The 124,014-nt window shown below is 37.2% G+C and overlaps 1 protein-coding gene across 1 annotated transcript; it reads left to right on the top strand.

The window, feature by feature from the left end:
* Window positions 1-10,155: 10,155 nt before the first annotated feature.
* Window positions 10,156-88,456, top strand: PTH2R (parathyroid hormone 2 receptor). The gene is made up of 13 exons (XM_010985427.3): window positions 10,156-10,471; window positions 35,610-35,712; window positions 43,643-43,753; window positions 43,866-43,987; window positions 51,176-51,273; window positions 54,864-55,053; window positions 55,986-56,139; window positions 62,806-62,866; window positions 69,820-69,883; window positions 83,380-83,474; window positions 84,979-85,117; window positions 86,582-86,623; window positions 87,912-88,456. The coding sequence occupies exons 1-13, from the start codon at window positions 10,397-10,399 to the stop codon at window positions 88,305-88,307; spliced, it is 1,650 nt and encodes a 549-aa protein (XP_010983729.2). The 5' UTR covers window positions 10,156-10,396; the 3' UTR covers window positions 88,308-88,456.
* The last annotated feature ends 35,558 nt before the right edge of the window (window positions 88,457-124,014 follow it).

Here is a 124,014-nt window from a genome sequence, read left to right as displayed (position 1 = left end):
ATCCCCAAATTCTTCCCCACCTGCCACCTGTATGTTCTAACGTTACCTGCAATTTAATCTGAGGAGAGTTAACATCAGCTTCTCCTCCCTCCCAAGACAGTACCCTTCCCTGCCTTCCCGTTACAGCCAACGTTATTCCTATGCTTTTGGTTTCCAAGACTTGCAAAACCTGGGACTTAAAAAAACCCCACCATCCCTTTTATCTTCCAGTGCCAGTCAGTGACCAAGCTCTGTTAATATTTTCTTTCACATTTTCTCTCAGCTCTATCCTTTCCTATGTGTTTCCCTGCTTATCATTTTCACCCTGGGGGTGTGCAGCTGCACCCCTCTCCCTTCTAACACCGGTGATCCATCATGCTCTCCCCCAGCTCCTTCCGTGGCGCAGGCGCTGACTTTGCCCTCTGCCTTGAAAGTCCTTTCAGCGTCTCTCCCCCGTTGCTGACTCACACGTAGCCCCTCTTCACACTCAGTTCCCATGTTCCCTCTAGAAATTTTCTCTCGCCCACACAGGGCGAAGTGGCTTCACGGCGTCCACTGCTCCCCGTTGAGCACACCTTGGAGACAGGATGAGATTGTTCCTCCTGAAGCCCTAACGCCTAGCCTAGCGCGGTGTCTGGTGTGCTGTCGTTATTGTTACACGGTGTCCTCTTAGAAAAGGTTCCTCCTCCCTGCTTCTGCATAGAGCAAACAGAACTCTTTTTCCTATAAAAACATTTTCATGTCTCAGCTTTCCAGTGGTGTATGACTGGCTACCGCACCATTCTAAATGCCACACCTCAGCCAGTAATGAGGGACTCCCAGCCCCCTGCTACTTCTCACCTTCCCATTCTTACCAACAAGGCAGTTTCCTTCCCGTTTTCCTATGCACATTAGATAAATATTATATAATACTTACATTTAGCTTCTTGGAAAACTCATGCTATACAAAACATATAAAATGACTTCTCCCTTTCTTCTATCACTTAAGGAGCTTTGTAAATCTTCCCACCTCCTGGACACCTAGTAACCTCAGCCCCAGAAGTGATCATTCCCTCACTCTGCAGACTGGGGCAATTTTTATAATATATTATTTTGTCAATGTTGATGTTTTGCTTTGTCATATAAATTCTTTAAGGGACAAACAATATGTTCTCTGTCTTTATTTTTATCAATATTTACTTCTTACAGTGAGCTTCTGTGTCTAGAGGGTACAAGTATAAATTTCTAACAAATTGTTATGCTCCCTAAGTCTTAATCAAGTTATCTTTTTCAAGGTTTCTTGCATTTTTTTTAAGAAATAGAGGAACAACAAATTTGAAATTTTCACTGTTCTTTCCTAATCCATCTGCAAGTTAAAAGATCATTCCTTTTCTTATCTAGGTTAAATTTCTCTTTTTGTTGTTATTTGGTACATTCTTGGGAGCATATGGTGCCCTGTGTTGAAAGACTCAAAATAAATCAACCATAGATATGTTATACTGCCTGTAATGTGACTAATCCTTTAGTTTAAGAAGAACCTCTTTTAAAAATATGATTCTACTAGGAAATTATTTTTGTGGGGAAAATGAGAACATGAATGAGAAGGCACTTAGTAGATCTGTGAAAATACTAAACTACATCGTATGAGGGTAGAAGAGGAGCGTAGCAAACGTGATAGACGTGGAAACAGAAGAACCAAGCTGAAGCAGCTGAAGCCTCTACTTTTGCTGTGTGTCCTTCTGCCGGTCACTTAGCTTCTCTCTGAAAAGCAGTTCCTTCGTCTAAATGGGTACCATCATTGAAATGGGTAACTTAGTTTACCTATTTCTTATGGTTGTTTGAAGGACCAGGATATTCTGCTGGCACAAACATTTTGCAGGATATGAATTTATGAAGGGAATTTGTAAAATTTGTGAAAAGTTTACACACCACTATAAAATATGAGTTATTGTTATAGTCAGCCAATTGTAGTCATTTAACCCGTGGTTTTGGCTAGTCCAATCAACTGTTTCCCATGTAAATCCTATTACCTACTAAATCAGTGTGACTTTCATCACTAGAATTATTTTTATTGAGGAAATATAGCTCTAGATTTGCAGGGGCAATTTAAGTATTGGGAAGAAGTTGAGAGATTTTTCAAATACCAATATTCTATGTCATTTCTCGAGAAGCATCATAGTTCACAGAAATTATGGACAGAAGAATGAGTCAACTCTGAGAAAGCCAGATGATTTTGGAAAAATAAAATGGAGTTATATGGGTAGAGAGGGTCACCTGTCCAGTCAACATTTGGTCAGGATTGAATCCTGGTCACAAGTCATCTAACAATGAAACCAAATTATCCTCATATCCTATGCTATCAGCTCGATAAGATGTTTTTCAAGACTTTTTTTTTTTACAGAGATTTCTCTTATGTCCCTCCCCCACCAACATGCCTGGCCTGAGTTTTGTCAGTGTTCCAGATTTTGGCCACTCTAATAGGTATGTAGTCATATCTCATTGTTGCTTTAATTTGCATTTCCTTAATGACATATGGTGTGGAGCATCTTTTCATATGCTTATTTACCATTTGTATATCTCTGGTGAGGTAACTGTCAAGGTCTTTGGCCCATTTTTTAAAATTGGGTTTTTTGTTCTTATTGTTGAGTTTTAAGAGTTCTTTGTATATTTTGCATAGCAGCCCTTGGTCAAATGTGTCTTTTAAAAAAATTAAATGGAGTTACTAGGAATTGAACCTAGGACCTCGTATATGCTAAGCACACGCTCTACACTGAGCTATTACCCTCCCCTATCAAATGTGTCTTTTGAAATATTTTTTCCCACTCTTCTAATTCTCTTGATATTTCCTTTTGCAGAACAGAATTCAAAATTTTTAATGAGGTCCAGCTTATCAATTTTTTTCTTTCATGGATGTTTGGTGTCATATCTAAAAAGACATTACCAAACCCAAGGTCATCTCAGTTTTCTCTTTTGTTACCTTCTAGGAGTTTTTTATTTTTAATTTTAAATTATTTAAGTTCCTTGTTTTTTTATTTTATTAAAATTTTTTTTTTTAAATGGAGGTACTGGGGATTGAGCCTAGGACATCATGTGTGCTAAGTATGCGTTTTACCCCTGAGCTATACCACCTTCCTCACCTTCTAGTAGTTTTATAGTTTTGCACTTTACATTTAGGTCTGTGATCCATTTTGGGTTAATTTTTGTAAAGGGTATAAGGTCTGTGTCCAGATTCCCTTAATTTATTTATTTATATATTGGCATGTGGATGTCTTGCTGTTTCAGCACCATTTGTTGAAGATGCTACCTTTGCTCCATTCTATTGCCTTTACTCCTTTGTCAAAGATCAGTTGACTGTATTTGTGTGAGTCTATTTCTGGGTTCTCCGATTTGTTCCATTGATCTATTTGTCTACTTGTTCACCATCACCACACTGTCTTGATTACTAGAGTTTTTAGTAAGTGTTAAAGTTGGGTCACATCAGTCCTCCAGCCTTTTTTCTCCTTCAATATGGTGGAGGCTATTCTGGGTCTTTTGCCTTCCACACAAACTTCAGTAGGTGAGATCCTGAGGCCACAGGAATAGTAGTTAGATAGCAAGATAGTGTTCAGCTATTATTGCTGTATAACCAGCTAACCCCAAACTTAAAGATGTAAAGTAATTACAACCATTCATTAGCTCAGAAATCTGTAATTTGGGCGGTGATCATCTCTGCTCCATGTCGCATCAGCTGGGGCAGCTCAGCTTGAGCTGGAGGACCTGTTTCTGACTTGGCTCACTTGTATGGTTGCTGCACTGACACTGGTTGTTGCCTGGGATATCAGTTAGGTTGAGAGCTAAGATCCTCAGCTGTCTCTACGTGAGTTTCTCTATGGGCTTCTTGGACTTCTGCAGAGTATGATGGCTAAATTCCAAGACTGAAATTGAGTCCCTAGAAATGGAAGCTGCCAGTGTCTTAAAGCTACGATTTACTTCCAGTGTATTTTACAGGCTGAGCAGTCACAGAGACCAGAATCAAGGGGAAGAGACATGGACTGTCCCCCACCTCCCTTAAGAAATGGAAGAGTTTCAAAGAATTTTGGGGACAAGTTTTAAAACCTCTATAGATAGAGAATACAAAGAAGGAACAGAGGGCAGAGGTCTTGGAGGGCAAGGTTGAGTTGGGCTGTTAGGCAGCTATTGGGGAAGAAGTCCTCATTTAATTATTCAAGAAACAAATGAAAAACATTGGGTATTTAATAAGCCAAGACAAACGTAGATTTAAGAGAGAGAAAGTGGGATCGTGCCAAACACATAATTGTCCAAATTCTTAATTTTCTTAAGGCTTTATCTTGACTGAGGTGGGCTCTGAATTTATTACTTATTTTCTTTAATCCTCAGTAGGAAAATTTTAAGATTTGCTGTTGCTTCCCTTTCTAAGCTACCAGTTAATTACTGAGTAATGTATAATAGGCTTTGCATATTAACAGTTATACGTTGAGTGTGATAGTGTGTATGAAAGTATGCTGTAAATACCAAAGTTGTTTGTCTAATTCTGTACAGCTAGTAAAAGCTTTTTTAACATTGTCGTTATCTCATTTAATTCTCCCACAAACATTGTTACTAATAACAACCTTCCTAGATTAAACAGACAGGAAACCACTTTCATATGAGCCACTGAATGTTAGTCTGGGGTCCAGACAGAAGCCCTTTTCTTGTGGAGCACATTTTCCCTTTGTAGTACCTGACCAATAACTGTGTTTAAATGGCCAGGCTTTTCCCTGCTGTGATCTGCCTGCTTCCTGAGTTCCAGCCAGAAAGCCCTCAGGACTAAGCTTCAGAAGTCTAATTTTTTACAGCTTTCCAAACCCCAGACACTCAGAAGAAACACTGCCAGCTGTTTGGTAGGGGCTTTTGACATCTGGGTTTGATGAATGGGATCCTGCCTTGGATAAAACCAAGAGATGCTCTATTAAAGCATCTGCAAAACCTACTATAATTTCTAAACTTCTAAACTTCTAGTACAGCAGCTTTATGTGGAGCTGAAGTTGTGATTTTAGAGCCATCAGCAAACTTTCATCCTCCACCTTCCTTCAAAATATCTTTGTCATTAAAAAGATGGATTCTTTATTAAATGATGCTGTATTAACTAGTTAGATACTTGGGAAAATTATTAAATTGCCACTTAAAAAAGAGTCAATACTTTAAAATGTTCAATGTAAAATTATGAAATAGTAGAAAAGAGCTAGATAAAGATCTGATGAAAGATATTCTAACTTTTAGAATGCAATTTCTTTCTTGGTTTAAAAGCTAAGGAAGAAACTATTAAAGATTGGTAGATTTAGGTCCATAAAAGTTAAAAAAAAACTTCTGCAGTGATTAATATATTTCAAATTAAGCCAAAAATAAAGTTGAAAAACATTTTGGTGTTTATAGTAGAAAAAGACTTAATGTTCTAAACAGAGATAGTGCTTTTTTACATCAATAGGAATCACTCAGACTCACCACAGTGCTTTGCCCATTCACATGCTATGGTGACGAGACTTAAGTCATTAATAATAGTAATAATAAAATAATACTATTCATGATAGCTGACATCTATTGAGCATTTTCCTCGACCAGCTATCTTCTTAGTGCTTATGTCTGTTAACTCACTTAACTTTTCCAACAAACTTTCAAGGGAGGCACTCTTATTTTCTCCATTTTGCAATTGAGGAGATTAAGACAAAGGAAGGCCATCCTAGAATTGTCCCAGGGTTACACAGCTAGGAAGGGGCAGAGCCAGAGTTCAAACCCAGGCTATCTGCCTTCATACTGAGAGCCGCTTCATTTCTTCCCTCAAGAGGAAAGAACGTGATACAACTGGGGGTGGTGGAGGGTATAGCTCAGTGGTAGAGCTACTTAGCAAGCACAAAGTCCTGGGTTCATTCCCCCAGCATCTCCATTAAATAAATAAATGAACTTAATCACCACTCCCGGCTAGAAGAATGTGATACAATTGGCCAATAAATGTATACTATAGTCAACCTTATTAATATATAACAAAATAAAATTAAAACAATAATGATGTCATCTTTGCTAAATAGGATTCTAACACAAAAATGTAAGGAAATGTTTCATCAAGACTATAAACAGGTTTAATTTATGAATATCTACAATAAGCCTTAAATTTGAACATAACTTTTTAACAAAAATTTTTATTTAAAAATGTATTTTAAGACAATATTCAATGATTTACATAAAAATACACGTTCAAGGATCGTCATCCCAGTGTTTTTGTTTCTGGAATATTTAGTAACTTTTTGTTTCCAGAATGTTTTATCACATAACATGAAGAATGTATAGAAAATTAACTAATAAAACCCACCCAACCTAACATTCTTAGTGAGTCTGTTTGTTTCTCATCCTTCTAAAAATGTTATGTACAGTACAAGGCCAATATTATTTTAAAATAGTTATGAGTAGACAAAAGATCAGGTAAAGGAATTTTGGTTGATTTTTATTCTCCTCTTTGTGATTTTTTCCTGCATTTGCAAAATTTTCTCTTAGAGTATGCATCATCATAAAAAAAAGTATGACTAAGAATTTTTAAATATGTCTTTTCCCTTGGGTGTTCAGAAAAAGTGAATGGGAACATACATTTATGTCTATCGTCTGTTTAAATTTCTATTGAAATGAGAGAAAATGCATATACTTTTTTTAGCAAAGACTTTTTTATTAAAGTATACTTGATGTACAATATTATATAAGTCACAGGTGTACAATATAGTGATTCACAATTTTTAAAGGTGATACTCTGTTTATAGTTATTATAAAATACTGGCTATATTCCCTGTGTTGTACAATATATAGCTTATTTTATACACAATAGTTTATACCTGTTAATCCCCTACCTCTATGTTACCCTTCTTTCCTTCCTTCTCCCCACTGGTAACCATTAGTTTGTTCTCTATACCTGTGAGTCTGTTTCTTTCTTCTTTTTTTAATTGGAGTGTAGTTGATTTAAAATGCCTTGGTTTCTGGTGTACAGCATATTGATTTAATTATATATGTATATATATATACATATATATATCATATCCTTTTTAAAAAAAGAATCAAACTGCATCACACTAGAAAACATCAAAGAATGGGACTGGTACACTAAAATTTTTGAGAAATTTTTGGAGTGTTAAAAGCGATACAATTGTAAATGCACACAGACAGCCACACAGACACAGACACACACTCGCAGACACACATAGCAACAGCACGACCACCATACCCAAGCTTGGGATCAAAAAGCTGGAAAGAACTTAGAGACATAGTCAAAGCAATTAAATTATATTGATGATTAATTAATTAACCTCATATCAATTGCTTGATTTTGGGGCTTTAGTGCCCTTCCACCAGATACAGAGCAGCTAAGAGCAGCCATCTTTGCTCCCAGAAGAAAGCCCTCCAAATTCATCCCTAGAAACAGAAGATGTTCTGCTCCAGAGAAGCTCACCAGGAGAGGACTGGAGCCTGAGGAAGAAGCAGAGCAGAGCTTCCAGACCTCCGGTCTTCCCAACAAAAACAAAAAAAGAAGAACAACATTAAAACAAGAAAGATGAATACATTCAGAGATAGAGAAATGACAACAAAAACAAAAATAGTCTTCCTCAAAATCAGGCTGTCCAATCTGCGATGTGGGGGACGTCAGGCCAATAGCCCGCTTGTGGCCATGGCTCCCTGTTACAAAGTAGGCTGACTCTTGACCCCCCACCCCTGGCCCCTCCTTGCAGAGGGTAATGCACTGTTCAAGGAAGGGAAGTATTGTGCTAACAGACCTTACAACTGCCCGTGAAGCCCATACCAGCTGTGTGTACCAATTGGTCCAGACAGCGGTGTCCAAACTTTATCTTGTATGAGAATCACCCAGGAGCTTGTTAAAAATGGAGATTCCTGAACCCCAGTCCTGGAGTTTGGGATTCAGCAGGTCTCAAGTAAAGTCTAAGAATGTACATTTTAGCAGGCGTGCCAGCTAATTCTGATGCAGATGGCTAGTGTATGACATAGAGCACCTATAAATGACAAAAACTAACAAGTGAGTAAACAACAGCAAAACAGAAAACAAAACTTTGCCAGAAATAACCAGATGATTTCTCTGGGACCAGAACTGACTTGAAACTGAGTTCCTTTGTCATCAGGCTCCTGTTTTTTATTTGTGAATGTGGATGATCAGAACTGTCACCTATCTTTCATTGATTTTTAAGGATTGACAGGATGTTATTTGCAAAGAGATTTGGTGGATAAGCCATTTCATCGACTTTGCACAAAATTTTTTTTTCAGTTATCAATTTGTAAATGATTTTAACTAATTATCCCACGCTTACCTATAATACAAGCAATTATAATATTTTATGGCAAGAGTAGCAAATATCCTGATTCTATCACAGCGATTTGTGTAATTATTTTTTTATTCTACCTAACATGCCAGAAACATGTAGTGTGATACACCAAAAGTGTGACACAACCAAAACTGTCTCCAGACATTGCCAGATATCCCCTGGGGGACAAAACTGCCCCTGGCTCAGAAATACTGTTGTAATGCACAGTGAATTATTCTCAGGTTTTGGGAGGGGGCACAAATAAAGAATGGGAAAGAAAAATTGGCTGGAAAAGTGTTTGTGGTTTTGTGAGGCCTAAGGAATATGAAACAAAATTGTGATAATACTATTGCACAAATAGGAGAACAGATGGTCAGTAGTGCCACTGGACCTTGGGCAAGTGATTGTCTATTTTCTCATCTATATAAAGGAGAACAATACTGCTATCTCATAGGGTTAATTGTAGAGATTAGTCATTTTATGTACTTAGAAGAATAACTGGTGTAATAAAGCACTTTATAAATGTTTTTATTTATCAGTATTATTATTACCATTATTTTCTTGCTTGAGTAGGGTATTGTAACAGGTAATAATTGTAAGTAACTTATTCAAAGTGAAGATTTTAAATAATAGTGACCACAGAGAACTCTGTTTTGAAAAAGAACACACACACAAAAAAATCCCACTTAAATCTTTGACAGAATAAATAGAAAGTGAACTTTACTTGGTAATTTTGCAGGTGTGTACCTATGTGTGTTGTTGGATAATTTAGGTCTTGCTACTTTCGAAAAGCACATAGAATTGTAATACAGATACATAATATAAACAATAAAAACAGAGATAGGAACATTTTCAGACACATAGAATTAGAAATATAAAAGTCAGCTCTTCCTGGTGCTTCAGAGCTGGCCAGTCATTAGTAATCTGTGAGTTTTAAAAGCAACCCAGTTTTCACTTGGCACTCAAATGAAAGCTGGTGGTGACAAATCTCAGGTCTTTATTGTCAAGAGGAGGTATGGAAGGGTTGTGTTTCTTCTATGAGAGTCGTTCCTTCCCAATTGTATCAGATTCTAGGAGGCTCAATATTCAACTCAAATGTCTGTGAAGCAAGGTCTTTAACATCTTGATGATTCTGCCTCTGAGAAAAATAAAGGAAAAGGCTTGTCTCAAACGAAGATGTTTACGCACACACACACACACACACACAATTATTAAAGAATATTTGTTGTCCTTTTTAAATGCTTAGATCCAAAACACAAAACGATCCAAAAAAATTCAACCCATAAATAGATTTCTGCTGGCAAAGAATCTCTCTCCCTCCCTCCCTCCCTCCCTCTCTCCCTCCCTCCCTCCCTCCCTCTCTCCCTCTCTCTCTCTCTCTCTCTCTCTCTCTCTCTCTCTCTCTCTCTCTCTCACACACACACACACACACACACACACACACACACACACACACACACACACACACACACAGCACTATGATAGTGGTGAAGGAAAAAGCAATCAGAACTTCAGACGACTGTTCGGCCCACAGCCGCGGATGGAGAATGCGCCTGGGCCGGGAACCTTTAACCACACTGTCCAGGTGGCTGGTGGTCAGTGCGGGAGGGAACTTCCCTGACCACTCCCCAGGGATCTAGGGCGCCCCTAGAGACCGGGCGTTGGGATCTGGAACAGAGTGGAGGGAGGCAGAGACCGTGCGAGTCGAGGGTGGCGGCAGCAGCGCTCTGGGTCTGTTGCCCCCGGGCCCCTGGGCTGCGGCACTCAGCGACTGAGAGGAAGAGCGCGAACACCTCCCCGCCGCGCCCGCAGCCGCGCAGGGCGCGCACGGATCCACGGGGAGCGGGGGCCGCGAGTCGAGGCCGGGACTCGAGCAGCTCTCCCCGGAAGCACGGACCGAGCCGCCAGGCTCCGCGGCAGGACCAAACCTGAAACGCGCGGGACGCCGGCCGCCCGGCCCTGGGCGTCCCCAGACGGTGGCCCTGACCTGACCCCCGAGCTGCGCCGCACTCCCGGCCACAAGTTTGCCTCGCGCCGGCCAACTTGCGGGTGTGGAGCTTCCCTCGGGCTCCGGGAAGAGCGACCCCGCTCCTTGCTCGGGCTGGTCCGGGATGGCCGGGCCGGGGACCTCGCCTCACCTCTGGGGATGGCTGCTGCTGGGCGGCTGTCTCCTCGCCAGAGCCCAGGTAAGACCCCGTGTCCCGCGGCACCTGCTTTCCAGAACCTGCGGCCGGGACTCGGCGTTAGGGCGGCAGAGACCAAGGCGCGCGCGGGCGCAGACTCTGGCACATCAGCGCACTAACACACACACAGCCCCACCGACAGACAGACAGACACACATGAAGTGCAGCCGGCAAGGTTTGACAAGCATTTGGTGGAGCTGCAAAGATATGCTTTAGATAAATGATGTCTTAGGCTGAGCGCTATTCCGACCAGCATCTTGGCATCTGCAAAGTAAGTGTATTTACGAACCACAGGGTTCTGGATCAGGAGGGTGAGGCTGGAAGGTGAAGAGAACTTTTCTTACTCTTAGACTCCTTGATCCTTGTTTAATCCAAATTATTTTTGTCTACTGGCAATTTACCGTCAGTTTTGAGAACTTAAATTTCTGGGATTGTTTGTGACCACTGTCTGAAAGGAAAATTGGCTCTCCCTGATACGGAATCACGTATCATTAAAGCGAGGAGACTAGATAGAAAAAATACATGTATAACTTGTTAAAACTCAGCTGTTAATGTTTAGAATAGTGGTAGTTGTCATTTTCTTACTGGGTGATCTTTCACAAAGGAGCCTCTCTAATGTGCAAGTTACAATTCATCCTCACTGTTTTTTGAGTCAAATAAAATGTAGGATTTGCCCTCAGCTTTTCGGATGAGTTAGAAAGAGATGCGTGTAGTGTTGGGTGTAATCCAGTTTAAGAACCGACTTTAAACTGAACCAATGTTATTTCTCTCTTCTGTTCGAAAGGGGGCGCACTTTGACCGTCAAATAAAGCCCCAAGTTAGGGTTTTTTTTTTTCTTTTTCTTTTAATTCTTTACTCCTAAGAAAATTAAGGCATTCGTTTATATACTGTTATATCTAAACTTAATACTATGTTCTTGACTTTCAGATGGCCAGTTTAAATTTCAGTTATTCTAAAAGTGCGGTTGCTTTTGTTTAAATCACATAGCCACATCCATTAAAGAAAATAAGTGCCTTGCTAAATACTGGGCTTTACCTAACATGACCAGGATATTTCATGTAAACTTAATTGTTTAAAAAAAAAAGACGATATGTTATACATTGACTAATAAGAGTATCAGTGAATGCTCAAAAGTAGAGTATGCTCAAACCTGAAAAATTTCACCAAGGTGACAGTAGGAATATGAATGAATGGAAAAGCTCTAAGAGTTTGGTGACAGTTATAGAACTCTGGTGATCTCTAATGTACTTCCTGGATTTTTGTCTTACAAGCTATTTGGATAATATGCTTGAAAACCCTGCTTCCTTGTACAAGGGGCAAATGAGCCTAAGCATTTATTTCATTCAGTGTTCTAGATTACTTTTTTCTAAGGAAATGGGGAAGTATTGCTTAGCACAAGAAAGAAAAAAAATCACTATGGGATTATGGGCAGAATATGTTCTTTTAATTTTCAATAAAACAATCATAGCATTGAAGTCTTGTTTCTGTAAGGCTTCTCAGCGTTTTGGGCCATATAGTTCTTTGTTGTGGGGGCTGTCTTGTACATTGTGGGCTATTTAGCAGCATCCCTGTCCTCTTTCCACTAGATACCAGTAGCAACCCCCTGCCCCTTCCTGGTTGTGACAACCAAAAATATCTCCAGGTATTGCTAGAGGTCCCTTGGGAGGCAGAATCGCCTCTGGTTGAGACCCATTGCTTTGAACTAATTTTCATTTATGTCTATAGATTAAGGATTGTGTAAAGTGACAGTTTGTGATAATATAATACATTTTTGGAACTTAAAACGATCTGAAGGTTACATTAAAGTGATTTACATTGACATGTTGACACCTTCTCTGATCTTCAGTTTCTTCATCCATAACTAAGACATGTATTAAATATTTTAATATATTGATAGGACAACAAAGGGGACTCATCCAAGCAGAGTTAGCTTGTGTAGAATAAATGTTTAATATCCAGCAAACAGTGACTCGCATCACAGAATAGATAACATAGGCTAGTACTTGTCAGTTGTTTTAAATATCTCTGTGGTTTTTGGTTGGTAAAGATGCTGCCTTTGCCTCATTGTGCAGTTCAAGGGCAATGAGTTCATGTGTCAGGTGCCATTGCAGAGTCCAGCAGTGCACTTCCTAAGTCAGATTATCCCATGGTAATGAGTTTAGCTGTATAAATATGTGCAATATTCTTGTTCCTGTCAGTGGGTCCTCCTGGAGACAGACTGTGAGCTGGAATTAGAGGTGCAGTAGGTTGATTGAGGGGTAATACCTGAGAAGGATAACAGGCTGGGGAAGACAAGGAGATTGGACAAGGGGAGCCTCACACCAGGATGCAGATCTGACAGAGTCTTGGCCAACCCCATGCAGGGCTCTGGGGCAAAGGTTGCCCATCACAGGAGTCCCATGTGGTAATAAAATGGCCAGGTCCTTGTACTCCCACTGTGCCCAGTCATCGGGTGGGGTTGTTTGTAAGATTGTTGACTTGGCTCCAAAGCTGAGACAGATGCTTGAAAGCACTGCAGCTGGAAGCTATCAGTCAGTTGCACTCCTTCCAGACAAATGGCAGAGTTTTCTAGAAGAATGGTCTTAGTGGTGTACCTCCATGGCTGTTGCCTCCCTTACAAAATTATCAAGGAACAACACCGGTTTTGCTGGGTTTGAGAATGAGCTGACCCTGCGTGACTCAGTCACCTTCTCTGGGCTCCAAGGCTGCAGATCAGTGTGGCTCTCAGACAGCGTGTGCGAGGAAGTGGGTACAAATCCATCATCACAGCTGGAAAAAATTCCTGGGAGCTCATAACATACTGAGTGGAAGTACATTAGCTCCATAGGGTACCAGGTGTGAGCAGATACCAACGGGCACTGGCCTGGGAGCCTGGAAAGCTGCATTCAGATCTCTCCTCAGATAATATGCGGCCTCTGTGGGCGTGAAACTTGATCTGTTTTCCCTCTTTGCAGTGAGGAGGATGCACCTTACTGACCTTCCAGTGTGGTGATTCAAAATCTGGAAAATCAGAAATGTCTTACTGAGTGGGAAGAAAATGATTATCATTGATATTTGTTTGCTTACCACATGCCAAATACCATGCTAAGCTCTTTAATCTGTTATTATCTCATCTAATTCTCACAGTAATTTTATGAGATAGGTACCTTATTGTTTGTGCTTTATAAATGAGAAAATGGGGCTAAGAGATGTTAGGTACTATTCTCAGGTCATACAGCAACAGGTAGAGTAGCCACGACTTACACTTTTGCTTCTGCTCTGGAGCCCACCCCTCAGATTGGTGCCTTCATCATGGAGACCAGTTGGACACCACTTAGCTAGATTACATACACACAGTCTCTGTCTCTGCAAGATCCACCCCTGGTATATTTCCCAAAGAATTTCTCACACAAGTCCGTAATGGTTATTGCAGTAATTCTGTGCTGTTGGAGAGTTGGGGACCATGTGGGTGTTCAGTGGGGTTTTTTGCAGCAATTAAAAAGTAATGGAGTGAGGAGGGTAGAGCTCAGGTAGTAGAGTGCATGCTTAACATGCATGAGGTTCAATCCTGGGTTCAATCCCCAGTAACTCCTCTAAAAATAAACAAACCTAGTTACCCCCCCCGACCAAAATAGAATAATTAAATAATCCAATAAGAAATAAAATATTAAAAAAGCAATGGATTCAATGTACACAAAGAGGCATGAATGAGATCTTTAAAACAGGCAAAAATATGGCACAGAAACAGAAAATTTTATTTACATTAAAATACATGCACAGAAAAAGGATACATATTGTATCAATGTATTCAGGTAATATGTGTATATATATATTTCTGGTTGCATATGGGAAGGCAGAGAAGTAGGAGTGAGGTATAGAGATAAAAGGAGATAGATAATCAGTTAATCAGTCAAATACGCCTACACTCTGTATTGGAAATTGTGGTGATAATAGGTGGAATTACCCATGAGCCATTGTTGGTTGATTTAAGAATGAGGACATAACTGGCTCATAGGCAGCTTCTCCAAGATGGTAAGCCAAGGGACCACCCTTAGCCAAATCAAACTGGAACTTGACTGCTGATAATCCTTATATTGTGGATTCCACAAGCATTGTTTTTATTAAAGCTCCAGTGGTTGGTTGGGTCTTCTTTCTTATTGACACCTGGGACTTCTTCCATTTGTCTTCTAGTTTTGGGAAGCCTTGTGTCCCTGAAGGGGTGGACTTCTTGGTGACTGCACTGATTCTGGGTAGTGTCTCCAGCCCCCAAACCTAGAAGCAGCAAGATGGATGGGGCTTTTTCTTGGCAATGTACTGAGAGTAGGTCTCATTTCCTCAGAGCTTCCTCAATTCTTTATGAATGAAAATAGAACATTTTCAACTAATGTTCATACATTCCGTTTATTTTCCTGCCTCGAGCGTCGATTGGTTTTGTCATCTGCTAGAATCCATCTTCTTTCTTTCCCTCTAATTAGTTTTTGCCTTTTCTGAGTTATTCTTTATATCTGTTAATAACAGGGTGACTTCAGACCACCCATTTCACCTATTTGAGGTTCCATTTCCTCCATTCTAAAATGGGGGCAATAATGGCATTTATCTCATAAAATGTGAGAGTATTAAATTTAAAAAGATACAGATAAACAAAAGCCTTAAGGTGTCTGATAATGAAAATATCAGCTCTTTTTTTCCATTATCCAATTAGTAAAGAGCTTTTTAATGGAATGGTTATGAGATTGAGATTATTTCTGAACATGATCGAGGGGCCACTGAAAGCTTTAAAAAAGGGTGTGTGTGTGTGTGAGTGAATTCTGCAAAGCTGTTCCCTCTGCCTGCAACACTCTTCTATTCCTTATAGTTTCTCTGTCAGAACCCAACTCCATTCTGAAAGTAATTGGACATTTTATTCATATTGCTGATAGATGTTATGGTGACATTTGTTAATATGAGTACTTGATTAATATCTGTCTCCTCCTTTAAAGAAGTCATTCTGAAGACAGTGCAGCCAGTTAGAAGGCAGTTGCAGCAGTCTTGATAAGTTCACTGGTGTGAACTTTTAGAAGTGGAGATGCAAGGAGGCAGGTGGACTCGAGAGACAGAAGGTACATTCAACTGAAGGAAGAGCAGGTTGGGGCAGGTATCATCAATGAGTTAGGTTTTTAGATAAGCTGAGTATGAGGAACTTGTGAGGTATTTAGTGAATGAATAGGAGCTTAAGGAGCTTAAGGAGCTTAAGAAAAGCTCTGGATTTGGCATCATCACTTTTTTAATAGAGAGAATTTGAAACCACATATGTGAATGATATTTTCAATGAGGGTGTAGTGGAATTAAAAGGGCTGACTGACTATATAGAAGAAGGGTATGCAGATTGGTTTTCTATAAGATTGCCCCTGAATTGTAAATTCACAGGGAGAATGGGGCTAATAAACAGTTTGGAACCTCCTGTGACAGTTAACATGTTGCCTTTGGGTGGTGGATTCTTTATAAATAATGTTTGACTAAGGTAATTTGTGTTTCTTTCATTCCAAGAAAATCCATTCTCTTTGATCCTGCTTGGAACTGAAGTCTCTAATCATTTGCTCCAGTTTTAATTTTAAAAATGTCATTCTATTTTAAGGGGCAGGGGTGGCTGCCCTGGTACAAATGATGCAATGGAACCTATGTCTGGTCACAAAGATGCAGAAGAGAGAGTCGCTGGTAAAACGTGTCTCTGAGAGAGTAGGGTGTTTCCAGAGCTCCCTTGTCTTAGTAACTGACAAACAAGCAGGCTAAAGGTTGAGCTTGGCAACTACTTCTTTGGCTAATAGAATTTTATAGACTCTCAAAGAAAGCAAATCTTGGCTTTCTAGAGGAAGAGGAAACTATGCAAAATGGTCAAGGTTATGGGCTTTTATCAGAAATGAATTTGGAATGTGTGTTTCCTACTCTCATGCTGTCACTTATCTCAAAACTCAGTTTCTTCATTTAAAAAATGGGATGACCTCGTGCCAAGTTACTTTTTTTTGACATGTTGATTACATGAAAACCTCAGGAAAAGCATTTAATGTAGTGCCTGTCACAGAGTTTGCTCAATAGAAGTGTTAGCCATCGTTGTTGTCATCATCATCATCATCCCCATGATTTCTGTTGCATTTTAAATTAGTTATTGCTGGTATAGAGAATTTCCATTATTTTTATTTATTGAGTCTCACCTACAATGTTTATTCCTGACCAGTAACAGTTTTTTTTTCCAATATCTATATGTTATTTCTTTTTCTCTTTTGTCTTGTCATATTTCATTAGCTAGAACTTTCCTATAATGTTAAATGGTAATAGTAATTATTGTGGGCATCTTATCTTGTTTGTTACTTCAGTGGGATGCTTCTAAAGATTTATCATTAAGTATGATATTTGCTCTAGGTTATTTTTTTATTGAAGTATAGTCAGTTACAATGCTCTAGGTTCTTAATAGAAGTAACATCATTGCTAATTTTAAGTTGTCAACTGTAAGGCTAGTATAGAAGTTTTGAATGACAACATTCAAATTTTTATTTTGAAGTCACAAATGATATGTTATTTCTTTAAAAAATGTCATATTGGTTGTATTGAGCTCCTGCCACAGATATTGGACTAATTGAGGGCAAGAACTGATTCTTAATCATTTTTCTAAAGTGAATAGTACCCAGTAGAGGCTCATTAAATATTGATAAGTGTTTGCATGATTATAGGTAGAAGGACTATTATGTATTGCTATTTGAATTAGCGTCCAAGTCAAATACTCTTGTTATTATAAGATACAGATTGATAACATATTAAAGTGTCTAGCAAACAAATAAAAATGTTGTTTAATACTATTTGGCCAAATATTTATATGATAAAATTGGAACAGACTGATATGGGTAATTAAGGTAATTAAGGTAAACTGCTTCTCTTTTATGAAACCATTGTATCAAATCACAAACTGGCTGTAATTTCCTAAATGAGAATAGTTTATACTGCTTGTCACTTTCCTTACATAATCAGGCTAGCTCTGTTTTCTACAAGAAAAAGTCTTTTAGTTATTTTTTAAAATATATTTTTCTGACAGCAAAGATTGTGCTTAATGACTCATTTAAACCAGTTTTGTGGGCATGAACTATGTCTAACGCGAATATTCCTCTGCTTACACCATGAGAGAATCTGCCTTTAGATGGCACTCATGCATGTGGTGCGTGCCAAGGTGGAACTTCTCTTAACGTCTATTCTGGCATCTTATTTCTTAGATGAATAAAGTCTGTAAGATACAATATCCAGGAGCTTTTGATAGTTATGTAAACTCAAAACTTGAGCTCAATTTCATGTTGATTAATTGAGCTTAGAGATATCTAAAAACTGGAAAAAAACCTGGAGTAGATACATGGGGCTTTCCTGCATCCACAAGAATACCTTTTAAAACCAGTATAAAAGACACAACATCCTTCTCTTTCCCACCAGATTGGTATTATATTAGTAATGACATTTTGTTTGTGAGCCTGTTGCATTTTTACTGCTCATGGTACTAGTGTGGTTTAAGAGCCGTATTGTACCTCCTGACCTTCCCCTGGGCAAGACGCACGGCTTGAATTTGCTTTACGTCTATCTTTTGCCATAGTGTCTTGTCCATGGGAGGACTCGACAAATACTGGTAAAAAAAAAATACGCTCGAAACTCCTCACTACTAACCCAGCACAAGCAGTGTAGAATGGGTAGATGACTGGCTGCAGGCTTTTCTGTGAACATAAGGAGGTGCCCCCCCCCCCGATGAAAATTCTCCTTCCTTAAGTCTTCTCGTTTGTAATTCAATAAAATCGCATCAGACCCCTATGTATTATATTTATTGTGCAGGCCCTGAAAGTGATTAATACATGGCTCTGCCCTCCAAGGAGCTTTCACCCTAGACGAGGGGACAAGATTGCCAGTAACGCGAAAAGGAGCTCTTTGCCTCTGCTCTTGACGTAGTCTCCCCTCCCTGCAACCTCTGTTCCTGTCCCTTTGTCCTAGCATATCTTGTCTGTCTTTGGCTTCCATGTTTTTGCAGTGTGAATGGCAGCTACTCAGCTAGAGATGGGGAAACCCTGTCTGATCTCTGCCAGAGGTTTCTCATGTTCAGCACTTTTTTTCTTTTTGCTTCACTAAGTTTATTTTGGTCAAATAAACTTAGCATGTGACAAAAGTATAGGTTTGGTGATAATAGCAGTAATAATAGTTAACATTTAAACAGTGTTCACTATATAAAGGCATTTGACGAGGCACATACAATGCATTATTTTCTTTAGTCCTCACAACAGTCTTATGAGGAAGGTAATAAGCATTTTTATTGTCTTCCAAACATCCGCTCCATTTCTCACCAACTTGGTGGTAAACAAGGACAAGTGGGAGAATAAGGATACACTGTGGAAAAAAAAGCAAAATGGAAGATCCCTGCCCCTCAGAAATTTTATGTTCTCTCATTCTTCTGCAGCCTGCTCTGACTGTGGGTTCAGATACATGTGCCAAGAAATTTCCTTATGTTACTGAGTTAAACATATCACTGGCACAATTTTACATCGAAATCAAAGAAAGTTTGTGCTTTAATTGTATAGATACGGGAAAACAAAGACTACCTTACTTATTGAACATCTTCTCATTAAAGTTTAAGCTATGCTAGATGAGTACATTCTAGAGATCGGCTCTTCAGCACCATAATTAGCAGCACGGTATTGTGCACTGCGAATTTAAGAGGGTAGATCTTGTAACTGTCCTTACTACAACACCCCCCCCCCCAAAACTAACAGGGTCACAAGGACACTTTGGGAGATGTTGGCTACATCTGTTGTTCTGATTGTGGCGATGGTACTGTGAGTGTTTGCATATGCCCAAGCTCATCACATTGCACACATTAAATATGTGCAGTTCTTGGTATATCAATTATACCTCAAGAAAAGCTGCTTAAGAAAATAGAGTGCCTTATCTAACTTAAAAAGAAGCCCAAACAAAAAAAAACTTCATAACCTTTTATTCATGACAATTCCATTCAGCAAGTACTTTGAGAGCCTTTCATGTGACAGGCAATGTGAGAATCACTAGAAATATAAATACAGTGAAATACATGCCCACGTTTTCAAGTGGATCATGTTTAGCATTTTTATAAGCATTTCTAAATTTGAATTAATGTTTGAAACAGCCTTTGAGTGATGATGGTTCCTTTAGAGAGGAAATCAACTTGACAAGGCACCTTATTGTTGAATTGCAGCCTCTTATGTCTTCTCCCTCTTCTCTGTCCAAAGTTTATATCACAAATTACACTGATATCTCACAATCTTGTCAAATACAGCATTCTTTCCCCCTTTTTTCACCCTCACTGGGTTAAGTTTTGTTGGTTCAAAACCTTGAGAGCTCCCTGGGTGAAATTTGAAACTGGCACCTGTACACAGAGGTCAAAGAGAGGCTTAAGAAAGAGGCAGACACTCCAGATTGGTAGGTGGCAGGTTTAATAAGCAAAGGAACATATGTATGAAGCTTGTCTTGGGCAGCTGCAGGATAATAGATCTCTACACTCACCTCCAGAATCTTATAAGTTGACATAGAGGCCTTACCTGGGTTCATTCCTGTGTACCATCTAGATGGTCTCCATAGCACAGCTCTCTCAAGACTGTGTCCTGAAAAGAGCTCCCACCATGGGAACAGTCGGCAGAACATACATTCCAAGGACAGGGGAGGGGGCGAGGAACCTCTGATCACCTGGGGCCAGCTCTCAGCTCTACCTGCATCAGGTCCTGTCTGTGACCTCCCCCAGCAGTTTTACTTTACATCCAGTAAGACCATGTAGACTTTCACTACTTATTCATTTAGAACCTTTTTATTATTCTCCAGCCTGTTAACTAAACTGCTCAATACAGCCTACCTTCTCCTACTTTTTTTTCTAATATTCACTCAGCTATCTAAGAACAGTTATGTCTTGGCCTTCCATCTTTCATCCATAAAGCTAGCTGTTGTCTGATGGATGGCCGTGTCATTACAGCAGAAATTAGGGAAACCAAAATTTAGTTCCAGTATTCACACCTGTTTTGAGAGGCCTTAGGACATTGTTTACTTTACAAATTCTCATAGAAATTTTTCTTCATTCTTTTAATATATGTGCACAATTGTTATAGCAGAGTTTCTTCTCTGAAACTTTACCTTACAGTTTGTTGACCTTATAATCAGTGGTGATTTTACCTCATTGCTTTTGCTCGAAATTAGCCTCTTCATTGCCAATGATATGATATCAGCCATGTTAATTTTCTAAGCCACTACTCTTTCCCAGGATCCCACAGCTGCGCCGCATGACAGATTTGTTGCCTGGGGGCAATGACACTAGTTACAAATGGATGGAATGTTGGCCACTGCAATTTGGCCTGCAACCTGATTTTCCATAAGTTGGATTCTGGTTGCCAGCTACCCAAAGAAAGTGATCTTCTTGCTGATTTGTTATGTCCCCAAACAGGTCAACACTGTGTGTGTGGGAGGAATGGCTTTCTGATTTGGATGTATTTTGTTTCTTCTTCTTGCATAATCTCTCTAGCTAGGAATTCCAGTATCATATTGAATAAAAGTGGCAAGAATGACCATCCTTGTCTTTTTCTTGATCTTAGAGGAAAAGTTTTCAGCTTTTCACCTTTGGGTATAATGTAAGCTGTATTGAGGTACATTCCCTCTATATCCATTTTGTTTAGAGTTTTTAATCATGAATGGGTGTTTTGTGAAATGCTTTTTCTGTATCTATTGAGATGATCATATTATCTTTGTCCTTCATTTTGTTAATGTGGTGTATCGCACTGATTGATTTGCAGATATTGAACTATCCTTGCATTCCTAGAATAAATCTCTTGATCATGATGTATGATACTTTTAATGTATCATCTAACTCAGTTTGCTAATATTTTGTTGGAGATTTTTGCATCTACATTCATCAGGGATATTGGCCTGTAATTTTCTTGCAATGTCTTGTCTGATTTTGGAATCAGGGTAATGCTGGCCTTGTAAAATGACTTTGGAGGTGTTTCCTCCATTACTGTGTTTTTGGAAGAGTTTGAGAAGGTTTGCTATTAATTCTGTAAATGTTTGGTAGAATTTACCAGTGAAACTATCTGGTCCTGGACTTTTGTTTGTTGAGAGGTTTTTAATAACTGATTCAATCTCCTTACTAGTGCATTGGTCTTTTGAGCTTTTCTATTTCTTCCTAATTCAGTCTTGGTAGGTTGTTTGTTTCTAGGAATTTATCCATTTCTTCTAGGTTGTTTAATTTGTTGGCATGTAATTGTTCATCATTTAACGTAGTTTCAGTCAATACCAACAGAATTTTTTTTTTTTACTAATTTGACTAAAATTTAATCTGTAGTAATCATATAGAAAAGTTGCTTAATTAAGGGACTCTTACTCAACTAGTTATTAAAGCTTACATATAGCTCAAATAAATACAAATATGTAGGAAAAGACACGAATCTACAGATCAGGAGGTTGAACCATGTCCTGGGAAAAGTAAATAAATAAACCCATCCATGTAATATGTAATATGTAAAAATATTGAATATCAAGTGTACAGAACTTAAATCCTGCAGAGAGAATAAAAAAATTTCTTCTAACAGTCTTCTGTTTTCTTACCCTGAAATGTTGAAGGCAATGGAGAAAGACCTTTAGAGTTTTCAGGCAGACATTATGATTACTTCCATATGCAGCAATGTGTGAAAGCAATAGAATGGGTAAATCATTGAATAAAAAGATTAAAAAGTGGCAATTTAACCATAAATCTGTAAGTTTCAATGCAGTGGCAAGTAAAAGAACTACTCTTTATTAAATAATTTTGTTTTCTATTGAAATGTAGTTGATTTACAATGTTAGTTTCAGATGTACAGCAAAGTGATTTAATTATATATACATAGATATATATTTCAGATTGTTTTCCATTATATGTTATTACAAGAAATTGAATATAGTTCCCTGTGCTATACAATAGGTCCTTGTTATTTATCTATTTTATATATAGTAATACGTGTCTGTTAATCCCAAACTCATAATTTATCCCTCCCCTGCCCTTTTCCCTTTGGTAACCATAGTTTGTTTTCTATGTTCATGAGTCTGTTTTTGGTTTATAAATAAGATTTGCATCATTTTTTTTAGATTCTACATATAAGTGATATCATATATTTGTCTTTCTCTGTCTGACTTACTTCCCTTAATATGATAATCTCTAGGTTCATTCTTATTACTGCAAAAGGCATTATTTCATTTTTTGTTATGGCTGAGTAATATTCATATTTATATACATACATACACATACACATACATGCATACTGTATCTTCTTTATCCATTTGTCTGTTGATGGACATTTAGGTTGTTTCCATGTCTTGGCTATTGTAAATAGTGCTGCTATGAACACTGAGGTGCATGTGTCTTTTCAAATTATAGTTTTCTCCAGATATATGCCCAGGAGTGGGATTGCTGGATCATATGGTAAATCTGTTTTTAGTTTTTTAGGGAACCTTCATACTCTCCTCCATAGTGGTTGCACCAACTTACATTCCCACCAACAGTGTAGGAGGAAAAGAACTACTCTTGAAGGATAAGCAAAGGAATGTAAAATTGTGAATTTAAAGCTAATAAACTGAAGTATATATTTGTATAAGTGTGGAAAAGTTGTGAACAGATATAGAACAGTTATCTTAGAATACTTGGGTGTAGATAAAACTTGAAAAAAGGTAAAATCATACTAATTTCCTCATTTTTCATAAAGGTTAAGGTCAAAGGGCTAACTAAATATGTACCCTGGGAACTTAATCAGGAAGAAAGTTAAATGTTAGAATTGTATAGTGATAAATCTAAGATTAAATAACACCAAAGAGAAAGATATAATCTATAATAAATATGCAACTGATACACAATTTTATCTGACCAGTAACATAGTACTAATAGAAATTAAAATCACAGTAAGGTACTGTTCATATCCTTTAGAATGGCTATAATAAAAAAATCTAACAGCATCAAATACTGGAGATTAGAGAGTATGTGAAGTCTTGTACATTTCTAGTGGGGGTGTAAAATGGCATAGTCACTTTTAAAAAATTTTGGCAAGATTGAACAAAGTTAAATGTATACCTTCACTATTCCCTATAAATGCCACTTCTAAATTTTCCAAAGAGAAATGAAAACTATGTCTAACCAAATATACAAGATAGTTTCCTTATTTCTAGTAGCCAGCAACTGTAGTTGCAGTGTATTCACAGAATAGAATCCGGCTCAGAAATAAACATCAACCATCCATGCAATGACGTGGATAAATCTCAAAAACAATCTTATACAAAAGAAGATAGATGTTAAAATAATAATAAAATACATACTGTATGATTCCATTTATATAAAATCCAAGAATGGGTAAAAATGATCTGTGGTGACAGATAAAAGTAGTTGCCTTGGGCTGGGGATGGGAGGGGAAGTGGGTGAGCAAGGAACTGAATTGACGGGGCATGAGAGAACTTCCTGGAGTGATGGAAATGTGTATACAGTTGTGAAAACTCAAACTGAGACCCAAGGATTTTATTATTAATTAATACTTTGATATGTTATTTGTATCTCAGTAAGAAGTTCAAAAGGTGGCTGCAAGTTAACTGAGAATTGTTTATCTCACATACATTATCTCATTCATTTAATCCATAGAACAATATTTGGAATAATTATTTCCCAGTTTTACAGATGCAATAACTCAAGATCAGAAAAGTGAATAAATGCTCCCAAAGTTTACATCTAATAAGAAGTCACATCCAGACCTGCTTGATATCAAAGCACATGTTCTTAGTTATAATGTCATTCTGTTTTCCAAAACCTGGAAAAGGAAGTCTGCCAATCTTTTTCACAGAACCTGGCACTGCACTAAATAAAGCTGGACTATTTTGCTTCAGCTTCTTCCAGTATCTCCTACAGAAAAGGTAAATTGAATCTTAGAATCTTGATCCAATCCTCTATCTATCATGTGTGGAATGACCCTTGTAATGTGGAATGGAAGTTGGCCACACCAGCCTCAATGTTACTTTAATAATATTTGCAACCATGTATTTCCTCATAATTGCTGGAACCTCATTCAAAACAAATTGTCAGCTTTTCTAAGTTCACAGCAAACTTCTCAAGTTCTTACTGGGAGGTGGTTTGGAAAGCCATTTCAGATGTACTAGCTAATTAGGTTTTTAATGCAGCTTTTTTTAGTAACTAAAAATCTCAGGCCAGCTTCACTGAGATATGAAAATGGAGCTTTTAACTCGAGGATTGAGTGTTGCACAAACCTATTTGATCCTATCTGCATAATTCTTAACTTGGCTAATTTTCTGTTGAGTGTTTTGATGTCAACGTTTTGTAAAATGAGTAATTTACTTTTGGGGAAGGTACACACAGTTACCTCATTTAACTGCCAAGGGGGTTGTTTCAAATTAGTTGAGGATTAGTAGAGCTTGCTCAGGAGATATGGTAATAGGTGGGAATTTAAAAATTCTCAGTTCTAATTGGTTTTCTTGTGTTTTGAGAACATGGTAAATCTTTCGTACTTACAGAAGCCTATAAATTATGGGGAACAACCTAATGCATGATTTGTTTTGCACTCAAATTCTTTGCCAAATAGTCTTAATATACTTGAGTTTAATTTGCTCAAATTAGATTATATTTTACTTAATTTATGCTGATTTAAAACTTAGTTGGTCTTTCTCTCATGGTGATAGTCATTAAACAATTCACTAAAAACTATTATATGAATTTAAAAACTCCATTTTGAGAAAATTATAGATTCACGTGCAGTGTAAGAAGTAACACAGATACTGTGTACATTTTACCCAGCTTCTCCCAATGGTAACATCTTTCGTGAGTATAGTCCAATATCCCAAGCAGGAAACTGATAATGCTATAATCCACCTATTTTATTTCGATCTCACTGGTTTGACATGCACTCAGTTGTGTTTGTGCGTATTTAGGTTTATGCAGTTTTAGCACGTGTTGATGCACGTGACCACCACCATAGCCAAGATACAGAGCAGTCTGAGCACAGGAATCCCTGCTGTGACCCTTTTATAGCCACAGCCACTTCCTTCTCCTTTCTTGCCTGCCCCCAATACCTGGCAACCACTAATCTGTTCTCTGTCTCTGTAATCATTATATGACTCTTAAAAAAATTAACTGTGTTTTGTTTCTGAGTCATTGGAGAGCTCTAAATACTAACAATAGATTTGTGTGGCTAAAAGTAAGGAGAAAGGATGAATACGCGTGAAGAATGACAGCTCTGTGTGGTCACCTTCCTAATGCTGTCATCTTAACTGTTTCTAAGCCGTGCCGTAGATAGGCACATTTTATTCTTAAATCGTTTTTGATTTGCTTCTTGTATGAAAGGGTCATGGGGAGTTTTATAGTTTATAGTCAAATGTGCAAAATGGCCTGGTTGTCAGATTTAGTTCTGAGTTAGAGGTCATGTTGTAAAAGGATTAAACAACTTGAGAAGTATAGACACTTTGTATTTTGTGTATGTGTGTGTATTTATGCTTGTATTTTATATGTATTGCTTGTTTTTCTTTGAATAAAAAAAAGGACAAACGGTGGAGTGGGGAACACATTCATAGTTGGTGATTTAATTAAAGGTGGGTGGTTCAATAATATTTTCCCCAAAGCTGTCAGTTTATTATAGCAGATTCCTTTCTGTCTTCTAACTGAATATTACAGACAATGAATTCTAAACAATTAGAAACATGTTTCATTTTCAGACTCTCTTTTCAATATAAAAACTCTGGCCACTCTCAAGGGAGTCATACTGTCTTGTAAAATAAAATATTAATAGGTCTTTATAAACTTTTCTAAGACCTGTGTGAAAACATGATGTAGGCAGTTAATAAAACTTATTTATTATATAGTTCTTCAATACTAGAGTATATAAGAAACCTTAAACTCCAAGCAAAATACCTTATCATAGACCAGCTCATCCTTCTGTTGGACTACGGAAAATAGAATGTCTAACCTCAAAGGGAATTCATTCTCTTTAAACATACTATTATTTTTTTTTCTTTACATCCTGTGAGCTGGCTACGAGCCCTGCTTTGAGGGTCAGGAGCTACCCAGACCCCATTCTTCAGCAGAATTCAATAAACATACTCTTTTGCTCCTTTCCAAATTACAGTCATATTTGATGTATGAATATTATATTAACTTTCTCAGAGGACATTACATACAATTAAAGAAAATTCACTTTATGGAAGAAATATTTTTGAAAAATTATAAAATAATCTCATTTTAACAATTCTCTTTTACCTTTGTTTTTTTACAACCACCTTGTGGCAAATCATCATTTACTTGAATAAGGCAATGATTTTTACATAAACTGTGTCTTTTAAAGTTAGGATAAAATAGTTATTTTTTGAAAGATTAACTTAATTGAGATGTAGATTTACATGCAGTTATAAAAGAAAAGTACAGAGAGAACCGTGTATCCTTTACCCCGCTATCTCCCGTGGTAACATCTTACAAAACTATAGCACAATATCACCGCCAGCACATTAACGTCGATTCAGTCAAGATACAGAACATTTCTATCCCCACAAGGACCCCTCCTATTGCCCTTTTACAGAACACTTACTTCCTTTCCCCGCTTGACTCCTCCTCAACCCCTGCCTGGGAACCACTACTCTGTTCTCCGTTTCTGTAATTTAATTTGTCTTCTTTCTTTTTCTTTGTCTGCTTACTAGAAGTTTGTCAGTTTTATTGTCTTCTCCAAGAACCGGCTCTCTGTTTCACTGATACTCTATATTTTTTTGTCTCAATTTCACTGATTTCTATTCTTACCTTTATTAAGTCCTTCCTTCTCTTTGCTTTGGATTTATTATATTCAGTTCTTGAGATCGGAGATTATATTGTTGATGTAAGACTTTTCTTCTTTTCTAATGTAGGTATTCAGTGCTATACATTCCTCTTAACATTGCTTATTTGTGTCCTACACATTTTGATAGGTTGTATTTTCATATTCATTCAGTTCAATGTATTTTTTAAAAAATTTCCCTTGAGACTTCCTTTTTCACCCAAAGATTATTTAAAAGTGTGTTGTTTAGTCTCCAGTGTTTGGAGGTTTTCCTCTTATCTTTCTGTTGCTGATTTCTAGTTTGATTGCACTGTGGTCTGAGAGCATATTCTGTATGATTTCAATTTTAAACTTGCTGAGATCTGTTTTATGGCCCAGGATATGGTCCACCGTGGTTTGTGTTCTGTAAGCATGTGGGAAGAATGTGTATTCTGTATTGCTGAGTGCCGTATTCTATAAATGTCCACTAGATCCTCTTGGTTGATGGTGTTGTTGAGTTCTTTTCTATCTTTGTTGATTTTCTGTCTAGTTCTATCAGTTGAGAGAGGAGTGTTGAAATTTCCAGCTCTCATTATGGTTTTGTCTGTTTCTTCTTTAAGTTCTATCAGTTTTTGCTTTACATATTTTTCTGTTTTTCTGATGTGTATGCATTTAAGATAGCTATATCTTCTTGGTGGAATGACACTTTGTCATTATATAACGTCCGTCTTGGTCTCTAGTAATTTTTCGCTCTGAAGTCTACTTTATCTTGTATTAACATAGCTGGGGAAATAGGGCATCACACTGTTACTGCTCATGGAGGTAGAAGTTGAGGTTCCCCAGCCAGCTGCTGCTGCATTCAAGGTGGAAAGTTCCTTGTTACTGTGGCAGGGGGGTGGGTATGAATTCTGCTCCCCACATGTCTCTACCAACTCCACAGTGAGGTGGCCTCATTTTTGCTAGACTGACACTCCTCTAGGTCTTTTCTGATACTACCCCAATGCGGGGGATGGAGGGACATCTTGTCACTGCCAGCTTGGGGTGAAAGTGTAGGCTCCCCACATAATCTCCATTGATACCTGGAGGGGACCATGAGAGGCCTTGTTGCAGACCACTGTGGGTAGAAGTCCCGACTCTCTACTTTGCCCTGAAACCACTCTGGGGAGGATGTAGGGGCACCTCCTTACAGTGTGGCTAGGGTGGTAGTCTAGGCTCTCCACTTGGCCTTGGTGAGTGTGGGTTGGGGTGGAACTGTAGTTTTTCTGTGGTGTTTGGCTTGGGTTGGGCTGTTATTGTCTACAAGTTTTCTGTCTTCTCATGCTGCTCCTTTCCTTTTTTTGCTGTAGACAGCAGGGTTTTCTTGAGGGTTTTTTATTTTTTATTTTTCTCTTTTTGGTCAGCCCCTGTTGGTGTTTCAGAGTTGCCAGCTTCTCCGACTCCAAGTTGGGAGTGTATGAGATAAAAAGAAAACGCAGAGAATTTACCACAGTAGTATTCTTTAGGATCTGAGGTCTCCAGCGGATCTGTTTTCTGCTCTCCACTTTTCAGAATCATCTTATGTTTATTTGATATACAGTGCCCAGAGTTTTTAGGTGTACTTACTGGGAGGAATAGAGGGAAATACATATACTCCATCAACACCAGAAGTAGAAGTTCCAGAATGCTTCTTTCAAAATATACTTCTAATTTCTGGATTCATGTTTGCTTAGAAATGAAACAAATGTGAATATTGTAATTAAGAACATTCACATATCCTGACATTAATTAATATCTATAAGGATAATTTTAGTTACTTTCAATTAAATATACATGATCAAATTAGGGCTTCTTTTGGCCTTCAAATATGTGACAGACTGAAATTCAGTATTTTATTTCAAATTGTGAATGATCACTTGCCCAGGATAAATTGCTATCATCTGTTTTTCTAAGTGTTCTACTTTGTTCTGGATGTTAATTGTTGCATTTAGAGTAACAGACATTGACTCTGAAAACCACTCTTCTGTATTAAGTACACTATGATTTTAATGTCCCTCTATGGTAAAGAGCACTTGTTTCTGTAACAAAGATAGAAGGGAAAGAAAGCAGTATAAAAGACAAACATTTCCCCACTCTCACTTGAAATGACTAAAGATCAATTTAACAGATCATCAATTAGCACATGCTAATCAAACTTACTCCTTGTTAAACTGGCCACATTTTTTTAAGAACAGAATTATCTTTAGAAGCTGTAGGTTACATGATAATTATGTTCCTGAAAAGATTATCCCAGTAAAAAGGCTGCATTTGCACAAAAGGAAACAAAAATGAATTTGTTCAGGTAAAAATGGTACAAGGGATGAATTGAAATGTTGATGTTGAATAATTGAGGTCAGATTTCTCTGTATCAAATTTATAGTTCTGAAACTTGGTCACAGATTACCCAGTTTTTTCTGGGATTGAGGTGAAAGAAAGTAACTATGGAACTGAAAACACAGCCAGAAAAAAACCCCAAAATAAAAATAAAAAACCCAAACAACTTGAATGGTGCCTGACTTTCTTCCATGCCCACTCAGATGACTCACCTCTTTCCATTTCATTCTCCCTTTTTGATAAGTGAGAGTTTGTGTCTCACTGTTAGAGTAGCTACTTTTAACTCAGAATCTGCATTGTGTTAGCTTGATAGCTAAATTATAGTGTGTGTTCCAATCCAAAACTTTAGCTTTTGATTGTTTTCTCCTTTCACATTAAAATAAGTGTAGGCATTGAACTATGAATTGTCTCCAGAAACCGCTAAAAATGCACACCCATTTATGGATCTACTCTTTGTATTATACATTAATATATAATGTATAATAATATATTATAAAATAATAAATTCATAATTTTCAGGATTAAAACCATTTTTGATGCTAACACTGGTCCTTATGATAGATATTCTTTCTGTATCTTCCATTTCAGTTTAACCTGCAAGTCTATAATTTTATGTCATTTAAAATCGTAATTATTAATAATCTCTAGGTATATTTCCCATGGCTAATAATGTAAACATCTTTCTATTTCTAACATTCTATACATAATGTATGGACAACAGTGTTGCACAGCATAAAAAGATTTGTTTTTCCACTTTCCTTAAAGAACAATTCTAGAAAATAAGTTTGTTTGCAGCCTGAAATTAAAGATTTGGATTTGCAAAGGGCTTTACTATTGGGAGTTTGTCAGTTAGGTAAATTGATATGTTTTATCATCACGTTTGATTTAAGAATCTCCAAGTCTCTAAAAGAAAACAGAAATGCAAAACTCTGGACCCTACTATTGTTAATAAATCCACAGAAAACACCGTTTTCACTAGTCACATTCTAGAAAATAGATGACCACTTACAGAAAATTGTGATTATTTAAAAATATATTTATAAATTTTTGATACCTTTCTTTAAGAGAGAGATTAATTCCTCTCCTGATGAGTGAAAGTTGGTGACTTGCTTTTAATAAATAGGATATGATGGAACTGACTGTGAGTGATATCTGAGACTCAATTATAAAAGGCATTGTGTTGGGAGGAGGGTATAACTCAGTGGTAGAGCATGTGCTTAGCATGCAACACGTCCTGGGTTCAATCCCCAGAACCTCTGTAAAAAAAAAAGGGATTATGGCTTTCTCCTTGCTTTCTTTCTGGAATCACTTACTCTGTGGGAAGCCCTTTGTGATGTTGTAAAGACACTCAAGCACCCACATGGAGAGAACCGTCAGCTACTGAGGAACTAGGCCCCCTGCCAATAGCCCTGTGAGCATACCATCTTGGAAGTGGATCCTCTAGTCCTAGGCATCTATGGCTGAAATCTTGACTGAAACCTCATAAGAGACTCTAAGCTAGAATCACCTACCTAAGCCTCTCCTAAGCTGTGAGATAAGTAATGTTTGGTATTTTATGCTACAAAGTTTTGGGTTAATTTGTTACACAGCTATAGATGACCAATACAGATCTTCCCCTCCTTAAAATTCTGTCCCTCTGGAATCTCTCTTGGTACCAAATGAATTGTATCATGTTAGATGGAAGCATGACTTTGTTATTAAATTTTCTGGAAATTAAGTGTGATTTGAAGAGATGTATATGTGTGCCATGTTGTCAGAGGTGGATTTTGGTGGCTTTGTAATGTGTCAGCTTGGCTATGTTAAACTATTTCCCAGAATCCCTTCCCTTTGTGTTTCTGATTAGGATGAGCCAAAACAGACATTTTTTTCATGACTGTTTGAGGGCAGAAGTGAAGCAGCAGGCATTTTGTTTTTCACACTGAGATGGTCCCTTATGTATCTCACAGATGTTTCTCATCTGCTGGTTTATCTCATTGGAGAGGGATAGCAGCGAGGCCTGCAACTGCCTCATCTTTCCCTGGGTCCTCCTTTAACTTCTCTGCTTCCTGGATCAAGTGTGTATTTAGGTTCCATGATGAGAGTGCCAGCTGCTTCAGCTGGATACCTGTATCCTGAAGGTTGGAGGAGCTGAGAATTCATATGGTGTGAACTCACAGTGTGTCCTTATGGTTTCTAGCTCATGCTCATGGGTCCAGCTTATTTTTCTCTCTCTTTCCTTACACTCATATTCTCTTTTTGACTGTCTGACCTGCAGATTTCTAGCTCCAGCATCAGATAAGAAAAATTAGCCTTCTGGAAAGTGTTTAACCAGCTCCCACAACTGTATATAGGTCAAATCTCTGTAGCAAATACTTTATTCTGTTTCTATCACTGTTTAATCTGTCTCAGTCTCTTAATAGGTCTGCTTCTCTGATTGAACCTTAACTAATAGAATGATCTTCATTATCAACTTGTACCTTCAAATACGTTGGTTCTCAAATCCATTAAATTAAGTACAAGAATCACCAGGGGTTCCTGTGAAACATGAGGATTACCAGTACCCACCTTCAGAAATAAATTCTGATTCACTAGGTGTGATGTGCAGCCTAAGAATCTGCATTTTACATAGACATCAGATTCAGATGGTCCAAGCACCATACTTTGAGCAAATACTTACAAATGTTTTATCATATTTAAAATATATATCCTTGAAATGAACATTTTCCAATAATAGAATTTCCTTTCAGTGCTGGTGGTATTAAAGCCAAATCTAGGTGAATTCATCCAACAAACATTTGTTAGTCACTTGTTGTATAATAGAAACATGCTCCAAGTTGGGAATTAGTATCAAGGTATCTATTGAAAGATATCCAGTAGAAAGACATTGTGTTGGAGTCATTTAAAATGATGGTATATGTCTTTATATTTCTATTAATAATGATCTTTTTGACAACGCTGTGGTTTTTCAGAGCAAGCTCAGGTATAATGGAAGGTTCAGATTTGTGAGAGAGAGTGATTCTGCAATTGCCTTCCCCTTGGCTTCAGCCAGTGAAGTTCTGTTATTTTATATATATATATATGTATACACACACACACACACACACACGCACGCACACACATACATATATTTTAATAGATGAGGTTTTCTCATGAGGTATTTTACCTGAAGAAAATGTACTACATAAGAATAATTGAAAATAAAAATCTTTGCTATAAAATATTGAACATGTTATTTTTCACATAAAAAGTATTTAACAAGTATCAGTTGAATGGAGAATGGATATGTTGGTGCATATCTTACCATTATAGAGCCACAGTATTAAGGGAAGAAGGACAAACCCAGTTAACATCATACACAATGAAGAAAAGTTGAAAGTTTTCCCTCTAAGAGCAGGAACAAGACAAGAGTGCACAGTATCACCACTCCTATTCAACATAGTATTAGAAGTTCTAGCCAGAGCAGTTAGTTAAGAAAAAGAAGTAAAAGTCATCTAAATCAGAAAGGAAGAAGTAAATTGTCTCTGATGGCAGATGCTATAATATCATATATAGAAAACCCTGAAGATGCCATCAAAACTAATAAAATTCAGTAAAGTTTCAGAATACAAAATCAGCATACAAAAATCAGTTGTGTTTTATACACTAACAACAAACTTCTGAAAAAGAATTAAGGAAAACAATTCCATTTATAGTAGACTTAAAAATAATAAAAATACTTAGGAATAACTAGAGCTAAAAAAGGTGAAATATCTGTATACTAAAAATTACAAGACATTGATGAAAGAAATTGAAGGAAACACAAATAAAGGGAAAGATATCCCATATCCATGGATCAGAAAAATTAATGTTGTTAAAATGTCCATAATACTAAAATCCATCTACAGATTAAGTGCAATCCCTATAAAAATTCCAATGGTATTTTGACAGAAATAGAACAAACAACCCTAAAATTCATGTGAAATCACAAAAGGCCCTAAACAGCCAAAGAAACCCTGAGAAACAGCCAAATCACAAGTCCTGATGTCAGACTTTATTATGAAACTATAGTAATCAGAACAGTACAGTTCTGGTATAAAAAGAGACACACAGACCAATGGAATAGAATCAAGAGCCCAGAAATAAACCCAAGCGTACATGGTCAACTAATCTTTGATAAGGGAGCCTTGAATACCTACTGGGGAAAGGACAGTGTCTTCAATAAATCGTGTTAGGAAAACTGGGTATTCACATACAGATGAATGAAATTGGACCCCTATTTTACACCACTCACAAAAATTAACTCGAAATGGATTAAAGACTTAAATATAAGACTTAAAACTATAAAACTACTGGAAGAAAACATAAGGAATTTTTGACATTGGTCTTGGCAGTGATTTTTTGGGTGTTACACCAAAAGCACAAGCAGCAGCAAAAATAAATAATTGAGACTACATAAATCTAAAAAGCTTTTTCATAGCGAAAGAAACAGTCAGCAAGATGAGAAGGCAATCTGTGGAATGGGAGAAAATATTTGCAAACCATTTATCTAATGAAGGGTTAATATCCAAAATATATAAGGAACTCGTATAACCCAATAGCAAAAATAAACAATCCTATTAAAAAATTAGAAAAGGACTTGGAAAGATATTTTTCCAGGGTAGACATACAAATGGTCAATGAGTACATGAAAAGATTCTCAACATCTGTAATCTTCAGAGAAATGCAAATCAAAACCACAGTGAGTTGTTACCTCATACCTGAAAGAATGGCCATCATCGAAAGATGAAACAAGTGTTGGTGAGCTGTGGAGAAAAGGAAACCCTTGTGCACTGTTGGTGGGAATGTAAATTGGTACGGTCACTCTGGAATAAAGTATGGAGATTCCTCAAAAAATTAAAAATAGAACTACCCTATGATCCAGCATTTTCACTCATGGATAATATCCAAAAGAAATGAAGTCATCATCTCAAAGATTAGGTATCTGCACCCCCTTGTTTATTGCAGCATTATTTACAAAGCCAAGACAGGGAAACAACCTAAGTGTCCAAGGATGGGTGAGTGGATAAAGAAAATGTGAGACACACAGACACAGAGAGAAATATGATTCATTCATAAAAAAGAAGGAAATCCTGCCCTTTGTGACAGCATGGATTAACCTGGAGGGCTTTATGCTAAGTGAACTAAGTGAGACAGAGAAAGACAAGTACTGTATGTTCTCACTTGTACAGAACCTAAAAAAGCTAAACTCATAGAAATAGAAGAGTGGTGGCTGCCAGAGGCTGGAGGTGGGGGAAATGGGAAGATGTTGGTCAAAGTTTACAAACTTGTAGTTATAAGATGAGTAAGTTCTGGGAATCTAATGTGTAGCATGGTTACTTTATTATATACTTGAAATTTGTTAAGAGAGTAGATCTTAAATGTTATCACACACACACAAAATGGAATTTGAGGGGAAGCAGGTGTTAACTAACCTTATGTGCTAGTCATTTCACATGTCTCAAATTATTAACATTGTACCTCTTAACCTCACTTATGTTTATCTGTCAATAATATCTCAATAAAGCTGGAGGAAAAAAGACAAAATGGTAACGAGAGACCATTTATTTCATAGATGAGTAAACGAAGCCTCTAACCATGGAATGATTTGCCTGTGGTTTCACTGGTAAAGCTAAAGTTTCTTTCTCTTTTCTGTGTACCATAACTGACATATTGCAAGATAATTAACAAAATATTGGGTCTTCATAACATTACAGGAAATTTTCAATATGTTTATTATTTTTTCTAATTATATTACATCTAATATAGTTACTTAATAACATGAAAAATTTCTGGCATGGGATTTTTTTTTTAGGCTAATCAGGTAAAAGAATGATTATTCTAAAATCTTATACATTGATGGATTTTGATAAATAACTATTTCAGATAGCTTAATATCAAAACTGAGTTTTCATTGTATTAGAAGGTAAAATAATGAAAGATTGTATCATGGTTTTTAAAAATAGTCATAAGCATGTTTTTCCTTGTTTGTATTTGGTTCATGTCTACAGCTGGATTCTGATGGCACCGTTACAATAGAGGAGCAGATTGTCCTTGTGCTGAAAGCTAAAGTGGAGTGTGAACTCAACATCACAGCCCAGCTCCAGGAAGGAGGTAAAGATGCTGAGGAAACTGTGTCCTCCATGCGCCTGCCCTAGTCCTCACAAAGATTGCAAATTTCCTCCTTAGCGAGTACTAGGGGTTTCTTCATCCGTCATTCCGTGTTTCCGTGTAGAGAGGTGGGTAGCAGAATAATGCTCTTTTCATCTCTTTAACCCAGGAGCTCTTCCCTCCCTGTGGAAGGAGTGACTTGCCTGATTTGTGAGTTTGGGAATAGCGAGCAGGCCTGTGCACATCGGCCTCTTCCTGACACCTCTCTTTGGGATTTTTCTGCCTGCAGAGCATGTGTACTGGTTTGCCCCTGACCATGCAGTAAGCTTGGAGGGGCAGGCTCTGTACTGGTGTCACCTGCAGTTTTAGGTAGTATGTAAAATTCAAAGGAGCAAATAAGCCCATTTATACATACGTAGACCATGTTCTCCAAAAAACTTTCTTCTTAATAAAATGATGATTTTATCTCCATCTGCCAGATTCCTTATGTAATTTCTCAATTAGTTCCAAATTCAAGTGGGAAACTACAAAAACAAAATTACAGAACTACAGTCGAGCTGGTGGTGGTGTTGGCGCTCTTGGGTGCTTCTACCGGTGCAGCTTCACAGAGACCTTGTGTTCCCCAGGGTCTGGTGTAGCTTGTGTTCCGCAGGGTCTGGTGGTCACCTGCACTGCTCATCAGGGCCACTGAATAAAGTTATTTATTAGATTGGAGTAGTGGGAAAATTATAATATTTTATATAAGGAAATGCCTTGCTTTGATAGTTGAATATATTCGAAGAAATTTTTAAAAAGAGGAGGTGCTATTTACTCAGCTCCCTAAATTCTCAGCAGTCTGAATGCAGTGGATGATGTCCTTAAAGCTACATCTGAAAATAAAATATATAGTTTGATATCTTCTTCATTCTAGTCTCCCTAATATTAAAAAAAATTGTGGTTGATTTCTCAGCTGGTTATGATCAGAGAATGTGGTCTGCATGATACCGATTTTTAAAAGCATGTTGAGACTTAATTGCTTATATTGGTGTCAATTTTGATAATCCATGTGGTCTTCAAAGGAATATGTACTGTCCAGTTTCTAAGGACAGTGTTTTATAGTGCCCACTAGATTAAGCTTATTGGTTGCATAGTTCATATATCTTGTATCCATATGATTTTTCATCTACTTGACCTGTTCTTCTCTTAAAATATCTCACTATGATGATTCATTTTTTGCTTCACACATTTTGAAAATATGTTATTGCGTATATACAAGTTTAGAAATGTTGTATTTCCTGGTAAAATCAAACCTTTCATTGATATGAAATAGCCCTCTTTATTTCTGGTTTTCTTTGGCTTTAAATATTAAATAACATATACTATAAATTTATTGTATTAAAATAAAATATTTAATAAACAACATTAGTTTATTTCTCTCTTGGTTGGTATTTGCCTTGAACATCTTCTCCCATCAAAAATTTTTTAATTATGGTATAATACATGTAACATTAAACTAATCATCTTAAATGCTTTTAAGTGTACGGTTCAGTGGTGATAAGTGTATTCACATGTTGTGAAATCAATCTCCAGAAATTTTTTATCTTGCAAAATTGACATTTTAAATCCATTAAACAACAATTTATTTAAATCCACTAAACAACAATCATTTTATTTGGGCTTTTCATTTCATCAGCTCTTCCTATGTGTCCCTTATACTGCCCACCTCCACCCACTGTTGGCTTCTTTTGAATTGACTGAGACTTTTTTTCTTATTTCATCCTCCCTCCTCCTACTAGTTTAGAAGATATATAGTATATTTAATTCTTTAGTGATTAACCCAGAATTTTTAAATATAGATTTAATTTAAGAAAGTTTAAAGTTATCAATAACTTCCCTCTCTCAAGTAATGTAAGTAGCTTTTGAAATACTTTGCTTCCAAATTATGTTACTGTCATATAGTTTTAATGTATGTTTTTATAATTTTTCTTCTTCCTGAAATACATCCTTTTTAAGGATTTCTTTACATTAGAATTTGCTTATAGTAAACTCTCTCAGTTTTTATTTGTCTGAAAAGGTATTTATTTCAGTCTCAATCTTCAAAGATACTTTTTCTAGACATATGATCCTTGGGTGAGAATTATTTACTTTCGGCACCTAAAGATATTATTTCCTCCTCCCCCTGCCCTTGTTATTGTTGACAAATCAGTTCTCAGTCTCTGTTGGTGATTAGTTTTTATCTTTGGCTCCTTTTAAGAGCTGCTTTTTATTTTGATGTTCTGCAACTTCATTCTGTATCTAGGTATGGAGTCATCTGATTTCCGGAGTCTGAGGATATGTGTCTTTATTCAATGGTGGGAATGTTTTGCTATTTTTTTTTTTTTTTTTTTTTGTCTTTGAAAAATTTACTCTCCCTCATTCCCCTGTTCTCTTCTGGAACTTTAAGTAGACAAATGTGGGAATTTCTCACATACTTTGTGTCTTTATGTCTTATATGTTTTTCTTTTCTTTGATTTTCTGCTGCTATTTTGGTAATTTGTTCAAATATTGGTTTTTAATTGACCAGCTCTTTGTTCAGCTTTGTCTAATGACTATTTCATCCATCCATTAAGTTAATTTTGATTATTCTATTTTTCTCTTTTTGGAATCTTCATAATTTTTGACAGCCTTTTTGTACCTTAAATATTTTAATCTCTTCCCTTTTTTCCTTAAACATATTTTATATTCTGAATTTGATAAATAAAATAACCACATTCTTTGTTTGTCAATACTGACTAGCATACATAGGGCTTATTTCCTTGTGTGTTTGATGATTTATGATAAAGAACTTGTGAGGTCCTCATTTAAAGTACATTCTGTTTTCTGCAAGGTGCTTAGTGGAACTATTGAACTAAGTCCACTTTAAACTAAGCCCACATATTAGACCACACATGAGTGTGAATTTGTGGTTAGAAATTTTCAGAGAAGAATCTTTTTCTCCGTTGTTTCCTAGTCCAACTCTAATGCAACCAAGAATGAAACAAGCCAATCTCTTTTTGAAGGATACTTTTATTTCCTGTTCACTCACTAAAGGTTTCATCTTTTGGGAATCTTGACCTTATACAGGAGTTTCCAGCCCAATTTACCAACTTCATCAGGTCTCAGGCTCATCTTTTGTTACCTGAACACAATCAAAATCCAAGCTGTTAGCCAGTAAGACAGTAGAGGCCTCCAGTGTAAGCCCCAGTTGCAGTGCCTGCTGATCCCATGGAATAATTTCTGGCCTCAGATTTATTCCTTTAATTTGTAGCAAGCTAAGCCATGTTTGAGAAGGAAGGTCTGTATATTAATTTAGCCTTTGTAAGTGTTTTGTACCAGGAAAGAGTTCTCTGAATGGCTAGACAATAAATAGTGTCAGTAAAGGGAATCGCTCAGGTTACCTCTAAAGAAAGCTGACCCTGATACCTCAACCATGCAGGTCTACTAACAACTAAGACCATTGCCGTGAAGGAATTTATAACCATTGTTATCTATGAGGGCCAAATGAACTGTTTTCTATGAAGTGAGCTGGAAGATCTCTTAGAGATTATCCAGTCCAACGTTATCATCTTTAGTGCCCCTTTAACAGTTCAACAAATATATCATGTGCCTACAGTGTGTTGCTTGTGTAGTGAGCACTGGAAAAAAATGGATCAAATTCTGTCCTTACTCCATGGAGATGCTGATCTAGTAAGCGAAGTAGACACCTTTCAGATGGTGTGTAATTTTAACAATAGAGGTATCCCAACTGTGGAACCATGGGAAAGGCATCTTAATTCATCAGGGAGGAATCAGAAAAATCTTCCTGAAGGAGGAATTTTAAAATTAAAGGACAAGTAATTAGATGTGTAGAGGAGGAAGTAAAAAGACATTCTAGGCAGAGGGAAGAGGGTGGGCAAAGACAAGCAACTGTGAATCAGTCACACGCCACAAGAGTTAAACATAAAAAAGGCAAATGATCTGGATGTAAACTTATATAACATCTAAAATTTGTGAAGGCGCAAGTCATATGAAACATGTGGTTGAGTAAATATTAAAAAAGAAAAGATACTTTCTTTGAGATCTTTCTTCATACAATAGGATAGAATTAAATCTGGTTGAACTTCAGTCTTAAGTTCAATGAAAAATGTCTAGTTATATGTAAATTGACTCAAGATTTCTTCACTTTACAAGTGTAAAAAACTAAGTGACATTTTGAATTCATTAGCTAATTTAAGAAGTTTTTATTTTTAAATTCTTCTAAAGTTGAGGGATGCATATCAAAGTATTTAGGAGTGAACTGTTATGCTGTCTGCAACTTACTTTAAATACCACAGCAAGAAATAACTTAGATGAAATAAATATGGTAAAATATTACCAACTGTAAATTCTAGATGATGGATATATAATATTCTGTTTTATTTCTGAAAAAATTTTGTAATAAAATTTTTCTGTCATGTCTATGAAAGAAAGAACAGAAAATGTAAATGCAAATACCCAGTTATAAAACTATTTAAATATTTAAAAACAAAACCCAAAATATTATTGATCCCAGTTTTATTAAGAGCTTTATGGTTGTATTATGTTACGGGTAACTGTAGAATTGAAAAGAATCAAGTTAGATTCTTCAAATTTTAGATTGCTCTGTGTAAGTACCATGGTTTGACAAGTTTCACTAATGAGTTTGTCCTGGCACACACGAAAGATTTCAAAGAATGTAATTAATGGTATGAATTTATAAAGGGAGATTGGTGACTCATTCAGCAATTAATTAGTTTCTTGCTAAATAATGAAAGTATTTATTCACATAGAATGTGAAATGATGATCAAAGAGAAGAAGTTAATTAAGATCACCGCATTATCTGTATGAGGGCATGACTTTCCCAATCTTTTCAACCTTTTGTGAATATTTATATTTATTATTCTGTTTGTCAGAGAGCCATGAGACACATGATTACAACCTACAGAAATATTATTTCGAGGGACTGTTGGTTTTCTGAATTTGGGGGTATGTCTGTGTGTGTATGTGGATGGGGTGGTATCTTTTAGGGAACAAAAAAAGATAACCTTTTAAAGTGTGAGGAAAGTATCAGCAGGTTTTTCTCTACGGCAGTTTAAAAACTACATGGCTATAGAATAAACATCATTCATTGGCTTTTAGACTTCTATGAAGACCTTACTCTGTCATGTGACCAACCCGTGTCAAAAAGTCTCATGTGACATTGCAGCACACATTTTAGAGGGACAACTAGTTGGAAGAACCCAAGAATATGTGTCCAGGTACCATTTACGTAGATTGCATAGTAGATATCTAGTAAGGGATCAGATCCAGGGAAATAAGGATGCATGACTTGTTAAAGACGAAGCAAATGGGTGGGAAGCCATATGGAATGCTGTCAAGACAGAAGAGATTATCTAGGGCAGAACTGATGGAAGAGGTTGATTTATTGCACTCTATTTAAACAAGAAGGAAAACAAACTAAAAGCAGGCAATGGTGGAGAAAAGCAGGTGAAACCGTGTGCCAGAAGCAGGAGCCAGCGTAATGAGTTCCTGAGTTGCCTGCAGTGTGTAAAGCCCAGGCTTTCATTATGAGAGCAAAGTGAGGCTGCTTCCAAGAAAACATTCTCTTCTATGAGAACAGTGTGGGTGACGGTTATTGCTTCAACAGTCCACAAAGCAGATCAAGTATTTGTTTCCCTGTGGTATGATGGACTCTAGCGTGCTAATTTCAGTTTATGCTGAATTCTTTTTTGCAGAAATCAGTGTTTGCTTGAGGTTCTATTATGCTGACTATTCAAAACGGAACAAACATCTTGGCATAATAAACATTAGCTAGAACGAAAATTCTCAGCTGCAATTAGTGTCACTGGTAACTAAAAATTGAGAGAGCTATAGTGAGTAGTACTTGTGATAGCAGAATACTGTCCCCTCTAAGATGTCCAAACCCGAATATCTGGTGTTATGCCTGTGTTTGTTATAGCACATGGCACAGGGGCACTGCAGATGGAATTAAGGTTATGGACCTTAAAGTAGGAGGATTATCTTGGATTCTTTGGGTGAGACTGATGTAATCACACAGGTTCTTAAAAGTAGAAGAGAAGGATGGAAGAGTCAGTCAGGGAGAAAAAGAGTGGAGTAGAGATTAAAAATGTCAGGAGGACCTGACCTCCCTTGCTGACTTTGAAAATGGAGGAAGGAGGCCATGAGCAAAAGAATGCAGGTGTCTTCCAAAAGTTGGGGGCAGCCCTCAGCTGACAGCCAGGAAGGAAATGGGAGCCTCAGTCTTATCACAGCAAGGAACTGAATTCTGCCAACAACTGGAATGAGTAAAGAAATGGATTTCCCCCTAGAGTCTCAGAGAGCATCACAGCCCCGGCCAGACCTTGATTCAGCCTTGTGCGTCCATAAGCCGAAATCCGGCTGAGCTCGTTGGACTTCTGACCTACAGAAATAGTGAGGTAATAAATTTGGGATATTTGAAGCCACTACGTTTGTGCTAATTTGTTAACGGTAGCAATGGAAAATGAATACAATACCTGCTAAAAGTAGTCTCTTTGGGGGAAGCTGGAACATGATATGACTGATAGGGTCTCTTCTTGGAAGTTTCGTACTCAGCTAATGGAGGGGAGTCCTGGAAAACACAGAGTGACCAATGCATGAAGCAAAACAGACAAGATGCCCCACCCTCATGGTCCTTAAATCCTGTGGTTTGAGAAAACAGTAATAGAATAACACAATAATAGAAGGTGATGAGAGCTCAGGTGAAAAACATAGCAGGAAAGGGGTGGGTGGGTGAGGGATAAGCCAGGGGAGGGAGCAGATCGTGTAGGGTCTCAGGCACTGCAAAGACTTGGCTTTTGCTCAGAGTGAGTTGGGAAGCTTTTGGAGGATTTTGGGCTATTGTGTGAAGAATAAAAAAGAATGAAACTTTGCCATTTGTAGCAACGTGGGTGGACTTGGAAGGCATTATGCTAAGTGAAATACGTCAGGCGAAGACAAATACTATATGATATCACTTACATGTGGAATCTAAAAAATACAACAAACTAGTGAATATAACAAAAAAGAAGCAGACTCACAGACATAGAGAACAAACCAGTGGTTACCGGTGGGGAGAGAGGGACAACCAAGGGGTGGGGTGGTGGGAGGGACAAACTATTGGCTGTAAGATGGGTGCAGGGATGTATTGTACAACACAGGGAATTATAGCCAATATTTTGTAATAACTGTAAATAGGAAGTAACCTTTAAAAATTGCATGAAAATTAAAAAATTTTAAAAAGGCTAAATTTGAAGAAAAAGAAGAGTAAACAAGAGGAGAGCAAGACTGGAATCAGGAAGACCAGCTGGAGGCCATTGCAGCAATTCAGGCTGGAAGTGTGGTAGCTTGGACCAGGCGTGTGGTGGTGGAGATCATGAGAAGTGACAGGGTTCTGGATTCATCTTGAGGAGAGTAGACTTTATGAGAATTTTGTTTGAGATGAGTGTTAGAGTCAAGGAAATTACTAATTGTCAGCAGAAAGGCAAGCCAAAAGCTTGGAGTTTACCTGTGAAGCTCAATTTATTTCATGTGTCATACCTGTTAACAGGAATTTTTAAAAATTTAGGGTAAAAAAATGTAGTTACAACTATGATAAAAGAATTTTACTAACAGAAGTTGTTCTCAGTGAGTTCCAATGTTTCTTACATATTAATTGCTATAACTCATATGTAATGGAATCACTAAAATACTTTTAATTTATGCAAATCAAGTGTTCCTATTCATGGGCCTTTGATGTGGCTAGTTGGATAAATTCTGGGATGTTTGCATCATATCTACCCCATTCTAGTTTCCAAAACTACCAATTTGTTTTACGTTTTGTTATAGGCAGTGACATGAAATTATGCATTTTTAATGCATTAACTTTCTGGTTCCAACTGCATTTTTGTTTATTTGCTTTTTAATTTTTTTCCTTACCAGAAGGAAATTGTTTCCCAGAATGGGATGGACTCATTTGTTGGCCTAGAGGAACAGTGGGCAAAATATCGGCTGTCCCATGCCCTCCTTATATTTATGACTTCAATCATAAAGGTATTGAACTTTTCTGAAATGATTCATTTGGAATAGAAATTTACTTTATTTTTAAAATAATGGACTGTGTGAGAATGGAGCAATCTCAGTGTTTTTCTTCTTATCTTTACAGGAGTTGCTTTCCGACACTGTAACCCGAATGGAACATGGGATTTTATGCACAGTTTAAATAAAACATGGGCTAATTATTCAGACTGCCTTCGCTTTCTGCAGCCAGATATCAGCATAGGAAAGGTAATGATATTTTTGTATTTGTGAACCCCTACGGGAAAACAAAATAAGTTTTTATGCAATTCTTGATTGTCAGCCATTATATATATAAAACCCCTTTGACACAAAGATCATAAAAGATAAAAACAAAGATGGAATCTTTTCAGATACCTGGTTAAGAAAAGGTCTAGGACCTGAAACATCCTGATATTTTCTTTAGTTTAGAATTACCTGGCTGAGATATATGCATATCTACTTATAAATATGTGTCTATTACATTATATTTACATTACATGATATGATGCTATATTATATTATGTATAAAAATCAAACTAGGTAGTCAGCAGCATGATTCATCATTTTTTCTTGGTTACCTATTAATGGCCAAACTTATCTCACTCTATATTCCTGGAGGAGCTTTGTGTTTTAGAGATGTCTTTCCCATCTCATAAGATTTGCCAGGAGGTGATTTCATTAGTATATGAAAGTTTAGAGTTGTGGAATTAACGAAGAGCAAGGGGTGTCCTATAGGTGTCCTCACACAAAACCTTAATCTTATACATGTAAGTCAACTCAGAACCAGAGATTAAGTGTTGGTCAAAGTGACTCAGCTCGATTGTGGCACAGTCCAAAGCAAAGCCCTGATCTCCAAATTCTTTATCAGTGCTGTTCCAGTGTGGTAAGCATATATAAACTTCAAAAACTTCTAGACTGTTACTTTTAAGTTATATGTGGTGGTTTAAAAGTCATGCTTAATTTTGTATCATGCAAACCTCATGAGTAAAATGCATGATGTTTCTAGGAGTAAACATGATAAATTAATGTATAAATGATTTTGAGAACAGTCATAATATAAACTCTGCCAGCATTAGACATTTTTCTTAATGTTTGGTGATATTTTTTGGTAGGAGGAGGGAGAACAGTGGTAGGAGAAGTGGTGAGTTAGAGATTTCTTTGTTTGGTTTTGCATTAATAGTCCGAACTTTCTTTCTTAACATTTTTTTCTGATGCAGAGCACTACCACCTTAATGACTTTTTAGTAAGTTACTGAAAGACCTCAGTTTTGTATTTCATTGTTGACATGCTTCTTGGATAAAACTAGTCAATGTGAGGGGATTATTATGTATTCTTTAATGGGACTAAAGCCAACAATGAGTTAATATAAAATACTTCAAAATAATTTCAATTTCATTGACATTAATAAACATTCCCAATATTTCGTGTTCTCTCTTACGAATTTGTGCACTAAATGATGACAAATGCAAGCCTTTCAGAGGTTTTAGATGACCATTAATTTAAATCATGGTTTTATTGTACTGAACTCTAATTTTATAACCATTCTTTTCGATTATTATGTATTCCGAGAATCAGAATAGCTAAGGATGGTAAAAATACCCAAGGTGTGGACTATTTTATATAAACGTGGTTTAAAAGTTAACTGAAAAATCTGGTTCATTTTGTTAGCATAAGTAATTTTATCTCCTTAATTAAAAACATAAAGACTGTTTTCTATTGTTTACAACCCTTAAGCAGTAATTTGAGAAAACTGAGGAAAAGTAAATATCCTCTAATAAGAAAACTGGGTATCTCCTGATGTTTTGATAGACTGTAGGGAAAAATGATACTACTTATTTATGAGATATTAATTATTAATTTTTTTGTATAAGAAACAAAAGGTAAAAGTTAAAAAGTGTGCATTTAGGATAAATTCCACATCTTCATAGGGGAAATAAGACTAAGACCTTTAGAACATTTATTGTTTCGCTCTTTAAATGATTTCCGTATCATTGACTTGACAAAATGAGATAATTACTATTTTTTATTAATAGTAAGGGGAAGGAACTCTTATGTTAGGCTGTGAGGTTGTTAAATTCTTTAAAGTATGATATTTAAAACAGTAGCGTACTGTGGAAATTACCATCTATCTCATGTCTAAAGGCTATATGAACTTTTGGACAGCAATTTAACAATACATATTAAGAAACTTCAAAGGGAATCCTATCCCTTGATCTTACAATTTTACTTCTAATATTCACGCATAAAGATTTGAAGTGGGAGGAACTGAATGGAAAAAAAATGTTCATTAAACCATTAATTATTATAGTGAATATTCTGAAGAGTTTAAATTTCCAATGAAGAACTGGCTAAATAAGCTCAAATATATATTTTGTGTAGACTGTGGTCTTGGGAAGTTCTTTTGTTATACAGTCATCTGGAAAAAAAATGAGGTAATAAACTTGTATATAAATTGGGGATGCAAATGCTCAAAACAATAAGAAATTATACATAGAAATAAGATAAAAACAAATACTCAAAATACAGTGGTTCTTTTTGGCTGGTGGGAATTAGGGAGTGTTTTTCCTTTTCTCTTTTGTATTTTACACATTTATCCAAATATTTTCTATAAAAAAGTTTAACATTTTATTAACAGAAAAAAATGTAATAAATATTTTTTAAAAAAGGAACAAGAGACAAAGTCTTCTGCTTCTAATCAGGATGTAGGAAGTTGCAACAATAAGGATGAACTAAGTAAGATGCAAAATTAGTAATTTGTAAAAATCTGTCAGTGAGCTGAGGATGCCAGAAATCTAAATGAACCTAATTCCAAACATGGGAAAGCCCTTCTTATGAGAAAAGAGACCCATGGCTGCATTCATCCCTGGCTCTGCACCAGAAGAGGAGCAACCAGGCTATATATAGAAGAGGATAAAAAGAAAAGTGCCAGACTTTTAAAACAGTTTTCCACAGATATGGGCTGGAATAAGGGCTTAGAATTCCAAGGAATGAACCGCAGTCACAGTGCTGTCACCCATCAGCCGATTCTCTCCCGTGGGGCCTTCACTGAGTGTCAGGAGGCAGTGTGCCAAAGGCTGCGGGCAGTGCAGGTGGGCTGAGAGGTTTCCCGAGATGTGCCTGGGGCCTCTTAGAGTGAGAGGTAGCTGTTAGCTGAAGGCATGGGACAGAACAGAGGCGCTGGGGGACGTCTCTTGGGGGACCTGGGGCCCTCACTAAGTGCATGACCACGGCAGCTCAGAGGCCAGGGAAGGGCAGGAAAGCTGAGAGAAACTCCCAACATGACAAATCTCATTGCGTAAAAGGCAGCAGCCTGACAAAATAGAGCTGAGAAAAATCTTTCCCAGGCATATGAGGTCTTCATCTAAAGCAAGGCACTGGCTAGCTGAGAACCAGAGCAGAGCAGCAGAGGGGAGTGACATCTTCTGAGATGCAGAAAGCCCAGGGCAGAGCTGAAGAGCAAAGTGAGATCCTCAGCAGCTCCAAAGCTGATGGATGGGTCTAAAAGCAGAAGTAGTCCTTTTGTGGCTTGAGAAACTGTAGATGGACTAAAACCCACATAATGGCCACTAGAGGCTGCTGGTGCTCAGTTCCCAAGGTCCGCTGAAAGAAAAGTCTTGATTCTGCTCTCAAAACCTAAAACCAGGATAAGAGGAATCATAAAAACAAAAACAATATTAAAAAAACTATAGCAAACCCAACCCCAGTTTAACAACAAGATGATCCAGCCTCCCCACCCAAGAAGCCTAACAGAGGTAGAGGCCTGCCCTTTTCAGGCTGTTAGTATTATATACTTCAGTCCCTACTGTCCTTTCACTTACAATGTCTGTAGTGTAATAAAAAATTGCAAGATAGAGACCCAAAACCTAGAGTAAAAAGAAAAGCAGAAAAAAAGGTGGTCCAGATATTGGAAATTGCAAATGAGGACTTGCTAATAACTATTATACATATGTTAGATGCTTTAGTGAAAAGGTGCATAAAACAGATGGGAAAATCAGCAGAGAAAGATAAACCTAAAAAAAATAATTAAATGGAAATTCTAGAATTGAAATGTTCAATTCAGGAATGAAGAATTCATTTGATATGAAGTTAGATGTAAAGAGAGAGAAAGAATGGGGCAAAATAAATATCTGAGAAGACAGTGGCCAATTTTCTAAAATGGATGAAATAAATCAATCCACAGGTCCCAGATATTCAGCAAACCCTAGGCAGGATAAATAAAGAGAAAATCACACTTAGACACATCATAGTTAAACTGCTGTAAATCAAGGTGAATAGAAAACCTCAAAAGCAGTGAGAGAAAAGTGTCCCATTATATTCAGGGGAACAACGAAAGAGATGCTTGACTTTTAGTAATGAACTGTGGAGGCCAGAATGCAATGGAATGGCATCTTTCAAATGATAATATGCATTAAGATGAAGGCAAAATAATGATATATTTTGGACAAAAATCTGAGAGAATTTATCAGACTTTTGGTATAGGAAATTCTCAAAAAATTATCTAGGTGTAAGAGAAATATACCAGATGGAAGCATAAATTGGCAGAAAAGAATGAGGGGTACCAGAATAGGTGTATATGTGGATAAAAAGACAGACTCTAAAGTTATAAAGAGAACTAGATACCTATCCTTACTTCTTGCTATGCTTTTATCTATCTTTTTATCTATATCTGTAATCTAATTCTTTAAAAGTCTATTGACTGCTTAAAAACATAATAGCTGCTTATTAGGTTTTATGAATTGTGTAGAACAAAATCTAAAAACGGATAAAGGCTGGGGGAGCAAAATTGAGTACACAACTAAAGTTCTTACATAGTGAAGTAGCTCATTATTATTTAAATGTAGTCTGTGATAAGTTCAAGATACAGAATCAAGTTTCTATAGTAACTACTAAAAAATAACACAAGTGAGATACTAAGAAATGCTTGATTGACTTTCCCCATCCCTACCCCCCAATGAAAGGTAAGGAAGTAGGTATAGAGGAGCAAGGAACAAATAGGACATACAGAATGCAAATAACTGTATGTTAGATTTAAACTCAGCCAGAGCAAGAATAGTATTCAAGGTAGATAAACTAAACACTTCACTGAAAAGGCAGAAGTTGTCAGGATGGATAATAAAAGTATGACTCAGTTGTATGCTGTCTTTGAGAAATGTACTCTAAATATAAAGATACAGATCAATGTGAAGATAACAGTTATGTTGAAATTAAAGGGTGGAAAAAGGTACATGCTGTGCATTCTCTAAGCAGAAAGTTGGTGCGGCTAAGTAGACATCAAGACAAAGGGTATTACCAAGATGAAGGGACATTACAAAGTTTTTAAAGACTCAGTTACCAAGAGGGAATAATCCTAAATATACATGCATTTAGGAGTTACAAATTACATTAAGCAAAAATTGTCAGAGCTAAAGGAGGAAATAACCAAATCCCAGGATGTTGAAACTTTTAAAAATGCCATTCTCTTGGTAATTGATAGAACAATTGGACAAAAACATCTGTAAAATATCTTTCAAACAATTTCATTAAATTGACATTTATGGAATACTATACACAACAACTGCAAAATTCACATTCTTTTAAAGTAGTCAACAAAATTTTTCAAGATAGAACATATGCTGGGCTGTAAAACAATTTTCACTAAATCTCAAGATTAAAATATACGGAGTATATTCTCTGATCACAAAAGAATTAATTGAAAATCAACTAAAATAAAATATATAGACAATTCATAAATAGTTGGAAATTATGTGACCAATGGCAAAAGTTTGAAATGAATAAATACGAAAGCTCAATATTTATCAAAAATTGTGGGAAACAGCAAAAACAAAGCATAGAGGAAGATTTATAGCTTTCAATGCTTAATTAGAAAAGAAGAAAGGTGAAAATTCGATGATCAAGTCTTCCACGTTAAGCTGTATAATGTAATACCTAGAGCAACCACTGAAAGCACTGTACAAAAATATGTATCAAAATGGAATTCTACAAAATCCTCAACCCACAAATGGCAGGAAAAGTAAAACAGAGAAATGAAAAATATAACAACAGAAAATAAAAAAATAAAATGATGGACTTACCCTTAACATATCAATATTATATTAAAAACAAATGGTCAAAATATACTTATTAACAGAGACTAAAAGAGTCTATGAAAAACACGACCCAACTGTATGTTATCTACCAAGTTTGAAACTCATTTCAAATACGATGATATACACAGGTTACATACATACCATGCAGTACTATTCAGCAATAAAAGAGAGCAAACCTGATGTGTTCAGCAGCTTGAATGGATCTTGAGGACATTACTCTGAGTGAAAAAAGCCAGCCTGGAAGGTCATATACTGTATGATTCCATTTCTGTAACATCTATGAAATGACAGAATTATCAAAGTAGAAAACAGATTAACAGTTGGCAGATGATAGGGATAGTGGGGAGGAACAGGGTAGGTATGACTGTAAAGGAACAGCACAAGGAAGATCTCTGTGGTGATGGAATAATTCTGTATCTTGATTGCAGAGATAGTTACAAAAATTTACGTATATGATAAAATGATATAGAACTGTAAACACACGAACTAGACCAATACCAAATTCCTGGTTTGATATTTTAGTATAATTATGTAAGATACAAGCATTGGAGGATACTGGGTGAAGGGTACATGGGACCTTTCTTACTATCTTTTCCACCTCTTTTTAATCTATAATAATTTTAAAATAGAAAAATGAAAAGGAATGAACCGTTGACTCATGCAACAATATCAGTGAATATCAAAACAGTATGTTGACAAAAGAGCGTATACTGTACAATTCTAAGTCTGAGAACGGTCGAGAAGTATATGAAGTACATGAACAGATAAAGCCAGTTGTGGTGATAGAAATTGGAACAGTAGTATCCACCTGGGGGTGGATAGTGGGTGGATTTTTGACTAGCAAGTGGCACAATTAACTCGGGTTTGTCAAAACCCATCAAGCTGCTCATTTAAAATCTGTACATTTTGTTTCATGTAAGCCACGGCTCAGTAAAAAAGCTAAAGAAAACTAGAAATAATATTCCAAAATTGACATGTTCTTTTTACCAGTTTTCTCTTAAAATTATCCTGTAACATGTGTTTTATTTACTCCAAATATCACATGTCAGATATACACTTCCAATTAATTAAAATGAACATTGAAAAATACATGGAGTAAATATTGCAACACTTAACTTGGCCTCACTTAAGCAATAAGAAATGCCAGATATTTTCATTCCACCTTTAACCCTGACTTGAATTTAGGGAGTAAAAGGAAGGCCAGAAAATAATCTATCTTATATGAATGTGGTAACACATTGCCTAAGAAGTAAAAGTATGATTTTTAAGTTTATCTACATCAAAATATTTGTTCAGACCTGCTTTTCTGATTAAATCTGTGTTTCTTCAGCAAGAATTCTTTGAGCGCCTCTATGTCATGTACACTACTGGATACTCTGTCTCCTTTGGGTCCCTGGCCGTGGCTATTCTCATCATTGGTTACTTCAGGTGAGTGACTCCTAATCACTTTCTCTGTGAAGGGGCAGCTCTGTTTCCTACCCATCAAGGCACAGATGTCTCACAATCTGTGCCTCCAAATATTTTCCCAAACACAAGTGTTTGAATTCAACCTAGTGTCATATTATTTGACTTTGACAATTTATTTTTCATGAGAAATTCAGTTTTTTGGTTGCTTGTTTGTTTAAAAAGTTAAAGCATCAAAGCAGTATGAGATAATTTAGCCAACAGATCTACCCTATAGTATATTCTGTTTGCAGAGGAATGCTGAGGATAGTCACGTGAGTTACAGAAATTCTCACTCATGAAGTAAAGACTTATTTCACTTTTCCCAAATGATTTTGGTGCCACTGGACATAAATTTATTTTACATAATCTCTAATTTATTTGATGTTGTATATAATGAAATAGTATTTATTGATTTTGCTGCAATTTATTTTGTTATCCACTTAAACTTTTGTCCAATTCATTTCACCTTAATTTAATCAAGACAGAATTTCAGACATCACTATGGAGATAAAACAGTGAACAATGTATATAGAATGATACTTGCAGCTGGCCTGTGACACAAATAGCGGAGAAAACAGTTTATAGTTTGAAAAGTGCTATGATCCAGGTGAGGAGAGGGGAGGGATATGAGGGAAGACCTCCCAGATGAAGTGAAACGACAAGTGATACATGAGTATAAATAATAGTTAACCGAAAGAGGAGACTGGGGAGAGAGTTTAAACCTAAGCTTAGATCAAGAAAAAGCATGGAATATTTGAGAATTCAGAATTTTGGTGTAGGCAAGTGATGGGCTTTGAGGCTAGAGGGGTAAGCAGGGTTGAGAATGTATTGAGACCTGTAGGTTATGTGGAGTCTGGACTTCACCCTGGGAGCCAATGAGAAACCACAAAGGATTTTAAGTGGAGGAGTGACAGGTAACATGACTTGTATTGCAAGGTGGAGCATGAGCTACTGGGATGCAAAATAGGAAGCCCGTTTGGAAGATGCTGGTAGAGTCATCAGGACAAGAAGATGGTGGCCTGGCCTGGGCCAGTGGCCTTGGGGATGGAATAAAAATGGGCAGCTTTGAGCTATATTAATTAAGACTGTACCATTTAAAATTTTAGTGCTAAATTATGTGTGAGAAAAGGAGTGAGGTTAGATGATACATTAGAAAACTGAAATGGAGGATTTAGAAATTAACAGACACTACAACTAAAAAAGCCTTTTAAGTTTTGGTTCCTATTATCTTATAGTCCTCTCTTCCTTGAAACCGCTCCTGCCTATTTCCTGGTTTGTTTTTCTCCTTTGATTTATTGCTATCCAATGTATTATCTCATGTTTTACTTATTTATCTTTTTATTTTTTGTCTCTCCCTCTACAGTGTAAAGCCACACGAGAGTAGGTGTTTATTTTTTTCTGTTTGCTCACTGCTGCACTCTCAGTAGCTACAGTGTACTTGATATATCCTGGTCCTCAATAATGTTGTTGAATTAATAAGTAAATGACTAGTTCTAATATTCCAACCACTTCTTCTAACATAATTACCCATATAGTAGTGGTCTAGTGATTTAGTTTATATTTCCAAAGTTTTTTGCTTTATTGATTTACTAGTCCCATTATTCAACAAGCATTTTTCTCTACCTTGTGTTAGACCCTTCTTTGTATTGGCAGAGGCCAAGTTAAGATACGCTGCAGACCAGGAAAGTAGTATGTACACCACTGAGAGAAACTGACATGTTAAATGATTGTTAGTATTGTAATGCAGTTTTCTAAAAAAGGGAATACCAAGGAGCTAGCCCCAAAACTGACAAGGTAAGGGAGAGAGATTTCCTATAACAGCTGATATTGGAGCTGGTTTGAATGATCAGAAGGAATCCAGCATATTCCAAATGGGAACAGAATATGCAGAGATCAGAGGCATGACGGAGCAGAGTGCTCTCAGGGAATATAGAAGGGTCCCGTGTGAACCCAGCATTAGATGTGTAGAGAGGAGCGGCCATATGGGAACGGGCCAGGGGTAGAAACTTGAATTTGTGGCACTAGGTTCTGCAGACCCTTGTCAAGGGCTTTGAATTTTGTCTTATAAACTAGTGTACAGGGAGCCAAAGAAGTGTTTAAGTACAAGGGTAACACAATCACATTTGTGATGTTATAGAGGGGTTCCTCAAAATAGCCTTGTGAAGTTGGCTTGGCTGGTGTCATCTCATTTGAGAGACAAGAAACTGAAGCTCAGTGTCCAAAGTCACAAGGTGGTCCAGCTGGAAACAGAACCTTCATCTTCTGCCTACTATCCAGAGCTCCTTCCATTACACTGAGCTTAGCTGTGGTTGTTCAGAATAATAGACAAATATCTATGAGAATAAAAACTACACGAAATTTCAGGAGGATACAAATGATGAAGTAATAATTCTTCAGTTTACGTAACAGTTTATCAAAGTATTTAACAGTGGATACAATTACTTTCTACCCAGTTGCTGTACTATTTTGCTGTACAGCAAAATGATACAAAAATTTTAGAAACTCTTCAGTTGCACAGAACAAAATATTCCTTTATTGTAGTAAGTAGTGTTGACTCTCTTAAAAATCAAAACTTATTTATATACTATGATGAAACTCTTCACAGTAAATAATTACTATGTGCACTTGATGAGTTATCTGAACAAATACTGCTCACCTCTGAAGACATTCCCAGTGAAGACTTAATCAGTGGGTGGACCGTCGGGGCAGAGTGGGCATGAATACATGTCCCTAACATGTTAACAAGGCAACACTTTCAAAATGTCTAAATTTATCTCATTCTCATTTAATCTTTCCCTCATATAGTATGAAATATAAAAATATATTTTTGGATTAAAACATTTCTTACTCCCTTACAGTTGAGTGCTTTGTCTTTTCTGGAAGAGTAGTATTAGTGTGTTCGTTGTACAGGAAGGCTGTGCTTTCTCTCAGTCAAGCAATGGTAGAGCTGAGTCTTTTGATCAGATTATGCATCCCATTTTTTAAAAATCAAACTTAAAAAAAACCTTTTTTGGAGTTAGTTTTCTGTCCTAGTTGGTGGTGTTATATCTATTCCTGAGTATGTTACTGACTTAACTTGTGTCTAAGATCCTTTTTATAGTTCCAAAGCTTTTTATGTTAAAGGAAGCTTGTTTTCTCTCTAATATTCCTAGGAAATGAAACTGTATAATGCTATCAAAATATCTTAGTTCTTATAGTGAATGTATTAAAAGTGTGAACATTTCAGTTTTTAATAAGTTTTATTCCCATCCAAGGTAGTTCTCCATTAATTATTACTCTAATGTATAGTATAATATAATGCTATAGGGTAATATAGTATAATATGTAACACTGTAAAATATGGATAAACGTGATAGCAGATCAGGATAAATTTGAAATTAATTCTCAAAAAGTTACATTTTAATTTTTGACCCTAATTGTTTCTGTTGGAAATATATAATAGCGAGCTTCTGTCTTTGTTCAGGTTTACTGTATTTCTTCTTTTGGGGGATGAATTTGGGCTCATTTGTGTACTGTATTCCTCCGTTTCTAAATTTATTCAAATCTAAATACTGAATTTTTTCTCTCTATAGACGATTGCATTGTACGAGGAACTATATCCACATGCACTTATTTGTGTCTTTCATGCTGAGAGCTGCGAGCATCTTTGTCAAGGACAGAGTGGTCCATGCTCACATAGGAGTAAAGGAACTGCAGTCCCTGATGATGCAAGATGACCTACGAAGTTCCATAGAAGTGCCTTCTGTGGACAAATCACAATATGTGAGTGTTTTCACCATGAGTTCCTGTCATGGCTCACCACTTTCAAAAGTAAAAAGCCTACCTACAAAACCGGAAGCTTGGGGTTGAAAACCCTATGGCATTTAGTTCCTTTAATGTAGAGTCAAAGACTTGTTCCCATAAAAGATTCCATTGTACTTGATTCTGCTCCTAAAATGTCATGGTATTATTTAGTTAAGTAGAATCACCCAATAACTCAGTTAGTTAGAAGGATTATCACCATTGAAGCAATATATCTAGAAATTAGGTAGAGTAGATTGATCGTCTTGATGGTGTGAATTAATGCCATCGGTATCTGTGCCCTTTGCCCTGTAACTTTGTCGTCCCTGCTGATTCTGATTCTGGATTGGCTTTGTGACTTGTTTTACCTGATAGAATGAAGTGGGTGTGGTGGTGTGCCAGTTGAGAGTAGACCTTTATGAGTGAGCCTAGCCAAGATTAGCTAAGCATCACCCAGAGCAGCAGAATCACCTAGCCAATCCATAGATTCTTAAGACTTACCAAGCATTTATTGCTTTAAGCCATTAACTTTTGGTGCATATAAAAGACCAGAATAAAATAAATTCATGATAGGGTGATAGATAATATTTCTTCTTTATTCTTTTCTGTACTTTCCTCATTTTCTCTAATGATCAAGAATTATTTTTATAAACAGGAAAAATTAAGAAGTGAATTCTTGTAACTTCTAAAGGAAAAAAATTCTCATTTTAAAAGTAGAATCAAGACAGCAGTTTTAGAAATGCTGTGTTAAAATAACTTTGTTCTGGTCTCTTTCAAAAGTCTTGGCCTTTTTATGTACAAGTGACATTAGACTATAAAAAAGAAATGGAAGAACTTCTTTTCAGTGGTCTAATGTTGGCATCCAGTACAATTAGGAATTCTAATATAGTGCAATGTTGGTTTATTTGTAACAGATTGGGTGCAAGATTGCTGTTGTGATGTTTATTTACTTCTTGGCTACAAACTACTATTGGATCTTGGTGGAAGGTCTCTATCTGCATAGTTTAATCTTTGTGGAGTTCTTTTCGGACACCAAGTACCTGTGGGGCTTCACCTTGATAGGCTGGGGTAAGGCTTTTCTGTCTTCGTTTCTTTTCAACTGGATTATAGATTTTAGGGCTTTCTGTCTTGCCTATCATTAGCATTCTTTCAGCCATTTTCTTGAAATAACCCCCTCCCAACCCTATCTTTAGCTTTCCTTTCTTTTTCATTGTTCATTGGGGACATTATTAAAATTAAATCTGTAATCCTCCCAGTGGTAAACAGACTTTTCACATTTAACTTAACGGTTAGTGTTCTTAGGCCAGATTTTTGAGAGGATTCTTTGGGGGAAATACTGTGTTAACCACACACATTTAGAACTGCTGTGCTCATGTCATTTCAGTGTCCTGATTTAACAATGATTACATTCTAAAAATTTTGAGTTTTGAATTTCTAAGCTATAACCACACATCTTTGATTTGTAATTCTAGGTCATATGATGAAAATGCCAGAGAGAAATTTATAGGACCATCTTGACTGGATTTAACAATACAAATTACAAACAATTATGAGATTTACCATGTCTTTTGGAAGGAAATAATCCACATTACTTTTGGCATAAGTGATTTAAAAAAAAGGATATTTAGCTCACATTCCAAAAATGCCTTGTCAGTACTAGAGGGATTACTGAAGGAAGCACTAACTCAACATGATATGGAGAAAAGATGTTGTTATAATTTAAGACAAATTAAAACTCATATATGGTTAAAATTAAGAAGTCTTAAGGTTAACAATTGCAAATCTCAATTGTTATTTTAATATCCAAATTATCAAGTGCTTAGCACAGGAAAAAAATTAACTAAGTGGCTCAAGATGAAATTTGAAGTTTTTTTCCCCTTCCAAAATAAAAATATTTCTTTGCCTGATTGGCCTTAATATTGTTTTAACATTTGCAGATGTGAAATAGGGAACATTTAATTTCCTGCTAGTTAGTTAATAACCTTTAAGAAGACAAAGGGCTAATTTACTGTAACACTTTATTTATTATGAAACAATAATTGTCATGAATAAAATTTTATTTCTGAAAACAGCTTGTCTGCTTTAAGGTGTTCCCTTATCTTTGACTAGCAGTTACTAAAATAAAAAGACATTTTTTTTTAGGGTACTTCAGAAATTTTCTCAACAGCTTTTGGTAGTTTGCCTTCAAATTAAAACTTTATCTAATATTCAAATCATAACTAGAAGTTGGTAAAGGTGTTGATAGAAAATTCAACAATGAAATTGTCTGAGTTCCATTTTATTTTTTGGATTTCTGTGACATTGGTCACACTAGTAATAAACTTGTTTTTCTTTGTTTACGTATTGGTTTGGTAGCTAATTCCCCATCAACTCTTATTTGGTTATATCAGTCAGTCTGTCGCTCCTTAAAGTCAGGAGTTTGTCTCACTGAAACCCAGGAAATCTGTTTTCAAATCTTTTTATGGAAAAGAGAATTCAAAAAATAGTCAGGGTTCCAACGAGCTTCTATGCAAGTATGAGGTTCTTACCTTCCTTTACAACTTTCATTAATTTGTCTGCAAAATTTTTGGCACAGGAATGACAGCTACAGTAGATAAGCATCACCACTTGAAATCTTAATTTCATCAACTGGTTTTAGAACATGCATGAAAGCAAGTAATATTTACGTGGAAACTCACTTTAAAAAAGCATTTTGTATGCAATATTATGTTCACTTAATTAACCACAATTTGAAACAGTAACAACCAATCTTTACAGAGTTATAGTTCTATAGTTGGCCTGTCTTCTAACTTCTTTCTTTGCAGCTCTTTTTTTTTTTTAAATAAATGGTATAGGCTAGGACATCTATAATTTAAAAAATAGTAATATTCTTTTAAGAATCTCTCTCTTCTACTAAGACACAGCTACCATTTAATGAAGTAAATATCTAAGTCTATTTGATTAATAGACTATTTTTCTCTTAGCTCAACACTGAGAGTCTGATTTTAAAATATCATTTTTATTTCAGACTAATTTTTCCAAATTTCTATAAGAAAGATAGTGATCCAAACATTGTAGCTGCTTTGCAGGATCCTTTGCTAGAATAATCCATAGAGGATCCAATTTCATATTTTCTTCCAATGATTTATTGGCCTGATTGGAGAAGAGAATTTACTTGAGTTCCTTTGTTACTCATTGGACCCCGTCATTGTAACTTTAAGCTTTCTTTAGCTAGGTAAATACCCAGAACTTTATTACTCACATTGTAATGATGTGTGGAGTTACATTAGTTACATTGATCTTGCTGATTCTTAACAATAAATTGGTGAGGAAGGAAATTACAACCTAAAGAGGAACATACGCTGTATCTGTTTTGGTAGCTTGAAGGCAGATATTTAAAATGACTGTTTTTATACATCTGAATCGCAAAACAAGATGTATAGAGGAGTAAAGGCAAATTCTAATGATGACCATGTTCCTTTTCTTTCAACCAGCCACATTCTTAATTTTTCCTATCTCTGCCTCAGTTTTCTCATAAATAAGGCACTTTACTCTTGGTTCCAAATACACATTGTGAAAATACATTTAATTCTATATTTAACAGATGTCAGTCAAGAAGTACAAACTTCTAGTTAGAAGATAAATAAGTACTATAGATGTAACAATGTACAGCATAATAGAAACAAGATGTCAGTCTTGCTTCTTTATGCTTAATGAATGTGGTAATTTACCTTTATATTAGCAGCCATTCTTAATTTTCAGCTGTCAAGTGAGATGCCAGAATGTACCTAATATCATATAAAAGCACCTATCTTGGTTATATCATGCAGTTGTTTCCCTGTTGCTAAGCTTTCATGGAGAGTATTTTCATATTTTGTATTATCTGAGAATATCTGGAGAAGGTACTACATTTCCAGTTTTATTATCTATGTATAAAATGATTTGAGTCCAGCAAACATTTTTTGATCATCCATTTGGCAGTAAATATAATTAAGATGCAGAGCTATGTGTTAAAGTCCCAGCACACAAGAAGCATGCAGTCTGATCCTTTATGTTATTTTTTTAATGCTTATTCTGATCATATGTATTATATTCAAAATATTTAATTTATAAAATCAGTTCTTCTTAAAATTATTTATGAGCCTCAATATAACACCTTTACACATTTAAAAATCTTGTTTGCTTCAGGCACAATTTAAAAATCTAGAAAAACTATTTTTCCTTTTCCATATGATTTTTAATGCCATTATTAATTCTACCTTAAAGTTATTTTAAAGTTAAAATTATATTTAACCATTAGAGTCAATAAAAGATCTATATTTTAACTCTACGTTATGAAAGATAAGGAACTTGGTTCTCTCTGCTTATGACTTTTTCCAGACTTTTAAGATGTAATTTGGAGTTCTACTACTTATTATTAAAAATTATATGGATTATTATTTATTTAAAAGAAAATAAATTATGATCAAATTTAGATTTATTTGTGACAATTATGTAGATTTATCACTGTAGGTTCACCTGGTTTCAAGATTCCATCCCTTCTTCAATTTGATTTTCTACAGTTTTTGCCCACTGGCAGTACTTAATTCAGTAAGCATATTTTATTTTCCATTGTAGTGCTTCTGTTTCAGATAGATCCTTTTTCATAATGCCTTATTCTAGTCTTCTAGAGCATTTTTTTAAGACTATGAATTAGATATATTTTGTAAAGATTTCTTCTGTTTCCTGTGGTAATTCCATGTCAGGAGAAGGTAGCTCTTTTAAAGTTTCATAGGTAAACATTCTCCTTCGTAACAATGGAAGACTTTTCAAAGGCTCTGCAGTTTTCCTGTCAGAGAGATGTGCTCATTCAGTATTGGCTTTAGCATCCTGTGAGCATTAAGGACACTTCTATCAAAATCATATAGAGCAACTTCTAGGTTCCTTAAAGGATGAATCAGCAAGTGATGGATACTGAAGTCCAGCACCCTGCAGTAAGTAGAGAGGGAACTGGAGATATAGCTTGGAGCTTCGTGTCAGGGCAGTCAACACAGCCTGGATTTCCAGGGGAATCAGTGTTCCTGGTTAGTAAGACATTATGTGTCTATAGCAAATCAAGGAATCCCCGTGTCATGATGGGTTTCTAATTTTCAGGACTGACTCTACACTTTATGATCAAGCTATGACTTTACAATACTATAGCAGCATCATAGGAGGAGGGTAAGGCTGAGGTTGGGTTCTATGAAGTCTCTGAATTATCCAATCCAAGATAAAATTACATAGACCAACACAGGGAGACCGTTTTACCCCATTTTGGCCTCAGGGCATCTCTGGTTTATGCAGTGGGCTGTTGCATGTTTTTATTTGAAGAAAGAGTTTATTTGCTAAAAATTTTTGACTACTGTTAGCCCAAACCATTGTTTTAAAGGAGAAGAGTAATGAAGCCACACCAAAACCCAATTCTACTTATTCTTTGACCAGAGATTGCCTCCTTCTTAGAATCACTCATTTGCAGGAATGTGGGTATAGTTCAGTGGTAGAGTGTGTGCTTAGCATGGTCCTGGGTTCAATCCCCAGTAGCTCTGCCAAAAAATAAAAATAAAAATAAAAATAAATGATAAATAAATAAAAACCTAATTACCTCCCCCCAAACCAAACCAAACCAAACCAAAACAAAATCAGTTGTTTATACTGACATTTCATGAAAATAACCCAGTTCTTACAAGATGAATGCAAATATAGGGTAATATTCAAATTTACATTAAATCTACTTAAAATAACATTTAAATTTAAAGTAACATCTAAATTTAAAACATTCTTCCTGTATTTATGTGTTCTCAATTATGTAATAATGTGATACTAAGGTTGGTGATCAAAAATCCTTAAAAAGCCCAAAAGTAGTTTCAATTCTTTATTCCTCCATGTTTGTCTCTGTGCTAATCCTGTGAATGAGGGTTTTTCCAAGAGGGTAAGAAAAGCAATTTCACTAAGACATGGTGCCTGATATAAGATATTTGTTATAATTGTCATTTAAAATATAATTCCAACTCCAACATCGTTGATCAATGAGTAAAGAACATCATTCAGGAAATTCCTGATTGGGAGATTGTAAAGGAAGCAGAAGATAAAGCCCTGCAAATGAGGGAATGTGGACATTTTGATCAAAGGCAGACAAACACTTTTTAAAGATAACCAAGCCAACAGAACAGCAAGGAGATTTATGTCAGACCTTTTTGACCCATTCTGTCAGAAGGAGCCATGCTCTCTCCATTACATAGTATGTTTTGTTTTTTCTTCATAGTGCTAATTGATAAGTGAAGTTGTTATTAACTTTGCCTCCCCTGCCAGATATAAGTTTCAGGAAAACTCTTTATCTGTTAATTTTTTTAATCTTTGGAGACAATAACAGTTCTTGACACATGAGTAGGCATTTAATAAGTGCTTAATAGGTATATGTTTATATGGATGGATGGATGGATAGTTTAGATAGATAGATAGAATATGCAAACTCAACCTAAGAACTGACCAGAATTGGGTAGATCTATTTTGGCAAAAATTTCCCAGAACATAGAATTTGAGCAAATTAAAAAAAAAAATAAAGAAGTTATATACAACAATAAATAAAATTGGAATATGGAATCATAAAATTAAATTGCTACACAGACAGGCTGAGGCTAAATTCAATTAGATCACTGAAGAGATCAAAGAAATTATTTTTTGTGGGATATCATCTTATTTTTATTTCTTTCTGAAAATTTTCTTCATCAGAATCTATTTTTACGTTCACTTTTTTTTTTGCCAAGAAAAGGTATGTGAAGAATTACAAATGTGTTTTTTACAAGGTAAAGAATATTGTGTTTAATAAAAAATGTTCTAAATTAGTTAAAAAATTTTTTCTCCCTTTGTAAGGTGCTTCCTAGCTTCTGTAGTGTTTTCATTATGGTTTCTCTTTCCTTTTTTTAAACCTCTTTCAAAAAGGCCACATAATGAAAAGTTATCCATTAAATCCTATGGTCTTCTATTGCAGTGTCCCATAAAAGTTATGGTTTGTGACTTTTTTGTGATGTCAGAGTCTAATCAGGTATAGCATGAACGGAACAGTCGCCTTTTACTGGGGGCGAAGGACTCGTGGAAAGTCAGTATAATAGATTTGACATTGCAAGCTCACAAGTGTTTATTAATTTATGAAGGACAAATATGTCATGCTCAAATCATCAAACTAACATAGTGCCACCCTTTGCTAGGTGATTAATGCTTGTAAATGCTTCTGTCTTGAGCCAGTATGAACCAGAAAAGAAGAGGCTAAACTGATCAGAACTTTCTAATTTTGTAACTTTCAGTTTAGCCTCTCTGTGCCTTCCACTTTTAGGATGAGAAAGTTTGAATGTTTTTAAAACAGCAGACTTCCTCCTCCTTGAAAGCATGTGGCTGTCAGCGTGGCAAGATTAAAAGTTGGATGCACCAACCTCTGCCTGCTTTTGACCCCAGGGATTTCAGTCTGCTCCAAATATAGCTTGACTCCTGCATCCCTCGAATGAAAACAGGGCCAGTCTTCATCTTCAGGCTTTTGGGAACAAATAACATCAGCGTACCAGTTCATTTCTCAAAGGGACAAGATGAAAATTAAGTGGACTTTTCTGGTTCACATATTAACATTTTCATGTCTGTTTTTCTCTCTCACTTTTAATGGTATATTTTTATGTATGATGAATATAAGGAAAAAAAATCCCTTAATCTTGAAAGAAATATGGTCTCTGAATCCTTTTCTGATTGCAGGGTTCCCAGCGGCATTTGTTACAGCCTGGGCTGTGGCACGAGCAACTCTGGCTGATGCAAGGTGAGTGAAAAAGAAAAGGTTAAAGTTTTGCCAGATACTAACAGCTATGTACAAAATAGATAACCAGTTTCTACTGTATAGCACAAGGAACTATATATTCAATATCTTGTAGTAACCTATAATGAAAAAGAATATGAAAAGGAATATATGTATGTATATGTATGACGGAAACATTATGTTGTACACCAGAAATCAACACAACATTGTAAACGACTATACGTCAATAAAAAAAATTTAAAAACAACCCCAAAAACAAAACAAAACAAAACAAAAAAGAGCTTCGGATTTTCTCAAGTCCAGCTTCCTCCTTGGAATTCACTTGCTGCTGTTCGTGACGACATTGCCCTGTAGAGATGTCATGTGGGAAATTACCTTGATGTAACAATAGTCTCTGATACATTACCAGCAAGCTGTCCATCCCAGAGTCACGGAACAGAAAGACTCATAGACCCAGTTAGGATGCTTGAACTCCATGGCTTACGAAGTCAAAACACGTGGTGAGAAGCAAGGGGAAAGAGATGGGTAAGTTCACACACAGGATATGGTGCAGGTGCGCGCAGCTGAAAGGACCGCGCCACCTGAGTCCTGGGATAGGCAGCATTCATACCGCCTCTCTCTCTCTCTGCCACATCAGCCTTCCGCACTGAGAGTGTGGTTATGAGGACCAGAGATGAGGTAGCAGCAAGGAGACCCACAGACGGAAGTACACACTTGCTGTCTCAGAGAGACCCGTGGCAAGTTCGCCGGGCCATGGCTGTAGCTTGCCAGGTAGCCTGCTGAGCAGCTGTGGGTTTTATTTGCATCCTTTGGGCAAAGGGTATGAGGCCATGGGACTTACCAATCAGTGGCTGAATTAAGATGTCAAGAATTTTGAGCACTTCCTGTATCTCAGGGCTATTTTCTGCCTTTTATCTATTTGGTGTATCATGAATATTTAGTGTCTGTGCTCAACACACGTGCTCTCCTTACTAACTACTTACCTATATTTAAAGCAAACTATAGGTTTAACCCATCCCATTTGCTTTCTTGTCTTCTATAATATAAGTATTTTTAAACAACGGAACAAATGCACAGTAGAGGTGGAATCCATCCTAGTGTATCACTAGCCCGCCGGTTGTTTCTCTTTAGGCTCTTCATAATGAGTGGACACTGAAACATTCATTTTTTTCCATATTATTTCTATTTTTAGTAATGATGAGTCGAAGAAAGAACAGGAGAAAGTGGAGAAGCATTCAGTGCCTGCTCTTTGCTCTCATGATCAAACTCATTGCTTGGACTGAATTGTGTCTCCCCAAAATTCATACATGGAAGTCCCCATCCAGAATGTGACTGTATGTGGAGATAGGGCCTTGAAGGAGCTAATTAAGGTTAAATGAGGTCCTAAGGGTGGGGCTTTTATATGATAGGATTAGTGTTTTCATACGAAGAGACACGAGAGAGCTCCCTCTCTCAGTGCACACACAGAGTGAGGGTCTCAGCACACAGCACAATGACAGTGCTTTGCATTTCCTTTTTTAAAATTGGTCATTCATGTATCTTCTTTTTCAAGAAATTTTAAATTTTTTATACAATTTTTAAAGGTTACACTCCATTTAAAGTTATTACAAAATATTGGCTATATTCCCCATGTTGTACAATAATACATCCTAGTAGCCTGTCTTACACCCAGTCGTTTGTACCTCCCACTCCCCCACCCCATGTTGCCCCTCCTCACCCCCACTGGTACCTACTAGTTTGTTCTCTGTACCTGCGAGTCTGTTCCTTGTTTGTTATAGTCATTAGTTTGTTGTATTTTTTAGATTCCACATACAAGTGGTATCATACAGTATTTGCCTTTCTCTGCCTTATTTCAGGCAGTGCCTTGCATTTGCATCTCAGACTTTAGCTTCCAGACGGTGAGAAGATAAATGTCTGTTGTTCAAGCCCCCAGTCTACAGTATATCATTATGGCAACCTGAGCAGGCTACTGCACTTACAGCAAGCACATGGAGAAGCAATTTAAAGAGAGACAGCTTTAACTTACAGATGTAGTAATGCTGCGCGTTCTTTTATGTTAACAGAGTACAAACTAATATCCACAGGTTGTGTACATTTCATGACAGCAATTCCTTTTTGTTGGCTCCTTTCTTTAGTTGAGCCCATGTGTTTGTTTTGAGTTATTGGGTACTTTCTTCAGAAATCATTTTGTCTGCTATGTGGTGAAAAAAATGCCACACTACATGAGCACCCGAATTCTACAAGAAACCTGCCACTGTTCCCCCAAATCTGAAGTCTACAGATCATTATCTTCCAGGGAGACCCTCCCACTACTGGTGCCAGAACTCCCCACTCATCAGCTTTCTCTCAGTTCTAGAACTTAACTGGCTTTGCATTTTCATCACTGAACTGAACTTAGGTTCACTCATTGGATGTGCAGCAAAGCCAATCTGCTGACACTGGGTTGTGATGAAGGGAAATACAGTGTTATTTGCAGGGTGCAAAGCAAAGAGAATGGGTACCTAATGCCTAGAAGACCTGATGGCTTTTGGGCAGGGTTTTTAAAGGCAACATTAGGGATGCGGGTGGCAGGGTGCAAGGTCAGCTCGTGGACATTCTTCTGATTGGCTGGTGGTAAGGTAACAGGTGATGTTTCAGGAATCTTCATCATCAGTCTTCTGGTTCCAGCCAGTCTGAGGTCTCCAACTGGGTGGGGGAGGGGTCTTAGTTTCTGCAGAACAACTCAGAGATATGAGTCAGATTGTTATCTCTGTCCCTTCCTGTGACTCTGTTGTCCAAGCTGTTGTTACTTTTCTTGCTTGATTGCTTTTCCTTTGTTTCTGCATTTTCTCATTTCTCTAATCATTAACTGTTTGAGTCTGCTCTCTGGAACTTGGGGTAGCCCTAGGAGACTAAAGCTTTTTTCCTACAAACAAGAAGCAGAGACACAGGTCTTGTATCCAGCAGGGCCACGCAGGGTCCTGCTTAGTTTCATTTTTACTTACCTTTTTCTCTTCATGCTACTTGGATTTGTTGACAATCGAGGGTTAATGTCAGCTACGTTATTATCATTGTTATATTTTCACAGAGATACTGGAAATTTCAAAGAAAACTTGCAGCCCTGCTATTTGATCTCTTGAAGGAGGGTGGGAGGGGTTGAGTCAGAAAGAGGTACTAAGTAATGCAGAATAATTTAACCCTGAGATACGTAACCGTATCTCTTTGATTTGGAATTTTAGAGAAGGTAGAACCAAAGGCGTTTTTTGATTCAATCCCCACTTTTTAGAGTTGAATAGAATGAGACCCAGAGATATCAGTTTACATCTTCCAAGCCTACAGCTAGCCTGGAGCAATTATGACTCATTCATCCATTCAACAGCTGTTTGAGGCCTTGAGCATGGAAAGAAAGAAAATGTATTCATAGCCCATTTTATATGGAATTAGATGATTAGTTTTCTTAGTTATTTTGCATTTTTCTTAAAAGTCATAAACTAAATAATAAACTAAATAATCATGTCTCTTTGCTGAAAAAATAAATACAGAAGTAAATAAAAGTTTATTACTTTTGAGAAAGAATCCATTAGGTACATGATATTTTGAAAAATACAACTAATACTAAATATTGCTCTAAAACAGATGAATTAATGTAAAAAATTAAATATTATTTAATTTTCTTGAGTGTGATCTGACCTATGTATAGTGCCAGGTCACAAAGTTCAGGTGGAGAGAGCAGACGCAGAGCATCTCCAAAGGACAGATGGGACTTCTATTCATGTCTCTTACTTTTGAGATTTATCTTTTTTTGATCCAGTCTTTCAAAGCTAGACATCTTGGACATTTAGAGATAAGCAGATCAGACCCAGTTTTAGAAGTGCTCTAAACTCTACTGAATATACAAAATAAGTCTCTTCCAGTTCTAAAATTCTGTCAAAGTGTTATTTGACTGAGTAGTTTAGATTGGACAAATGACTTAAAAACTATTTTTGTTTCTCTTTTTCGTACTTCCAAAAACACTTTACAAGATACCTTATTACCTTCTCCCTGCTCTTTCAAAGGAGATAAGAGATGCCAGCAGGAAGGTTGGGGCTTGCAATGGAAAAGAACAAGAAAAGATACACTCTGCCATTCTTAGGAAATATGTTGGCCCTCAGGGGACTTCCTGTACTCTAAGAGTGTGAGCTGTGGAGACAACGCAGTATGCAGTCAACACAATGCCCTGGATCCCTCTGGTGGAAAAATGCGTTTCCTGTTTCCAGTCCTGGCTGCATGAAGTCCTACTTTTTAGTCAGACTTCTGTGTCTCGTGTTCCACTATTCAGAACTGCGTTTTTACTAACATTTATTCCTGTATTTCCTGGAGTATTAAAATTTATTTAAAAAATCTGAACAGAGGGTAGTTTCTGGGCCATGTTTACAAATACTCTGTGAGCTGGGACACTGAAGAATTAATGAAAAACAGGGATTAATAGCATTACCTTGAAAAAACTGTAAAATCTATCAAAGGGCAAATTTGAAACTTCGACATTGAAAACTCAAAAGTCAAGTTTTTTCCTGTTTTTAAAGGTAGCTGGTTTTGACCTACTTCAAAATACAAGTATTTGGTAGAGCTAGAATTGTGTAATTGAATTCCAGTGACACCATGATGAAATGTCATTGAGGCAAAGAAAGAAGATTATAAAGATATTGCCAAATGTCGAAACTGAAAAGAAAATTTATGAAATCCAAGAGTTTTGTGGCTAGTGAATCAGTGTTCAATTTATATTCATACAATATATGCCACTTAAAGTAGGAAGCCTTTTTAGGGTAGTGTGGTAGATGTTCTGCACGACTCAGTATCACTGTCTTTTATCTTTTTTCATCTGGCTGAACAATGTGAAAAATAGATGCATACAAATAATATGCATTGATGTTCAAGTGTAAAATGTCTCAGTGTTTGATTTCCATTCTTATTCAGACTTCAAGCCCATTGACTTTGCAGATTTCAGTGTGGCTGGACCAGGATGACACTGGTCTAGGGGTCTGGTTGATCTAACTGTGGTACCTCCTCCCAGTGAAATGCTGTGCTACTGAGCTCTCTTGGTACCAATATAGAAAGAAATTTAAAAAAAAATACTGTTAAAAGGAAAGAACAAGTTGCAGAACAGTGTACCTTGAATTTTTTTGTAAGATAAGGGAAAATAAGATTATAATATGTGTATTTGTACATCTATAAGGAAATGCTGGAAGAATAAATAATAAAGTAATAAAAGACGTTATCTGTAAGGAGAGAGGCGGAGGTTGAGGTAGACAGGAACATGGAGAGGACTGAGATGTCTCAATGTCTGTCTTTTTATATCATTTGACTTTTGAAGCAAGAATGTATTGCCTATAAAAAACTAAAATTTAAAAATATGTAGCTATTATATGCACATGTTTGAGGAATTGACAGTACTTATCCGATATTGCCCAGTATTTGGGGGCACTAGTCAATTACATTCCACTGAACATAGCTACTTTTTTTTTAATTGAAGTATTGTCAATTACAATGTGTCAGTCTCTGGTGTACAGTATAATGAACACAACCTTTTATTTCTATGGACAGAAATAATTTGCATTCAAGTTTCTTTTATATTCCTATTGAGAAGAATCATTTGCATTATTGCAGAAATAGCTTTTAATTATCCATAACTTGTTAATTAATTTAAAGATAACTTCTTAATATGTTTATCATCTAGAATTTAAAAGATTATCATGATGTCCCTAAAATTTATTTATTTATAAGATTTCATTTACTGTTGCCACAATCAATGCTAGGTTTTGTATAAGGAGAAAGAAGGTAAAGTTTTTTTTTTAATTTATGTATCTTTATTAAAAAATATTGTTTAAAGTGCTACATTAAAGTTATAAGTGGAACTAGTTTTCTCAACTCTGTTCCATTTTATTCTAGTGTAAGGCCTTGACTACAAACCAAAATTGGGTGAGGTTGAGTTGGACTTAACTTCGAATTAAATTCAGTAAATGTTTATTGACTACCTACTTGCTATGTACTGTTTTAGGCACTTATAATTCAACAGAAAACAAGAACAAGAATGATCCCTGCCCATATAAAGTTAAATTTTAGTTGAGGTGGGTGGGAAGCAAGAAATAAATATAACAAGTAGGTAAATTATATAGTGTTAATTTATTAAGTACTGTTAAAAACTAACTTTTTAAAATTGAAGATAAAATAAGATCTTCTGCACATATAAAGTGAGCATCTGTCAAAGATTTTTTAACTCACTGATTGATGAGGAAACCAGTAAGATGGCATAACTGGTTCAAAGGAGAAATAAAAGTATCACATGTTTATATTTAGCAAAACGTACACTGAAATAAATTTACAAATAAGTAGAAAAACTAGTTAGTATTTACAGGGCACTAGTCAATTACAGTCCACTGAACACAGCTACTTTTTATTTCTATAGACAAAAATCATCTGCATTCAATTTTCTTTTATACTCTTATCAACAAAAATCGTTTTCATTATTGTTAGGTTTTTATTGCATTTCTATGGATAAGAATGCATTATTTCAGTGTTCTGTAGTCAAAGGAGTTATAAAATAGAGTTGCTGTAACTTCTGAAAGTAAAAGGACTTTATCAACAAGTTTTAATTGTTACGGCTCATTCCAGTGATAACAAAAATAAAGTATCAATGGCACCACATTTAGAAGATTAGTTTCTTTGTTGCCTTGGAAACAGTTTTGACTAGTTACTGTGAAAATAATGTACCACTATTTATAATATTCTACTTATCCTGGGGAAGTAGCTAGCTAATAAATCTTTTTTTTTTCCACTGGTTTGAGTGTTTTAAAATTTTTCTTTCTTTTTTTTTTTTTTTGTCTACTTGTTTTGTAATCAAAAGTCTGGATCTGGAGTTTTTGGTAAAACTTAAAATGCTTAATTCTCTTTGCTTATTTGCTTTGCCAATTTATTCATGAAAGTTCTTTTTTATGTCTCAGATGCTGGGAACTTAGTGCTGGAGACAAGTGGATTTATCAAGCCCCAATCTTAGCAGCTATCGGGGTAAGTTTAAAAGCCTGTATAGTTTTTTTAGAAAAAGAAAAAAGGATGCATAATTAAATTGCTGCTAAAGCCCAGAGAAAGTATACTTGTCACTTTGTTCTACAAAGGTTTAGGAATGCTCACATTACAGCAGTAGCTGTTGGGAGACCCTTATTTGTGGCTGACTCTAAGACCCTTTAAGAAAGCACATACCTTCCCTTTAATCAGATAGCGTGTGGAGGCAATACTGGGACTTCAAAATGTCTTTGAATGTTTACAGGTTCAAGCAGTTTGGAGGTCCTGAAACTCGTTCCCCTTTTCAGCCATTGTTTTATAATATTCTGATCACCAGATAGTAGATCAGGAGGAGGAGACAAAGATGGAATACCAGGAGAACTGAGGAGTTACTGAGAGAGAAAAATGATAGTCTGATTTATTATACAGCACTGCCTAAAGCTTTTATTTGGCGTACTTTCGTTACTGAGTCCAAACTCGTTCTGCTTGTTGCATGACAGGCCATGTATCTAACAAAACTCACCAAAATGTTTACTCTTGACCTTCCTTGAAGACTTTATGACATTAGCTTCTCTATAGTTTGATGAAGAAATTATACCACTTATGTTTTCCTGGTTTCCATGTATTAACACAAGATTACAAACATCTTACAAAAAAGGACTGATGTCCCAATATTAAGTGTTACATCATATGAAAATAATTCAGCTGCCTGATTTTTAACCAGGTTTGTTCATTTGTCTTTGTTTGTCCTCCAGTTTCTTACTTTTCTCATTTGGTTTCTTTCGGACAAAGTGTCACCCAGTGTGTCAGCAGGTTGGCATGCCGGATCCAGGAGGACAGCTCCGACGTGGTTGAGGTTGTGTTGAGGCTCCATCGAAACAGTCAGATGACAGCTTATTTACCTCATAGGAAAAATGCAGAAAGCAAAATGGAAGAGATCAGAAAGGAGCCTTCATTCCAGAAGCTCACTGATGTAAATGTTTAGAGGGGAAAATAAAATACAGGCATTTTTAGAGAAGCCAGTTTGTACCCTTGCTAAAACAGCCTGTTACCGAATTAGACCGGACTCTCTTAGGAGAAGCCCCAAAATGGATTGTGGTTAAATGAATGACTTCACTGTAGAAACTCTTACCATTTTAATTTTGATGAAGGGCTGCTGTATTAATCTAGTGAGAGATCATTCCATCAAACCTGGTGATAAACGGTCTCCCTGAGAGAATATCAATCAACTTAAAGATGAAAATTAGCTTTATAAATTAACTGATGTTTGCTACTCTGATTTCCCTTTTATCCACTGATTCTCTATCCTTTTCTACATTTCCAAGCCTTTAATTTTCCTTTCTCTTTGTTCCTCCTCTATTATGTTTGCTTATCCATCTCTTACCACCATCTTTTAAAAAGGATAACCCACATATTACTACTTTTTGTGTCTTTAGTGCCTTGTACCGGAATTAATAAATAAAAGATACTCAAATATTATAAAAATGTATGCAAATTTAAGAACATTAAATTAGAGTTAGTAACAGTAGAGTTATGTGATTGTAGAGGTTCTGCAAGAGTCTCCATTGGTGAAGAGCCAGAAATGATGGTTCAATAAACTGAGGGAAACTTAGGTGGGATGCCATTTTCATTTTTTAGAACTAAGATTAGGAGCGCTGCAAAGCAAGACTTCTTAAGTATTTTTCCAATATTACAACATCCATTTAACCTCAAAAAGCAAAGAAAAGATTCAAGAGCACCTTTCTGTTCACTTAAAGTTACCTTTTTGTTTCTTTGTTACAATTCAGGATCATCCCCGTTCCTATGAAAGTTTCCTCATTTTATCGTAGAACCAGCCTGCATGGGAAGAGGGGCACCGGAACCCCAGTTTCAAGCGCTCTGGGCGTGGTGCTCCTTCCTCTGAGCTGTACTGTGTCCTGAAGCCAGGAAGAATGAAATTAATACTGACGACATACACAGCAAAGTGCCTACTATGACTGGGCACTGTTATAAACACTTTATTTACATTGATTTATTAAATCCTCCAGATAACTCGAAATGAGGAAACTGCCCAAGGTCACTCAGCTAGGAAGTGGTGGAGCTGGAATTCTAACTTCAGAGTTAGAGTTCCTTCCTAATGAGCTCCCGGCACTTACAGTAAAAGCCAACATCCCTGGTAGTCCAGAGGAGACAGTCACTCATGCCCACATCCCTTTATATGCCATGCCTTAGCCTCATTGTTTCCCTTTCAGTTCCTTGAACTTGTCCATGTCCGCCTCTCTCAGGACTGTTCTTCATTTTCCACTAGACCCCTGGAAGGCTAGGATATGCTACCTTCTACTCATTACTGAAAAAAAATTGTTTAGTTGAAATATGGTTGATATACAATGTTGTGTTAGTTTCAGGTGTACAGCAAAGTGATTCAGTTATACATACATATATATATATATTTTTTCAGATTCCTTTTCATTACAGGTAATTACAAGATATTGAATATAGTTCTCTGTGCTATACAGTAGGTCCTTGTTGTTTATCTGTTTTATATATAGTAGTGTTTATCTGCTAATCCAAAACTCCTAATTTATCCACTCCTTCCCCTTTGTTAATCATAGTTTGTTTTCTATGTCTGTGAGTCTATTTCTGTTTTATAAATAAGTTTATTTGTAGTGTTTTTTTTTAGATTCCACATATAAGTGATACAATATGATATTTGCCTTTTCCTGTCTAACTTACTTCACTTAATAAAATAATCTCTAGGTCCATCCATTTCTACTCTTCATTTTTTTCCCCATTCTCAAATGTTATTTTATTTATTTATTTTTATTATTGTATTTTTATTGAAGTATACTTGATTTACAATATTATGTTAGTTTCTGGTGTACAACATAGTTAGTCAGTTATACACACATATATATTCTTTTCCAGATTCTTTTTCATTACAGGTTATTACAAGTTATTGAATATAGTTCCCTGTGCTATACAGTAGGACCTTGTTGTTTACCTATTTTGTATATAGTAGTTTGTATCTGCTAATTCCAACTCCTAATCTATCCTTCCCCCTGCCTTTCCCCTTTGGTAACCATAAGTTTGTTTTCTATGCCTGTGAATCTGTTTCTATTTTGTAAATAAGGTCATTTGTGTCATTTTCTTAGATTCCACATAAAAGCGATAACATATGAGGTTTGTCTTTCTCTGTCTTTCTTCCCTTAGGATGACAGTCTCTAGGTCCTTCCACTTCTACCTCTCACTCTACATGTCACTTCTTGGTGGCTTCCTTGATGCCCCCTATCTAAATTAGGTCACCTATTGTAACCCACAGAGCACAGTGACTTTTCTTCCTTCTCACGATCATCATAAAGTATAATGTTTCTGATTGTTGAATGTCCATCTTGCCCACTAAACTGCCAGGTGTATGTGAATAAGAGCCATATTTCCCCTAAATTTCCATATTCTAGTGCCTACCAATTTTCCTGGCACATAGTGTCCACTCAACAAACCCTTGCTGTAAAAATAAAACATGTATATAAAGTAAATATTCTGGGGATTGCTAAGAGGGAGAAAGTGAAATGAGAGCATAAAGCAAGTATAATTATAAAAATTTTTAGTCCATTTCGTGCAACCTTTTTATTTTCTAGACAAGGAAACTAAAGCCCACACTGATAAAGGCCACATAGCCAGGGCAACAAAACAAAGACTATAACCTGCATTTTTGACTGTGTTCTTTTCATTTGCATTCAGAACATGTCAAAATTGTTTCTTGAAGTTATGGGAAAATAATCTTTCCATTTTTATGATGACATTTATAGTTTTTTTGTATATTAACTTTAGGATAAAAGGTTTGTTTTCTAGTCCTGCACTGCTTTTAGTATGGATGAACATTCATAGGTTCTAGCTTGAAGAAGTCACATCAACAGAATTGAATTTTAGAGATAATCACAGACTTCAGGGCAAATTTGGAAGGAACCACTTGATTTTGGAATCATAGACTTGTAGCACTGTTGTTTTCTGTGTTTTGTTTGTGTGTGATAAAACTATATTTAAGGGAACTAGAGTGATTAGAAAACATTAATTTTTGTTCTGAAAACAGATATCTCCAAATATAACAATTAATTATTCACCTGCAACACTTTGATGTTGATTTGACAATGATTTAAAAATTTTTCTATATAGTATTAAAATATGAGAGGGATGTTTCCTAACTGACAACAGAGCATAAAGCATCGTTTGGTCCTGGGCCTCCTAGAGCATCATTAGAGGGAACAGTGTGCTTGGCCCGCAGAGCAGGAAAAGCAGCAGGTAGGGCAGCATTTAATAGAAGTGGTAAAGGTGAAGCTGGCAGATGTGATAAATCTCGACCAAGTAGAGCACTGCCCCTCAAGGGCCCACATTTGCACTGGTGTCAACCGAGAGAGACTGTAATAGCTGAAGAGAAATAAAACCACAGACATAAAAATACAGATTGTTCAATTGAGCAGACTTGCTCATGAGCACTTAGAAGATGTCCTTGAAGATGCCAATAACATGGGATGGAGAGAGGTTTGGTACTAGCATAAATCTGAGATCTTAAATTTACAGATTAGGGATTGTCTTTACCTGTTTCCTTCATCCTGTCTTAGCCTGCTCCATCCATTCATCCATCCTTCATTCATCATCCACTGATGTGTGATCAGATGGTCTTTCTAGTCCCTGCTCAATTTCATTTGAAAAGGAAAAATTTTAAATTTATTTTTTGGGGCAGGGGAAGGTAATTAGGTTTATTTATTTATATTTATTATTTTTTCAAATAGAAGTACTGGGGATTGAACCCAGCACCTTGTGCATGCTAAACACATACTCCACCACTGAGCTATACCCTCCCCCTCAATTTCATTTTTTACCAGAAAGTCTTTTCTTTTGTCCCATGACAGAAATAAATATCTTACTTTCTACTTATCATTTGATGAATAAATATTTTTGAGGGCTTTTTTTTTTTTTTTTTTGCTTTAGGTTTTATCTCAAAACCTTTTCTTCATTAACTCTCAAACAACTTTGAAATTGGTATTTTCAGTATTCTCAGTTTGAGTCCAAGAGAAGTTATGTATCTAACTTGCTCAGGTTTATACATTTAGCAAATGCTGAAGCCGGAGTCAGATTTAGGCAGTGTGGTTTCAGAAACCACAGTTTTCCCTGTCTGTGGTAATTAAATTTAAGTTAGGGCAGCCTTTGCCACGGTGAGAGCACATATACCGCTGTATGAGAAGACTGATTTAGGCAGTGCATACAAGGTTACTTAGTAACATTTAGTCATATATTGAGAATATTGGTCCCCTTCCAACCCTTCTGAATACATCAAGGAGAAGGTCTCATTTTGGTACTGGTCTTCAACACCAGTCTAAAATGTGTGGTGTGTTTCTTTGGGGGATGGGGATGGAGGGCAGGCAACCCAGTCTAGATAAAATTTCATATGGCTTGTTTCCATTGTACTTATTTTTACAGTTGCTTCTTATTTCTATAGCAGCTTCTACTGGTTTTCCATTTATGGTAGTGATAGGATATTTAATTTTTAATAATTTAATAAAGGTGGATTGTTTGAAGGAGAGTATTAAGTAAATAATGGTAGGTGAATCATACTGATATGGTAAAATCGTGGTGGTGGTGCACCCTAAGCCATTTGGAAAACGCTGAACTAGACACATTCCTTTGACAATGAAATTGGAAATTACTGCAAAAGGCCTGAATAATCAGTGAGTGTCCACATGGTTGTGGGAGGCTAGCTGTGTTTCATGTGATCAGGCACTTTAAAAGTATAAATGGGCAGGCCATGTGTTCTGTGGAAAACGCAAGAGATCAGACTGGAAAGTGGATAGGAGTTGAATAATGATTGGACTCGTAGTCTGTACTAAAGGACGTTGGACTTTTCCTTAAACTTATGGTGAGACACTGAAAGATTTTAAGCAGGATAGTGATCTGATTAGATCTGGGAGTTGGTCTTACGGGGATAGTATCCAGGCATAGGATGCTGAGGTCAGGCTTCCCCGGAGATGTTTTAGAGAAGGTCTGCTCCCGGCAAGCTCCCAGCATAAAGAAGGCTGGGCTGAGTCGAGCAAACTCAGTATTCTTCCCACATTTACTCATCAAATACTTCAATCCGTCTTCTCCAGGGATGGAGAGAGTAAGTGGGAGTGGGGCGAACAGAAGTACATGTCAGTTCAGCTGCCTCCCCAGAAGGAAAAATCAGGAATGAGGATTAAATGAACTAGTCTGGAGGTGTGGACATCTGTTTAAGAAAGCTATTAACCATTCATTTGTAAATGTGCAGTCCTTTCTGACTGACTTTGGTGTTAATTGTGATATTTTGAAGGTCCTCAGATTTCTGTATGAGAGGGCTGCTCTTGATGCAGGCCTCCACAGAAAGATGCAGGAATTAAAGAGTTGCATTTAAATTGGAACGACCATAAACAATGTTAAACTAAGGTAAGCAAGAGAGGGACATCAGTGCTGCAGCAGCTGGTGACCATGAGCAGTGTGACAGCAATCCATGGCTTTTTCTTCGTTTGATAGGAGTCAGTCCCACATATTCCATTCATGTAAATCCGTTCCTTTGGAGATACCACAAACTCTCAAAGTATTTCTCTGTATGATGTGTTGCTTCATTCTAGCTGAGCTAAAATGTAAATGTGCAATAAGAAATATTTTTTTAAGGAACCAAGAAAAGGTGAATGTCCTCAATAAAAATGTAAATGTGTTACTAATTTAAAGATATATTGTTTATACTTGGAGGGTAGAAATTTCTTCCAGACTTACTTTTTTTATAGTACATACAACTAAGCAATGTTTATACAGTGGGAATGATGAGACAGAGAATCCAAGATTCAGCCTCAAAGCAACTGAAAGCTTTTATTTAAAGAGACTGAAATTGGAAATCAGGGCCAATCACTCACTGAGACATTAGAATTTATGTGCTTGTTTTTCTACAGGCAGTAAGTAGTTTGTTTCCCAGTAACTCCTCAGAAATAACCTACAGAATCAAAAAAATGTCCAGGCTGGGGAGCGTTTTGGAGGTCTCTTGCCTGATGCTAATCTGACAACACTATTGCAGAGATTGTGATATTTAAATAACCCTGCAGACACCTGATGTAACTGTGGGCTCTTATAGTTTGCATAATATATGTTGACAGATTTTAGAAAAATACAGGGTAGTAGTGGTTCTTTCTTTTTCTTTCTTTCCCTATCTCCCTTTCTCCCTTCCTCCCTCCCTCCCGTCTTTCCTCCCTCCCTCCCTTCTTTCCTTCCTTCCTTCCTTCTTTCCTTACTATTGGTATGTTTGCTTGTTTGCAGGTGTTTGCCATGGCTTATGGCACCATGTGTACCCAAGCTGAGAACTAATCTCTGTGGTTAGCAAGTGGTTTGGGGTGTTTGTCATGGGCTTGCTCATCCTGTGAGTAAAGATCCAATCTGAATGACTAAGTAGTGACCCTTGAGGAGACTGCATGCTGCTTAGAGTGCATTAAATGGAGAGCTCCAGGTTTTCAAATTTTTTTCTTATACATGTTTTGTTGCATGTACCGGTCAAAGGATGTCTCAGGGATTTCCGGTGGATGGAAGATGATGCTTCTAACCAATTTCTTCAAGAAAAATTTGAAAGTGATAAGTTAAAAAAATCACAGCTAGTGCACTTTATAAAATATGACCAGAAGGGGAAAAACAGGATATAGGCATCTCAGCTGCTGTTGAGTCAGCGATTCATTTCCACCCAGTTGTTATTAAAGGAGGCTTGTTCATGAAAAACAAGAGATGAGGGCGAGAGAGATGCCTGGTAAGGGAGGAATTTTAAGTCAAGTGGATAAAATTTAATCTGTAATCTTTGATGGAATTGCAAATACAAAATTAACTTTTTCCTCAGAGGAAAGATCTCCATTCCATAATCCCTTTCCTCTTCTAAATCAGTTAGAAACAGAACTTCGGGTGAAATTAAATTTCTGCAGTACACCCCTAAGTTCTAAATTGAATTCCAGCTGATAAGAAGTGAACTACGTATTTTATCTTCATACCTGTACACATCATCAAATGATCATGTTTGATATAGATTAAGGAGTTTATTATCTATGAAATATTCAGTATTTAAAATTGATACACATATAAACAAAGCAAATCATTTCTTATGTTCACGATATTGAAAAATAAGCCAAAATATGGGGTGGGATGTGATGTATTCAGAGGGTCTCTAGGCAGCTAGTATATAGCATCTTTCTTTTATGCTCAGACTCTAAACAAGTTGGGATGTAAAACAAAGGGGGAAAGAGATAACCAAAACAAAAGCCTTACAGCTGCTGGAGTCTGGGTTGGAGGGTGTGATCTTTGGTTGGTTTGCCACATGGGCCTGTTGAAGAGCCCCATCATTGAGCAGGATCTGCCCACCTAGACACAGGATGCTGAGGTCAGGCTCCTAACCCTGGAGATGCTGCAGAGAAGGTCTGCTCACCACAGGCTCCCAGCGTAAAGAAGGATGGGCTGAGTGGAGCAAACTCAGTATTCTCCCCACATTTACTCATCAAATGCTTCAATCCATCTTCTCCAGGGAATGGAGAGAGTCAGGGGGAGGAAGGAGAACAGAAGTGCATATTGGTTGAGCTGTCTCCCCTGGAAGGAAAAATCAGGAACGGGAGAAAGTAAACCCTCCGCATCATGTATCCACAGGCATAGATGAAAACTGTGAGTGTAAAGAGATAGCTTTAAAGACATTTTAAAACAGGGGACTTTCTTATACATAAATCTTGACTTCTTTTTCTACTGACATCTTTTGGGATAGACACCTAGAAATGACGATTCTGCATCGAGGGGGGATATGCGGGTTTACTTCAATATAAGTAGTATGCATATCTCATTAACTCACTTACTCATTCATTCACTCAGTTAACAAATCCTGATGAAACATCAAGAACATTGCAGGCACTGTGTGAGGCAACGGGGGTGAGTTGGTGGGGAGATAGACGCCAGTTTCTCTTTCAACTTAAGCACAGTGGATGGGACAAACACTTAAACATGACAAGCACTATGATGGGGCTGGGGTGGCAGGAACAGCTTTTGAGAAAATGTGACATTCAGCCTGGAACCTGAGAATGAGCTGACTTAGTAAAAGTGAGAGTGGAGGGAGTGGAGAGAGTGATTCAGGCAAAGGCGATTCTAGGAACAGTCTCAGAGTCAGCCTGAGGGGCCAGAGAGGCTGAAATTTTGAGTTTATTGTTTCAACTCATCTGTGGTTCACTTTGAATAAATCTTTAAAGATTTAATTGAGAGAGAATTTAGTGTTTATATTTGCATTATTTTAAAATCATATTTGCATAAAATTTATCTTATGTGTTACTGGCTTATTAATGGCCTTAAGCAAAATTTTCCCTCCAAGATTACTTGAAATATGCAAGGACGCTCTGAATGATTTTCTCTTAGAATTTTTTCTTCATTTAAAATAAAAAAACTAAAACAATGTCACCAGAATGTGAGTTGCTTTTTTTCATTCCATTTGTCCAGTATATAGAGTCATTTTTCCTTCTGCAGACTCAGGTCTCTCTTTAGAGCAGAATTGTTTTCTCTTTTATATCTTTATTGATTTGTTCTACTTCTCATTTTCTTTTCTTTAGAAAGAGAAATACTCTTTATGATGACTCTCAATTTCATGCCCTCTAAATAAGCATCTATCCCTCATCACATAAGTCTTTGTCCTTTATCCCTCCATTCAGGAAGTTTCTTTAAGTGTCTTCTAAATTGCTAAATCCATTTTCCTGCTGTGTTAGACCTAATGTTTGCTGTTTCTAATATTGATTTTAAAACTTGTTTATAATTTAGATTCTTTATAGTCTTTTCTTAATCCATCTTACTCTTTAAAAAATTTCTCTCCATCTCAATCTACCATTAACTCTGTTTTATGGGCAGTATGGTGCAGTGGTTAAGAGTCCATGCTGTGCATCTGGGCCGCATGGGCTTCATTAAAGCTCCCACTTACTAGCTGTGTGATCATGTATAGTTTATGTAAGATGTTGGTCATTCCTCATCTGTAAAATGGGGACAACAATATGCCTCTCATGGAGCTGTTGTGAAGACTGAGTCAATTCACCTACAACACTTAGAATAGTAAGTAGTCAATAGCTTAGTTTCTAATTAACCCATATTCTATACCTTCCTAAGTTATTTAGAATTATTTGGAGTTTCATTCAACTGTTACTGCCTGTATCAATATGTGTGTGTGTGTGTGTGTGCATCTGTGTATTTTGTTTACCTGTATTTTAAGACAGCAAGTTCTATTAATCTTAGTTTTTCTTAATTCTTATATTCTTTCCATAATCCACTTGGTTGTCCTTAAATGTATCCTTTTAGGTTTTAAACTGATTGACTGATCAGTGTGTATCTTATTTAGTCAAGTTTCTGGCAGTTTGCAGTATTTACGTAGTGTGGTCTACTGACTTGAGTACAGGGTCCCTAGTCATGGGCATTTCAATATGGTTGGAGCTTAAGGCTGGCCTATCTGAAGCCATTTATAATTCTTCCTTTTCCAGGAAGAGGGAATGGCAAACGACAATACATGGCTCGCATTGCTTCCACAGCTCTGCCAGCTTCAGCCGCTAGCCCTTTGTCCTTCACACGGTAGTTACACAGCATCACTTCCCACTGGTTTCACTCTCAGCTGTATTGTATTGCCAGGACTGTAGTCATAGGGAGAGAGGAATTAATGAAGCGTGAAATAAGTTTGGCCATTCAGAAAGTAGCACCCACGTAACAGACAAGCAGTAGTGTCTCACCTTCTTGCTGAAGAAGATTCTGCAGACCTGAACCAGGTGGGTGAGGATGATTGAAACTCCTCAGCTCTCATGTTCTGCATATTTATATCCTCCTGAAGAGAAGGTATAAGATAGTGGTTAAGAGAGATGTCAGCATCATGGTGGTATGTGACTCTCTCTTTGACTTTCCCCTTCAACCTACAACCAGTAAAAGCATCCGTAACTCAACAAACAAGCCTCTGCCCAGCACAGTGGGGTGCCAGAGAGCTCTGCACATCTGGACATCTAAAGGTGGGTGGGCTAGAACACACAGAGGAGGCAGAACCAGGGGAACAGCAGAGGCAGAGGTGGTGCCTGTGATCCTGGATCCCCAGCCACAGTAGCCTTTGAGAACCTGGTAGCATCAGGGGAGGCAGAACATAAGACTCTGGCCTCCCAGTCAAAGTGGTTCCCTCAACCACAGGGGTCCAAGTAGCAGTCGCAGTGGGCCAGTGATCCTGTCCGTCCATTCATGGAGGTGCCTATGACTATGGCCCTTCCCTGCCTCCCCCTACCCACAGTGGCGGTGCCTGTGAACCTGATAACCCTGGATGTGGCAGAGGCACCTACAACCCTTGCTCCCTCCCAACCTCCCAGGGTGGAGCCTGAGACCTAGGAGACCCTGGATGTGTGGAGGTGCCCACCATCCCAGTGTCCCAGGTAGTGATGCCAGTAGCACCAAGGCTCCAATGATCCTGAAGGCACAAGCAGCAACAACCAGGGCAACGGGTGACACTTCTGACAGAGGTGTGGAGGGTTAAAAAGTGCTGATTCTCAAATATAACAGAGGCAGAGCAGGTAAGAGACCAGAAACTAGTGCTATAGCACCACTTACTGGAAAACAAAAGAGAGCCTCTAATTACTAATGTGTTGAATTCTTGGAATCAAGTGAAAAAAAAAAAAGCTTTACCTAAAGAAGAAAGGTGTTTGCTACTTCAGATGTGCTGGCAGACGAACAACTCATCAAGCTCCACGAAGAACCATGTTAACACTGTATCACAAAGAGAAAATGACAGTTCTCCAGAAACCAAGCTCAAAGTCATGAAACAGTGCGACCTAATTGAGAATTCAGAATAGCTGTTATGAGGAAACTCAATGAACTGCAAGAAAATATAGAAAGGCAATTCAACAAGCTCAGGAATAAAATTGATGAACAGAAGGAAAATTTTACCGAAGAGATTAAAACTCTAGAAAAGAACCAAGCAGAAATTCTTGACCTGAAGAACTCAACAAATGAGATGAAGAACACATTAGAAAGTACTGAAAATAGAGCAGATAATGTGGAAGAGAGAGTTAGTGAGCTTGAAGATAGAAATCTAGAAATGATACAGATTAGAAGGAAAGAGAGAATTAAGATCTTAAAATAATGAATAGATTCTATGAGAACTATTTGACTCCATTAGGAAGAGCAACATTAGGTTAATGGATATCCCAGAAGAACAAGAGTGGTGAAAGGGGGCAGAGAGTTTATTTAAAGAAATAATAGCTTCCTTCCTGGGTAGCCTAGGTCAAATCAGTTAATTTCTTTGAGCTAGAGTTTCTTCATTCTTAGAGGCATAATAAAAATGCCTGTCCCACATTTACGTGAATATTTAAACTAGAGAGTGCTGAATAAATAGCAGCTTATTAGCCTCAACACATCCTTCCACCGGTTCACAGCACAGTTCTGTCTTTCCTCTAGGGTATGGGGCTCAAGACCCAGCCCTCAGTTCTTGTAGGAAGCTGTGAAATTGGTGACAGTGGTAGGATGGCAAAGAAGGTGGTGGGGGTTAAGGGCTGATGCAGGTGATCAGCCAGACTGGGGAGCAGGGCACATGAATCACCCAATAACCCAAATTCTCCAGATTCCAGAAATGATCGAAGACTCTGCAAGACAAGTTATCCCCAGGGATGCAGAGTTGATGGGTCCTGATTTCCAGCTGTTGCTCTGGCGTTAACACAGACCCACCCATCCATATTTGCATTATTCCTATGTATTAGCACTTTCTGGACCATAGACATTTCTCTGAATGAAGGGACCCAAGGTGTTCAGGCTTCTACCTCCTTATGACTCCTGACCTGGAGATCTTTTCTTCTTCTTCACTTGGACCTCTTCACTGATCCTTGGGGCCCTTGGACATAAAATGGCTCATCTCTTCCCCTCCTTTTTTTTAAAGCCATAAAGTTGATTGTCTCTGGTGGTGCCCACACCTATAACATTTTTAATTCAATTTAATTGCCTACAATGGGGCCTTTTCTTATACAGCATCTTCCCTGGCTTTTTTTTTTTTTTTAATCATTATATACTTCACCCAGTACTTTTCATACATCATGAGAGACAGCATCCCCAAAGCAACTCTATTATTTCTCTCCCTAAAATAGATACAGAAGCTGGGAATTCATTTCAAAGAGGGCAGTCAGTTACATTTATGTAATACCTGTTATCCTTTATCCTGCCAGTCTGCCCCAGAGCTTCACCTGAACTTTGGTTTGGAAATTCTGTGGATTCTGGCAGATTATCCTCTGGTATTTCTACTCTCTAGTGCTGTTACAAATTTTTTAAATCTCTTTGTGTTTTCATGAGGGCAAATCAAGAATCAGTATTCTTTCCTGTAACTTATCCCAGATTTTCTCATTCACATTTATGGAATGGTAATTTCAGTCTTTAAATACAAAGAAGTTCAATTTATGTATTTTGAAAAATAACTTGAAGACTAACTTAATAATTCTTTGTAATATTATCTTCTCTTTCAGCTGAATTTTATTCTGTTTCTGAATACAGTTAGAGTTCTGGCTACCAAAATTTGGGAGACCAATGCAGTTGGGCATGATACAAGAAAACAATACAGGTAATTCCAGGATAGACATCCATCAGAGGAAATATTTGGTATTTAGAGCAAAGAACAGATATCAATTGATCTGAAATGTCTCTAAGAGATTAAATTTGTGAATGTGTATTTTTGTTTGGTTTAATTGTGCCATGTTATCAGAAAAGCGTATATATATGTAAAATATAAATAATAATAAACCTTCCCAATGTGCTTAAATCCTAAATTTTTAAATCTGTTCTTAGCAATTAGGGTTTTACCATAAATTGTGTAACCTCCTAGAAAATCTCTTACTGATGATCTTGGTAGACAGTTTTTTCTATATTCTTTAATACATCATAACTGAAAAAAAATCAAGAAAATGGATTTGCTGTATTTTTCCAGTCTTTACATCAAATTGGCACCTCTCATACATTAATTTTTAAAAACTTTCAAATGTACTGGTTAAAAGAGGTCTATTATTCAGTCTGTGTTGAAGAAAAGGACAAATTGAGTATTTATAATCATTATCAAACTATTTTAAGAGTGTGTCCATTTCTTCCAATGATCATTTTGGAAGTTCTGAATCATTTTGGAAGAGGCTTGTATCCAACTGGACACACACATCCACTAGTCAGGTGGATGTGTGTTAGTTTGCTTCATTGAACCAAGCAAGGGAGAGAGTCTGCTAGTAAAATGAATGTAACAATCTTATGCAACATAGTCACAGAAGTGACACCCCACCATCTTGGCCACAATGGATTGGTTAGAAGTAAGCCCAAAGTCCTGCTCACACTCAAGTGAAGGGAATTAACAAGGATGGTTTAACAAAGATGGTTTAACAAGGTGAGGACCACTGGGCACCGTGTAAGAGTCAGCCCACTAAATTGGAAACTGGGATTCCTCTAAATACATGAGAAAATGTGTATGAAGACGTAGTTAAAGGAAATAAAATCAAATTGCTTAGTTCGTGAAAAACCAACCAACCAACCCAACCTAGAACTATAGATAACCTGAGATAGAATATTTGACAGAGAATATTTAGGGAAGGCAAGAAGTATTGACCACATGTAGCTCATAAGAAAATATGAAATGACAGATGAAGATCTAAGTGTAAGAAGAGACTAGGGAGCAGTTGATTCTAAAATGAACAAAACAAGCCAAAATGCTGCCTCTGAAAGTAAAGACAATTAATGAGGATGGACAGTACTTCTTAAAGTCTCAAACACAGACGTTAAAGAAGACTTAGGACAGAAAAAAAAGGCATTTCACAATTTTATGAAAATAGAATCCTTTCAGCAAGAAGAGTGGAGATGAGATTAGAGGATTTAGGAGATAATAATCATGAAACAGAATGAACTACCCGATTTAGTATAAAAGTGACGAAGAGGAGGGAGAGAAGGAAAAACTACCAGAAGCAATGGGGTCCAAAGATGAGGAAACATCAGTCCCTGTTAGTTCTGCTAAGCTTTATTTTTTCTGGCAAGTTGTCTCTCCTGAAAGGCCCTCTATGTTGATTAGTTAAAAGGCTGCTGTTCTCTCCCAGGAAGCTCGCCAAATCGACACTGGTGCTGGTGCTGGTCTTCGGGGTGCATTACATCGTGTTCGTGTGCCTGCCCCACTCCTTCGCCGGGCTCTGGTGGGAGATCCGGATGCACTGTGAGCTCTTTTTCAACTCCTTTCAGGTAGAGAGTGCCAGCTAGTCACTCGATGCCTGTGTTTTGCTCTTCCACCCCCTCACCACCTGCTTCTCTGTCCCTCTCTCTGGCTTTCACACACTTGTCTCCCGAGGGCCATGGAAGGGGCTGTTTTCTGGCACCTGCGCTTCCCCATCCTGCGGAGATCAGGTTAACCTCTCACCGCAGCAGAAGCTGCCTGGGCCCTGAGACAAGAAAGCGTGTTACTGTAAACGACGGGACGCCAACTGAGCAGGAATCTCCATGTGTCTGTATGGAAAGTAAATGAAAGCAAAAGAAGGGGAAGGCAGGCGAGAGAAAGAAAGGGAAAGGGAAACAAAAAGGAGGAGGTTGCTTCCACACATTTGGTCTCATTTGAAAACATGATTACCGTCATCCCTCACATGCTTGGTTACAGACGCTTCCTAACTCTTCTTCCTGCTCCTCATTTGCTGCCTTAGATCTATTTGCTATACAATAGTGGGAAGAAGCTTAAAAGGAAATCTGATCGTGTCAGTAATCTGCCAGAAGTATCCAGAGCCTTTCCACTGCACTCAGAAGAAAATCCAAACCCCGTTTCCTGGTGTGCAGAGCCCTGTGGGGCAGGGACCCTGCCCGACGGTGACCTCACCTCACACCCTGCTCTCCGTGGCCCGCGAAGTTTGAGCTACGCTAGTGCTTCCACACTTTCTGTTCTTCAAGCACATTCCTGCCTCAGGGGCTCAAACTTGCTGTTCCTTCTGCCTGTAATGCTCTTCTCTCTAATATTCATGTGGCCTGGCTTCTTCTCACTCAGACCAGCTTAAATGTCACGCCCTCTCAGAGAGGTCTTTATTGAGTTCTCCCTTTGACAGATGTTCCCCGTTTTCCTCTTTCAGCACCAGTTGTTTTGCCTGATAGTCCTTATCATCTTACATGTTTCTCCTGTGGCTATTTGTTTATATTTTATCCTTTGTATTTCCTTCTAGAATGTAAGCTCTCACACAACAGGGACCTTGTGTGTCTCAATTAAATTGTTCCTCTCATGCTGAGCATTTCACATTGTATCAGCTCAATAAATATTTTGCAAGGAGTGAAAAAAAGTCTCTTTGTATTTTCACCATACAATACCCTATGTCTGTAGTTTCTATCACTCACAGTGTATAAATTTCACCAACCAGGGCATGGTCTGTAATCCCTGAGTAGCAACACATGAAACGAATATAATAGAAATCAGGTCTTTGTGTATCTTGGAGTGTTTTATGAAGTTGTTTGGTTCAGCTGACACCAAGGGAAGATTTCAGACAAATTTCATGTATACTTAAGGATTTCATACATTAGGAGAGAATCATTTGTATAATTTTCTGAAGGAATCATTAAAAAAAAAAAAAAACCCACAGTCTTTCAGCTTACGCACTTAGACACAAGACACTTCATAATTGTGGTCTTCATAATTAAAATTACTTAATTAAAACATTCTATTTTCTTCTCCAGGGTTTCTTTGTGTCTATCATCTACTGCTACTGCAATGGAGAGGTGAGTCTGAAAGACCTCAGACCTCCTGCATGTCTTAACTGTAAGTAAGCTTGTAAATGGCCTTCAGGATAAGACCTGAATCTCTTTAGGGAACCTCATGGGTTATACAGGACAGAAGGGACAGGGAGAAAGGAGATAATCTAGTCATAAATTATTTTGAGAAAGCAAGAATTGGTGTAAATAAGCTAAAAGTTTTAAATGTCAATTCAGTTGCAAACCTTGATATCAAAAATCAAAAAAAAAACAAAAAACAAAACAAAACAAAAGTGCTGGAATGCAAATTAATACCTGGAAGGCAAGTGAACTTCATATTCCAGTCAGTGCTTCAACTTATATTTAATTTCAAGTTATATCTGAAACTCAGATGCAAGTTTCCCTGGGAGTAATGGATTCATTAGAACTTGCTGACATCTTTTAAACTACGAGATGGTGATGGGACAATTTCAGTTCATTTAGGAGTTGGCTGGAGAGAAATAAGCATGTTCTTTTAGATGACATCTGCTTACCTGGTTTCCACTGCTTCCTATGGACATTTCAAATAAGCTTGTGGAAAACTGCGATAGCGGTAGAACTGAATCTTCAGCGGCAAGAATGGAAACAAGAGCCCCACCTTATCAAGAATGCACTTGCAGTGCCTCCTTATCACGGTCCAATCCTCTTCCCACTTTCCCTCCTGCAGTGTGCCTTGCAAAGCAATGGTGTTTCAGTTACATTTCAAGCTGAGTATCTTCCATGCCATTCCCCAAACTTATCCTTTTTCTCCTCCAACCTGGAGTCCTCTTTTTCCTCTCCCATGAGTCAGGTATTTGCATTGGCTTTATTTCAGCTTCTATTAAAATATGAACCTTGGACACACCCCTTTGCCTCTCTCTAAGCCTCAGTTTGCTCCTCTCCAGTAGTAGCACCTCTCAGGAAGGTTTTTGGAGGTTGAGAGGGAAAAGCACAGGTTTAAACTTTACAGGTCCACTTATACGCAGACTTTTTTCACTAACTGTGTCCTACAGTACTACACAATCTGGGGTTGGTTGGATCCACGGATGCGGAGCAGTTCAGTTGGAACCCCAGGTACAGCAGGCCACCTGTGAAGTCATAGGGGATTTTCTGCCACATGCGGTGGGCACCCCTCACCCCCACGTTGTGCAAGGGTCCACTGTATGTGTAAAGTCCCTGGCACACAGTGGAACCTTGTTAGTGATGAGCATTGTGTTTGAAATCAGGGCAAACACCCATCGGACATGGCTGCAGTCTCTGATGGTTTCTGATGCACAATCTGGTGCTTGCGGTTTAGGTTCAGTCCGAGGTGAAGAAGCTGTGGAGTCGGTGGAATCTCTCCGTGGACTGGAAAAGGACTCCCCCATGCGGCGGCCACAGATGCGGCTCCGTGCTCACCACCGTGACTCACAGCACCAGCAGCCAGTCGCAGGTGGCGGCCAGCACGCGCATGGTGCTCATCTCTGGCAAAGCCGCCAAGACAGCCGGCCGGCAGCCCGACAGCCACGTGACTTTACCCGGCTATGTCTGGAGTAACTCGGAGCAGGACTGCCTGCCACACTTGATCCACGAGGAGACCAAGGAAAGTAACGGGAGGCAGGGAGATGAGATAACAACGGAGGAGTCCTCCAGGCAACTAGAATTTCACCCAGACCATGAAGGGAGGAAAGGAGAAACTGAGGATGCTCTGTAAATGGAGAGCCGTGTCTTTGAAGAACTGGTCCATCGGGTAGTGTCAGAGGAGCTTGGTCGGCATTCTTCTACTTGAGCCCCAGAGCTGAACATTCAGGGTTGAAGTGTTCACAGAAATTTTCAGGCTCCATGAATTGGCTCCTGTAAATACTAAAGCCACAAAAGAAGTGTCAGTGGAGTCGTTTATTACCTTATTTTGGCATTAAATTTTCTTCTGAATTGATGTGTGGTGCTTGCTCTGTGATTGCTCATTTTTCTGCTACTTTGGGGTAGAAAACGTTTCAGTTGCTTAGCTCCAGTTTTCTCTCATAATATTACTCTGAATATGACAGAGATCAGTTAGTATGTGTCATTTTCCATTTCACAAATTAGTACTCTTTCTCCTTCTCACTTTAAAGTACGTCTATCTTTGCATTCATTTTGCCTGTGCATCAGAGCAATGACGGTCTGAAAATGTACATTGAAAGATTAAAGATCTCGGAAGAAATACACACTGGAAAATAAGTTGGCTAGACTTTGATAAACTAATAAATCTGTGAGGACCTTGCTTCTAAGAAAATTACTCAAAAAATAAATATTGTACATATTCCTCGTTTTGAATGTCCCCTCTGTGACCAGCCAAATCTCGAGCCTTTGCTCTTTTGTAAACCTTGATGTGTTATGAGGTTTTCTTAATCAGTGAGCTTGTGTCTGCAAACTGATTTTGTTTATAATCATTTATATTGAGAGCAAATCACACTGCATCTGTGCCTTTTTCTTCTTTGTTCTGTTGCTGTATTCCAAATGGCATGTGGGATAAATTAAAAATTCATTTCAGAAACACATTTTGGGCCACTTTTTAAAATTTACTCTTAGCATCTAACTTTTGTTTTTGAAAATCAACCAAATAGCCCTTCTCCAAATCTACAGAGATCAGCGTGTAGCTCTGGAACTCTGCTAAACTTGAAATTTCAGTATGTTGTGGTAGTGAATCAGGGTTGAATGCATGTTAGGTACCCAGCATCCTGCTGGGTTTTTACAAGCATTAACTCATTTACTCCTCAGCACAGACTTATGGAGTAAGTCTTACCAATGTCCCTTTTTACAGATGACAGCGTGACTCACAGAAGTGGAGTAACTTGCCCAAAGTCGCACATCTAGTCACTGAGAGAACGTGATTTCAGACACAGACCTTCAGACTTCAAGTCCCAGGTTCTTAACCATTATGCTATACCGTTGTCAATATATATATATATGGCGTTCATTCACCCAACAATTCAATGAATTCCTTCTGGGTAGAGAGTGCTTTAGGAACTCTTACTGTAATGTTGTCTAACCTCTGACCCTCAAGAAGTTTCCACTCTAATGGGGGAGCCAAATACAGACAGGAAATGAAAACATCATGCAGTGTGTTTTTTGGTGAAATGACACAGGTCAATCTGATCCACCTCATTTTGAGGAATGATTTAAATATGCAACTAGTATCATGATGAAAAAGGTACTCTGATGTCTGCACACCCTCTTGAAAAATATTGCACTTTCTTCCCATGTTCATCCTTTCCTTCCTCCTCTGTACCATACAGAGGTCATTTCCTTCCCATCCTGTTTACGAAGCTGCCATTGTGCATACTTAATTCATTTGATTCAATGCTATCCTGTCACATACTAATACTGCCTCCCTATTAGGAGAACCATCATGGGCTGAGCCAGTGATTAAGTTCAGTTTCATTGTTAATTCTGTGCAGGGCTTTACAAGTCACTTACCTTCCTTTGTAGCTCAAGTCCTCTATCTTCAAAATGAATATCATATCTGCCTACCTTAGAGAAATGCTCTGATGATAAGAGAAATCACATATTGAAAACACTTGGTAAAATAAAAATCCCATACAAATACTTGGTTTAAGTTGTCATTACATTATTGTTTAAGTTAAATTTCATTTTACCCCATAATATTATAAAAGGCTTCATTGGTCATTGCAACATAATAATTATTAGACTATACATATTTTGGTAATATGGAAAACATGCATGGTTCTTACCTTCTAAGCCACCCCCCAATTCTAAGGCTAGACCACTATTTCTTTACATTAACAAATATGACTAAAGTCCTCAGACTTACCAAGGTTTTCTTTAAAGTTTAATCATTCATTAATTGAACAAACCTTTACTTAGAGCCTATTATGTGACAGATACTACGCTACGTGATGGGGCCATAACAAAAAGTAAGGCATAATCTACTCCTTCAAGAAACAAAGAGCACCTTAGTTGCTAGGACTCTATCTCGAGTGTACACACATTTTTTTCTTCCGGGTTTTGATAATGTTTGCATCCAATTAGACAGTTAGGGCTGCAAGTTATACTCGTGTGTTGATTTTATCAAGTAAACTATTGAACAGTTACCAAGGATTGTCATTGAACTAGCACTCGTTTTCTTACCAGCAACTGTTTCATTTTAGAAATGTAAATATTTAAACAGTTGAGTTTATTCAAAATTTGTAGAGGACAGGCTGATCTTTTCTAAAGAGTTATTAAATATTTTGGTTCATGAGTTGGATTCCAGTCTTTTTCTCTCTTTAGGCCTGCTTTGCCCATGTCCTCCACTCTTTGTCCCTCTCCCTGAGACACACAGGGAAACATTTGCTCAGTAAATCTTGTACCTGCTCTTCCCAGAAAGTTCTAGGCTGAACAGATGGGCTGTTTAGGAATGATATGGATAAGCAATTAAGATACACCGGCTTTGTTTAAGGAATTGAGCTCAGTATTTTCACTATATGTAACATACTCAGTGTATATAGTACATATAATATATATTCTATAATCTTCATAACACACTATGCAACATTTCAAAAATGTCATAATAATCAAAAGTTAAATGATTTGCTCCAGATCAAAGTGGCTGAGTCAGGATTTGAACCTAGTTCAGTTTGCCTCCAAGGCCTCTGATTGTTCTCTTACCCATGTGGCCCTTTTTTACTTTTTTATCAAGAGCCTAATAGTATGCCAAGTCAAAGAGGGAATAAAAAAGAATTAGTTTCAACTGTTTTGATGGTAGAATTACCAATAGTTAGGGGACTGCAAAAGGAAATAATAACATGACTATAGTTTTTGATAAAAGCATTTTTATTGCCCAGTGTTTCATGACTATCAGAATAAACAGTAACTTTTTAATCTAAGCTCTTTTAAAATTTCACCCAAAATATCTAACTAGAGATATAAAGGTCTAAATCCTGGTCTTAAGTTGCCTTGTGAGACCATGGAAAATTTGCCCACGTATTGTTGCAAAAATAACTTTGAATAACCTTCGATTACTCATCTTGATGGCTTTTAAAGATAACTTTTATGTAGGCTTCCATTTATTCACTATTATAAAAATCACTCAGAGCAATGGAAGTATCCATAATGGTGCAGAACCAGGCAAAATGGCAAACGTCTTTATCTCTCACTGACTCTTAGTTTAATGCTGTTAGCATTTAAATTCAGCCCCTACTTCAGCCCCTAATCTCTTGCCAAACCACATTTCATTTTGGGAACTTATGTGGCTCATTTGATTGGTGATTCAAATTGCTAAACAGGAAAACAAATTTAGTAGATGAAGCTCTGAGTTTGTGTAACATTTTTTTCCCATCTCTAGCACATACAGCAGATTCTTGCTGACCAAAGACATTTCCAGAGTCTGGCCTTGACGTCCCCAGAGAATGGTAACAGAGATCTGTGCCTCAGAAAAATGCCCACCTGAGAGGCAAAAGGCAGGCACCCCCAGTTCAGCTTAATTCAGGGGCACTGGAGGCACTTCCATCCCATTCCAGTTAGGCCAAAATGTCTAACATTTTCAAAGCTGCTGTAACTTGGAAAGAATACCTCAGTAAATCACAACAATGCTTTAAAATCGGCACAGGTATCAGACATGGCAATGCGTGATTTAATCTTGCTGGATCTTGTTTTGGGGTCTGATGATGGGCAGAGTAAACCCAGGAAGTTTTCACAGGATTGTCTTTTTTTTTTTTTTTTGCACTCAAAGAAAAGGGCTCTTTAAAATAAGACTACTTAAGCAAGTCCTATTTCCTTGAAAAATCTCGTTTTAACATGCGAAAAACAACAGACAAACCCAAATTGGGGACATTTTACAGCATACTTGGACAGTACTCAAGACTGTCAAGGTCATGAAAGAAGAGAGAATATAGACTGAGAAACTGTCACGGTCAGAGAGGATGGAGAGACGTGACAACTAAATGCAGTGTGTCACGCTGAATAGGGTCATGGGACAGGCAGAGGAGAGTAATGTCAAAACTGGTAAAATCCAAATAAAGTCTGGAGTTTAGTTAATAGTAAACGTGCCAGTGTTGTTTTCTGAGTTTTGACAAGTGTACAATGGTAACATAAAACATTAACAAAGGGGGGAACCCCTTTTTTGGTGAGGGGTGTCCTGGAACTCTCTGTACTATCTCCACAACTTTTCTATAAATATAAAACTATTCCAAAATTTTAAAGTCTTTAAAAGCCTCATTTTAGCAAATTAGGAATAAATTTAGGAAATCAGTATAAATACTATAGTCTAACTCCACTAGAATTTTTCCAAGTCAAATATTTGATATGATTTAATATAAGCTGACATATACCAAAAATCACACACCAGGATCCTTTGGCTTATAAATATATCTAATATTAAACCCACTTTTGTGAATACTTAATAATTACTGAATACTTTTAATCTGAAAGTATTAAATCTTTGTTTTAGCTATTCCCATAGCAAACTTTCTTCCTCTTTCACATTAAGTAATTACAATGTAAATTTTCTAGTTACAGTCTAACCTTAAGGTTTTTTAAAGGTTTTGAAAAAAATAGTAAATGCTGAAAGTGTGGGCTGGAGGCCTTAGCTTTGGAAGTTTCCATCTTGTCACTATCCCTTCTCTGGTAAAGCCTCTCCTCTCATCTTTTGAATGCTATTTTTATTCTAGTTGAATTTCTGTTACACTGAAGAGAGCTGGAAAAAGGTCAGACTTGGAGCTTACATCCTGTAGTTCTATTATATTGGTTGTGACATCATCAAGCATATAACATGTCCTCTTCGGCATGTTTCCTTTTGGCAATTTCCCTTTTGTGAAGGTATCAGCTTCTATAATGCAATCAAGATTACATATTCCCCTTCATAATGAAGTAGTCACAAAAATTCCATTATTTTCCTTTCATCATTTATAATGAAGTAGTCACAATAATTCCATTATTTTCCTTTCATCATCATTTTTCTACCTATATACATTCACAGATTACAGTCAGAGTTAAGTAATGTGTGGAATTTCTTCTTTGTTGAGTTTTAGACTGTGCCCTGCAATCTTGGAAATTTCCAGCTGAGCAATGGTGATAAGTCCACTCTTTTGTTTAAGCAACACCTACTGAACTCTGATTAATAACCATACGTTTAAGATGCAGAAGTAACACTCTATCCCTCCTCTCAAGAAGCTCACAGTCCAGTATAAGGGCTCCTGTGAGAGAAGACAGTTACGGAGTCCCAGAGAGAGGCACTTGGTTCAGACAGAATGAAAAGAAGGAACAGCAAAAGGAATAACATAGGTGAAATTGCCTTTTAAATCATGCATGCCCAGTAAATAGCTGCATCAGCTTATAAGTATAAAGCACACTTGGTTTTCTAAAAAGAAAATGTGTATTCTTGCTCCTGATGAACATCTTATTGGCATTTATAACAAATGCCTCATACAATTAGCACCAATTCTCATAGCTTATAAACACTACACCTCCCTTACAGGGAGGCAAGGGAGGTAACGCAGAATCTCTAAAGAAGAGAAGTGAGCAGGCAGACAAGGAAGGAAGGTGTTTTGGGTAGTTGAAAACACAGGTGAAAAGCTACAAAAGTGTGTGAGAGTGGGGCACATTCAGGGAAATTCCAGGGTTTCATGCTGAAGTATGAGCTGTGAAGAAGATGACGTCAGTGCTGAGCTGGAGAGGGAGGCAGGGAACTTACTGGGAAGGACTTTTATCCATTGCTAGAATTTAAAGGGAGTAAGGCATCCTTAACAGATGTAAGCAGGTGTGTATTTTTGAAATAACCCTCAACCTGTATGAGAGTGAGCTAGAAAAAGTTCAAAAGGAGCAAAGAAAGCAGTTAGGAGGTGACTGCAATGATACAGGTGAGATACAACAGGATTCTGAAGGATGACATGGGCAGTAAAAATGGAGAGGAGGTACCCCGTGGAAATTTCGGTATAGGCCATTTCGCTTTTACGACAGACCTACATTAGTATGCACCTGTTTTCGTTAACTGAAAGAAATTTGAAGAGAATATTCACTTTTATGCAAAAAAGACGAAAAGCAAAAATAGCGGGCAGCGTTTGTTTTGCAGCCAGAGGCGGAGCGCACCCGGAGCAGTGAAGGTGGGACCGCCAAGCTCTTTCCCTGGGAACTACACTCAGCATCGCGGCATCAGGTCGCCAGAGCTTTGAACTGTGTGTGAGCATCTGTGTTTTATCTCAGTTTTTGCGCATCCCTCAGCAAGATGTGTCCTAAGGTAAGTGCTTCCTTGCTTTACACCATTTCACCTTATGAAAGGTTTCATGAGAACGGTCTTCTTTTGGATGGGGAGTGGGGTGAACACCTGTATTTAGGAGATAGAAGGCAGTTCCAGTGTTGGGCATGCTGAATTTGAGACTTCTTTAAGTCAAGGTAGCCTGAGGATGGGAGCAGAAGGAAAGACAGAGGAAATTTCCTCTGAGGCAGAGAAATTGCTCTCTGCCATGCCTCCCACAACCGTTGCTCCAGAGCTCTGCTGGCTATACCACTGAGACCTTCCTAAGTATTGCCTATCAGGTTTCAGCTCCAAGAAAAGAGTCCTAGTCCAATACTTCAAGGCTGTTAAAGGATGAAATGAGCCTCGATGGAAGGTGGTAATCTCCCTCCCTGTGGAGGCATTCCCGCAAAGTGGTAACCAGCTGTAAGGAGCTGGTGAAGTTTCATGAACAGTGAAAGGAATATTAAGTACCAAAGCCTCTGAACTCCTTTCTGTTTTCCTAATCCTGATCAGAAATAGCAGAACTGTGTAAATCTAAAAAACATTCAAGTAAAATGGTAGGTTCGAATCCAGCCACGATTGATGGCAATAAAGGGAAATTAGGGATTCAAACAGTGATACTGTGCAGAGCGTCTTGGGGCTGCTGCTCAGCCTCTGCTCTCTTTCACTCTGGTTATAATGCTCCAGATCTGCTTTGGGAAACCATCCCTCCGCCATTCTCTGGCATGTGACTTGAGGTGGGACTGATGCCCCTTCTAACTCCAGGAGGCACCTGTTAAGGCTTCAGTTAAGCAACTTATTTCTTCTGGCTGGTTATTGGTTTTGGTGATGGGGGCATAACCAAGAAGAAATAGGTTTGGGCTCCTGTGGAAAAGCAGCTCTCTCCCTTCCTGAAGCTGCCATCACACAGAGCTTGACAGTGGAGCTGGCCCCGAAGAGGCCACGCCGATGCGTGCATCTTGGCGATACAGTTTGTGGTGAGAATCCTTTCACTTCATGTATGAACTCTTGAATGACGAAACCCATAAATTTTGGTTTTTTGGTTTTTTTTTTTTTGCCAGTTGAGGTTTTTCTGCCATTTTCAGCCCAAAGTATATTGATATAAAAAGTCACACTTTATTCACAAGTTTATTTTATTCATTCAGCATGTGCCAATCTGTGTTCAAGGTCCTGGGATTAAAACAATGAATAAGATAGACAGGCTCTTTATTCTCAAGATGATTATATTCTTTGGGAAAAGAGCACAGACAGTAAACATATGAAGTCCTACACAGATGAGATCATTTCAGATTAAATCAGCTGATATGAAGAAAATTAATAGAGTGATGGGACAGAGAGTGATGTTGGAGGAGATGCTTAAGATGCAGGAGGGCAGGGAAGGCCTTTGTCTGAGGAGGTGACTTCTGAGTTGAGACAAAAAAGCCAGTTTATCAATTGTAGCAAATGCATCACTCTGGTGGGGGACATTGATAAAGGAGGCCATGCTAGCTTGGGAGCAGGGAGCATACAGAATGTGTATACACCTACACCTTCCTCTTATTTAGTTCTTTGACTTTTTTCATCAGAGTTTTGTAGTTTTCCTTATGCATGCAAGTTTACCTTGAATATATGTTGTTAGATTTATACCAAAGTATTCCGTTTTTGGGACTGCTAATGTAATGCTAATGTAGATGACAATGTGTTTTCAATTTTAAATTCCACTTTTCACCACTGGTGTATAGGAAAGTGATTGACTTTTGTATGTTAACTTTATATCCTTCAACCTTGCTATAATTGTTTATTAGTTCAAGAAGTGTTTTGGGTTGACTCAGATTTTCTACACAGATAATCATGTCATCTGTGAACAAAGACAGTTTTATGTCTTCTTTCCAGTCGTTATATTTTTTATCTCCTTTCCTTGTCTTATGGCATTAGCTAGAAATTCCATTATAGTGTTAAAATGGAATGATGAGAGGGGACATCCTTGCCTTGTTCCTCATCTTGGTAGGGAAACTTCTAGTTTCTCACCATTAAATATGCTGTTAGTTGTAGGGGTTTTTTTTTTTTTGTAAGTTATTTGTTTGTAATTGTTTACATGTTGAGGAAATTCCCCTCTATTCCTAGTTTCCTGAGAGTTTCCATCATAAGTGAGTGTTAGATTTTTGTCAAATGCTTTTTCTGCATCTCTTAATATGACCATGTGATTTTTCTTCTTTAGCTTGTTGATGTGATGGATTACATAAGACAATTTTTGAATGTTGAACCAGCCTTGAATACCTGAGATAAATCCCACTTGGTTTATAATTTCTTTTGCATACTGTTGGATTTGATTTACTAATATCTTGCTGGGGATTGTTACATGTATGCTGATGAGAGATATTAGCTGTTGGCATAATTAGCTACCACACCAAGTGCTTCTTATGAGAAAATGACTCACACTTTGAGAAACAGTGGGTGGAAAAAATTCCAAAGACAGTTCCAGGGAGAGACATGTTAGGTTCCTAGTAGTTGAAAAGAACTTTCCGAGTGACATAGAACTTAAGATACACATTGTAGCATAGGAATAGTTGAGGAAACAGCAAGCAGTCACATCCATCTTGTAGAAAAACAGTCATTGCCCGAAAATTCTAAGATGTAAGCATCCATCCACTTTGTAAATTTCAGTCCTGTTTGGTTTATAGCAAATTAAAAAAAAAACAAGCTGGCTACTGGCCCATGTGTAACCATGGTAACGTTTTTAAAAGCACAGTTTTCCTGAAAAGAAAGTAGCAAAAATGGCTATGTAAACAATAAAATATCTCTTTCAAACATCCAAATGAAAACTAGTCTTGAAGAGAGGAATCAAATGTCGTGAGGTGTGGAACTGTGAATCAAAGAAATACATTCTAACGTGGTTTGTCTGTACTGATCTCTCACACAACCTTCACTCTGAGATAATAGGCAAGAAAAAGCATGTTTTCTTTTTTTTCTTTAAATTTACTGTCATGGTGATTGAGTAGTAGTAAGTTAGAAGGTGTCCTGAGCTATATTAAAGTGAAGAATTAAACTTTGTACCTGTACATTTAGAATTTGAGGGTGAACATGGATATATGATTCACATACAAATGACATATAATTCATGTTAAAGTAGGTACATCTTTTATTACAACTGAATGGTGATTTCAATATCATTAGGAACCTGGGTGATTGAGAATTTTTTGTGAAATATCAAGGAGCATCACTTAACTCTCCACATCTAGTGATATCACATATTCAAAATCCATGTACTTATTTACGAGTAATATAAAAAGAACACAAAATCATTATAGTGATAGAAATAAGCCATGACCATAAATTAATAAGAACTAAATTCAGACTTTAAGAAAACAAGCATCAACCATTTCCCTCTTCCTCATTTTCACTCTGTGTGTGTGTGTGTGTTTGTGTGCGTGTAGGGAATCAATGTGTGTGTCTGTATTTATATGCTTTTGAGTACAGTTGGTGGGAGAGCCATAGGTACAGATGAAAGAGTTGACATAATTTATTAAACTCAGTGTCAATTAGATAAACATGGTAAATAAGTAGTGATTTTATTAAAAGTTGAACATTGAAAACTAACCAAAGAAAGCTTACTTAACACAGAAAGACATTCAAATTAAATAATTTAAGAGTTGTCACATCTGGCAAGAATATTTTCACAGTGAGTGAGGTTTGTTTTAAAATTTCTGCTTAGATTTAAAAATCTGAAGTGCCTGGAACATGCTACAATGACACTACGTTGGAAAATGACAAGTCCTCATCAAATAATGTGCATAATGTTACATTAATGGCTTGTTGCAAGATGCTGTTAAAATAGAGGATATTAAATTAGAATACTGGAATACATGTGCACATTCACACACAGCTGCATTAAGAATCTATAAAAAATGGAATCGTCATCCCCAAGTAAGAGATATGGTTTAATTAAGACATTTCAAAATGATGCGGATACAATGAGAGCTGGTCCGTTACTTCTTTTCATGTTGTGCTTTCACTCAAGAAAATGATGAAACTTTGGTGAGCTGAAATGCCTGAACATGAATGGGAATAACATATGAAATACATTTAAATAGAAGAGATAGGACTAATGAGTGCCCAATACAGAAAGTTCCTAAATTAGACAGCTTGTCTATATGGAAAGGGAAAATATTTTTATCATCTTGCTTTAATGTGTCCTTATTGGATTCTCAGTGGATTTAGAGTTCTACACTAGACATAAAAACTCAAGGCTTTAAGGAGGAGCTGCTAAGACAGGAAATACTGCCTTCTTTTACATCATTGTTTATATCAGTACCATCGGATCCTATCTACAGCTTGAATAAAATATTTCTTTTTAAGCAATAAATAATACCACTTATTGAGAAATTACCTTGTGCCAGGTGCTTTGTGCTTTCCTTGTGTCAGTTGTCACCACAACTCAGCTTTACCATAATGAAATGAGTGCCCACGATGTGACCAGGCAGGATTTAAAGTTCATTACCCACAGGTTATTAATAATTAATGTTCATATTGATCATTGATTTACTCTAATTGCTAATTCTTTTTTAATGGACATTAAACCAGAAAATGAAGGAACTGCACTCATTTCAGTGGAAGCTGTTCAGGGCTGGGAGTCACAGGACTTGTTCTAATTCAGCCCTGCAGCAAGCTGGCCATGCAACCCCCATAAGCTTGCAAGGTACTCTATTTTAAAACAGGTGTGCCAGTATTCAAATTTTCCATCTGAAGTCTTCTTGTCTAAAAATATTCTATCTGGATAATACTTCTTTCCATTTAGAAAACAATTTGAGAAAATATAGAATTTAGCAGTGTATATATATATATATATATTTTATAAAATATTATATAAAATAAATATATATATGTATTTTAATTGAAGTACAGTCAATTGCAATGTGTCAATTTCTGATGTACAGCACAATGTCCCAGTCATGCATATACATACATGTATTCATTTTCATATTCTTTTTCATTAAAGTCTATTACAAGATGTTGAACATAGTTCCTTGTGCTATACAGAAGAAACTTTTTAAAAAAAAATCTATTTTTATATATAGTGGCTAACATTTGAAAATCTCAAACTCCCAGATTTATCCCTTCCACCCACTTTGCCTGGTAACCATAAGATTGTTTACTATGTCTGTGAGTCTGTTTCTGTTTTGTAGATGAGTTCATAGCAGTGTATATTTTTGTTAAGCTTTATTATCTTGTTATGTCATGACTCCGAGGAGACTATTCCTAGTCCCTGCCCTGATTTTGTACTACTGGTTACCATGACGGGGAGCTGCTGGGTGGACGAAGGTTCCTCCGTGAGCCCAGAGCTGAAGTCCCTGTGCAGCACACCTGGGCAGCAACCAAGGGCACATTGACTCTGTCAGGCAGTAACGATCACTCAGTAGCACTGGAGGTTGTAAACATTTTGTTTGCTCTCCTGTAGTCGTTTGTCTTGTTTTTAGATTACCCCCATGCTCCATAGGTAAGCAATCATTAAACAGCTTTTTAAGACGTAGTTGGTTGCCTTAAATCAAAAATAAATAAAACAGAAATTTAATGAGAACATTTCTTGATAAAAAGATCAATGATACTGTTTAAGGTGTGCATGTGATATTATTAGTACATATAATTGATACACTTTCTATTGAAGCAGTGAATCTATTCTTTTGATACTGACATGTTAAAAATGATTTCCTTTTGAAAATTCACTGAAAGAGCTCTGGCACTACTCCCTAGAATATGGGACCATCAAGATTCCATTTTGAAGCAAAATGGTCATGTTTAATACGAGGTTCAAGAGGGTGAAGATAAGCTTGTATCTGTAGGTAATCTTATCTTTGTTGTCCAGTTGAGTAATACCGCAATTAGCTCTTTATTTGGTCCTTGGCAAAAAAAAAAAAAAAAAAAAAAAAGCTTAGTATTTTGTAAATGGATTAATAAGACCAAGTTATATATATGTATAATTATGTGTTCTCTGTTATAAATAAAGCCATTTCTATTTTGGTGTTGCTCTCCTCAGTAATGTTTTATTGTAAAAAGGAAGGAGGCTAAATGTATTCTCTATCTTTTAAAAGCCTCACATCTTAAATGTTTGTTAAATCGAGGAAGAAGGTAATTTTGGAATGTGAGGGAAAATGGAAAGTCTCTCATGAAATTAGGGCAAGTGGATGTAGGCTTTTAATACTTATTTTCCTAAACATTTGTCAATGTTTTAACTTTTTTTTCTTACTATGAATCAGCTAAAGAATGCAGGGCTGGTGCTATTCATTAAATCACTCTCAGCAGAAATTGCCATATCAAAGAGAAAGCTGTGGTATTATGCGGGCTGAAATATCAATGTTTCGGCGTATGCCTACTACAGTATTTTATCATGCTCCCAAATGCAGTTTCCCTAATGAGTAAAATTTCCCAGTAACTCAATTTTTAGATTTTCTGGGGTTTGTTCTGTTTCTGTGCACTTTCTCTTCACCAATTTCTCTTCATACGAATACAACGACGTTGCTTCCCATTACTGTGAGTGTCAGTGAAACTAGAAAGCATGTTTTAGTCAGCTACTCCCCTTTCCAGCAGGCACTTTACTAAAAGGGCAGGAATTATGCAAACATCGCTCCCAACTAACACTTTAAAGTGGGCAAACACAAGCCTTCTAATTTTGCTGTCAGTAACACAGTTTGCCACTCAAGCAAGAATTTGGAATGGTTAGTCAGAACTCCAGGTACAGAAAACGTTAATTTATTTTGTATAACGGGGATAGCTCCTCCATTCACCTGGTTGCTCTGCTTTAGAATGACTATTCTCAAGGAGTGGTTCTCAGGACCCAGGAGCATCCCTAAGACTTTTCTCAGGGTCCATAAGGCTCTTCTTTTTCCAACTACGTATCTGAATGAGGCCATATTTTTTTCATATACTTTAGCCAAAAACAACACATCACAACAAACTGGATGTAAAAAGATATGAAAATCCAGTTGTCTTCTGTTAAACCAGACATTGAATATATTTTACCAAAATGTAAATCAATACTATTCTCACTCTGTTTGTTTTTTTTTTTTTTCTTTTTTGGTTTTGGAAAATATAGGACTGAACCCAGGACCTAGTGCATGCTAAGCATGCACTCTACCACTGGACTATACCCACTCCTCCGAAAATCTAAATGTTTTTCATAAAAATGTTTACTATTATGCATATTATAGAGAATATGTATACTATTGTTATTTTCAATGAGTTTATAAATAAATATTTTAGATGATACAGAATTAGTTTCTAATATGGTAAACATTGATGGAAATAACTGACACAAACAAAAGCTCCTTCGGGTTCTCCATTTTTAATATTGTAAAGGGGTCCCAAGACCAAAGTTTTGAGAACTGAATCTTTAGAGCATGTCTCCTACCAATTAAAGCAGAAGCAAAAAAAATTTTCTCTTTAAAATAAAAATCTGTGTAAATATAATTCTTGGTTTATTGTCTCAAGCATATATTTTAAAGTAGTCCTCAGGCACTAAATGATATGAAGTTCTGAGAATATGATTGCTAAAAACCAACAAATGAAAATATTTTGAACCTAAAGGGTATTTTTTTTAATCCTAGTTGTCTAACTTAAACTTCTAATAAGTCAAATTAACAATAACATTTCCAAATAATTCCCTTGGTGTTATGTAAATTGAACAGTGAAATGTCATGAATATTCAAAATTATGGCCCCAAACATATTTTAACATGCTCTTACTTCCACACCACTTTTACTCCTCATTTGCAGTTGCTGTTTGTTATTTCTTTAGTGTGTTAAGCACCCAACTTTTTTTCTTTTTGTATTTCTAACTTAAAAAAAATTTTTTTTTAATTGAAGTATAGTTGATTTACAATGTTAGTTTTAGGTGTACAGCAAAGTGATTCAGTTATATATATACATACACATGTATAATTTTTCTTTTCAGATTCTTTTCCATTATATCCAACTTTTTTCTAATCAAATTGTCTTTTAAAAAATTGATTAGTGCTAGTCAGATTTACTCCTTCCAAGGACTGAAAAAGTGTTATGCTCAAATTTGTTGTCCCTAAAAATACAAAATACAGTAATTACACAGCAGGTGCAAAACAAACGTTTATTAAATGAATTAGCAGGTGTTATAAAACTTGTTTGGTACAATTAGCATTACATTTAATAAATTAATCATTTTCTTTTGGGGAAGTTGCATAAACAGTGATGACTTACGTGACTAGATTGTTTCTGCAGTTCTCTTGCTTTCTATATTTAATGGAAATTTATCTCTTCAGAATTTTTTATTACTTCCCCCAAATTAAGGGTTACAACTTCAAATCAGATGTTTGTATATATGTGTGTGTGTGTGTGTGTGTGTGTGTATTTTGCTTACTGTGTTCCCTTTCTCCAGATACAGTAAAAATGTAAAACATATCTGCGAAATATTTATTTTATGAATTTTAAATAGGGTTATTATGATACCAAAGAGATTGGATGGCTCACTGAAATCAAGGAGTTAGCAAAACTGTTTTTTGCTTAAAATCTTGGTAAAACTGGCTGGGTCTAGACCATTATAAAATCACCCGCTTTTTTAATTCATTCAAGGGGAAAAATTATTCTGGTTTAAGAAAAGCTGATTTTTCTTTCTTTTGGAAGTATTTTCCAAAAATAACTTAATTTTTCAAAAGCATTTCAACAGTGGATGTAGCCTACGTAGAATTAAGAATAAAATGGTTGGGAGTGAAATGTCAGCGAGTAGCAGTCGGCGAGGCTGGTCTAAGAGGTGGCAGAGAAGGTTCACAGCATCCGAAGCTCTGCCTGATGGCAAGTGTTTTTTAAGCAAATGCAAGTTTGAAACCACAAGACTGTGGTTCAAAAAAGCAAAGCTAGTCATTAAAAGGAGAGAGAGGGAGGAAGAGAAACATGCCACAGGGAGGCACAAAGAGAAAAGCCATTCCTATCTGTTTAAAGTTATGTAAATCAGAAACTTAAAGCAGTTTCATAAGCAGAAACCAAGACTTTTTTCTGTCATTAAGAAGTTCTCTGATAAAAGGTAGCAATGATTTTAGCATGGATGATCAAGGAACATGAGACTTTAAAAAGAAGATCAGCAAAATTATCCACTAGTAAAAGATTATTGGGACAAATTCTTCAGCCAGGAAATTCTTAGTGATGCAGGATTTAAAGCCAGTATCATTTGGAAGTATTCATGTATTGTTGACTGATGTGTACAAATTAATTATATTGTATTCCATGAAAAATTACCAGTATTTCTCAGTCAGTTTTTCATTATCAGCCCCACAGAGAGAAAAATTCAATTAAAATTAAATTTGTCCCTAGTGAGAGAAATTGAAAACTAAAGAATAAGATTTTGTTGGGTAAATTGACCTTGGGAAGGTTATGAATCACTGTAATATGTAAGAGAACCTCCCTCCCACCGCTCACCAACTTTAATTCCTTGGGGGCAATATTGCTGCAGTTGACAAGGCACGTTCTCTGTGGATTCAGTTATTCTCAAGTATTTTCTGGTATCAATCATTTCCAAATCCCTCCAATTACAGATAAAAGAAATTAGGAAAACAGTGAGATGACTTACCCTTTACAAACCTATTTCATCACTAGTTAAATGGAGTTAATTGCCTACACTTGCTCTTCTCTGGGTATGAGCTGAGCAATGGGTAGCTATGTCTGGAAGGAAACCCAAGGAAGGAGAAGTGGACCTCTTCCCATGGATGTCATGTGGGGGGAAGCCAACCGGTGGGTCCCAAGAAGGAAGTGCTGATGGGTACAGTGTCTAGGTTGGGAAACAGGAGGAAAACTAGATGATCAAATCAAAGTGGTCATCTGAGATGTGGAGCTAAGTGCAGCAAATCCTCACTCATTCTAGAGACATTAACCACATACGGGGTTGGAAGTCCTTCAGCACATCACATATTTTAACACATGAGTATGACTGGCTTCTCTTTCAGGTTTTGTGTGTGTGTGTGTGTGTGTGTGTGTGTGTGTGGCTTGATAGCTCATTTACTTATTTATTTATTTTTGTGCATATTTTAGATTTATTGTTTATTGAGGTCACACCAGTTTATAATATTATGTAAGTTTCATGTGTACAACATTATATTTCTACTTCTATGTGACGGTATAGTGTGCTCACCACCAAAAATTTAGTTTCCATCTGTCACCATACAGTTGGCTCCCTTGACCCATTTAGCGCTCCTGCCTCGCTCTCTTCCTGTTTGGTAACCATTACTCTGTTCTCTGTATCTGTGTGTTTGTTTTTGTTTGGTTTGGTTTGTTCATCTGTTTTGTTTGTCACACATGAGTAAAATTATGTGATATTTGTCTCTCTCCATTTGCCTTACTTCACTTAACATAATACTCTCAAGGTCCATCCATTTTGCATATTGCATCCATGTTGCAAATGGCCAGATTTCATCTTTTTTTTTAATAGCTGAGTAGTATTTCATTGTATATAGATACCATATCTCCTCTATCCATTCGTCACTCGATAGGCACTTAGGTTGTGTCCATATCTTGGCTATTGTAAATAACGCTGTAAGGAACATGAGGGTGCGTATCTTTTCAAATCAGTGTTTTTGAATTCTTTAGATGAATACCCAGAGGTGGAATTGCTGGATCATGTAGTAGTTTTATTTTTAATCCTTTGAGGAATCTTCATACTGTTTTCCATAGGGGTTGTGTCAATTTACATTCCCACCAACAGTGTACAGGGGTTCTCTTTTCTCCACTTCCATGCCAATACTTGTTACTTCTTTGCCTTTTTGATGATAGCCATTTTAACGGGCATGAGGTGATATCTCATTGTGATTCTCTTTCAGGTCTTGTAGCTTCTTGAAGCCTGGGATAGTCATATTTGGGGTCCCATTTTCTTTTAGAAACATTCTCAGGACTCTTCTCATTTGCCTCCTTTCTTGTTTTCCTGAAGTCTTTACATTGAAATCTGATGTTAGAGGGTCTGGAAGTATTGCTGGTCCACAGGAAAATTTGCATTGGGAACCTGCTCTGGAGGATATGATCTTCGACATTATTCAAAAGCTATGCTTGTGAAGCTTTGAGTATGTTTCTAAATGTTCTCTGCCATCTGAGATTCAGTCGCTATCCCCATAGCAACAGGAAGATTTCATTCACCATGAAAATCATTTCTTGTCAGACTCATCATCATCCTAAGTCAAAGAAAATGTTGAAGCAATGCTGTTATTATCAAAGAACAAACTTCGATCCCTATGCTAATTCTAAATAGATTTAATCCCCTCATGTAAGAAGCAGAGGGACACTTTCTGGTGTGTTAACTGAATTTATGCTTTTGATGAAAAACACAGTTGATAGCTTACTTCTCCAAAGCAAATGTCTAAACTACATTAATAATTTCTGGATTACTAAAGATCTGATGAAAAAAAATATGTTCTTAGAAATTTGTTTGAATTGCTATGATTTCTTCTATGAATAATTTCTCACAAAGAGATTGTAATCCATCCCCGTGGGTAGTTTCTTGCAACGCAGACATGTAGTGGTAGCCTAATTCTTTATGTTTGCTTATTTTTCTGTGTATTTTTCTACTTACTAGCACAGAAAAAACACTTTTAAAGGAAAAGGCATAATTTAATTCAAACCTACCTTTTAAATTCCATGGGAGGTGGTTGTCCAGAAAAAGAACTTGGAAAAAGATGAACTTTGTAGAGAAAGTGGAACCAACATGAGGATCTCAGTAGGGAACCCCTCACTCTACCTTTACTGGAAGATGAAATTAAGAACTCCACTTTCTCCCTCTCTCCTTCTTTCCCCCCCACCCCTTTCTCTCATTCTCTCTCTCTGGTCTGATGAAGTTATTTAGGGATTTTATTTGTGTTATCACATGGGCCAAAGTGGTTTAATTTCCTCATAAAGTCTTCTTCTATAGGGTGAGAGGAGAAATGGTGAACAAAATTGGTCTCAAAGTGGAATTAAAAAGAGGATCATCCCAGAATTTCAAACCATGAACTTAACATGGAGGTGAAATGTCCGAGAAACAATGCTCAGGGGAATTCATAGAGTTAACGTCTAGATATGAGAACTGTGGGGGCAGTAACACTGGAGGAAGTAGTAATGAAGCTTTCTCATTGGTAGGAGGCAAGTGATAACTCAGGACACATACAGTTTGGTTGGTGTAAGAGGTGCTTTCATTCAAACATTAGCTATGCCAACTTCAGAGAAATGTGTGAGACTCAGTTCTGTCTGAGACAGAGGAATCAGTTATATCTGGCAGAATTCCAGGAGATAATGGGTTTTGTTTTACTGCATCTACTATTGATTTTAATATTTTCTAATGTATTTTTAAACTGTTATGAAAAAGTATAAATCATATTATCTCATATAGACATCAATTTTCTCTTGATCAGTTTTGTGTGACCCTAATTTTCAAACATTTTACAATAATACCCCCAAACTATCTTTCTTTCTTTGCCCAAGTGACATTTCATCATTCATGAATAAACATTTCAAACTATAACACAAGTAACATGTCTGCCAGGGAACTTTCAGTTGTGGCAACATTTTCTCCTTAGTGTTTAGTGAAAATGAAAGATTGGAAAATGGAAAAAAATGACTACTATTTCTAATCATTGAGACAAAGATGAGAGTCATTCAAGGTTTGAAAATAGGATATATTTAGTCCTGTTACTTTTAGGATGAGTAATTATAGATTTAACTGTGAAATAAAGAATAAAAATTTAAAATTCTGAGCCTAGAAAATAATAAAAACATAGGACTCCTACCTCATGTGAGTTCCTACCTCATATGTTACACCAGGATAAATTCAAAATTGATAAAATATTTTTTAAAATTGAAGTGTAAAAATTATAAAAATCATGAGAAAATTTCTTTTATTACTCCAGAGTGAGAAAACTTTTTCGGACACAAAAGCGAGACACCTCAAAGAAAAGATTGATTATTACAGAAACTGCATTGCAGAATTAACTATAAGCAAAGTAAAAAATGAACAATACTTATAATTCTTATCAAAGAAAAATAAGTGATTTATCTAACTAGTTTTGTATATTCCCTAATATGTGTTAAAAAAAAAAAAAAAACTCCAACAGTTGACAAGGAAAAAATAAAAGAAGCAATAGGAAAATAGGCAAAGAGTAAGAGGGACCAGCTCTACTACTTCCTAAGAGTGAGGAAATATTTTTCAGAAGCCTCCTACAGACTTTCCTTCACCTTAGCCCTGATTGGATCATGTGCTTATGCTGTCAGTAACGAGGGAAAAGGCTGTGTCATTATGGATTTAGCTTGATCGTCTCATGGATGTTGGGCAGTCAACCATAATGAGCACTGCAGAGGCTCACGCTTAAACATAGAGATGAAAAATAAACAAACAGTGATGTACATTTTGTCTCCCTTCTTGTTTAGATAAAGAAAAAGAATCTATCTTGATGGAAAAGAAGCTAAAGGGCCATGATTTCATGCTCTTTCTCAGAGTGGTTTGCATTGAAACTCAGAATCCTAGAATTCCTTCATTGGGAGCTGGAGCCGTGGGTGTTTTGCAAAGTAGATTATTTAATGAAAATTAAATATTGGAGATAAAATGCTAAGACTAAAATGCTGAGACTGCAGTGGCTTTGGCAGAGACAAGTTTTCTGATTAAAAGTAGCATTCTTTCAAAGACTAAGCACAGGAGTCACACAAACAATAGAAATACAACTAAAGATACTAATCCCTTTGGTACAGATTTTTACCTTAATTTTGTGTATAAATCATGAATAATTAGATATCCTCCTTCTGACCGGCATATGGTAATTGGACATTCCCAGCCGCCACATGTAAAGGATAGATCAATAGTTTAAAAGTTTAAAAACATATTGGTAAGAATCACATACCGCACGTTTCCAATTTAGTGTTTATTATCCTGAAGGTTAGTTATAGCAGCCCTGGCTGCCTAGAAGTTATGGGGAAATAAACATAATGCAAGCATGAAAGAAGTCTGGGAGCTGTTTATTTTGTAATGTAGATAATATTTAGTGTTTATTTCAAGTCGAAAGTTTACAATTTTTTTTCATGCATCTTGCTTTAATCTTCACATTAACTGGAAGGCAGGTACATCCAACAATAGCATCACTACTTTACAGGGGAGAAGACTTAGACGACAGAAGTGGAACACCTGTAGCAAAAGCTGCTATTTGTCTGTGTGTGTCTCCTCAGGAGTGAGCATTCCTCTGCACACTGATCTATGGCTTCTTACTGAAAGCACCCATGATTCTGTGCGTTCAGACTTCCTCTGGCTGCTGGAAGTGCTGGGGAGTAAACTCACCCAGGAAGCAGCACTTAACTAAAGATAGACAGGAGCTGGTGGATACATACCCAGCTCCTTCACCCTCTACCATGTTCCACAGTCCCACAGTTTCCCAGAATTCCTTGGGAGGATTGAGCTCAGGTGACCGAAGTTGTATCTTGCTTAATAACACCCCCTCTATTGGCTTCCTCCCTGTGTCTGTCCACGTCCTCACATCTGGAGAGGTACTTTCTGGAGTCACTTCTAATAAACTGTTTGCTCTCAAATATTTTTCTGAGGGTTTGCTTCTGGGGGAAACCCACTTTAAAGGTGACTCATCCAAGAGCACACATCTTCCATGCAACCATGACAGAATAAATTCCCTAGGTCTCTTGTTTACCAATATAGGGATTCTTTTGTATCACCCTTAGTCTTTTCGTAAAGCGAAGTATATTTTGAAGGACTAAGACACTAGTGCTTTTTACAAAAATAAGTTCTTATCAGTAATCAAAGATCCAGCTTTTTGGCATTTCATTATTAGGAGATATCCTATGTTTTCAGCTCTCTCAAAGATTTTCAGATCAAAGTCTTTCTACCATTACTGTCATTGACCTCTCTTGTTAAGAAAGTACCTCACTATTTCAGATGTTGTGTGCATTAGATAAAATTGCAATTATGCACTGACAAAATTACTTGTTCTCCAACTACAATAATTTAGAAACCCTGTTATTTTAATTTTGTGTTGATCAAACACAATTTGTCTACCCACTAGCATATGTGACATTGTAGAATGTTTCCTCTTGATTTTTGCTACTAATTATTTTTGTGACATACGAAGTCAAAATTACATAAAATTGGAAAGATAAATTTTTAGTTGGATGCATCCCCAAAAGAGACAGGAAAGGTATAGCCCTGAATTTTAAGAGAATCTGAATCATTATAAGGCATGTTTACATGATACTTTGAGTAGTGCAGACACTTATATTTAACTGTTTTGTATTTCTTAAATTGTTTTTTGTGTTAGCATAATATATTGAATTGTCAAAGTAGGTTCATATGAAACTTGAACTTACCCAACATCAAACCATTAACTAGATACAACAAGCAAAGGGCACAGATGAAATTCTTTTCCTCTAGAGGAGCCTGGAAAAATCAGATTCAGTTCCCCCAAAATGTCCCTTTCTCTACATTAATATCTCTTTGGTTTCAGAATTTTGGAGCTGTGTATGTAGAAACATTGTTCCCCAATGGAGCCATCATGATTTTGGAGCATCTCCATTTTATGCTTCGTTAATCATATAGCTTACGTAACTAGCACATTCTCCAACCAGACATGTTCCCTGAATCCATAAATTCCAGATTTATTTACATGAAGAAATTTAGGAATACTGTGTTTAAAAAAATTTTTATAGATAGAGCCTTTCCACTAGTAATATCATTAGCGGTTTATAAAGGGCGTTGGTCAAGGTCATTCAGTAACAATGGAGTGCAGGTAGGGAAGGACAATAATGGCCAGTTAATAGGCCAATTTTGAAATTAAAGTAAGGCTATCATTTCCATCAATGAGTTTTTAGAAATGACTTTTTCTGGTACATTTGCTTTACTTTTTTCCTTTATATTTTCTAACAAAGTAGAGATGCAGCCATTACTTATCTTCTTCTAAGAAAGGAAGCCAGGCTATATGTCTCAAGACATTAATATCCACTTTACCTCTTGAGAATTTTATACCAGTGAGTTTTTATGCCAAAGAGATAATTTCGTATTGATTGATTCCACTGTTTCATTTAAAATTTCTTTCAAAGTTCTCTATGCTCTTTTTTTCCTTCAGAGAAAAAAAAAAAAAGAAAGGAAAATAGATCATTCCTAGAGTCCAAAGAAAGTTTCATACTGTATAATATAATAGATTCTTGAAGTTAAGTGCTTTAGAATCTTTGTATTTTTGATTAACATAAAAAATCAAAGTCTAGAATAACAAGTTGATTGACTCAATATTTAGTTATGAGTATAGTCAAATATGAGTAGACAAAATCACTCTCTGGATATGAAGAATTGGGACCATTATTGCAATATACTAGAGTCCCTATGAATGTTTTTCCTTATTTGGTAGTTATTCTTTATAATCCTTTATAATTTATAATTCTGTATCATTCTTTATAATATGTGATTTATACATTCTTTATAATTAAAAAATCCTTTTTATCAGATCTAGCTTACTTTTTCAGTTTGCCTCTCACTGTTTTCTTCCCTCCCCTATGTACAAACTAATTTGAATCCTGAATTAGGTGAAAGAGTGCTTTCATATAAATTATCTCCAGACAGGTGGCATTGCCATTTTGAAATTGAGAAAACAAGGTCCATTAAGGTTATGCAAGCTGTCCAGGGTGAGGCAGTGAGTAAGTGGGAATGGGCTCTAGGTCCAGGCCAGGGCTCATGTCATTGTACCATAGTGTCCCTCCAAAGGAGCATTAACATTTTAATTCATGTGTTTGGTATCTAAGCTCCAGGAAGGAAGAGTTGGGACATTTTAGGGCTCATGGTAGACAAACTTGACTACTCATTTCTGGAAGATGATGATCTTAGACAGCAGTTAAATTTCCCATGCCATTAGCTGATTTTGCCTAGATCAGGTATTGTCTCTGTTTTTATATTTCTAGAGAATTAGAGTTCAGGCTAATGGGGAGTTATTATATATCTGCATCGTTCTTTTGCTCTTTTCTTGTCATTATCATTCAGTATATGCTGATCAATAGCCTAATGCTGTCTCAGATATCTCAAAACAAGATTAATCAGCGTGCTTCCATGTCTTGGCTATTGTATATGGTGCTGCTATGAACATTGGGGTACAGGTGTCTTTTCGAATTAGTGTTCCCTTCGGGTGTATGCCCAGGAGTGGGATTGCTGGATCATATGGTAAGTCTATTTTTAGTTTTTTGGAATCTCCATACTGTTTTTTATAATGACTGCACCAAACTACATTCCTACCAGCAGTGTAGGAGGGTTCCCTTTTCTTCACACCCTCTCTAGCATTTATCATTTGTGGACTTTTTAATAATGGACATTCTGACTGGGGTGATGTGGTACCTCACTATAATTATATTCAACATGTTGTAATAACCTTTAATGAAAAAGAATATGAAAACAAATATATATATGTGCATGACTGGGACATTATGCTGTACACCAGAAATTGACACATTGTAACTGACTATGCTTCAATTAAAAAAAAGATTAATCACAGTGGACTTGAAACTGATGACTTATTCTTATTTATAAGCAGTTCTGAAACAAATGTTATGTCAGTGTGGTGAGGTTAACACGTTGGAGGGAAAGTCTGTGAAAAAGTTCAAAAAGATCTCTTCTCTCCTGCACATAATGCCATTTTCGGTTTCCTTGGAGAGATACTGCAACTACGTGTTTTTTTCCTGCTATAATAAATTATCTTCGCAATGGGTAAAGTGGTTCAAGTTATGATTCCCCGCCTTTCCTCTTCCAGTGGGAAACAATGGAATTCTTATGCATCATAATTGCATAACCTCATGTATGAACTATTTTCTATCTCAGCATCACTAAAATTAATACATTTTATGCCATATTATCCTCGTCTCATGGTGGATGGTTCTGAGTCTGAAACTGTCAATAGCGTGCTGTGAAAAGACATTCCCAGATCTCAGGCCAGTGCCAAGTTCTCTATGCTGATGTCCTTAGGCTTTGAAATAAAACCCATCCTCAAGATTAATCCAGAAGTTACCTAGTGATTTCTGTTTCAGGTAGGGGTACAAATAAGGAGGGTAGAAGTAGTAGTAATTAAGCATAAACCAATTACTGGACCAATGGTAATTAGCAATGTCATCAGAATCTCAGTCATCTGACCCATGCATGGCCCCTTCCCACTACTTGTCATTTAGAGTCCTTTGAGGTGTCTCTTCTGTGCTGTTGAGTAGAACCTTCCTCCTGACCACCTGAGGGGCATTCTTTATTGCAGTCACTGAAAGGCTAGTGTGTGCTTCCTGGTACTGACTCAGTACCTTCCTCTTATTGCTATGGCAACTGTCCTCCTTATGCTGTGCTTCAACTGTCATTGCATTGGAGTGGATGGGAACCAATCCCCCGATCTGCATCTGAATAGAACTCACTGCTTCACAGCGTCAGAGTTGAATTGTGTGTTTTCAGTTTATTCTCATCTATTTCTTATGATGCTGTTCTCTTTGATCACTGATTGATCTAATATATTATCATTTTCCCTCTCCATATTGTTTCCACCTCCACTCTCCTCCAGAACCTTGACCAAAGTTTCCTAGGGATTGGGTCAGATGACATTATTACTCTATCCTTAAACCCAACCAGAATTCCAAGAGTAAACTAAATCTGAGCACTCAGACTCCATAATGACCTCTCTCCTCTTCTATCATACAACTAAGGAGGGTGAGAGTAGCCACTGTTTTCTCCTGGGGCAATTATCAACTGAAATACTCTAAACCACTGTTTCCCTTCTAAGGATTACTATGTCCTCCTTCTGCTCAGCAGAGGCACTCCAAACTGTTCAAAAAAGATGCAGTGGTAGGAGCTCAGACTCATTAGATTCATTCTGAACAAACTCTGTGTAGACTCTTCCTTTCCTGATTATATGATCTTTTGCTTTGTTAAACTGTCATCTGTAATTCCCTGTCATTAGCATATGAATGTAACTAAATTCCCAGATATGCAGTGATCAAATCACTGTCATTTTCTGACAGCTGGATCGGGAAATATTCAACCTTTGTCCAGCAGACCTTCCCCGGATAAATAACAGATGGGTGGATTGAGCTGAAAGCTGTATAAATCATGATGCCCTTTGGACCCAGATTTCAGAAGGGAATAGATTTCAGCCCATAAATTGATGATGAAGAGAACTGAGAACAATGTGCTTAGCCTTTCTAGTCCCAAATTCTGACTCTGGATAGGGCTCTCCTCGCACAAGAATGTAGAAATGGATGGAATCATCTAGAGAATCTCTATCTCTGAGAGTTCTTTCCTATCATAGACAAAAGAAAATTTTAGGAAATGTTTTTGAGTCCTTACAAACACACAATATAGATGGCTTAAGTGGAATAGGGGCAGGAACCTCAAAATAGAAGATACAGAATGTGACTTTCCCCACATAAGAAAGAAATACAGTAGCTTCTTTTTATGGCAATGATGTAGATTGGATAAGCTATCAGTCATCCAGAAATGCTGGCAAATAAACCTAAGATCCTTTAAATACTTAGCTGATTCACGAGAGAGAAAAGGAAACACCAGAAGACAAAAATGATTAAGGAATTCATACTATGTCATCTGCTTTATTCTTCCCACTTATCATTTAGCACTATGACTTATTTTTAAAGAATAAGTAATTTAGGAAATAATTTGGGAAATGGAAGACTGACAAGGGAAGAGCAAAAGAAACTGGAAACAGCTTGTGATTAATTACACAAATGTTTTAATTTTTAATTGGATGTGTTGATTCTGCATTCAATAAAATTATATCTTTTAGTATTTTTCAAATTATTACATGCTATCATAAAATGGTAGTCTGTTGTTGGGTTGATTAGATTTTCTTTATAAAATATTTCATTCTTGCTAGAAAATATGTAGTGTTTTGTGTTTTTTAATCCCCTTCAGATATGCTTCTTTAAAGTTCTTCAAAGAAATGTTTACTTCCAAGCTAATCCAACAGTTAGCTTTATTGTAGGATATTTTACCAATGTGGTAAACTTTGTTAGCTCTGGCCACTAAGCATTTTGTGAACACCTCTCACAAAATATTTGGAAGTATGTCCCACATGGTTAGTGTTGTCATCTGAAGCTAGAAGCCAGAACTCAGTGTCCCCAAATCACTTGAGTGTGGGCAGAGGCATTCAATCTGAGGTCCATCAATCAGACAAAGTCACAAGGCTTCCATCAGCAGTGCATACGCTGAGGGAGCAGGGTCTTCACAGAGCAGATCTTTTAGGTTCCTGCCAAGATGGTGCTTCTGGCTTGCATAGGCTTCTTGTTCCTCTCCCCCGAAATCAGCCCTGAAGAAACTACAGAGGTAAAAGAGAAGTAAAAAATGTGGGCACTAAAAAGCAACACTAACTGAGGAATCCTTGGGGGAACCTAGAGAGGAGTAGAAGGTAGACATGGTAGCTGGGGACAGAGGCTTCCAGAAGGGCAGTCAGGGGACAAGTTGGAGACATTGTTGAGTTTTCCTCTTGTCTGCCAATGGCATTGTTTTGGTGCAGTTATTGCCTGCATCGTCACTGTGGAGACTGGGCTGTGCTGGCCAGTACAGAAAATATGGGCAGTGCTAGGCTTTGCTGGAGTGAGTAGTAGATAAAAGCAGGAGTAAGTTGACCAGGAACCCATGAACACTCATTCTTGCCTGTACTCCCACACTGTCCAACCCTTAAGGCTGATGGATACATTTTGAGGATGTGATATCCTCAAAATAATGCACCTTTCAAAGAGTTCAGAGATAAAACTTGACCAGGGGAGATGCTTGGTGGAAGGAATGCAAAGAAGATGGGGTGTTTACCAATGGTTCTGTGGTTCCTGGGGCTCTCCTCACACTAAAGCTCATACCCTCACTCTCCTTAAATTTCCCAAGGCTGACTTGGGCTCAGGCTGGACCTTAGGGCTCAGGCTGGATTCTTAGGAAACAGCACTGGGCTCCATTCTAGGAACTGGTGATATGCCCATCTAGATTTCAGTATTGTTATGAATTAATATGCCCCCTGTTCCATGTTTTGGAGACTGACTCTCTATTGACTCCTGTTAATTAAGCACTGTGTAATCCCCTTCACCAAAATCTGAGTTGGCTGTGTGATTCCCTTTTGACCAACGTCACTCACTTCCCCCAAGTTTTTTTTTTTTTCCTTCCAGTCAGACCCAGAGTCTGCAGCTAATTTTCTTCTTACCAAATGTCACCCAATCAAAAATTATTTTGAACTGTACTTTGATATAGATAGTATTTCATTTATGACTCAGTAAAATACAAAATTTTAAAGTAATTTTGTGATGCCTTTCAAAACAAAACTAAATGGAACAATTTAAATATCAGTAATTCACCTAAAAATTATTATTCTCAAAAGCAGTGACACATAGTCTCTCATCAAAAGTTCTTACAGCAATTGAATGGAGCTAATCAGGGCTCCAATCACTGACAGCTGATGGGCTGCTTGTGCTGTGGGACAGGTAGAAGCTGCAGAACTTCATTGCTTGGAACTGCTGCATTCTGACTGCAGGTCATCATCAAATCAGAATTCTTTTGCGTAGCAGTTATCCACTGCTACATTACAAATAACCACACAACCTCAATGAGTATTTTTCTCCTTAACTGTAGGCTGACAAGGGAGTCGACTGATCTAGGGTGAGATTGGTTGGTAGCTCTGCTAGTTTTGGCTGGTCTTTTACACTTTTTTGGGAGTCAGCAGATCTAGGCTGGGGTTGGCTGGATTAAGATGGCTCTGCTCCACGTGTCTCCCGTCCTCCTCTTAAGAGCAGCTGGCTAGACCAGTCATATTTTTTCTAATAGCAATGGCAGAAGGGCCAGTGTGCAGGCCTGGTCACCCAGGTGCTTTTCAAGGCTCTGCCTTGTCATATCTGGTGACATTCCATTAGCTAAATCAAGTCATACAGCTCAGCAGAAATCAAGGTTTGGGAGAGGGATGCCCCATCCACCATCGGAAGGCGCTGCATACTTGGGGTGGAAAAGGCATGGAGGAAGAGGAATTGAAACAATTGTCTAGCCTATTACATTGAGCCTGGGAGATAGAACTTGTTAACAGCCACCTCAGCTGATTCCATGCACACTCAAATTTGGGAACTACAGGCTCAGTGATGTGTTTCTCAGTATTGACTGAATCATCTGGGGGCTTAAAAATCTCTGATGCTTAAACTCCAACCCTCACAGATTTTAATTTAACGGGACCCGAGCATTGGCTTTTTTCTTTTTTACATTTTTTAAAAACTTTTTTTTAATTGAGTTATAGTAATTTTACAAAGTTGTGTCAAATTCCAGTGTAGAGCACAATTTTTCAGTTATACATGAGCATACATATATTCATCGCCACATTTTTGTTTTTGTTTTTGCTGTGAGCTACCACAAGATCTTGTATGTATTTCCCTGTGCTATACAGTATAATTTTGTTTGTCTATTCTACATATGCTTGTCAGTATCTACAAATTTTGAAATCCCAGTCTGTCCCTTCCCACCCCCCACCCCTGATCATTGGCTTTTAAAGACAATGATTTCTGGTTAAGAATCGCTTTCCTGAAAGATTTTGAGTACTAGAGGAAATCATTGTTATGTTTATTCCAGCTGTTGAAATTTTTATAGAGGTGAAATCAAGGAAATATGAACAGAAAACTAAATCAGAGGCAGCTCTTAAAGACTAGTCCATAAACAAGTCTTTACTGAATATCCCCTCTCTGCTGGGTGTTTGGCTAGGCCCTGGGGAAATTGTGGCAGCCACCAGAGATGCAGACTTGCCTACATGAAGCTGAGAGAGTCCTCCAGAAGATGGATAAGTAAATATTTACAAAATATTAATTAAATAATAAGACATATACAAAATGCTGCAAAAGACAAGCACAGGCTGGTGTGAGGACAAATAGATCTGTTTTCCCATGCAGATCCATCAGTCACCAGTAGGAAGACAAAAAGCTGCTGGGAAACAAGCCGCACCTAAATTTCCATGAGCTTAAAATATTATATTCACACTTGCTTGCTTAAAATGAACATGCTTGCTTTGTTTTAATGTTTTCCGCAGTAGATGACCTATAGCACCTATTATGCTAAAGAAAATTTGTGAGGGGCAATCCTGAGATTGACCATAAGGGCACGAAGGAGGGCAGATGTTTCCCTGGGGTAAAACAATGGACGGTCCTGGAAAGCCAGATCATCCATTCACAGAAATTTGTTCTGGCATGAAAGCATGTGGTTTAACCCAGGGGAAATATTTGCTATCTCGAGATGTCCTGGAGGCAGTAACAGGATAGATTTAGAAATTTTGCATACCCTGAGGAGGGTGATTGTTCCTGGAAGGGATGGACCTGAAATTAATCAGTTAATCAGCAAGCAGAACTTAGTGCTTACCGCATGGAATATCTAAAGCCCCACCTCTTTGATTGCATTTTTTCCTGAGCTGTATATTCCTAATAAATATGATGTTGACCAGGCTTTCTGCACTCTAGATCCACGAGATCCTGAGTCCCCTGGTCCCATCTTTGCTCTTTACTTTGTCTCTTTGTTTCTTAAGTCTTGCGTTGCCTGTCCTCAGACACAGTCCCGAGCTGCACTGGATGCAGCAAAAAGCAGCCAAGGTAGGAAGGGAGATTTTGTATTAAAAAGTCAGAATCACAGCTTTACTTTATAACTAGTCTGTCCTCTCAAATTTTATTTTGCGTGTGTGTCATTACTAGTCAGTCTGTCTTAAATTGAATGGATTCAGCAGGAGTCATTTCTTAGAACTTTTCTAAGAAATGTGAGAACTGGGTCTTTAATAACACCTTCAACTGGGTCCTGAGCTGGAATCTGGGAGGCCTGTCAAATTTAGCTTTCTTGTTGATCTTAATTGACTCCAGCCTTCTAGGAAGTGTGAATGAAAAATACTGCAAACCCTATCAGTAAACAAAGAATGCTGAAGCCATCAAGTCATCAGTGGCTGCCACCACCCCCCAGTGAAGACAAGCCTGCAGCCCAGCCTCTGCAGCCTCTCACAGTGGTACACTCTGAGGGGACTCAGAATAAGAAAGGACAAGATACTGGCCCTAGATAGCTAGATGCTTGTCAAAGGAATGAATTCAATGAGCCCAAATGTTTGCTCCCTCCCATACATAGAAAAGCACTAAATTATTTAACTTGAGATGCCTGGTTTTCTTCAGTTAGCAAGTAATCTTTTAATGGTCCGACTACCTGGTCTTTGTTGTAAAGCTCCTATATATCCTAGCTCCTGACTTATCTCTTCGGAGCAGTCCCTCAGAGCTATCTGAGAGGCTATCATCCCGGCTCGAGTCCTCCCGCCAAATAAAACATAACTCCCAACTTTTAGGCTGTGCATTTATTTCAGTCGACAGGAGTAAAGGCTTTTATATAGTATAATGTCCATCACGTGAACTGCATTGTAGCTTATGATATGTGTTTCTAAAACTGACTCTGTTTAACAAGGGAGGCTTGTTAAAATTTATCATCTTTAAATTAGAAGTAGGATTGTAATTCATTCGATGGGGCAAACTCACTGTTTTGGGTTGACTTTCCGCCAGGTAAGAATCCTAACATAAATTCTGCCAAAAGAAGTTACTACTAGTAAAAATAGCTGGTTTTTTTTTTTTTTAAATCCTAGAATAATGCATCTCCTCTGTCACCTGGTTTCACAAAGTTTTTATAAGACTTTTGTATAGTTACTCAGTATTCAATCAAATCTATAATATTTTTGAATTCACTAGAAATATGTTGCCATACTGATTCATCACAGGCAATTGTGTGTGATTTTCTAACTGAGTTTTTGATATTTTACCTGCTGTGAGCATTTAAAAATTATTTAATGGTTTTAAATTAAAAGATGCCAGTGTTTTCAGTTTTGCCTAATCAATATTCAGAAAATATATAGACTGCCATTCAATAGTTGATCTAGACTTTCAATTAATTTTGCCACAATAGTTGTTATTTTTCCCTCATAGAATCGTAGCCTTTTAAAAATTTCAACTGTTTTTAGGTTGCTGCACTTATCAAATTTAGCATTTAAATTTGATATGTGTATTAGATTTCTATTGCTGAGTTAACAAATTACCACAAATTTAGGGGATTAAAACAACACACATCAGTAACATCATAATTTCAGTGGATCAGGGGTCCAGTTATAGCTTGGTTGGGTCCTCTGTTTCAGGACCTCTCGGAAGATTACAATCAAGGTGTTGCCCAAGCACTGAGTTCCCATCAGGAGGCTAGGTCCTCATCCATGTTCAGGTGGAAAAATGTATTTCTTGCAGTAGAAATCAAGGAATTTTACTTCTTCTTCAAGGCCATCAGGGGAGCATTTTTCCTGACACTTCATCTTCTTTGAAAGGCTCCTCCAGTTAGATCAGGGCTACTCAGGAGGATCTCCCAGTTAATTAACTGAAAGTCAACTGATTAGTAACCTAGTCACAGGAGTGAAATCATACAGTGGTCACAGTTTCTGCCCACACTTGAGGAGAGAGGTGGGTGGGAATTTGGGGGGCTGTTGTGGTCTATACGTGTCCCCCTAAATTCATATGTTGAAATTCTAACCCCCACAAAGATGATAGTATTAGGAGGTGGGACCTTTGGGAAGATCCCTTGCCCCTTTTATTAAGTGAGGACATGGAGAAAAGTCTTTGCAGCTTAGAAGAGAGCCCTCACCCAACCATGCTGACCCCCCGATCCAGCCTCCAGAACTGTGAGCGATAAATTTCTGTTGTTTATAAACAACCCAGTCTATGATATTTAGTTATAGCATCTGAATGGACTAAGGGACCATCTTAAAATTCTGCCTACCACAAAGTGTAACTGAGATCTAACATAGTTCTAAAATATCTTTGAAAGAAAAGAAATTTAATTAGGCATTTTCTTAAAAATTTTTATTAAAAAATTCACATTCATTATATACTTAATAGAGTCATTATGTTTTACTTTGCAGTTCACACACACACACACACATTCACTCAGGAGTGCAATTTTATACTATGGTGCAGACAGTGATCATTTGCTGCTCTCGTGACGTTTACATTCTATTGCAAGGCAACAAATAATAAGTTAAAAAATTATATGTAGCAAATGGAAATGAAGCACTATGAAGAATACGATGAAGGCAGATAAATGTTAGAGAGGAGGGTGGGCAGATGAGGAAGTGGGGTTAAGAAAACTTCTATCATTATATAAAAGGTTTTGAACCCATATGTGAAAACATGAGGGATTGATCCATGTGGGTTTTGGACAAATCTTTCCAGGTGGAGGTGAAAGTAGGTACAAAGGCCATAAGGTGGAAGCACACTTGATGTGCTTTATGAAAAACAAAAAGACTAGTGAGGCTAGAAGAAAGGAAAGATTTTGTTCTTAGTGAGATAGGAAGCCATTTGGAAGGTTTAGGTTAGTAAATGACATGATCTAATATATTTGGAAGCTTTAGATTAGTAAATAACACTATCTAATATATTTTTAAGTGTCACCTTGGCTGCTGTATTGAGATTAGACTGTGGAGAGCAAATGGAAGCAGGAAGATCAGTTAGGGTTCTATCAAGATAATCTGACAAGAGGTGATGATGGCTTAGATTAAGGAGGTAGCAGTGAAGGTGGAGAAAAGTGGTTAGATTCTGAATATACTGAGAATAAAATAGACGCAATTAATTAATTGTGGAGTATCAGAAAAAAGGAAAAGTCAGAGATGACCCAAGGGTTTCGTCTGAGTCTCTAGAAGAATGGAGATAGGGAAAGCTGGAAAGGGTAGACTTAAAGGTTTGGGATGGTAAATTCTAAATGCCAATTAGACATCTAAGTGAACATATGAAGGAGATGTGTGATAATACATGACTGAAGATCAGGAGAGAGATCAAAGTGATTATGTAAATTTGGGACTCACCAGTATATGCATTCAGTGACCTCATTTGATAAATAGAGTGATTAATTCTTAGTTCTGAGCTTGCTCAACCATTGATCACTTCCTCCAAACGTTGAATTGCGACAGTCTCAATCTTGGATCCCTTCCCCCTTACTGTTCACACTCACTAAGTGATTTCATTTGCTCCCATACTTTAAGTAGAATGTGCTATTTGCACAGGGCTGGTCAATCCAGGAATAGGTGTTAGAGTATCTAGAGGAATTAATGCATGAATGAAAATCCTCCAGGAAATCCTACCTACACTATTCGTTCTTTCTCAGCTGAGCCTTTGATAAGTTGTGAGAGATAATGAGTTCAAAGTTATGCTCAGTGTCCTCCAGGATCTTCCAGTATACTCATGGGGCTTATCACATCACTTCAGTGCCCCAGACAGCTGAGGTGAGTGTGACTGGCTGAGTTTTTCTAAAGCCACCCACCTAACCTTTGTTCCTCAAATTTACCAGGGAAGTCCTCCCATTACAACTGAAGAGAAGGCAGAGTTTATAGGAACACAATAAGGAGATTGCTAAATTTGGTTTAGGAGATAACATAGTTTTTATTTGAGCGCTATTTTTCTTTTTAGTGAAATTAGAAGCAAGGCATCTAATTTCACTGAATAAGCTAAGAGTGAGACAGAAAGTAGAGAGAGAAGGTTTCAAACCATCATCTCAGAAAGAAGGAAAGTCAACCAACTTGGGCCATGTACCGGGCTTGCTAAAGCAGTGCCACATGTCTGCTTGTGGTCTGTGGTCATGTATTAAAAGCACGACCAGAAAGTATAATTACGTGTTTTTCTCCAGCCATGTTCAGCTGCTCAGGTACAGTTACGATGGCCTGGGCAGCTATTTGGATTTAACCGAAGTGTTTTTTGCCCCTTTCATTCAAGCATGACAGAGAAGGACAAGAGAATTAAAAGTAAGAGGAGAGTATAGTGTTGAACCATAGAATCTATGGGTAGGGAAGAAACTAGAAACAAGAATCAAATGGTGTTAATGGCTAGAACTTTGGGTAACAATGAGGTTAAAAAGTTGCAGGGATAGAGGTCACTGGAGAAAGTAATAACAAAAATTAGAGGAATGGTACCGTGGAAAAGACTGCAAGACCAGAATCTAGGAACAGGATTTTGTCATTGCTAAGAACTTCACTGTAGCAGCAAAAGAGGGGCATGCTCGTCACCTCTGGATGATGACCACACACCTATCTTTCCTTTGTATGTGGTGTAATCCATGATTCCCTCTGAGACTTGGTTTGCGGTCCGAAAGGGAGGAGTCTAGGAGGCTGGTGATTCTCAGCAGAAAAGGAGGGAGTGGAAGTTGGTTATCAATTTGCAAAATGCAAAACAGCTCTTTTGAAAGAAGTGCTGATAAATTACACTTTAAAGAAGTCACAGTGATTGTCCAGGAAAACATCTGTTGAGCCTCTAACTTTCTTTTGATAACTTCGGAACCACAATATGCAGCTGGAGGGGCTAGTTTTTGTCATTCACTGGATTTTCTCAAATTCACATGAAGATTTGAGAGGACATTTAGCCCCAAGTATGACCTAGATTTGAGAAGAGGTTTAGGTATAACCACAAATGGGTGAATAAGCTTGGAAAGCATTGGTGGAGCCTGGAGATCTCAGAGTGTCGGAGGGAACCTCCCTAAAAATAATCGAGACTTAAAAAGATTAACAGAAGAATGGGAAAGTGAAAGCCATTGAGACAAGTGAGGTAAAGTAGCTACAAAGTCGGGGGATCTGGTGGCATATTGTTAAATAGAGCTGGATTTTTGAGCAAAGGAAAGAGAAACGATTTAGAAGCAGGATTGAAGTCCAAGAAAGACATCCTCTTCACCTCCAGCCCACAGTAACTGGGGTGTGAGAGGAACCAGGCTTCCTTTGTGAGAGCTGCAAGGTACACATTGTTATTCAAAGAATGTCAGATTTCAGAGAAAGAAAGACAAAGAAACACTGAGGGAAGAGGATGCTAATTAAGAAACTGCTGGTGACAGGCTTGAGTTCCAGCGGGCAGAAAGGATTGGGGGCTAAAGGGCCCCAGTTCTCCCTGCTGTGAGTTAGTTGTGTGCCAGCTGGACTGCTGGAGGCTGCCCAACCCCTCTGAAGCACCAGGAAAGGAGACTCATTCCTGTAGATTAAGCTGCTTTTCTCTTGCACCTGTGCCTAGAATGAATGAGAAGACTAAGTTCTGCTGCCTGCTCAATCCAATGCAGTGTTTAATGGAAGTACAGTGTTGGTCACCTTATATTCTGAGCAATGAGAAAATAAGCCATCTTTGACTAGAACTATGTCCTGGCTTCATGTGGCCTTTCTCAGAGCAGTGATGCATTTAAGGAAATGCAGCATGACTTGCCTCTCTCGAAG

This window comes from Camelus dromedarius, chromosome 4 (assembly GCF_036321535.1).
Source record: "Camelus dromedarius isolate mCamDro1 chromosome 4, mCamDro1.pat, whole genome shotgun sequence".
In the NCBI taxonomy this organism is placed as follows: domain Eukaryota; kingdom Metazoa; phylum Chordata; class Mammalia; order Artiodactyla; family Camelidae; genus Camelus; species Camelus dromedarius.
Note: the sequence above shows the minus strand (reverse complement) of the source record. Positions and strands in the feature narration are given on the sequence as shown.

Coding starts and splice junctions, on each gene's coding strand:
- PTH2R (XM_010985427.3), top strand. CDS start 10,397: ATGGCCGGGCCGGGGACCTCGCCTCACCTCTGGGGATGGCTGCTGCTG. Junction 35,713..43,642: donor AGCCCAGCTCCAGGAAGGAG/GTAAAGATGCTG, acceptor TTTCCTTACCAG/AAGGAAATTGTTTCCCAGAA. Junction 55,054..55,985: donor CTGTGGACAAATCACAATAT/GTGAGTGTTTTC, acceptor TATTTGTAACAG/ATTGGGTGCAAGATTGCTGT.